Source organism: Gymnogyps californianus, chromosome 8 (assembly GCF_018139145.2).
Source record: "Gymnogyps californianus isolate 813 chromosome 8, ASM1813914v2, whole genome shotgun sequence".
Lineage (NCBI taxonomy): Eukaryota > Metazoa > Chordata > Aves > Accipitriformes > Cathartidae > Gymnogyps > Gymnogyps californianus.
In genome coordinates this window covers 36,677,105-36,820,225 of record NC_059478.1, presented here as the reverse complement: position 1 = coordinate 36,820,225, position 143,121 = coordinate 36,677,105, and the positions used below count along the sequence as shown (strand labels likewise).

The 143,121-nt window shown below is 44.7% G+C and overlaps 3 protein-coding genes across 3 annotated transcripts; 2 read left to right on the top strand and 1 right to left on the bottom strand.

Moving 5' to 3' along the window:
- Positions 1–68,107: 68,107 nt before the first annotated feature.
- On the bottom strand, positions 68,108–77,885 carry TYW3 (tRNA-yW synthesizing protein 3 homolog). The gene is made up of 6 exons (XM_050901363.1): positions 77,703–77,885; positions 76,830–76,910; positions 71,872–71,970; positions 70,952–71,023; positions 70,544–70,677; positions 68,108–69,608 (listed from the first exon to the last, which is right to left on the bottom strand). The coding sequence occupies exons 1-6, from the start codon at positions 77,874–77,876 to the stop codon at positions 69,386–69,388; spliced, it is 783 nt and encodes a 260-aa protein (XP_050757320.1). The 5' UTR covers positions 77,877–77,885; the 3' UTR covers positions 68,108–69,385.
- A 369-nt stretch (positions 77,886–78,254) lies between these two features.
- On the top strand, positions 78,255–87,649 carry CRYZ (crystallin zeta). The gene is made up of 9 exons (XM_050901105.1): positions 78,255–78,395; positions 80,319–80,443; positions 80,784–80,936; positions 82,638–82,801; positions 83,780–83,831; positions 85,887–86,036; positions 86,451–86,552; positions 86,649–86,744; positions 87,006–87,649. The coding sequence occupies exons 2-9, from the start codon at positions 80,333–80,335 to the stop codon at positions 87,165–87,167; spliced, it is 990 nt and encodes a 329-aa protein (XP_050757062.1). The 5' UTR covers positions 78,255–78,395; positions 80,319–80,332; the 3' UTR covers positions 87,168–87,649.
- A 6,649-nt stretch (positions 87,650–94,298) lies between these two features.
- On the top strand, positions 94,299–139,705 carry ERICH3 (glutamate rich 3). The gene is given in 20 exon segments (XM_050901083.1): positions 94,299–94,339; positions 104,403–104,496; positions 105,937–106,062; positions 106,666–106,737; positions 108,554–108,682; positions 109,343–109,417; positions 109,912–110,067; positions 111,411–111,629; positions 112,294–112,474; positions 113,958–114,144; positions 116,639–116,937; positions 119,321–119,538; positions 119,701–119,837; positions 122,304–122,317; positions 126,946–127,449; positions 133,009–133,155; positions 134,501–134,587; positions 136,300–137,720; positions 138,285–138,545; positions 139,036–139,705. Coding segments are annotated over 20 exon segments (4,419 nt in total). The 5' UTR covers positions 94,299–94,319; the 3' UTR covers positions 139,108–139,705.
- The last annotated feature ends 3,416 nt before the right edge of the window (positions 139,706–143,121 follow it).

Genomic DNA, 143,121 nt, shown 5'->3' with positions numbered 1-143,121 from the left:
GAAAGGTGATGTCCTGTGGCATCAGCCCTGGGAGGGTGAAACAAGGTTCAGGAAAACATTCACGTTTCGTGCCCTGTGGCTTCAATGCTGGGTTCGCAGAGACTGCAGGGAGGACTCCCAGGAAAAAGGCAACCCTGTCCTGCTTGGAGGGTACCCAGGAGAATGTCTTTCTCCCTGATGGTAACTTCATCCCACTTTCCTTTCACCCTCTAGGGGGGATGCACCCCGCAGAGAAGCATTTACCATGGTTGTTAGGAGCAGTAAGTTCTGGTATTGCTTTCTTCTCTGGCCCAAAATGCTGGATTGCTGGGAAACTTTCTGTGGCTGTGTTGGAAAAGCACCACCCTCTCCGAGCCCCATCTGCAGGGAGGTAACTTGGCACAGCTCTCTAGCTTTAATGTGGATAAGGGAGGATACAAGGGGGATTACTGCTTCTTGTGGAGCGTTTCTCCCCATGGCTGCTGTCTCTCTAGGGGGACAAAGGGCCTTTCCTGCCCCCAGGTGAGGCAGCAAGCATTAAACCCTGACTGGGGGACCTGCTATGGATTTGCATTGCTATTGCTGCTTCTGATTCTACAGCTTTTCTGGGGCTTCATTAGCCCAGTTACTTGATTCACAGCTTGGAGAATTAGTATGGTTTTCTGTAACTGGGAGGCCTTCATGTAAAGCTTGATCTTGGTGTAATTCTCAGTCAGTTTGGTAATTTTATTGGGCCTCAAAGTATTCTGTGGCTGGAGGAAATGCTCTATGTAAAACTCACAGCTTCATCTGGTAGTGATTTGTCATTTACCATGTTTTGGGCTTGCTGCCAGCTCAGCTGTTGCCAAATGAAAGGAAGACAAGGGAATAAAATGATTATCAGGAAAAGGCTTAGAAATGTTGCAAATGAAATAAACGAAGAATAGCTTAAAACTAAGACGAGGATATATATAATCAATCACAGAAATCATGGGGGCAGGCAGCAAGGGAGTTCAAGTTTCCCCTAGACTAGAGTCTTTTTCACACTGAGAACATTTCAGTGTTATCCTTCAAATATATGAGATCAAGTGGACCACCAAGACAAAATTTCCTGTGAACCTGTAAAACCGTACTTATCTGTATTTTGTGTATCTTTACATGGCGTATCTATTATTCATGGTTAAAAAGCCTGTTGTTATTATTACGCATTTACTCTGTGGTGGGAGCTAAAGGTCAGGGAGGTATGCAAACAGGCAAAAAGGGCTGTCGCTGACCCAAAGGGGACACAACTGCAGTACTGTTTGGAAGGAGATGCTGTCTCCGAACGGGCTGTTTCGCAGGGCTCCGGTATCACAACAGACTGTCTGGGAACTGCCGGTGGATTTACTGTCACAAGACCCAGCAGCCAGGGGACGATCCCTCGGTGCCGCTGCAAGCCGGGCCCCAGGACGCCTTCTCCTGGCCGCGGATCTGCGAGGCTGGACTGCTGGCCCCTGGCCCTCTCTCCGCAGTCAGCAGTTACTGGTCTGTTTTCATGAAGCTGGTGCTGTGTGGGACGTACCTGGTAATTTCAGAAGCACTGTGTATGGGCCTGGGAATCGACTGGTGTCCCTCACGCGCTGAATAGGTGGAAGAATATTTTCAAATGGACTGCCTAAATCCATAACCACCTTGAAAAAGAGTCCTGAGTTTTAGTTAATGGAAGTTTTAGTTTGAAGGACTGAGCACTACAGGTGAAAAATTTGTATTCCATACATCAACTTTCAATGATCATATTTAGTTTGTGTAAGGAGTTGTTTCTTTACACTTCCACTACTGGGTTTTGGTTTAATACACACATTTAGGCAGAAGTTGTGACTTTATGTTGTGAAAGAATAAAAGGTCAAAAGGTGAGGGTGATTCAACAAATGCTTTATCCAAATATCAGGCACTTCTAGGGCTTGTAAATTGTTTTGGAGACAATTCCACAGCTCTGTCAGCAGCCAGCTGTGAAGGGAATTTCCCACAACTTTTAATATGCTCCTAATTTAATAATTTTTCTTCTTAGCTATGTCAGATAAGTCAGTAATATTTAATAGAGGCAGAAACAGAGGTGTAGGGAGATGAATGACTTGCTTAAGGTCCTACAGGATCAGAGTCTGCCAGCACGGTGCTACGCCAGCAGCACGTCCTGCTGTGGGTGCACACAGGTAGCGTGGTGTGAGGATGCTCTCTCATTAGCTCGGGACGATCACGCTGAACTCTGGCTAGGCAAGAAAGGGGTGGCACTGTGTGGAAGGGGCCATGCCAAGCACCGGGTCAGGAAGGCAGAGGGACAACCGGGGAGCCATCCTTTCAGTTGCTCGTCTGGGTTGAGTCGGGGGGAACAGGCATGCCGGGGCAGAAGCAGCTCCCGTTTATTCACCCTGGTGCAGCAGTCAGTGGTCAGTGACAAAGGCTGGGTCCACAGCGAGAGCAGCAGCACTGTAATCCTACTGCATGGTACCTGGCATGCAGATGTGGGCTTCTTACAGGGTTTTTACCTTTTGGTAGAAAGAAGTTGAACAAAGCCGCAGCTATTGTGGTAAACTTTCACTTCTCCAGGCTCCAACTCTGCTTATGACGTCCCAGTGTTCTCAGTCCAGATATCCTCTCCACTAATGAACTGCAAGGACTGCATTTGCTCTTCTTTATCCACTGTCCTTATCACGGTTATCCTTTCCACGGCTACTACTGCTACTTTCATCCCTTACTCTCCCTTCCAAATCCACTCTTCCTCTTCCTGCCTTTAATTTTTCTCCTGCTTTGAGATGCATATTGCCTTAGCTACTTTTCCCCTGCTGTGCTAAATTGGTCCTTGAGGAAGGCAATGCCTTCCATCATCATATATCATTGCTGATTTTCTCTTACAGAAAGGAATGGCTGCTGTCGAGGGGGTCCTGGCCTTGATGATAGGCGGCTTGATGTCTGTTATGGTTGTAGTCTTCAAATACATGAGCAGGAGAAATTTTATTGTCTTGTGGTCTTTTTATTCTTTCTTGAAGGTGCACTGGTACACTGAGAATAAGGAACTTAAATTGAGCTGGCAGTGGCTTCTTTGTGATATCAGCACGCTGGAATACAGTTCTGTCTTATTCAGAGGGCAGAATACTGTTGCTCTTGATGTGAGGTGCACCCTCACCCCACCAGCTGTTCCCCCCACCCAAAGCCTTAACTGATGTTGAATACTTGTATGCTTTTAATGGTGGTGAGCAAGTGAGGCTATATCTTTTTGATATAACTAAAGAGGCTATTAAATAGTGAGCCTAATGGAGGACTAAGATCAAGGAAGTGTTAAGTTTTATTCCAGCCTTTGAGACCGACTTCCTTGGTGGTACTGTATACAGTGCTATGTACAAACCTAACTTAGGAAGTGTTAATGCGAACCGAAACCTGTAGCGACAGCATACACTCAAAGAAATGTCTGTTTATTGTGCTTGAACTTTCGGTTAGTGAAAGATGGAATCCATTTAGAAAAGGAGATGGGGAAAGGAAAACTGCTGGGATGCTAAATAGACATAGGAAGGCAGTGATAATTTAGAAACGGATTTGTATTCCATATCTGTAGAGCAGTGACATATATACTTTTTGATATTTGGGAAATGTGAATTTCTTTTCCATGTTGTGCTCTAATAGAAGTGTGGATCCAGCTTTCCTAACCATGAAAATATAATTGGTCACCACACTGAAAACTCTCCTTTTTCATGTTTTGGTCACCTGTTAGCCTATTTCCAATCATTTGAGGTCATTTGCATTAAGTGAAGTCTGGAAATGTGACACACTTATGGCAGCTGTTTGAACAATTTGGAAGATCTGTGGAGTTCTGTCTTTGAAATGAATTTTAGTATGTCTGGGTGCATTATTTGAGGCTGTGGAAGAAGCAAAGAAATTAATATGGTTCAGCCCAGTTTGTTCTGCACTGGGGTCCATCATGATTGCTGTGGTTTAATCTCGGTAGGCAGCCAGGTCCCACCCAGCCGCTTGCTCACTCCCCCACAGTGGGATGGGGGAGAGAATCGGAAGGGTAAGAGTGCCAAAACTCGTGGGTTGAGATAAAGACAGTTTAATAGGTAAAGCAAAGCTGCATGCACAAGCAAAGCAAAACAAGGAACTCATTCCCCACTTCCCATCGGCAGGCAGGTGTTCAGCCATCCCCAGGACAGCAGGGCTTCATCATGTGTAACAGTGACTTGGGAAGACAAATGCCATCACTCCAAACATCCCCTCTTCCTCATCCTTCCCCCCAGCTGTTATTGCTGGGCACGACATCATATGGTGTGGGATATCCCTTTGGTCAGCTGGGGTCAGCTGTCCCGGCTGTGCCCCCTCCCAGCTCCTTGTGCACCCCCAGCCTGCTCGCTGGCGGGGTGGGGTGAGGAGCAGAAAAGGCCTTGGCTCTGTGTAGGCACTGCTCAGCAATAACTAAAACATCCCTGTGTCATCAACACTGTTCAGTGCAAATCCAAAACATAGCCCCACACCAGCTACTGGTATGAAGAAAATTAACTCTATTCCAGCCAAACCCAGTACAATGATGCAGGTCAAAGTTAAAAAGAAGAGTTAATGGGAAGTCAAGATGCCAGAAGGAAGAAGATGTGTAGTGATCTGATCCAAAAATACCAGTTGCACCTTGCTGAGAGACTCAAGCGTTCTTGATTTGCACCCACTGGTTCCCTCAAATAGGGTCTGGCTGGTTAGCAGCTAATACGCAATTGCTAATGTGAAGGTGTGTTTACCTCTTTTCTTGTTTGTTACTGACATTTTGCATAAATGTAGGCTACAGAGGTTCACATGGTAGCTTTGCTGGAAAGATTAAGAAGTGAAGGTAAATGATGTGGGGGCGGGCTAGTCTTCATCTGCTGCCATCCTTGGAGACATTCAAACATGATCTACTTTCAAAGTGTCCCTGCTTTGAGTAAAGGTTGCCAGATCGCTTTCTAAGGTTTCTTCCAACCAAAATTATTTTATGATTTGTGATAAGAGAAATTTAGAAAAAAGTTTGACTTATTCATTTATCCTGTCTAGGTATTTCTTCAGCATATCCTTGCTTACTACTGCATTTCTGTGAGAATACCCCATTTTGATTAACTGCCTGGAAAGATTTCTGATTATTTAATGATATGCTTATGACTAATTCATGCTCCTTCAAGATGAGTGAGTCAAAATCCAGGCTAGCCAGCTATGAGTTATGCACCCAATCTGAAAATTCATTTTTATTTATTTTCTTAATCTGAACTGCAGGATTTATCTAATATTTTTGTCTTCTCAAAAATGAGAATGCCATTTCTAAGCCTCTCTTAGTAGAATAATGGTAATGTGCTTTGGAAACAGGAAAAACAGAAAGAAAATATTTACATTTCTAAACAAAATATCTATCCAAGCAGGTAATCGCTCTGAGAAAGACAGAGGGAATGTCCCGAGGCTGACAGCAGCCCATGAAGCCACGCGAGCAGAAAGAATGGCAGGGAAGGGTAACAACTGTGTGTCTATCTCCAAACTGAAAGAATATAGCATAATGTTTTTCACTGCACTATAGGTAGTTAATAGAATAAGTGCAAATTAAATAGGCTTCCAGAAAAACTTCCTAGGTACATCAGAGTTTTTTCACGCTAACAAACAATCTTATTACTATTTTCACAGAACCATAGGATGGCTATGGTTGGGAGGGGCCTCTGGAGACTGCCTAGTGCAACCTCAGTGTTCAAGCAGGGTCAGCTACACCAGCCTGAGTTTTGAATATGTCCACAGATGGAGAGTCCACAGCCTCTCTGGGCAACGTCTGCCAGTGTTTGACCGCCCTCACAGTGAAAAAGTGTTTCCTTACATTCAGACGGAGCTTCCTGTGTTTCAGTTTGTGCCCATTGCCTCTTGTCCTCTCAGTGGGCTGCCTCTTCTTCCTCCCCTCCCCTCAGGTATTTATAGACATGGATGAGACCCCCTGAGCCCTCTCTTCTCCAGACTGAAGAGTCCCAGCTCTCTCAAACTCTCTCCATTTTCCAGCCTAGGAAACCAGTTCCCCAGTGCAGAAGATGCAACAAACTATTTTCTGTAAGATGACTTCCAGCTCTCACCTTAGATCTGCCCACCTCGTTGCAACTCAGTTTGTGAAACACCAGAGGGTTTCTCAGAGGGCCCAGCGTGCCCAGGCCATGCCCACTGCCTGCAGCTTTCCCGGTGAACCGACCTCAGGGCCGCAGAGCAGGGGCTGGGGGCTCTGGGCACAGCCCTGGCGTGAGCGAGCGGCTGGGTGGGTCTCTGCTTTGAGGGTGTTTCTGAACAGAGCTCACTGCCAAGCTCCCACCTGGGCTGGCTTCTCCACTGCTGCCAGCCAGCAGAATTACCCAGTTCACCTGCCTTGGACGTATTCAGGACACGCGAGGTCAAAGTCTTACCTCAGGTTTCTAAGTTTTACCTGAAAGTTTGATAGTCATGGGTAAGCTGTTCCAGACTGAAACCGGGGATGTGATGCAGTTGGTTTTCTAGTATAGTGAGCTGGGAGGGGAGAGGGCTGAGATCAATCAGTACATGGAGTGTCTGTGGGCATATGGACATTCTCTTTATGTATAAAACCAGTTGCGAATTAAAACTGATTAGAAAAAAGAAGAGCCACAAAAATGAGACCCTTTCTGATGACAGGATCAACTTCTATTAAACTATCTGCAGCTTAGAGTTTGCTGCCTTAAGAGGCAAAAAGCAATCTTGATTTAAAACAAACAAATAAATCTCCCTTTTTTCCTTTTTGCTTATGCCACTATTCCCACTATGTAATCTGAGCATAAAGGAAAGCACACTGCTAAACTTTCTGAAGCCTTCATTTAGCATCTGCATGAAGAACTTTAAAAGAAATAATACAAACAAGTTGAATGTATATAAGTAGTCTTGGAAGATTATATCACAGATAAGGAAAATGCTTAGGATTTTCTTTTTGTATGTGTAATGCCTTTGCAACCTACTCGCAACATTATTCCCTGCATGAGGGCCCCCTAATTATTTCATCATGCAGCAGGAAATTCTGGTAGGTCATATATAAACAGCCCGAGGCAGAGACCTCTTCATCAGATAGAGCGTGACATCTGACATCTGTGCAGCCTGCCGTTCGCATGCCACAATTAGCCAGGCAGCCCAAACGCTAACTAATGCAGGAGCAACTGGGAGCGTGGGGCTAGCTGGTGGTGGCAAAGGTCTCCCCTCATCCAAAACTAAAACTTATGCATCCCTTCCCTTTCGTGATGGCCGCGTCCCACCGCTCGCCTGGCCGAGCCCACAGCAGGCTCGGTCCCGGTGGGGTGCCAGCCTGTCCAGGTGGGGTGGGCTCCTGGCCCTGCTCTGCACAGGGGTTCTGCCTGAGGATGGGGCGATGCATGCGCCCCTTTGTCAGCAAGTGCCTCTCGGGCAGAGCCGGGCCCCGCGGCGGCTGTGCCATGGCCAGGCTGGCGCGCCAAGCCCGGCAGAGGAACTGCACGGTCCCTTCTTTGGCTGGGGCTCAGTCTGGCACCATGCTCAAAGCACCTCCTGGCACTGGTGCACCCTTAGTAAAGGCACCAGCTCCCAGTGCCGCCACCTGAGAGCCTGAGATGCCGTGGTGAGGAATGGCTGGAAGTAGGAGACAGCTAAAAATCAGGTGACTGTGACAGATTAGGGCTCTGCGTCAGACATGATCCACGACTGCTTATTTTTTCTTCTCATTGTACTTATTTTTACGGTTTCTCAACAAAAAGGCAGATTATTTTTCCTTAAATGAGTAATGGTCAGCAGTGTTTCTTTGGTATAGAAACGGCTTCTTAGGGAAATTGTTGCAAGTAGCAGTCTGGGGAGGAGTTTGGGAAGTGTAGGGAAAGCACGTGCCAGCAGTCACCGCTCTGCCCTTCGGTATTTCTTACCTGAAATTCCCTGCATCTCCACATCCCCCTTCCCGTGCCGGCTTGCCTGGGCCATGCTGTGTGTCCGGGAGAACTGCAACAGCATTGCTAGCTCTGACACTTGGTTAGTTCATCTATCTTTCTTGGATGAAAGTAACAGACTGCATGAAAAACAAAGGAAAATTCTCTGAAGGAACGTTTTAGGGAAACAGCGGTTCCCTAGTGTGACATGTATTTTTCCCTCCAGTGTATATTTCCACTGTCTTCAAATATACAACTCTGTTTCATTATTATTGTTATTGTTCAGACTATTGGATTCTGTTTTCATATGTCTTGGCTGTTTTGAATCAAATAAGAACGTTTTTTTACATGTTTTTTGACTTCGGCTTTAACATTAAGCCCAGTCCTAGAAAAATCTATGTTCAGCAGTTTTCTGCGCTCTGTCCAAATCTATTTACACAGGAAAATGTTCTTTCCATTACTGCATTTAAGGACATGATAAATTCCACAAGTTTTAAGAAATTGAGGATAGTAACAGTATTTGAAGACAGACTTTTAGTGTTAATACTAGACTACTGAGGCTTGAGCTCTGCTGAATCTCTCACTACAAAATCTTCTTCAGACAAACAATTCAGAATCAGTCTTTTGTCAAATTTCAGTCATTCAGTAATGCTAAGGATTTCCTGAAAAGTCAACATTTTTTTTTCCCTTGGGTAAGTGACTGAATCAGGTTAAGTTTGTTTGCTGAAATCAGCTATTTTAAAATCAAAGTGTGTCACTGACTGAAATAGCTTCCTATTTTCTTCTGCTGTTTTCTGATGTACTTTTTACATTAGTTACATTTGTAATCAGATAATTCCTCATTAACTCTTTTTTCTAACCTACCATGCCTTTATTGCATCATCATAAACTTCAGTATGCATGCATTCACTTTTAATTTGAAGACTGTACCATAGAACATTTCTTGCCCTTAGTGGAAGTTTAAAATTTAATCTCTGAAGTGGACTTTCTACAACCTCCATCTACATCTTTAAGACTCTCGGATGATCCTGATCTTGTGTACCTGTGCTTATTCCTGACTTAGGGGATACTCCTTATCATCCCTTTGTTTCAGGGTTAATAAAATGAAATGTCTACCCTTAAGACTTTCAGTACTTCTGGCAAATGAAAGTATTATTTAAAACTGCCCTTGTCCTTATGGGTGATTTTAACTTCCCAAATGTCAACTGGGAACATCATACAGCAGACACAAACAGGTCCAGGAAGTTCCTGAAGCACATTGGAGATAACTTCTTGGTGCAGGTACTAAGGGAGCTGACTAGGAAAGGTGTCCTCCTGGATCTGTTGCTTGTAAACAGAGAGGGACTCGTGGGCCAGGTGGTGATCGGTGGCTGTCTTGGTCACAGTGACCACGAAGTAGTTGAGTTTCAAATAGTTGGCAACAGGAGAAAAACAGCCAGCAAAACTTTGGCCCTGGACGTGGGAAGAGCAGGCTTGGGGCTGCTGAAGGAGCTCGTTAGTAAGGTCCCGTGGGAATCTGCTTTTGAAGGTATTGGGGTCCATGAACGCGGGTCACTTTTTAAGAGCCGTCTCTTAAGAGCGCGGGAGCAGGCAATTCCAAAGTGTGGGAAGTCAAGCAAGCGGAGAGATCTGGATAGGCTAGAGAGCTGGGCAATCACCGACCATATGAAATTTAACAAGAGCAAGTGCTGGATTCTCCACCTGGGATGGGGTAATGCTGGTTATGCGTACAAATTGGGGGATGAGAGGCTGGAGAGCAGCCCCACGGAAAGAGATCCTGGGGTTTGGGTTGATGGTAAGTTGAATATGAGTCAACAGTGTGCCCTGGTAGCCAAAAGGGCCAGCCGTGTCCTCGGGAGCATCAAGCACAGCATCGCGAGCCGGGAGGTGATTGTCCCACTCTGCACTGCACTGGTGCGGCCCCACCTCGAGTACTGTGTGCAGTTTTGGGCACCTCAATACGAGAAGGACATCAGGCTATTAGAGTGTGTCCAGAGGAGAGCGACCAAGGTGGTGAAAGGTCTCGAGGGCAAGACTTGTGAGGAGCGGCTGAGGTCACTTGGCTTGTTCAGGCTGGAGAAGAGAAGGCTGAGGGGTGCCCTCGTCGCAGTCTACAGCTTGCTGAAGGCGGGCAGCGGAGGGGGAGGCGCTGATCTCCTCTCTCCAGTGACCAGCGGCAGGACACGAGGAAATGGAATGAAGCTGCATCAGGGGAAGTTCAGACTGGACGTTAGGAAAAGGTTCTTCACTGAGAGGGTGGTGGGTCCCTGGAACAGGCTCCCCAGGGAAGTGGTCACGGCACCAAGCCTGTCAGAGTTCAAGGAGCGTCTGGACGATGCTCTCAGTCGTATTGTTTAGTTTTAGGTAGTCCTGCGAGGAGCAGGGAGTTGGACTTGATGATTCTTATGGGTCCCTTCCAACTCGAGATATTCTACGATTCTATGAATCTATGACTTGTTTTACACAGCTTTTAAGGTGAAATTCTGATCTACTTAGAGCTGCTTCTGCTCTGTTTTGCAGCCTGGGACCTAGACATTTAGCTGGAAGCAAAGTTAATTTTTATTTTTCATTAATCCATAAACAAGAACAGTACCCCATGAAGTTCAGGCTGATATTACCAATGGCAAATGATGATGCATTGCCAAAGTTGAAAGCATTCAGGTTTTTTTTTTCTTGAAAATTACCAAGTAAATAGATTATTTCTGCCTTCAGTTATTACTGAAGCATTAGTGGCCACAGAGGGGGAAAAAAGCCCCTCTCAATGAAGTTTTTAATCACTTTTCAATGCAGAGAGGACCTAGTATGCTATTCACAATGCAAAAGCTCATTTCCCCACCAAGATTCAGCTATTGGAAGACATTACTATTAGATTCACTGTAATCTGCACTACTGAATACAGAACTCTCCTGTAGCTTCAGCAGTCACCTTGTCATTTTCTGTGTTTTAAAAATTTTCACAAACATTTGTGAGTTTTATTTTTAGAAGCTACGCTAGAGTTATTCTTATGATTCCCTCTGTTTTGCACTCTTGTACATCTCACAGGTCATAATATGCAACTGGGGAGCTTCTGCATAAACTCCCCTAAGCCTTGTAGCAATTATTGCTGATCCTTGTAAAATGACTCCTCCACTCCTGCCAGGAAGGGCAAAATGGCTTCTCGATTTGTGGGTGCAATGTTACCCTCACAGCCCTTTTCACAAGCCTGGTCACGATCCAGTTAGGGATGTAATTTGCAGTCTGCCTAAATAAGGCTGCGATAAATAGATTTACAACATAAGTAAGAAGCACGGGTTAGGTTGTGATCGCTGTTCCTGTTGCTTCTCCTTTGTGCTGACTGATATATCCCAGATATGGTGCATCATAAAATATTATCACACATGATAAATACATAGGAAAATGTGCTTGTTTCCAAAGTAATCCTATCTGTAGTGCTTTTAGATAAACTACAGTTATTCTGGCAATACTTCTCAAACAGTTTCTCTCTAATTTTCAGCAGTTTTCAGAGTAATTTCCTTCTGTTGCTGGTTCCACTCTGGGACTCTGAAGCTTCCTCCTGAAGTCTTGGGGGCTCAGGACATAGCCTTGCCCCCAAGGAACCGGAGTTCCCCTCACGTTATTGCCTACTGGCATGGTGAGCACCTTCAGAGAGCTCCTCTAGGCCTCCTCCCGAAAAGCCTTAGTCTTGCCAGAAGTGGCCGAGCCGTTAGGCGGGTTGCAAGCCCTGACCCCCCAAACCTTGGCAGTATAACACGCAGTGCCTGCCTCTGCAAGCACTGAGCTAGCCATGAGCCTTTTCAGAAGTTTTTTTTTAATTGCTGGGCCTGGTCTTTGCCTGGTTACAAGTGCAAAAGCAGAGGTCATGCTTTAGCAGGCCAGATCTCAAACATGAAACCACATACATGGTTTTTATTTGAGGCGCGCAAGTAAAAACGTTGGGGCAGGGTGAGGGCTTTGGGGTTAATTTCTATTAAGAGAGTGCACTTCTTTGGGCTTAATTTCACACTGAAAACAAGATTTAACCTGCCCCATTACAGGCATGAACCATGCACTCCATTCTGGGAGTCAGGACACCAGGAGAAGAGTCTGGAGATGTGGAGGGGGCTGGGGAGGAGCTGGACACCACCCGTGCTCAGCGGGCTGGGGTGGCCGTGCCGCTGGCGGGTGCTGCTCCGCCTGACACCCTTCTGGGCTGCTCGGTGTCCCCGCGTGCTTGGGCAGAGGTGGCTTTTGGCAGCGCAGAAGGCTGCGTGCAGCCGTCCGGTGGGACACGAAGGAAAGGAGCGTTACCCCCAGCGCAGGAGGGAGGGCAATGTCAGGGCCCTGTGAGCACTTAGCAGGCCCCGATGGCCCCGACCAGCCTCACCTGAGCTCTCCACCCACCCCGCTGCCCACGGGCCCGGGAGCCCATCAGCGAGGGTGCTGCCCACCCCAGGGTCACCCTCGGCTCATCCCTGGCAGGGGACAGCCCCAGGCCTGCTGCTCCTGCCAGCTCTGCCCTGCTGCTGCTTGCTTTTCCTTGTGCTGTGGCTGGGAAGCCAGCATGGGGAAAGGGGAGGACAGGCAAGGGAAGGCTGCTGTGACCAAGTTTGGGGACAAAATACAGAGAGAACAAGTGACTGTGGGAGACCTGGGCTTTCATCAGGAAAGCCATGAGCACTGGAGAAGCCAGCGAGGCTGGGCAGGGTGAGCTGCGTACTCTGAGGATGTGGTGAGAAGAGGCTGAGCAATGTGGAGCTCGAAGCTGCCATCTCAGGAAGCAGCGCCAAGAACGACACACCCTGTGGAAAATAACACAGCCCAAGGCAATGGCTGTCATCTGGAAACGGCTACAGATTACGTCTGGGCAGGGCTGTGTAGGTGCTGGGGAAAGAGCGTGGCAGAGACGGAGGGGATGAGAGGAGCGTTGGAGCGGCGCAGCAGCGGACAGGGAGACTGACGACCTGGAGGCTGGTGCGGCTCCGTGGTGAGCTGGAGGCCGTGACAGGCAGCCATGTGTGTCCAGGTGCAGTGGCAGGAGACGGCTGCCGCTCAGTGCTCGCAGGGCTGAGAACGCCTGTGCTGGGATACAGGAGAAGACAGTTCGTAACAGATACCCACTGCGGATCAAGTCCTTAGTCCTGCCCATCAGGTGCATTAAGTGAAAAGGTAGCAGTTCTAGGACGTGCCCTTTTTTTAGCAGGGCACAGGAACAGGATTCCTAACTCATACTCCTAGAAGTTGCCTCACCCAAAGGCAGAAGCCAGACGTGAAGCTGTTTTGCCTTACTGGCTGGAGATCAGGTGGCGGGCAGCAGAGCTGCAGCAGGACCGGGTGCCACCCATGGGGAAGATTCAAGAAACTGTCCAAAAATCCTCACTTCTAATCCATTTGTAATACGTGATGGATCAGATTTTTAACGTTGCTACTACAGTTACAGCAAGAGTTCAACACTTAGTAGATCCCAGAGAGTCTCCATAGGAGTGACAGTTTCCCTGAACGTGGTGCTGACTTGTGCCTTAGCTAGGTACAGATTTTCACCGATGACTCCATAAGCGCTCCCTCGTGTGAACCCTCAGATGCTGGAGGCAGGCTTTTGTTGCACTTTCTCCATCAATAAGAATGTAATAGTAAGATCCTTCTGCTGTTTGGCCACCTGTTTTCAGTAAGAATTTGGGAGACAGCTCTCTATTCCTCTGTCAGGGCTAGCTGAAATTGGTGAGGGGTTACAAGCTGAATAAGTGGGGACCGGCTGAGAGACTGTGCATACATGAATATACGCAGCTGTACTTCGCCAGTTAGCCTTATTTGAAACTGAGCTGAATACTTGGTCCGTTTTTTCCTGAGTAACATTGCAGAGAGAACACTTTCCATTTCCTGGAGCGGGAGAAATTCAGGAGAGATGGCCAATGCTAAAAATATTTTTCTCTGCCTGGTGTTTCAGGTTCTGCCAGGTGCCTTTAGAAAAACAGGTCACACATTTGTGCATGCTGAGTGGTTCATCTGGGAGATGGCTTCTGCACACTGCCGCTTGTGCTTGGTGCCTGAGGGACTTCCCCACAAAATGGAACAGGCTTTTGATGGTCTTGAGGAAGAATCATGGCTCTGGCTAAAGCGAAGCAAATAACATGCAACTTTATGTAAGGGAAATAACAGACCCAGGGTAAGTGTGAACACAGCAAACTTTGAGAGGCTGAGACTGTTGCTGATATATGGTATCACTGGAGAAGAAAGGGATACCAAGACAGATGATGAAGAGTGCAGGAAAGCTGGTGTCTGATCTGGCTGCTGAGAGAACCACTGTGTGAAGCTGTCCTAGCTGAACGAAGTGTTTGAGAAACTGGAGGAGTGCAGCACCGTGTCTGAATTAGCCGTGCTGTCAGTGCTGAATAAAGTTCCCAGAAGAGTGTTGACACAGCCAGAATGAATGTGTTTGTTGCTTGACAGCAGTGAAAAGCAAGTCCATGCAACCGTGCAGGGTACCCTCAGAGGCCTTTTTAACTCTGTCCTTAGTTTTTATTTGCAGGTAGATTATATGTTCTTGCAATTCTGTCATGATGATTGATTGTTAATTGTTTTTATTCTTAATTTTGTTGGGAAATGCTGGTATGGGAAATCAGAGTGAATTAACTGGAAACATGCTTGTTGCTCATGGTAGGCTCAGTAAGCCACTTAGAATTGAAACATTGAATGTAATAGGCCTGTGGCATACAAGCCGATTACTTGAACAACTCCATGGGACTCAGCAGTGTGTACAAGTGGCTTCTCAGGCATCTGTTGGGACTGAGCCAGGCTGCTCCAGTGGCAGAAAAACAGGCAGAGGTGTCTGTGGATGTGGATTGCTAAGGAGAGGAGTACGTGACCAGAAAATCCGGCTCTGCGTTCTGGAGCTATGGTTGTCTCCATGCAACCTGGGGCACAAGAAGGGTGATGTCCCACCTGGCAAGGCAGAAAGGCCCTGGACTTTCCACTCTGGGAAAGGTTTTCTTAGGCATGGAGTGATTCCCATGAGCTGTCCAGGAGATCAGAGTCTGTGTAGTATGGGGCAGTTTTTATAGGTTGCTGGGAGGCAGAAAACATGGAAAGTACTATAGTAAATTCAATACTATAGTTTTTGAGCCTGAGTTGTGCTTTTTTTTTTTTTTTTGATCATGCAGTGCTTGTACCCCTCTTCTGTCCTCAGTTCTGAGAGCACCAGGACGTCGATATATCCTTTAATATGTTGGGCTGAACAGCAGTGACCGTGGGGGAACTTTGCTTTTCCCATCACAAAAACTCATTTGGTTGTCTTTGGTGGATGTGTTCTTTTTAACTTTCTGCCAGGTGGACACTAGTGCACAAGAAGCCCTCTAACAGTTTTCCAGCTACATTGCTATTTCACCCTGTAGAGCTGTGCTGCTGTGTCCAAGGCCCATCCCTGCCAACGAGGATTGCTGATGAGTGATGGCTAAGGCTGTGAACTCCCTGGATCCCAGGGGAATGCCTGGATCCTTGGCACTGCGGCCACACAAATAATGGGCTTGTAAGCAAGCTGGTATCACTGCATCTCTAGAAGCTGTGGGTTTGTCCGTTTGCCTAGTTCATTGACTTGGCTTATATCAACAAAAAGTAGTTGAGTTCTGAGATAATTCTACTTCTGAGAGCATGGATATATTAGAATCACCACACATCTCATTCCAGACAGGCTGAATAAACAGATTGTAACTGATTCCTGTCTGTTTTGCTCTTTTGCTCCTGCAGCTCACCTGACTGCACTCGATGTGGCACGCTGTCTGGTGGGAACAGCACACACGCTGCGTTGCCTGGTGTTGTGCTATCTCATAGCTCCTTTCTAAGAGGCAGGAATGTGGAAATCTGATGAAACTGAGACAGGTCTGTCCGGCTCAATGAACATTACACTTTCTGATTCCAGTTTGGAAAGCCTCTCAGGAAAGGTTCTTGCATGCATACTTCAGTAACACTGAAACCCATGGGATTCAGGTGCCCATTAAATCCTGGCCTGATTACTGCTTGAGTTCAGCACATGCTTGGGGTATTTTAGAGCTGGCAATTGGGCCACGTTTGACACGTGGTTATTTATCAAGAGAGCCAAATGTATTCTGTTCTGGGGCTTCTGCCTATTCCATTCTAGGTTCAGGGAGACTTTTTTTCTCCACAAGGCAGCACGAAACTTTAATTAAATTTCACTGGTTTGTTAAAGCATATAGGCAATTAGCTGGTTCTGAGACAAAATTCTGAGTAAACTGTACTGGGTTTCTGGGGAAAACAAAGATATTCCCCTCGGATGTTTGACTAGCGGGTTTTGCCGCAGACTCATGATTCTAGCAAACAGCAGATCTGTGCTCTTTCCCAAGCAGAACCTTTTTGCATTTTTTTGCCTTCTTTCACATCCCTTGGTATGCAGCTTGGTTTCTGAAATCAGCTGTGTAAGTCTCTTGTATCGATTTCCTGCAAGTGTCAGGCAGAGGTGGCATGACGTCCTTGGTTCTCTGTTAGTAGCATGCGTTTTTGGTTGTAAGAGTGAAACACTTGGCTTAAATGAAGCCTTTGTTCATGTTATAGCGTATATGGATGGTACCTTTCTGGGCAGTGACACAATGGAGTAAAAAACGGGTGATTAATTGTCACTCTGCCTCTAATCTCTATGAACCTCTTAAATCCAGCATCCTATGAAATTTATGACACCCTGTGAGGATGTGGTAGGTAATACTCCAGACTTCAGCAGGGTGCATGGGAACAAGTTTGTGTCCAGCATTTGTGTGGAACCCCCTAGAAATGTAGAAAGCAAGCAGTGGAGTGGGGGGAGGTCAAATTCGGTGTCATGGCATCTGGGCAGTCCCGGTGAAGATCTCAGTCTGGGCTTGATGCTGCTTACCTGTGCCTTTAAAAATCCTTCACTAATAAAAGTTGAAATTTAATCATCAGTAATTATGTCATCAGCACCATCTGTTGGAAATAGTTGAGACTCAAGATGCTGACGATTTTTGAGTAATTTTGCCCTTCTGCACCAGAAAGTGTGTGCAACAAATACTTCCTGTGGTTGTCTTAAAGATCTTTATCTTCTCTTAATATTTCTTCTCTATCTCTGCACCAAAGTCCTATACTTCTTGCTGAAGAGGAATGAGAAATGTCTAGTCTTTAATAGGCATTACATAAATTTATGCATAGAGAGAATGATCATTGGAGATGGTACGGGAGGAGAACTGTATTCCTATTTAAAAGATCTAAAGATACATATGTTGAAGGTAAAACCTAAAATAAAAATCCTTGATATGGATGGGAATTTCATGAATGAATTTCTTTTCCTTTTTCCCTCTTCTTTAATGAAGAACGCAAGTAAAATTGCAGATTCAAACACTTTTGAGTACTGGGGCAGGCAGGGGGTTGATTAGAGTTCTCTAATTATAACTAATGACAGAAATAACATAGGCTCCTGTTTTGCCTAGATGATATATATATATATGAATTGAGCCACCTCATATAAATACAGCATGTCTCCCCTTATTTTCTTATGGCAGATGATACAAAACTGACTTGGTAAACCATGCTGCTGTTTCAGGTTCTCAAGAACCAGACACCTCGGTCTGTCTCCCAACTCCTGGGCCTGTTCACCGGATTCTTGGTGATGTGAAATGGTATCTGACAATGATGTAGCAGCAAGTATTTGAGATTAAAGCTGTTCTTGGTGTACGTGCTCTCATTTAGGCTGCAGCCTGTTACTCGGCTCAGACCAACCTCTTGCTTAGGGCTCTATGTAACTTCAGTTACTCTGACTTGGGCATTTTGGTGCTTCCATATGTTGTGCTGCATTAGCAGTTATAAGTAGACAGAATTCCTCTGACTGGAATTGGGAATGCTGCTTCTGTGGTGCTATTCTGAGACTCCTTGTGTGTATTGTAATATTTACTCAAACTTCAGTCTGTGTGCAATCCCCTAGGAAGCACAGGCCACGAAAAATTGCTTTTTGCTTAAACAATCAAGACCATCTAAGGAACCTGAAGGTGCACAAGTCCATGGGACCTGATGAGATGCATCCGCAGGTCCTGAGGAAACTGGTGGATGAAGTGGGTAAGCCATTATCCATCATATTTGAGAAGTCATGGCAGTCCGGGGAAGTTCCCACTGACTGGAAAAAGGGAAACATAACCCCCATTTTTAAAAAGGGGAAAAAGGAAGACCCGGGAAACTACAGGCCAGTCAGTCTCACCTCTGTGCCTGGCAAGATCATGGAGCGGATCCTCCTGGAAACTATGCTAAGGCACATGGAAAATAAGGAGGTGATTGGTGACAGCCAACATGGCTTCGCTAAAGGCAAATCGTGCCTGACAAATTTGGTGGCCTTCTACGATGGGGTTACAGCGTTGGTGGATAAGGCAAGAGCAACGGACGTCATCTGTCTGGACTTGTGCAAAGCATTTGACACTGTCTCACATGACATCCTTGTCTCTAAATTGGAGAGACATGGATTTGACGGATGGACCACTCAGTGGATAAGGAATTGGCTGGATGGTCGCGCTTAAAGAGTTGTGGTCAATGGCTCAATGTCCAAGTGGAAAACAGTGATGAGTCGTGTTCCTCAGGGGTCAGTATTGGAACTGGCGCTGTTTAACATCTTTGTCAGCAACATGGACAGTGGGATCGAGTGCACCCTCAGCAAGTTTGCCAACGACACCAAGCTGTGCGGTGCGGTCGACACGCTGGAGGGAAGGGATGCCATCCAGAGGGACCTTGACAGGCTTGAGAGGTGGGCCCGTGTGAACTTCATGAAGTCCAACAAGGCCAAGTGCAAGGTCCTGCACATGGGTCGGGGCAATCCCAAGCACAAACACAGGCTGGGTGATGAGTGGATTGAGAGCAGCCCTGTGGAGAAGGACTTGGGGGTATTAGTGGATGAAAAACTGAATATGAGCCAGCAATGTGCACTTGCAGCCCAGAAAGCCAACCGTATCCTGGGCTGCATCAAAAGAAGCGTGGCCAGCAGGTCGAGGGAGGTGATTCTGCCCCTCTACTCCGCCCTGGTGAGACCCCACCTGCAGTACTGCGTTCAGCTCTGGGGCCCGCAGCGTAAGAAAGACATGGACCTGCTCGAGTGGGTCCAGAGGAGGCCACGAAGATGATCAGAGGGCTGGAGCACCTCTCCTATGAGGACAGGCTGAGAGAGTTGAGGTTGTTTAGCCTTGAGAAGAGCAGGCTCCAGGGAGATCTTATAGCAGCCTTCCAGTATTTAAAGGGGGCCTACAGGAAGGATGGGGAGGCACTCTTGAACAGGGAGTGTAGTGATAGGGCGAGGGGTAACGGTTTTAAACTGAAAGAGGGTAGATTTAGATTAGATATTAGGAAGGAATTCTTCACTGTGAGGGTGGTGAGACACTGGAACAGGTTGCCCAGAGAAGTTGTGGATGCCCCATCCCTGGAAGTGTTCAAGGCAAGTGTTTGAGCAACCTGATCTAGTGGAAGGTGTCCCTGCCCATGGCAGGGGGGTTGGAACTAGATGATCTTTAAGGTCTCTTCCAACCCAAACCATTCTATGATTCTATAGTCAGAACAAGATACTTAGAAATGCATTTATTACCCTGCACCTACCCTGATAAGCACTCTCTGCAAGCTTCATTCAATAAGCGGAGTTGTCAGGTCTTCCAGTGCAGGGCAGCAGCGGTGCCAGGGAGCAGGGAGTCAGGGCCCTGCTCTCAGCTCGTCCCTGGGCAGGTACCTTATTCTGCTCAGTGACTCCTTGTGCGTGGGTATCAGCATGATATGGGGGACTGTTTTTAAATAAGGGCTTGCATCACCAATCCTATTTAAAAACATACCTTCTAATCCTGTTTGTTTTGTCTACTAATGAACATATTCACTGAAGCAGGTACCTTGTACCCTGAAGCAAAATCCTAACACTGAGGGAAAGAAAAATGACAAATATTTTTGTTACGTATAATTCTCTGTCAATATTTATATAACTCAATTCCCCAGGTAGCTGTGACTGAACTTACAGAGGAGAAAAAGAATCCTCGAACCTACACCTGACTCCAAAGGAAAGAAGCCAGTGTGCATTTCTAGCAAACTGAAGAGCAGGATGACACAGAACAGTAAAATGCAAGGTGAGGAGGAGCCGCGAACAGCGCAGAGCTCTGGCTCTTTGTCTCAGAGTGGCTGTTCCAGCACGGTTATCAAAATCCTGCCTGGTGCGGAGGGGCTGCCTAAGCAGACGTCGCTCCGCTCTCGCCCTGGCTCTCAGCCCGTCCTTGCCCCGGCCCACGGCCCCGCTGAGCCGCGGCCCTGGGGACCGTGTGGGGAGCAGCCAGGGTGCAGGGCGCCTGCCACGGCTGGCCCGGGCGCGGGGCTGCCGGTGCGGAGGCTGGCTTGCTGGGCGGAGGGCAGGGCTGCGACGCCTGCTCCGCTGCCGTGCCCTTGGCTTCCCTGAACAGGGTGTGGGGCACCCCGTGGGGCACGGCCGTCCCCACCGAGCTGCGGCTGGCGTTTCCCCCGGGTTACCCTTACGGCCGCCGGCCTCCGTGGGGTTTGCTAAGGCTAGCTGGAGGCACAGCACTCCAAATGCAGAGAGCTGCAAGAAGAGATGCAGGTTTATCTCTGTAAACATTGCGAGAACAGCGAGATGGAGTAACAGGGCAGAAGAAAAGAAACAATCTGGCATGCAGACCACAACAACTGATCTCTTTTTTAATTTTTAATTTCCCCAGGGAATCACATGTTTATTAAAACGTTAAAATCTATTGTCTCAAACTTCCTTTAGGCCAATCCCAGAATTTGCTAGAAAAATCCCTTCTTGTAGAGCATACAATGTAAATCCTACTCTGTTTAAATAGGGTTCATAGTAGAACTTGGTGAAATTCAACAGTTAAGCTTTGCATTCACGGGTCTGTGTGAATAGTGTCGCTTCGCTCAAAATGAGAGTATCCATGCACACATGCTGTATAGTTCCTTAAACCTCAGGAGAAAATTAATATGTGCAATACATGTGGTTAAGTGTAACTGTGGAAGTAGCCCAAAAAGACTGTTACGTAAAACATGAATTTTTATATGTTTTACTCCAGGACACAAAGAAGTAGAATCAATGTTTTTGCTTGACATTGCATGCAGAACAGGAATAACTTCAGGTTGCTGCACAAGAACAATTAGAAACTTTTCAAATGAATGAAACATTTGCCATGCAAGTGTTTTTCTTGGTTTAGACATCTACATTTCAAAGTCCAGCCTGACCTTCCCTGGCTGTGGAGCTCCGGGCTCCCAGGTGCGGGTGTCTGAGCACGAGCGGGGCCCCTCGCGGTGGTACTCCCCAGGGCTCGGCAGCCTCCGAGTACAGAAGCACAGCAAGCTCTTGGGTTGTGCTCCTGTCAGCAGGACCCCGCTGCCTGTGGGGGACAGGTTTTTGACAAGGAAAGCAGAATATGGGAGAAAGAAGGAAAATAAGTGGTGGTAAATCAAAAAGAAATGCAATCATTCAAAAGTTAATACTCTTGTCTCCTTATTTTCTTGTTGCTGTTTGCAGACGGAGTTAGAAAGAGCTGGTTATTGCACTGAACACGAGGGGTAGCCCTTAAAATGACTGTATTGGAAGAAACACAGATGTGTGTCACCTGTGGTGTATCACTGCAAGTTCTCATGTGTTTTCAGGCACTGGGTCATGTCTGCAGATGCATCTGATCAGTGCGGGTCCTATGCTGGGTGACTTTTCCAGGAATAATTGTGTATGCCTCCCCTTCAATGACAGTGACTGCTAATTAATCTTGCCATTTGGCAGAGTAAATTACAGGATGTAGAAGTTATGGTGTGGCCTGATGGCTGGTTAAAGATGACATCCTCTAATAAACTGTAGTTACCTTAGTGGTCTTATTAACTATGATTAGCGGGTATTTTGCAAATTAAGGCGACAGTGAGGGCAGTCCAGGTAGAGGAGATACTGACAGTAGAGAAGGCACCTACATTTTAGAGGAGCCTGATTCTTGCAAGAAACTTAAAACTTGAAATGTGCCTTTAATTCTTCAGTCTCTTTCAGATTAAGACAGTACAACATGCAGCTCACTTATTATAGTCAAAGCATTTGAGCTACGTACTCTTCCTCGGTTATGCCCTTGCTTGTGCCTTAAGTTCATATGATTTAGATAATAAGGGGTATGAAATGACTCTTGTATTCAGTGAAATAGTTGGTTTGGGTTTTTTTAAGTAAGTCCCCTGGTTAGGGTCTCAAGATGGGATAAATTGCATTTCTGCTTCAGTGGTCAGAGGAACTTCAGAGACACGTATCTTCATTAAAAATGATGTATTTATTAAGTTTCTATCAAATAGTCATCTATTTATAATTTTTATATTTTATATTTATTTATATTATATTTACAATTTACTTATAATAGACCAATCTATCAAATAGACTGGTGTGCCTTTGGGTCTTGTTGTAATGTAAAATACACATCAGTGATGCTAGGGATATGACCCATTTCACTCCCGGTGCAACGCCTACAATTTAAATAAATGACACAACAGATGCGTCTGGTCCAAAATATTTCTATTTGCCGCCAATGAAACAATGCATATCTACAGTGCTTTCACTGTCAGCATTTTCTTCCATTTCCGTATTATGGTTCTTTCATGGCTACTGTCTGCACGCATCAAAACACAATAAAATATTTCCTTAATAGGGGAACTTTGTAAATAGAAATAACCCAGCCAGGAAACTGCTTCTAAATATTGAACAGATCTCAGTCCTACATGTCACATAAATAGGGGCCTTGAGTTTTATACATAGCTGTGATTTTGCCAGAAGTGGTGTTGCAATGCCAGCTGGTGGAAAGTACCGACTTGGGCAATGAGAGCCCTCTCATTCTTCCACCCGTTGTATTCTCTCCTAGAACTTGGTCTTGAAGTCAGTGGTTTTCAGTGGTCAGGAGAGCCAGCGAATTCAAAGCAGAAGTCTGGGAGCCGCAAACAGGAGCAGCTGGCTTGGGACTGATGCGGTAGCAAGTTCTCATCCCCTGGGGAGTGTGCGTGCATGTGCTTATCTGGATAGCGCTGCACACTAATGACCTGGTGACTATAAGGAACAAAGAAGGGCTAATGTGTATAGAAACCAGAATTAGTCTGAGACAAAATCATTTTGGGAAAGGATGATATAAGAGGCTTTACTGGGGTAGTGCCGGGTGTCTGCTGTAGGCCCTCAGGGTTGGATTTGGAAATGGAGAGAGATCTCAGCAATGTTATTAGAGAGATAAGTAGTACCAGTAATTGTATCATTATGGGAGACTCTTAACTTTCCAGATACAGATCGGAGAGCAAATGCTACTAATAATTACAGGGTCCAGATATTTCTACTTGTGTTGGTCTCTAGGTTTCTTTGGATGTGGAAGAGCTTTGGAATTTCTTTAGATCAAAGGTGTAAAAACTATCCAGAATCTGTACGGCAGACAGAGAAAAAAATGTTGTGGGGAATGACTCCAGACTGAACTGGATAAGTACCTCAAAAGGACACTATGAATAAGTAAAGAGCCTATAATGAAAAGAAAAATTGTTAGTCCAACAAAAAAGTTGCGCCTGAGAGACAAAAAGTGCAAGATAAAGTGAAGATTACCAAAAGCTATGATGTGAGCTATATTTTTATGAGGGAAATTCAAAGTTTCTTCAATTAAGTCTGCACTGAGACTGGAAAAAGAAGTAAAAGGTAATTTAAAATAGAATATATTTTAAATATCTTGATCATAAACTGATATAATAATAAACTAATGCTTTGTCCAGGTTTCCCATAAGTATTATTTCAGCCTTGTGGGCAGATGCTGGATGGCTAATGAGAAAAAAGGATAGGGAAAAAGACCTGCATTAGAAACAGTCTGTGGTGGGTTGACCCCGGCCAGGAGATAAGCACCTACCAGCCTCTCGCTCACTCCTCCTCATCCCGCAGCGGGATGGAGGAGAGAATCAGAAGGGCATAAGCCAGAAAAACTAGAGGTTATAGATAAAGACAGTTTAAGTGAAGGGAGGGGAAAAAAAAAAAGAAAAAACAAGTGACGCAAAGGCAATCACTTACCAGCTCCCTCGGCAGACTGATGCAGTGTGTCTTAGTACAACTGCCTGGTTGAGGCGGTACTGTGTGATCAGAGACTAGTCGTCATGTAACCCCCGGGCAGAATGAGGAGGGGTGCAGAGGAGGTGGTTGCTGCCTGCTGACTTGTCAACCAGACCAACAGAGCAGAAGTGGCTTTACTTTGGAAAGGATGATGAAAGGTGTGGAGGTAAATGACAAATGGGATAAAATACAGCATGAATTTAGCAAAGACAGGTCACGCCAAACTAACGTGGTATCTTTTGCTTAAAGAAGGATCCTATTCCTTCTTTGTGGAGTCTCCATCCTTGGAGATATTAAAAATCCAACTGGGCATGGGCCTGGGCAACTGGCTCTGGATAGCCCTGCCTGAGCAGGGGGGTTGGACCAGATGATCTCCAGAGGTCCCTTCCAAACTCAGCCAGTCTGTGGTTCTGTGAGAAGGAGCGTGCTCAGGGCAAGAAAGTGACATTGTCGTTGGGCTGGATGTGCTGACCTTGTCAGCCTCTTCCGAGGGCTGTGTTATCATCCATGGAGATCTCCCAGAGGGACCGGTTGCCACAGGAAATGCAGGACTGTAATGGTATCGAGTCACCAGAAATGGGCAGCCAGCCTCATGCAGACTGTGTCTGGGGTTATCACTGATATTAGTGATTTTTGCAGAAGGGTGTGAGGGGTAGTGCCTTGCTTCAGAAAACTGCTATCCCAGAGGCTTTGGTGACTCAGCTGCTGACAATGGAGCATCTGGGCAATCCCCAGGCCTGCTGCATTAGTTCATCCTGGCTGTGCTATGGTGCGTGGCATGCGTGACTCCTTCCAGCCCAGGTGCCAAGAGGTGCTGGGCGAGGTGCGTTCATACCCCAAGTCTGTATCTGAGCACTTCTATGAAAGTGGAGCAAGAAATTAGCTAGAACTGTTTGAAATTATTTGTTCAAAATATTGGGGGGGGGGGGGGAACATCTTCCAATTTTTTCCTCTGCTAAAGTGCAAGTTTACACAGGGAATAGTCACAGTTAAGTTCTGGGGGTGTTACCACTGAGTGGGAAATGATTTCTCAAATGACTGAAAGATGGAATGTCTTCTCCTTGGGTATTTCAAAGAAAACCCCGAAACTATTGAAGATAAATGTTCAAAGAGAATGAAAACTTTGTCACTTCTGTCGTCTCCCCTGCCCCGGGAACTGAAAACAGCCCTTGGGCAGCCATAGGACTCTGCTGTTGCCTGCTCTGGCACAACACTGCCACACTCTTCCCAGAAGTGCAGGCTTGAGCAGTAATGGTTACAGAATTGTCCAAAACCAGATGGTGGCATTGGAGCCTAAATGACTCACAACTGAAATGCTTTAGTCTTAAATTCCTCCCTGATGTTACTCCATCAAAGCCAATTAATTTGGCCTCCTGAGCCAGCATCCTCCTAAACTTTGCCAAACCTCTTTGGCTTGTTACTGTTGCTTGCAAATGGTTTTAGAACAAGTCCTCTTCCCATCCCCTCCAGCTATGTGTACAGAGAGCATGGTCAGTGGGCAAAGACTTGTTATTAGGAAAAGAGCTGTCCCCGCCTAGAAATTTGCACTCCGCCTGAAGATATTTTTTATTATGTATTAACAGTGGGTCTGATAAAGCTGGAAGGTTTTTAGAGACAAATATCTAATTTTTACCTGTTTGAATTTGCTACTTTTTGCTTGCATCAAATTCTGCCAGCTGTTATGAATGCTCTCTTCTCCAGAGAAGGGAAAGTAATACTTTCATGACTATCTTCTCTTAATTTTTTTTTTAAGAAAATCTGCTGCTAGAACATTATCTTTTCAGTAATACCAGTGTTTTAAAAAATTAAGAATTGCACTCACTGAGGTCCACAAACATTTGGCAGCAAAACTTCTGCTCAGATTCAGAAGCACTGGATGGCTTGGCAAACAACAGCCCGACAAGGTCCCTTCTCTCCCGGTCTCTGGTTCAGATCCAGACCAGATCGATAATCACCAGCTGCTCTCTCTGGGGGAATGTGGTGTAGCTACCCAACGTGAGCCAAGTGCTGTTGGAGAATGAGTGGTCCTCCCACCTACAACCTCCCCTGCTGCTAAGCTAATCTTCAGTCTCAAAGGCAAGGCCGTGGGTTGGAAAGCAAGTGGGCTGAGAGAAACATGGGGAGGATTAGGCAAGTGTCAGAGTGGGGTTGGAAAGCTCTCCCTGCCAGTATCACACTTCAAATTTATTATTTCCATTGTAGATGCTTTGGTAAGTATCAGTGTCCCACTGAGAGGGTGCTCTACAACTTTGTCTTACAGGCAGGGAGAGAAAGAGAGAAACTGTTTTTCCCCCCTTTCTTACTTCCCACTCAGAAGTAACTCGAGTGAATTTCCTCGAGTTACTCCAGTTAAAAATTGGAGAAATAGGAGAGTCTTTGTTTAATGCAGTTCTTCAGAAATGCCATTTCTTATGGTTTATGTCACCTTACAGTCCCACATATATGTAGTAATACTATATTGATTGGAAATGTTTCTAACACTATAGTGCTAAAGTCAAAGTAAAGCAGAAGAGAATACGAGCGGCTGAACATTCAACTTGTCTTCAGCCAGGCATGTGTGTGGGGTGAGGGTGTTTGTCCTTGGGCCCAGCGTTTCTCTCCACAGGCTTCAGTTTGATTGTATTTAGGCTTTTAAGAAGCAGCAGTACCCTGCCAGGCATTTCAGGTGCCTTTTCCCTGTATTCCAGGAAGGAATATAAAAACACAGCACCGGTGCTGAAGCAAACAGCGGACCGAAATGTTTTGGCAAGGAGTCATCCTTCCATTCAAAGAGCCGGGGCTCATGGTGGGGGGTCAGGTCTCTGCTGATCTTGGTGCCCCTCATGTCTTTCTGTAATGCAATGCTGCATTTCCCTTGTGGAGGGGGAGAATGCCGTTACATCTGGTAATGATGTTATTCTTATTGCATTCGTGTGTTGCACTGCTGTACAGACCTTGAAAATATACATCCAGCCATCTGATCCAGCTTTTTTTTCACTGTACACATTCACTTACTCTTCAGCTCTGAGGCATATTGACTTAATTCCCTCTGTTTTCTAATGCTGTGTGTGGTTTAATCACATCCCCAGGAAGAGGTGTAATTATTAAACCACAGGAAAGTTAATGACTGGTATTTGCTCTTCAGCATAACCCATTTTGGTGTTCGGGGTTTGGCATGTCATCCAATGGGAAAACCAGCTTGGAGACATAATCCTCAAACCACACATGATTTTCCAGTGATTTATACATCTTTTTTCACATACCAGTTAGAACAATAGTTTTGCTGGTTATTTTAGAAATAATCGTGTTTTTTCGATCAAGTTGTGCGGTGCTTACCGTGCAGCAGAAGGTAGTACCTGCTGAAAATTCTTCCCTGGAATTATCCCATGTTTTATATGGGGGATGGGTATTTCGCCATATGCAAACTAGATTTTACATAAAATTTGCATACTTGTGTAAATGTTGCCTACAGTACTTGTCATTACACAAATGCATAATTCAGGGTTTTTTGTTAAATCAAGAGCTCCGAGTGTACTTTGCTTATTATGTATAAAATCCCTAGGAAATTGGCTAAAAATTGCTCAACATTTTCTTTACTGAAGGGATTTCCTGGCAGTCTCGCAATAGCAGTTGGTTATTAGTAGCTCTCTATGTCTTATGAATTCTCTTTAACTAAAGATCCACTAAACTATATCACATTTTATATTGGTCAAAAGGAAAGGAATAGAACCCATTAGAAAACAGCATTTCTGCATTGGGTTCATATTTTATTTAGGAAATGATGATCTGGAATCAGATCTCTGCTTTTTGTCTATGAGGTTCATTAAATGATAATAATAATAAAAGCTGAAAAACAGGGCCAGTTTAATCATCTTTGTTAGTCCCCATACGAAGTTTGCAAACCAGACAAGAAATCTGTCAGCCAGGATTACCTGAAGAGCTGCTGCACCGACCCCTCGCTGTTTGCAGACGGCTGAGCGTGCCCCTGCCTTTGCTCTATTACCCATTCAAATCAGTCAATCAAACACTGGAGAGACGTGATGTATGGAGGATTAGGGAACAGGCAGAATTTTGCTTTAGGGGTGAAGGAGACTCGTGCAGGGGTTGTGCTTTCTTTATTATGTATGAAGTCCTAAGGTGAAGAGGGAAGGGCATACCAGTGGCGGATAGTTTGTTCAGGGAATAATTGTGCGATGTCAAGGAAAACACCCGTGGAATAAGGTGCTATTCAGTGGGAGCAAAGGTATCAGAACTGCAATGAGTACACTCAAAACAACCCTGTCTGTTCAAAGGCACTGGTTAATAGTTCTGGAAATGGGGGATTAACAATATTTTCTGGAGTGAAAATGACCATGGTTTGCTTTCACGGAGCTGAATAAACTAGAATTCAACTGTAAAATTACTCAGTTGCACGCTGATAGTTCTGCTTCTTGAGCACTTGTGAGACTTCTACTCTTACTGTGTGTGAAATTCACTTTCCCCCTTTTTAAGATATTTAGTCTGAGCTTTATATGGGACTGCTCTTAAAAACTACAGAAACTTAAAGGGCCGGTTCTGGGCTCATCCACAAACTTGACACTAGTGGTGTTTTACTACATTCACTTTAAAGACTGTTTCTGATTCCATATATTTCAGTTCAAGAATGTCAGGATTCCTGATTTAAACTGGCCTTGAGGTCAAAAACAGGCTTTAAACTTTTGCTTAGGAATTTATGGTCATTTGCGCATTGAAGGGGACGTACAGCCCTTCCAGAACACAGTGGCAAACTCTGCGTGGGGGTAAAGATTGCACATGATCTGGACACTGGAGAATCAAGCTTTGGGATAGGAATTCATCCTCCCTCGGCCCAAACGCCTCATCCACCTCCTCATCCTGGCAGCTTAGTGGGGACAGGCAAAGCGTCCCCATCACCAACAAGATTTCCCCACCCTTTAGGTATAGGTGAATTGCATCGGTGAAGGTGATCCTCAAAGGAGGTACTTCTTCTGCACGTCCCCTTTGACACTGACAGGGGCCAAGAGGGCTGACATGCGGTGAAACTGGCTGCATGCTGTCAGAGGTATGTGGCTATGCAGAATCTTAACTTAAGAAAATCAGATGATTTCTCAATGAAAATGTGCATGGCACAGGAATTGTATCCATGTTTTAGGGAAGATGAAATCTAGGAATGTGCTTTTGTTTTTGTACAAATGGGGCTCAAAATAAAAGAATGTCATTGGGGAGTAGGGAAGCAGTTGTTCAGTTAGAAAGTTTGAAACTTGTTTTTGAAGCAAGAGAGCATATTGGGTTTTTTTTCCACTCTATAAATAACTCTTGGCAGGCAGAAACAACCTTGATTGCATGAGATGAAGTAGAGCAACCAGCAGGCTCTACAGCAGAATAAATGGCACTGTGCCAAGAGCTTCATCAAATGAATAATAGCTTCCACTTGACAATCAGTAAAGTGCCTCTTCTCCTGTGGATTTAGTTTTTAATGATGATTAGAGAGGATGGGCCCCTAAAATTTCTCTGGTAGAAATGACCTCCTATTAATTTCTGTTACTTGAAATGCTGAATTTCAAAGCTATTTTACAGCTGCAAAACCAAAGGCACTGACATAAAGGAACTATTATCTTTGTAATTGTAGCAACAAGTACTAAATTTGTCATTGATTAACAGAGACTTTTTAACTTTATGATCCTTCTGTTGGCTATGTCCCTTACATAATGTTCTGAGCTTTCCCGATTGCCGTCCTTTGAAAGTAAAATGTTTGTTAGAGTATGAAAGTGTATCTTGTGGACTAGAAACCCTTTCTATACTACTGCCTTTTTCTAATTTAATTCCTTCATGTGTTTTTTTCTAACATTTGGTATTGATCATTGTGGGTAGCAAAGGGCGTGTTTCAGGATGTGTAGTGTGGGAGAGCCCTTCCCAGGTGCGTGTATTCGGGGGTAGGTAGGTGTGCTTTGTCAGTGGGGTGCCGCACAGACGGCGAGAACAAATAAGTAAATCCCAGTTGTTGTTTTCCTCAGGAACAAAGGGATCTTCCCTGCTCTGCTGAGGAAAGAAATGTGGGGAGTTTAATGCAGAAGGAGTTTAATTGCCGTGAAAACCTGGACCTGCAAACACATCCCATGCCTCCTTTCCTTGTTTTTTTTTTTGTTGTTTTGTTTTCTTTAAAGCAAAGTTGTGGAAAGAAACTTTGGCGAATGCTGCTAGAGCCTCCATGATGCTGTTTTAGTGGGGAGTTATAAGAAAGGCTGATTAGGTCTTACTTCTTGACTAAAATGTAGAAACAAATTACAGTTTAGTCTAGGCTTCCGTCTTGGGCTGCTACTGCTGGTGGTTTGGGACAACACATGCCGCACACTGTTTAATAACACAGCGTAATTTTACAAAGCTATAAACCACTTTGTACGGTCACCTCAGTGTTTGAAATGTCCTGAAGGTGCCCACTTCCTTGCTAGCAAGGAGCCAAGAAGTACTCCAGCACCGTGTAAGCGTCTGTGCCGACGGGGCAGGCTGCCTGGTGCCTGCCGCCCCTCGCCCCCGGGAAGGACGGCGGAGGCGAGGAGCCCCTTCCCCAGCCCTGCGGCGGGCTCAGAGCGGCCGCAGGCCTTCGCAGGGGCGACCCCAGGAGGGGCAAGCTCCCTGGGAAGCCTGGCTAACCCTCCGTGCTCCTTGCAGGAAGGAGAGAAAAGGATAGACGAGAATAAGGAAGAAGGAGCAGATATTAATCAACGATCATACGGCATAAGGCTGTTCCTAAGTGAACGAAAGAAGCGCTTGAGGGAGGTAAAATAAACTTCCTTCTTTACATCCAAAGGGGGTTTCAGAGTGCTGTCTCCTGTGTGCCACGCTGTGACGGAGCGTTAGCAGAGGACGACGTAAGGAGCATTGTAATGGGAAATTTTTGTCAGTGCAGGTACTCAGACTTGTTACACACGGGGATGTGACTGGCTTGACTACCTGCATCGTGAGCCCTCTATGTTTCTCTGAATTGTGCTAATAGGAAGCTTTGACAGCTATTGATGATACTTAGAAGAATGCTGCAGGGACAAAATCATGAGAACAGACTTAAGACCACTATCCAGATTTCTGGATGTACAGTTAGGATGTCAGGAACCACTGAAAATAAAAAAAAATTAAGGCAGTCAGTTGTAACCACATGCTTAGAGTATTTTAAAATATTTTGTTCTGAATTTCATTTTTTTGTTTTACATTCCATTTTTACTCTAAGTGATCACATTTTCATAGTAAAAAACTGGCTTTGAATAAAAAATTGTAACTTTTCATTTAGACTATTGAAACTGGATTTTGAATTGCATATTGAAACCGGCAATTTGTCATAACTGACCTTTTTCCCTACATAAAAAATCAGTGTTGATGAATCAGCATATTTTTCAAATAAACGTTTCTCTAAAAAGTCTTGGCAAGCAATATAAGTATACAGAGCAGAGCATGCAAGCAGAGATAGTAATTTATTTCTGGAACTGGTCATTCTATATGCGTACCATGGGAGTTGGGATTTTCTTCAGTTTTGCCATGAGTGAAAATTATTTTGCAAATCTTTTCCGTAGATACTTGTTTTGCCTGCCTTTGTGTGTTGCATGATATTGTGTTTTTTGCCATGTCAACAAAATAACTCAAACTAGCATTTTGGAGTAAGAGCTTTGCGTTTGCAAGTTGAGATGTTGGGTGGTGTGAACCTTGCCTAATATTTGCATAAGAGCTGCTGTGTCTGTGATACCTGCTGTTGTGAAATTACACAGCATTTCTGCAGACAGCACGCTGAAGAGAACAGCAAGAGAAAGGGTGAGGTGCTGGTTTCCCCCTGCAAAGGGAGCGGCTGTGGGGGATTCTGGCTCTCCCTGGGGGCTGCAGGAGAGCCTGGAGGACAAGGGCTGTGCTCCATCCCTGGCGGTGGCACGCACAGCAACGGGAGAAGGACTGGGCAGCGCGGTGCCCGGCTTATTGAGGGCCACGGGCAGCAGAGGCGGCTGGTGCGGTGGAGAGGCGAGGGCTTGGTGCCGTGTTTTTGTTAGGACGCAGCAATCCTGCCAGCCGTTAATGACTGGCCTCAGCTTTCAGATGCCTCTTTTCTACCCACGGTCTCAGGGACTTCTGAACACAGCCGGGCAGTTTGTAGGTTACTGGCAGTCGCTGTCTGCAACACCCAGATGTAACATGGAGATGCTCAGAGCAGTGTTCGCTGTGACGAGTTGGCAACGATGGGACATGGCATCATCCTAGCAGCAACTCTGCTCGCTGGGCTGCAGAGTGTGCCTCCACCCAGTCTCTGCAATGGGATTACAGTCTGGTTTTTTCTCCTTTAGCTACTGGGACCTGTGTTAAACACTGGCACAATTATATTTTTATGATTATTGGCAGAAGTTGGCTTTCACTTAGCAAGTAGTGCCCTATCATTTAATCTAGAGTTCTCTCACAAATGATGTGTGATCAGCTAACAGCGTTTAAATTACATTTCTATGCTATATCAGACATGTACTCCAGGGAATTTTCAGTGAAACTATTGGAGCTCTTACCAAGGTTTGGAGAATACAATAGAATATCTAATGCTGACAACACTGAATTGCTTTTGTGAGATGCCACAACACTTCAAAAATCGTTTCCTGCTTTAAATTCAGGGGAATATGGCATTGTCTTGGACATTGCTGTGTGGTAAGTGTTAGCAAATACTTCTTTTACCACAGCGACCTGTGTGTGACCAAGGTAACACCAGGCAGCACTATGTCAGTAATGTAACCTTGGTTTGCGGTTGAAGGGCTGGGGAGGAAAGCAGAGGCAAAGAAGTGTTCAGAAAATCAGGTAACACTAGTGGGAAGGACTCGTTTTCTCTTCTGAACAGGCAGAGGCTTTGTAGCATACACTGTAGACCTACAAAGTTCATACTCAAACGAGATGGTAGCAAGAAGAGTGCTTTTACAAAGTCCCTTCTACTGATAAATGTCCTTTGCATACTCATGCATCTTCAAGAACATCCAGCATTTTATTTAGAAATTCATGACCCATTTGTCCTTTCTTTTTGTGCCTGCCTTCATCACAGAAGGACTTCCCAGTATTTACAGTGGGGCTTCAGTGTAAATGCTGGCACTGTTGGGACACACTTGGTAAGGCTGTGGCAGCCTAGTGTTTGTGCTTTTATATAAAATTAAATATACTTGGGCTATCTCAAAGGCACTAGCATTGTCCATGGAGCTGTAAATCGCTGTACATCTGTGAAAGCCAAATAAGGTTGTGGATAATACCCTACCAGGGATGCTGCCAAGACTCCGAGTCAAATTCAACCCAAATATGTTAAAGTTTGAGTTTATTGTTTCAAGTTAATGAGTATAGCTTTAACTCAAGACAAAGACAAGAGCTCAAACCAGGTGAATACGGCTTTAAACCACACAAGAGTTTCCCTTGTGATTTTTTTTTTTTTAAACTGTTTAAGTTTAGTTGAGTAAAATAATCAAAATACTCTGTAGGACTGATGATAAGCTTTAAAGTGTTTTATTCCAGTAGTGTGGTTTGGATAATTTGTGGCAGCCTGGAACTCAGAAAGTGGTCAGAATAATTTATTGCAGGTATTAGGAATAAAAATTAGCTTTAGAAACTAATCCCTTGAGAAATTCCTTTGATTTCATCTTGTGGAAACTAACTGGACTCATTTGAAAAGCTTTGTCACAAACACAGATGTATTTTGTAGGCGATCAAGTTTTAGAGATAATTCATAATTTTCCACAAGAAATCTAACTCTTCTGTATGTCTTCATAGTTTTTATAATCATTAAGAACAACTATAATTATTTTTCTAGAAGATTCTTCACTCTTCCAGTCTCCATTTTCTAGCTACTTTAAAGAAAAAAAGCAATCGGTCAATTGTTTCAGAGACTTGTAAAGCCCTGAAGTCCTTTGAAATCTAAACACGCAAGAAGAAGGAACCAAGAATCTAGCTTTCCACAACAATCCTACAACAGCTTCCTCAGCTGGAAACAGGTATGCTCAGAAGTTTTGCACTGCTGCAAGCTGTGAGCTGCTACGTGTGTTGCAAAACAGAACTATAGTCTTGAGGTTCATTCTTTTCTGAACTACAGCTAATTTTCATGTTACGGAGCAGATTCTTCTCAAACAGATGGTCGTAGTCCTATTTTATCAGCTGGAGATCAGACCACGGGAATTTCAGAAAATCTGAATGCAAGCGGAATTGAATCTACTGCTTTATTATTTTGGATTTAGCATATTTTCTACAGGTTTTATAGGTCTGAGCTACATTTAATCACCAAAGTGAGAGACTTTCTTCTCAGGGAATGAAATATGTGTTAACAAATTATAAGAAAATGCTCCAGCAGAGCCTCTGCAAGGCTCTGAAGGGCTGCTTGATCATTTTTGATGCCTAAGACTTCTATTGTCTCTTAATAGGCAGATTTTTTTTTCTTTGCGATAGGCACCAGTTCTTGAAATTAATAGAAATTCAACCAAGTAAAACTAAAGACAGAAACGAATAATGGAGGGCCAGATCTTCAGATGCTGTTAATTAGCTTCTTTCATTGACTTTGGTGCAGCTTTTGAGCTGAGGGAGGTGGACTCTAGTGTATCTATAACCCAGAGTGCCTACATCTGCCAGTGAATTAGCTAGCAATCATCTTAACTGAAATGAAAGCCAAATTATTTATGCATCTACTTTGACATAACACCTCCACATCACTGTTCCAGAAGCATTTCAGATGTGAACTAGAACCCCGGAGAACTGCCTTCGTGTTTGAGGTGGATGTGCCCTAAATTAGCAGCGTCTCCTTCCTCGGAGTGGCTGGAGGTGACTCCCGCCCTTGCTGCTGAAAAGGTGACGAAGATTTGGCTCCATTGAATAAATGGCAGCAAAGTCTTTGTTAACTTCAACAGACTTTTACTGGTGATGCAAAAGCTTCTTTTACAAGACTGCTTATGAATCTTGGCTTCTCCAATGTGGTGGTCCTGAAAAAGTGCCTAAGAAAAGCTTAGACCTCATTGAAGATGGAGTTTAATCCTTGCTGTTCACAAGTGATTACTTCTTGCTACAAGACAATTGGCTAAAATATCCTAATAGCTTCCTGAAGTCAGTATGAATTTGTCCTGAACTGGTGAACTGCAAAGCCGTAGTATCTAGCAAGTGGGATGGAACAATAGTTATTCCAATATTCCCGAGGAGCCCTGAGTAACAAATGAACATGTTCAGGGCTTTGCTTTGTTAATATGGGAGTAATAATAGATGTTCGTTGTGAAATTTAAGATCAGAACTTGCTGCCCTTGCTCTTGCTGTGGTAATCAAAATGATTATATTTCCCCAGTATCATCATACTGATCTTCCAAAATGAGAAAGCAGTACATGATGCAGCTCAGTGACTCACCCCAAAGAAAATAATGCTTAATTATCTTTAATAAAAGCTGCATTTTTCAGGAAATTTAAGCCCCAGAACAGCTATGTTGAGGCAATCTGGTATTTATCAGTGAACAAGGCCCCTTGTGGGGTGCGTAAGTGTTTGCCACAACGTATGGGGAAGAACTGATTGATCCCTGACTGTCCGCATCAGTGGGTGGGTCTCTGGAGGGTGCTCAGCCCTGGCCCACCCCCGATGCTACTCAGTCCCTGATTTAATCCTTATCTTTGCCCATGGTTTACTATGCATTTCAGTGAGAGGACAGCAATGAGCTGTTAGAAAACGCTACTCGCTATAGAAAGCTGCAACCACTTGAAGACCTGCCAAAATTTAGGCTAATTATTTGCTAATTAATTACATGGCAGAGGTACATTTGAGGAAAAAATGCATATCCAGGACCCCCACTGATACCAGGGCTGTAATGAGCTGAATTTGGCTCGTTGTGGCTGTGATGAGCTAGCACCTCTGTGAAGGGCTAGTGTGAGACCTGCCTGTCACTGTAGCCTTATTCTAAGGCTGCCCAGATATATCTAAGAAGTGCTCTGCCCTTTGCTCAGTCACACGTATGAATTGTTTGGTAGCAGCAATACTTCACCTCTTTTTGCTTCAGACAAAGCTGATGTCTCCTGCTCACCAGACACAGCTGGCTCCTCTTGCTCCTGGGACCTCCCTTTGACCCTCCCTGTGTGGTACCATCCCCTTGCTCAGTAATGAGCTCACTGAGTGAAAAATATAGTAAAAGCGTAGTTTTTCCAATTAACAGAGAAGGAACTCTAATGGTTCTCGCAGGTTAGGTTCACTGGAAATAATATGGCCCCAATCTGCAAACAGCATGTAGTCCTTGTCCCTGAGTATTTCTGAACTCTACTCAAGGCTTCCTGGGCCATTGCAGTTTGTGATAAAAGCACAATAAAGGTAATGAGGCATTGAAGTTATGGCCATGATGCTGCTCACAAAGGACTGTAGGGCTGGTTTTAGCCACCTCTCTGCACTGGCAGTGGCGCATACCCTTGCTGGCCCAGCAAGATGGCTAGGTGTTAACCACTGGAGCTCCTAGGATGACAGCAGAGAGCTTGCAGCATGCTCCCTTCCCTGCTGGGGAGTCCAGCAGTGCTTGTGTCTCTGTGCAAGGGAGGGAAGAGCAAAACCACAAAGTTGTTTCCCAAACCGCTCAAATCATTCTCCTTGGTTGGCACTGATTCTTAAGCCACGGCATACGCTTCCCTCTTTGCTTCAATGGGACTTTAGTACGCGTTGTAAGGTTAAGCACACGCTTAAGTCCTTTCCTGGATTAGGAACCACTGAAAACAGATAAAATGTCTTGTATAAGGGTGTGCAAGCCAAAAGGATGGCTGGCATGGCAACAGCTGAAAAATTCCCCCAGTGCAAAAAGCTAGAGTACAATGAGGAGAGGAATGCTTCTTCCCACCTTGATTGTATAGCTGATAGCTTCAGGCGTGTTCAGCTAGCGTCTAGATCCTCCTAACAACTTAAACACGGTCAGCTTTCACACCTTGCTCAGTGCTGGATGAACAATTAGAGACATCGGTGTCTCTTATTTTTCGGTCACTTTTGCTCATCACTACATTATATTTATGTAATCTCCAAGTGGACCAAATTTAGCCTTCACTCCGGACTTTTTTATGTAATTGTTCCTGTCTATTAAGTTGATTGTCTGCATTTGATCATAGCTTTGTCTCTAGCCAGAGAAATATCCAGTGCAGCTCCAATAGGTTGCCACAAAGACCACTATAAGTCCTTCTAAACTGACAAGTTTGCATGCTTTTTAAACATAGTTGTCATGGGTGCTTTTATCTTTGCCCAACAACATGCGTAGATAGATGCATCTAGACATGATAGAATATCCTGAGCTGGAAGGGACCCATGAGGACCATTGAGCCCAACTCCTAACTCCACACAGGGCAACCTAAAAGTTAAACCATATATCTAGGAGTGTTGTCCAAAGACTTAAACACTGACAGGCTTGGGGCCATGACCACTTCCCTGGGGAGCTTGTTCCATTAACAACAATATTTTACTTAGGGTGTTGACTTTGATGGAAGATTGTAATCCAGAAAATCACTTCAGCAAAGCACTATCTAAGCAAAGCTTTACTTAAGTCTTAGATTTCTTTATTTAACTCTTGTCCCTGTGTAATATGGTTTACACGCACAAAAGGAATCTTTTATCAGTTTTATTTGCAGACAACTTTTAAAGACAGTGAATGAAGAGCCAAGTTTGCTTTAAAGACTGAGCCCCTGGGATAGCATTATTGACCTGGCCGTGTTCCTCTCCTGGCGATACGATGCAGTCTCCAGATAGTCTGGAGTGACAGTCTGACAGTGTGAACCGTCATCTTCTGAGAAGCACTTATGAATTCGCCAGGATGCCTCTGCTCTCAAACAGGGAAGGTGGAAGAGATGTGCTGAGTCCTGTAATTCATCTCTGCTGGGTTCAGGTGTGAATAGCTCCTTTTTAACGTGGATTTTGTAATGCTGTGTGTGCACTACTGTGAACAACAACACAACCTAAATTTATTTTCTTTCCCACTGTTGATTCCATTTTTTCTTTGTAGTGTTCTCTAGCAATGATAAGCTTTTATGTTTGCGTTGAGAAACAAACACACAGATAAAATCTCTCACAGCATTAGTAACTAATAAAATTGTTATTTTTTGTTATCCTAAGTAGCAAGTATGCAATGTTCCGTGTTGGTATTTAGGTAACTTCTATAAGTAAGGCTGCAGTAATCAGGAGTATATAGCCTAATTCCTGGGTTTTACAACCAATAGAAATAATTAGTGGTGATTGAGGATGACTCTTTTGTTCAGATGTTAACATTAACTTTTAACACTGGAAAGCAAATAGGGGCCTGGAAGTCAAAATTGCTGAATAAATTGAATTTTACAGGAGATGCCATGATGAACAATGCTATCGTGACCTTGCTGTTTATTGGGCTGGGTTTGCAATACCACAGTGTTTTGAAAAAATCATTTCCATATGAGTATTAGTGTGAGATTTTACTTTCTGAACATATCCTCCTCAGTTTGTCATGGTTTTCACTGCCATGGAGCTATGAGTAGGAACCTATCTGTTTTCAATTGGTTGCCAGAATGCTCACATACTTAGACCGTGCAGTTAAAATTGATTTATTTTGTGGATATGAAGTTGCAGTTACAAAGTTGTATTGAATAATCATCACTGGTAAAGAAAAAGCTCAGACACACTGCAGAGAGATTAAATACCTCTGAACTCATGGGCTTTGGTCTGCGTAATGAAATAGAGAGCCATCTTCTATCATCCCAAGGAGAAGGGCCTGGGACACGCCATTGTCAACCTGCTAGGAGATCTGTTTCATACTGAGTGTTGTGGTGTCGGTGGTAATGGATGTTTGGTGGAATATTCTGAATAAGGTCAAAATCGCCCTTTGCTTTTCTTGCCCTAGTCCTTCTTTAGAAGGAGCTCTGTTCGTTAGCCAGGATACCACCACACTGCGTGTCAGAGTAATCTGAGCTGGACCACTGATGGTTGCAGCCAGAGGGTAGCTTTAAACATTTCTATGCCTCTGCTTTTCTGGTGTTTCTTCCTGGACTGCACATGCCTTTGGGCACAGATTAGGTGTGGAGAATGGGCCTGTGTTTGGCGAACAAGCCAAAGACTCTGGACATCAAAGCTCAGTCTCCTGCTGTGGCATGACTTCCCACGTGCCCTCAGGTAAATCGTTCAGTCACTCACTATGCCTCAATTCATGTTCTGCAAAGAGGTGCACAACCTTACCTCTTAGGGGTTTTATAAGGAAAAATATACTAAATATGGTGAGCTGTGCAGCTTCTATGGCAACGCAAAGTACTACACAAGTCCTGGAACCACGATCAGGCCTCCCCTGGGTCCCTTGGGCATTTTGCGTCTGCTAATCATAGCAAGAGTTCACAGTCACTCAGTGCAGAGGAAAGGTTCAGATTAACAACTGTGTATTTCTTATGCTCACATTCATCTGTCATCTTTGCTCAGTCTCCCAGCATGATTAAGTCATCCAGGAATGAGTTGAAAGGGCTGGGTTTGTAATTAAAACAGGAACACATGGCTGAGTTTTCTTTTACCTGTTGCAGAACATGATGCGTAGGGCATGTAAGACATGAATTGGATGTAACCTTCCAAGAGGAACTGAGCAATCATTTCAGTGATGCTGCCTGCAGCTTGCTTGCTTGCTTTTGATGCAGCTGTAGGGTTACCGGAGGATTGTTCACATCTCTGTGACTGCTGGGATCCTGGGATTTTGATGACATTTCCTTTCACTGTCTGTTTCTCTTCTACTCATTTGTAAGAGTGCATAATTTTTCAGTTTGTTTAAAGGAGTCCTAGTCATGTTTTTCCCTCAGGTTCTTTCTCAAAGAATCAAAACTGAAAAGAACAGAGTCTTGACAGCATTTTGGCTCCAGTCTTTGGCAGGTATTGAGTAAAAATACAGTGTGAAAAGTGTAAGCTCACACTATTTAAATCTGCAGTGAATAGCTGATAATAATGGATTGCAGTGTTAAGTTTGTTACCTTTGAGTATCACTTGCCTTTTGCAGCTCAAAACCTACCATTTGCGAATGTCTGACTGCTGGGTTTTTCTGGGTTCGGTTTTGCCTGTGGATGCACAGGTAGGTACCTAGTAAGCTTTTCAGAAAGGTCTGTAACTCCAGCTGGTATTTTCCTGGGTAAGCAGCAGAAACCTCAGGGTAATTCCCTATCACGTGTTTGCATGTCAGCTGGTGCTCAGTGCCGGTGTCTGGTGCAAAGGCGGTGCCGTGCTTTGTACCAGCGTGGAGCGCCTGTAAGGTGGTGAGGCTGCCTTGTCTCCTCCTGGGTGGCCCCGGGGTTTCCCAGCTGGCACCCGCGGTGCCCCATCACAGCCACTGACACCAGTGACCCATGACAGGCTGACCCACAGGTTGTCCTCAGATTTTGGATACTCTTTGTAAGAGCTCAGCCTTCCTCAAAGACCTCCTTGAGAAGTTTTGATACCTGATGCTTGCAAAGCAGCCACCCGAAGCTCTGCTCTGAAGATGTCTTCACAGAGCACCGTGCCAGTGCAAGAGAACTGGATAAGGCTAAGGTGTCTGGTACTGCGGTTGTTATTAGCATGTGTTGTACCTGCTGCTTTGGGTGTATCACAGTCACCCTTTGAGATTAAAGCTCATGTTAAAAGGGCAACTGGAGTTTGCTGTATTGAAAGATGGGCAAAATACAGCACCAAAAAAAGGGGAATATATTTATTCACACAGAGAATCTACAGGAAAGCGAAAGATAGAAATAAAATCTCCCAAGTCCTGGGCCTCAGCTATAATCACAAACCTGTTTTACTCTCATTTACTTGTATTGTCATCAGAAGCTGATTTATTAAAATCCCTAAAGGTCACAGTGCTCCCTATAGTAAAAATGAGACAATGCAACAAATTATTATCTGCTGTACTTGCCATAATCTGATATAATTGTTTGTGTTAGCATTTATGTTTATTTATATACCTAGGAAACTCTTTTTACAGTTTACTTTTGCTTGCTCCAGTTGTACATTCTCAGTCAAATAACTAAACCTTGATATCCCACTGGAAACCACCATCTATCCTCAATTTACTCAAAGAATGACCTAAGCACGAGGAGTGTTTTGGTACAGACCCCAGGCTCTGTCTCTGTGGAAGCGTACCTCACTCCGATTCCGCCAGCACTCCAGGTTGGATTTAGTACTGCGATCTGCTAACTCGGACAGGCGTGCTCTGTTACGGTTGTGTATTGATTGTGTGTGGCACATGGATTTAAGCTACTAACGTAGTGGAAGAATTCAGAGCTATCCTTGTTAATGTCAGTCAAAAGATCAGTAAGATTTGCAGAACAAAAAAAATATTTACGTTTGTGAAATTTCCTACTCTTGGTTTTGTCCTTAATCCTTTTTCTGGTTATGAAGGAAATTGTGTTTTTCCCTTCCGAAGGGCCCTGTGCTCAGATAACGGAGAATCCTGGTCTGGGGGCTCCATCCTCATGTTTCACAGCCTATGATGTATCCTTCTTTACGAATGTGCATAGCCACTTTCTGAACCTACGTTGAATGCATTTGTCATCCAGAGCCACAGTGGCAGCAAGTTCCCCAGCAGAACTGTGTGTCGTGTGAAGAATATCTCCATTTGTTTTTTGGAGCTTGCCACCTGGTAATTTCATCTAGCCCTTGCCTTCTTGCTGGTTAACAGAGGCAGTGAGGTACCTGGCCTCTCTGCGTGGCACTCTGCATTTCACACGTGCTAGCATGCTGCCCACCCTGGTCAAAGGTGGGGCTTTGGACTCCGCTCTGCCTTGCAGCATTTTTCTGCCTAACAACTGTTTAGGAAGTCACCTGTTGTCTTATGAGCATTTTGTAAGCTCAGAGCAGAAGAGACTGGAAGAGCTGCCACGCTCTGCCAAGTCAGGCCACACGAGAGGTTAGTCCAGCAGCCGAAGCTCTAAAGAGGCAGCAAAGATTTTGTTGCTTTTTAATTATTTCAGCCACAGCTTTCGTTTTCACTGATAACAGTGGGTGACCTGTGTTGAGATGCAGGGGGAAATAATTTTACAGAAAATACAAGCGCTGCTCTTTCACCTGATCCGGAAGGAAGAGGGAAGGCTGCCAGAAACAGCACAGATACTAATGAGATGCCAAAGCCGTGAGGAATTGGCTTGTGTGCCTCCTTGGACAGCAACAGTATCTTTAAAATGTAGTTTGCATAAGCAAGGAGCAGTTTACTCATTACACAGAGAAGATTTCAAAGCTGACCACAGGAAACATTTCTTTTGCCCGGCTGATGTTCCCGAAGGACGGGAGGACAAGTCATACACCCACCAACCCAGGTTAAAAGTCAGTCAGAGCCAGGGTGCCATGAGATCCGGAGGCCAGCCCCGCAGGGCTCCTTACCGAGAGCTTTCTTCAGCAGCTTGGGCTTTACCTGCACCACAGCTGGAGACAGAGACGTAACGCGCTTTCCAGGGACACACCAGGCCCTTGCTGGAGGCCCGCCATTGCCCCCTCAGCTGGGGCCGATGCCTGGAGAGCAAGACGACGACCGAAGAGCCCATGCTGCACAGCACCAACGCGACCCAGCACGTCACACTGCCAGGAGGCCTCCAGGCCGGCCCGCGGGGTGCCATGCCTCCTCCTGACGTCCCGGGGACGCCCGGCCGGGCTGCGGGGGCTGCGGGGGCTGCGGGCCTGCGCCGGGGAGGTGCTGGCTGACAGGGCCTGCTGCGGGGTGTGCCAGGGGCCCCGCCGGGGCGGCCGCCATGGAAGTGCAAGGCTGGCAAGCGAGCTACCTGCTGTGAAACACTCCGGTCAGCTGTAGTCCGGCTGTGTTTGCTTCAGTGTCAGACCAGGAAACAATTGGGTTTGGGTTCAGATAGTTTCCTTTTCCTTATTGGACTCAAAAACTGGAGGGAAAAAAGGAAAAAGAAAATGAAAAAATGTGTAGTTTGGGATTTTTTTTATGCTTTTGCCTAACTATAATGGAATTTATAAACATAGACCTGAAATTATTTGGCTGAACATTTTTCACCCAGCTCTAATTTTAATATTTAAGCTTGTATTAAAATGGAAACTGCTGAACAAACATTTCTGAAGTGCCACATCTGTAGCTGTGAAGAAGATCAACATCTTTTCCACAGAGAAGTAGTATTGCTTGTGCCTGTCATTTCAGATTTGACTTCTGATCTTTTAAAATGCATTTTTCCAATTACTTTGTGTGTTACTTTAATCTTCTATCTTCCACATACATAACAGTAATAATAATTCCAAACTATTATTATAATAATAGTATGACAAACTGGTGGTTACTATCAGTTGTGGGAAGAATCTGAGGCATATCTGGTATGAAACTCACTGAAAATAATATGTCTCTATATGACAACCAAATCAAAAAAGGTGGCTTTGGATTCAGCTATTTCAGTAAGAACCTATGTTCAATTTCTTGGAATTCTTAATTTTCATATACCTCATTCTTTATTTTGTGAAAAATTAATTTCATAATTTTATTTTCATCCTTACTACTTCACTTTTGCTATTTAATTCTGCAAGAGACTAGCTTTTCGCTTGGGTATTCTTCCAGGCCCCAGACTGTGCTGCCAGTGGAGGGGAGGGTCCGAGGAGGAGACGTGAGTCTGCGTGGGGACTGCTCATTTGCTATTTTTAATTCACTCCAAGCTTCAGGAACTGTGGGTTTTTGTTTTATTTTTGTTTTCTCCCCGACAGGGCAGAGCATCAGCTCATCTTGGCAGTTATCCTGCCCATCCCTGTGTCTCATGCTGCAGTTTCAAGCACAGGAGAAGCGGCATGGGGTTGGGAGCGGTGCTTCCAGCTGTGAGGGTTTCTGCTTGGCTGGGCGCTTGGCGTGGTGTTCGTCTGAGAGACAGCACTGTTCAGCGGGTGCCCGTTGGTCCGCCACTGCTACCGGCTGTGCCGCAGTTCGTGGTGGCTGGGCTGGACTCGCCTCGTCTCTTCCTTGTGCACAGAAAATTCAGCCACAGCCACCGTCGGTCTGTCCCCCAGGCAACAGCGCTGGGTTTATTACTCAGGTGCTCTTCTCCTGGCAGCCTTGATGAAATCTTCAGGGGAGTATAATGAGAGGATGTTGTCGGAAGCCAGCTCTAAATGCACCTGGATCCTTTAGCTATTTTGGGGTTCAGGCTTGGCAGAGCCTGAGTGGGCACTGCTGTGTCTGTGTCCGGGAGTCACTGCCTGGGAAACAGACCCGATGGTCACGCTACAGCTGCACCAGTCCTGTGGGTCCTGCGCAGCAGCTGGAGGTGTTACTGGCCCTGGCTTTGCTTCCTCTCCTGCTGCAAGATCTCAAAGGTTGCTAAAGTGTTTGCCACCTGGTGGTGTTTTTTCCCTGGCCCAAACTCACTCTGTTGTCCTTCCTGTTCAATGCTCGTTTCCAGATGCTGAGCCATACCTGGCACTGCTGCATCACCAGGAGCTCCCTGGTCTTGTGGTATCTTGTTGGTCAGACTGTATCATAATTTCATCTTAAAGAAATGAATTGTTATCACCAGTGAATTCCTTTAGAGAAAGGGAACAAATAATTTTCTCCTGTGCTGTGCCAGCTGACTTGGCACTGGCTTTCAACAAGCAGTCTCAGGTCCAGAAGCAGCCCGGACAGGGAAGCACATAGCTCAACAGCAGCAGAATTGCACCAAAAGCAAACAGAATAGTATTACAAGTGCAACTTTCCCGGAATTTCAGTGCTGAGCCAATGTAGGTGTATCTGCAAAAGCTGCTGGAGGTGACTTCTGGACTAAACCCCCCGAATGGGGGCCTGTCTGTCCTGCTCAGAGCGACGTCTGCTTCCTCTGCATGTTCATAGTTCCTGGGCTATGAAACTAACTGTGCAGAAAGCTCAGCTTCTTCGCCTTCTACTGACCAAGTCTCCGGGGACGAGGCTTCGCTTGGAAGAGGGCCCTGCTGCCTCCAGGTCTTGAGACTGGCAGGTTCCCTGCCTGTGGCTGCTGGGGCCCTCTGGCCGGGAAGTGGGCGCCTGTCTTCGCAGGGGTGCACCTTCCTTTCTGGAGCTGGGCAGGTCAGGGAGGTTGAGTGCTGTGCCAGTAGTGGTGGGCACCCCGCCTTGATTTTTTGGTGCACTTACTTGAAACGCTGGTGAGGACTACAAAGACCTGACATGGTTGACCAGAGACGCCAGGATTTTGGAGATCAGCTCTCACTCTGTTGTTTCCCAAGATAAGGAAGAGTGACTGAAGATGTCTTCTGAGTTGGCAGGGTGAGAAGGCACGCATTTGGACGTACAAATCCCAGTTGCAGTTCAGCACAAAGGCACTGAGGAAACGTTATTGGACAGGTGTGGTGGGGTCTGCAGTCTAAGGCCACGTGGTGGAGATGAGCCTGAGATGGCAGGACAGCATAAGGCGAGCGCTGTGCTCACCTGGTGATATGCTGAGAGAAAGTGGTGAGCTGTGGACTGCTGGTTTAGTCTTATGAAATGACCAAGGGACTGATGTGACTGCAAAACATAGCGAATAAACTGCTTAGGATGCTAAAGACAAGGAGGGAGCCTGAGTTCAGAACCAAATGTTTGAAGAGGGGTAAGGGGAAGGGAATGGCGGGCTAGCCACTCCAGAAAAAAACAGCCTCGGAACGTGGCTGTCGATGAAGTTACTTGACTGCGCCTTCCTTTACAGTGTGTTACTCGACAGTGGTTACTGTTCAAAAGGAGGAATTGCAGCTAATTTCTGGAGGAGAAACACATTCACACGTAATACTGGAAAGGTAAAAACCCACTGTACAGTTCTACCAGTCTGATCCTGGGCTGTAGTTCTGGAGTTTCCTCCCTGTCAGGTTGCTGGAGTGGGAGTATGTTGATCCTCAGGGCATGACGACAGTCTGATTCACTTTAAACAAAAAGTAAAGTTGAAGTTTTACATCACTAAAGCCCTTTGCTGCCACAGGGAAAAGTTAGCTGAGGCTGTGCTTTGGGCTAGTTCTCGTATTGCACAGCCAAGATAACCTGCACAAAGGCAGTCGCAAGCCCCAGGGAGAAGGGGAGATTGCAGCCTCTGCCTCTCCGTTCTCATTTTTTTATGTGGAAAAGTTACACTTTCCAGAGTCGCAGCACTGTGCTGCTGCCAGGACCACCGATTTCCTTGACATCATTTCTACCCAAGGTTAATAATATTGCACTTTTTTGTTTAAAACTACTAACAGCATTCTCAGTGTGCACTGGGACTCAGATGTCTGAATTACAATGTCAACAGCCTCAGCTGTTTTACTTCTGTGGAATGAGCTGTAGTTACCAGAACCCAAATTACTCCCTCTGCTTCTGCTTTTGCTCAGATCTCTTCTGTGCTGCCTTTCTTGAAAATTAATCTGCTAGTCCTTTCCATGTTTCCTTAGAGCCCATTCCTGAAGCTACTGTGGACATAACTGTGTGAACTGGGGATGCTCACACAACTGCTTTGTATATTAATTAAAGTCAAATGACATAGGCTGCAGATAGTGAAGACAAAAATGATAATCATCAAGCTGTTTTTCTTTCTTTTCAACTCTTTATTTCTGTCAATATTAAGAATTTGGGGTTTGGTGCTGAGACACCTTTGCTGTGCAGTGGTAGAAGTAGCTGGCGTGGTTAGGGCACAGTGAGGGTGTCTGGGGGTTTTTTTAGCTCAGTTTTGGAGATAGGTTTTATATCTCCATATGCCACTTTGATTGATTTATCTTTATTGTTTGCCTCTTGATTTTTTTAGAAGTTTCCACCTTACTACTTTCTGACCACGGAAAACACACGTGCTAGAAATTTTCCATGACAGAGTGTTCAAACTCAGTACAACGATTTCTTCTCGGAAAATGGCTGAGGAAATAGGTTTTACAGTGTGCCCTGAAGATCAACAGACCTGGATCCCCATCAGTCAATGACAGAAGATAATTCCAGAGTCAGGGGGCTGAAAAACTTCATCTTCTTTCCCAGAATAGTTAAATTCAATGGCAATGAACAATTAGATGGTATGGAAATCCCAGGATGTCTCAATGCCTGCGCTATGTAAGACCCTAATTAGATTAAAACAGAGTGAAGGATGAGGGAAGATGTTCAGGGGAACTAGGCTGAAATGAGTCTGCTATTGACATACTTACTTGAAGAAGCTATGCTGTTTAGATTAACTTCAGTGAATGATAACCTTAGCTGAGAGATTTATAAAGATACATAAGAATATGTCTGGCACTTTAGACTGTCTGAAATTTCTACCCTGCATTTTTTATTGGTTCCAGCTCTAAAATAGTGCAAGCCATTTATGTAATTCTCTGAACACTCTTGATATGGAGTAGCAATACATCCTATTCCTAAACAACTCTGCATGAAAAATGTTTTTTATTCGACTCTGCAAAGAGGCTGGAGAACTCCACAATGATATGTTGCAGACCCTTGAAAATTAGTGAAAGTGGAATAAGAAAGGTAATGCAACAGTAAATCACAGATTCAAGGGGAGTGAGCTAGAACAGTAAATCCAAAATTATTGAATGAGGGTTCATTACTATGTGCTGTGAGTGCTGTGTGATTAAAGAATTGGGCCAGATTTCCTGTGGTATGCTGGTATAATCACAATGATTTTATCACAGCTATGTCAATATAATGCAAAGGAAAATGTGACCCTAGAAATGTTTACGATTAGGCATTAGCAACTCAAAGGAAACAATCAAACTGTGTGGTTTCCAATGACACAAAGCTCCTGGTGAAGTCAGCACTTAAAACTGGTGTGTCGCTCCAAGGAGTAACTTCTGTGGATGGCAGTGTCAGGGAGCAGCAAGGGCGGCTGCTCAGAGGACCTCGTCCTGTTACGTTTCTCTTGCAGCAGGTCCCTGCTCCTGACCCTGACAGAGAGTTATGCCTGATAATACCACAGGGCTCAGTAACTCAAAAGTGAGTTATTCAGAATGGCTCTTCAAATACTGGCAGCATCTGTGCAACTTTCATGGCAATCAGAGTTTTAAGAGATTAGTTTTCAGTCATATCTCTGCTTTTCTGTAAGATTGCAAAGTTGCAAAAAGCTGTCCAGCACTTTTGCAAGTTTTTACGTTAATTGGATGATAATAAACCAAAATATTTTAGGAGACCTGTGCATGTCAGCATGTTTTAGTAGCAACATGCCCCCATACCTCCTGTTCCACCAATAATGGAATTTCAGCAACTGGCTTTTAGTGATATCAGTAATTCCTTGTGTCTGTAGGAAGCCCAATGAACAAGAACGTGACATGCAATTGTAGACACCTGTGATGATAACATCATTGATGGTACATGGTTGGCTAAGGCATACATGTTCCTATCTTATATTGCTTTCTCAGACCTGTGTAGGCAGTGACTGTAAAGGCACTCAGGCAATGTGTTTATTAGATCGCTTTAGTTAGCATCATGAAGGTCTACTCACTAGGATAACCTATGACCATTACAAGGAATTTTCAGCCTTACTCGCTGCGTCTTCTTTTGGAAGGACGCAGGCTAAGAAACAGTTACTTTTTCAGTCCGATATTTACCAGAAAAGCTGAAACTGAAGGTGAGAGAATGGATCTCTCAAAGTCTCAAAAGCAAAGATTTGTGTTTGCTCATGTTTTAGCTCCCTGTGGATTGGTCAGTTTGTTGTGATCAGTAACTTCTGTTTATCTGATATCCTGAACTTTCTTGTTGAATCACTTTTCCTCTCTGATTTAGAGTTGCTAGTTCTTTTTTTGAGCTCAAGTTAACTCCGGCTGGCATTACATGCCACTACGTATTATGTTAGAAGTTTGTTGAACTCCACACAGAAATATGTGGTGACAGATTGATCCTCAAAGAGCTCATTGCTTTCACCTATTCTCTGGCTTGACACTTTGCTAGCTATTTGGAGACCTATTTTTCAACAGGGATTGTGGATGCTACCCAAAAAGTTAGGGTATTTGAAGGCGAGAGCCAACAGTCTCATGCTTTGCCAACTATGTGTAGTGCCAAAGTAAAGCTATCATATTAAAGGAAAATACACTTTAGACTTTTTTCACATATTATTTATTGAAGCTAGAAATTACCAATACATTCAATAGTACAAAATATGGGACTGAACTCTGTTCTTGTTTTCTTCTTAAAACACTTTGTGGCCCTTCTTCCCAAGGAAACTTTCTACTGTTGTGCAGGTTTCAGCTGTTTGAGCTCTGCCTCCAGGTGCTTGCAGAGTCAAATGTTCAGTACCAACCCTCGTTAATGCCAACGAGCGCTGCTGGCCAAGACCCCCATTCAAAGGGGAAAAAGTACTCCTTTGTCTTTGAGCTTGTTAAAAGGCTGCATGGCTGAACAGATGCTGCCACATCTAACCTCTGTGACAGTAACCATCTTGAATTCAGTCCTGTGCTGTGACCGTGTTGTCAGAGGCCGGGGTGCAGCCCTTACGGCACCATGGTGACTGCCAACAAGACTCTCGCGCAGACCTTGTCAACATCTGATTCAACGCCATCGCTTTCCCTCTTTAGACCGGGTGCCTAAAAGCCCACACACTGCCTTTTGGCACGACAGCCTCGTAGCGGGGGTCAGGCAGTCCCAAGTCGTAGGGAAACGCGTTGGGATTTTGTGAACCCATCGGGAGCTCACAGGCGCGTGCACGCCTCAGGCCAGAGACGACGCTGGTGTCTGTCTGCTGGGGACAACCTGGGAGGCCAGGCACCTCCAGGCGGAGAAGGGATCGCAAGCTGGCGAGACGAAAGCAGGCTTCTGTCCTCGGGGGAGGCTCTGGCAGGTGCCTGTGGCTGGGCGGAGAGGCTTACACCTGGGGAGAGGAAGAGCCTTTGATGAAGGGCCCCCAGGTGAGCCAGGCATCGGCAGGGGAGTGCGGTGTGCTGCTCCGTGCCTTTCTCTTTCATCTTCTCCACGTTGTTCACCGGTGTGTGCAAACAAGTATATCAAACTGGGACATCTGACTCTGTTCTCCTGCCTCTCCTGGAAAACAATGTTTATGGTGCTGGCAGCTGCACGTGGGTAAGTCGTCCTCTGAAACGAGCTGAGCGGTCCTGGTGCCAAGCTTTCTCACCCAGCCCTGTGAGTGGAGTGTGTTCTGGAGGTGGCACGGAGCGGCCTCTGGTAGCGCTTGTCTGCTCAGGGGACATTCGCCCCTTTGCTATGGTGCCTTTTTTCAGCAAGGGGGATTTCCACTGTCTGGTTTGGATTTTACTTTTGTGTGAGGTTTCCAGTCTTGGGCCTTGGGTAACCTGCCTGCTGCAAGAAGTTACAAGTGCTCAGTGTCTGTGGATGTGGCTATACCCTTCCTGTGTGAGCCCTGCCTCGCTGACATGTTCATTGCATTGTTATAACTTATTACGTGCAAACTTCTTTAAATGCTGACCCTCACTGACAGAGGGTTATGCCAGCCAGAGGAGTCCCACTGGAAGCTACTGCAGTTGAGGGCAACAAATTAGCAAATGACACAACAAATAAACGAGGGTTAAGAGAGAAAACATGGGCACAGTGCACATTCTTGCTGAGCATAGCTGGCCCTGGGGGTTGCCATGATGTGGTTTGGGTGGCTGGTTGAAATCCTGTATTCCTGGGGAAAGGTGGAACCCCAGAAAGAGAGACTTGTGTTTTGTGGGCCAACAGGCAGCACTGATCATCCCAGTGCGCAGCAGAACTTGGTAACTTCACCCCAACGTGCTCCTCTGCGTGTACTCACGCAGACCTGGGATTTCTGCCTCTCTGCATAGCAGGATCAGGGCCTGTGCCCACCTTCCTGGCGTGACAATGCAACGTTTAATGGGAAGAGCTGTTTAGAAAACAGATTTTCATTCCAAGGCGGGCAGAAAATTTGTTACTTAATTTTTTTGGGTCACTTCTCATGTCTTTGAACTTTGAATGTTTAGACGCTGGCACAAGTGAATTTTTTTGTTATGACAAAAATGAATTGTGTAATGGATAGTTGCCTAAAAAAGTCTGGATTGAGCTTCCTTAATATGTAGAACACTGTCAATGGAGAAAAAAGTGGAGGACAATAATCAGTTTGGTAGGTCTGACCATTTGAAGGAATGTCTTTAACAAAGAGCAGCTCAAGAACTGTAACTGGATGACAGAAAAGCCTTAAGTCTTAAAATAGACTTCAGAAACTGGTTGAAAACAGCACAAGGACAAACCAACAAAGGACTACTGCCCTGACTGTCTGGTAGGCTTGAGGTGACGGTCTGGTTCTTGTTGCAGGCAGGTCTTTAAAACTCAGAACTTCACTTAACTTGCTTAAGCCATGGTAAACTATGAAAAAATTCAGGTAATATATTAATAATAGCTTTAATAGAGTGATTCTAGGGTAATGCTTCCCCCCCCCCCCCCGCCCCGGGCTGGATTGATGCAAATGGAAGCCCCTCTGACGGGCACCTTGCTGGGCATCTCCTTTGGGAGCGTGAGGCTGTCCAGGAGCTGCAGAGCTCCTGCTCTGCACGTAGCACTGCGTCCCTGCCGAGCTGCCTAGCACTACGCTCCTGCTGCACGTGTAAATGGACAGTGCCTGCTCTGCGTGATCAGGCTGGCGGTCCCGCGGCCAGCTGGGGTCTGGGGCAGGGCAGGCAGATGAGCTGTCAGGGGTCTGACTGATATTTTAGAAGCACGCTTCCCAAAATTGACTTGTAGCCAGCCTGCGTGGCAGTGCTTCCATGCAGGAGCAGAGCCGGCAGCCAGCGTGCTGGCGCTGAGGAGGCGGCGGCAGGTCTCGAGCTCTCCTGCCTGCAGAGACCTACCTGCATCTCCTGGGTCAGCACGTCACCTCCAGTGAGCAGGCATGGCTGGGCATCACCCTCTGTCCCTCCCTTTGATGCAGTGACCTCCGCGTGAAGAGGCACCAGAGTCACTGCAGGGGAGAGAGAATGCAAGGGGGGGTGGGAATCGGCTCTTTGGCCACCGAAAAGGGTGTTTGGCAGCCCTGGGATCTGTTCCCGGTGTCCCACGCTACTCCTGTACGCTGCCTAACACAGAATATAAAAGTTGTCTTGCAGCCAGACCCATGAAGCAAAGATGTTTTTTTTTTTTTCCTGGGGAAGTGCCCAGAAGTTAGAGTTTGCAGTACCTGGCTTGTCGTTACCTCAGGCTAGGTCCAGTAAAGCGTATCAGCAATGTGTTGTTTGTTAAGTGAAGGTTTGCACTCCGTGCCAGACTGCAAAAGTATCTGCGTGATGTGAGTCATTCCACCAGAAATAGACCCTAAACGACCAAAAGCTTGTTGCACTGTGTCAGGAATAAAGTTTGGACAGGAAACAGGGTTTTTTTGGCTTCAGCAGACAAAGTGAACCCCTTGTGAAAAGAATTTGCAATTTCAAGTGGAAAATGTGGAAGGAGGGAAGAATGTACAAATAATGCCAAGAAACAGACTCACTTCTCTGGCATAAAATATGAAGAAGTCTTTCCAGCTGATGGTGGGGGACCCAAAAGCAATGTAGTGATCAAAAGTTAGTAAACCGAGTTGTCTTTTTATTCCGGTTAGTACGAGTAATTTTCAAGTAGATTTTGAGTAATTTGATTTGACCCTACAGTATGTTATAAAATCCCTTTTGGGTGACAAGAGCAAGAACAAAAAGCAGATTCTAAGTTTGTCAGACACTTATATTCATGTTTCACTGGTGAAAACAAACAGAACGGACAGTTCTTTTGAACTTGGGTGTAGGTGTATACAATGAGCTCATGTAGATCCAGGTGCAGCCGTTAAGGAAACATTTGATATTGTGAAGTTCCTTGAACTTCAAATGCTGGTACTTCTAGAAAGCGTGTTATTTAATGTAAGTGTAAATACCAGGCAAGAAAGGGAACTGCTTTTTATAGCTTGGGAAGTCATGTGCTTTCTCAACGATAAATACAATTAACCATTTCATACACTTTGCACACAAGAAGAGGGTTTTAATGAGGTAGAACCTGTGACATTATCCCTCTATACACTGCTGATACATGAAACCGTGACAACATTGCCTGCCTGTAATTTTACCAAAAACCACGCTTGAGCTGTCTTCTGCCTACAAAACATAACCCCCCGCTTCTGAGGCTGTTCCCAGCTGTTTCTTTGCAGCACTCGTTTTGGTGATTTTCCTGCCTTCATACCCCTGAACTCTTTCTTAGAACCAACTTAGAGAAGTGTCAGATTCATTCAATGTGCCGGCAGGCAGCTGCTGAGCAGGACAGAGGGGGCCGGTGGCTGGCCAGCCCGGGGGCGGAGGTGGTCCTGGCAGGGACCCCGATAGCTCTGCCTGGGGAGAGCCGACCGTTGCGGGGGCGGCTTCCTCGCCTGCGGCCGGGACTTGGCTTGTTTCTGTCAACTGTTGGTGTGGTGCACCCGGTACGCTCCCTGTAAGAAAAAGCTGATGGTTTGTGTTCATTAATATGCTGAGAACCAGTCTTGCATATGGAAATTACTTTGGTTCGGGCTAAGCAAAATATTAGTACAGTATTAATAAGGAAGACAGGCCGCCTCCTGCACTCCAAATTCATTTGTTTCAACATTGTAAAGCAGGAATTCATATTTTTTTCACTGTTTCATCTCCTTTTTAAAATTATTTCCAACTTTTAGCAGCCTCTAAAGTTGGTAAAGAATTAAGGCAGTAAATGGTCTGCCTTTGTAATGGTGTTAAGCGTTGGGGGCATCAGCATAGTTTAACCTATTTGTGGGGGGAATTGAATGACAGATAGCTGGTCAACAAAACTTTAGACCAAACTCTACTATCTGCAGATGTTTATCCTGTGAAATGTGGACACAAAATCTCCTCAGATTTTAAAGGCTGTGTTTTACACTTGTTTCTCAGTTTCTAGTATTAAAGACAACTCACAAATATTGCCTGAAATTCTTACGTTCTCGCCTTCACTGACGTACTTAGATCTTGAAATGTATTGATCATATCTCTTAAGTTCCTTTGTGCAGGACTAGAAATAAATTACCCTAGGTCAAGTTCTGTTTATACAGTGGACTGTTCTTGCAGAATTACCTTCTTGACTTAATAGCTTCCTTTTGGATGACATTTCTGCCAGAAAGAAGACAAATTGTCTAAGGTCAGCGTGCAGATCAGCTCAGAGCGTAGGAGGAAATTGTAGTGGATCAGCTAAATTGCACCAGGTCTGGCCGGCAGCGCTGGGCAGCACGCTGCCGGCCGGCGGCAGGCACCGTGGGGGCACAGCCCCCTCCCCGCACGGCGAAGCGCAGCAAGAGCCCTTCGGCTGTCGGATGTTGTCGTGCTGTAGTTTGTCCAATTCAGGCCGTTCTTGAGTCTGATGAATTTAACTGGCGTGGTGACAATGAATTAGATCAGCATAGCTACCTTTTCAGCTTAATGTTGACGTGTTCAGGGGTCCCCCAGACTCCTTGTATTAAACCTAGCAATTACCTGGGCATATCCAAAGTGGTCACGTTTCTCTGCAGATGTTACACGGTGCAATTTTCCCTGCACCTTCCCTCCCACTCATTCCTGCAACCTTCTTTGAAATCGTTGTCTTACAAACAGTTGGGAGCCGAAACCTTGCAGCTGAGCCTGCTCTCATAATTGCACAAGGGCTGTGATGTTGAATTTGTTTCCTGATGTGCAACATTGGGGGACAGGACTAAAGGACCTGATGCAGATCCCATGATCCTACTCTTGGTGAACTTGATGCTGTTCCATATATGTATGTGTGTTATACAGAACACATTATATATATAACATTATTTGTTTTACGTATATATAAAAAACCAAATAAATATGAGTTGATGGAGAATAGTTCTGCTGAAGTTAGTGGCTTGATATTGTATGAAATTTATGGTAAGAGAACAATCAGGGCTGCAGGCACTGATCAGAGTGGCACCAAAACCTGCGCGTTTTGCAGGTGTGCTTAAAAAACTAAGCTAGAACTTGACTCCATGCCTGTCTCGTAATACACTCTGTTCATTGAGGCGGGGGGTTAGCCTGTTTCTCTCTTGCATTGCTTGTTACTGCACCTTAGCTCTATTTAAAGTGCACTTCCAAAGCCCATGCACATGGGGGGGGAAACCTAAAGCACAACTGCGTCATGTTTAAAACGACGGAGTTACCTTTTCCCTTTGCAAATTCTTCTATTTATTCTATGTTCTATAAGAGAAGAAATATAAAAGTTTCCTTCTAATTAAGCTCTTTATCCTTTGAAGTTATTTTGGATTTTTTTTTCACATTGGTGATGTAATTTATGTAAATAATCATCTATCTATGAAAGGAGTGTGTCTGTCAAAAGCTAAAATAAAAAACATCCGTCATTTTGAAGTGATTAACATTCTCCAGATGTTTAAATCATCAGATTTCAGGAGTTTCCCTTTGTTGTGATAATGATATAGTATCCAGAACAAGAATGTTTACTTTTTTGTATGGGTCAAACACAGATTTTTCACAATCCTATTAAAGCATGCAGTTTATTGTAATTGTATGTGCAGATGAAAGCATATGCAGTTATTATTATTTCCCTTAATTGTAAACCGCTGCTGGTAATTTTACTGTAAAGCTGAAACAAAAGGAGCGTACTTGAAAGGACCACCACTGCCCACTTATGTAATCAATTTATAGATGTCAAGTTTGTACAGAGATGGTTATCCCTCTCCGTTAGAGGACCGGTGACATGCTACCACCCTGCAGCGCGCGCTCTCCCCCTCCTGTGTTTTGGGGGAGTTGCTTGGGCATACAGTAGATGTAGCTGATAATATTAAGTGACAGTTCTGAACCGCTGCAGTCAAATGTGTTCAGCTTTAGTCTTCAGGGAGGAAATAGAACGTGCATTCCTCTAATGCGATGGACCTCACAGTTGATCAAGAGAGCTTTACCCGTCCTCCGCCGGCCAGCTCGCTACGGTAACTGGAGCCACAAAGCCTTGCTGGAAGTTAAGGGGGAGGGTTGTAGTCAAGGAAAATGGCTACACATGTATGAAATGGATCATTTCCTTTCCCTTCTGTAGTCCTTGCAGAGCAACACCCTTCAATTCATCGAACTAGCTAACGTATGACAGAAACGTGTGGATCGTGCGAGTCACCACGCTGGCAAACTTTTCTCAGAGCTGGCAAAATACTCCTGGATAAAACTTTGAGTGGGCTGCTGGCTGATGGCAACTAGCTGACATTTTTCAATGTTTGAACAAAACCTCTCCTGAAATATAAGCTTTGAAAAAATTCCCTGGAAAAATAATAGATAGTTGTACCACACAAATAACTGCTTTTTCTGCCGCAAGATTTCATTTGAGCTGAAACATTAACCAAACGATTGTTCAAAATCTAACATTTTTTCAGTTGATGGAAGGTTCTTGTCAAATGAACGACATTCCCTTTGCGGTGGCAAAAGCAGGGACGGTTTGTGAACGTGACTATCGCTGCTCTCTGCCCTCCAACACCTTCCTCCCAAGGGCTTGTTTTAGCACCCCATCCGCTCAGCAGCTCCAAGTAGGCTTTTCTTAGAAAGAGCCACAAACCTGTCAGAGCGATTTCTTCCTTGTCCCACCCAGAACTCACATTTCTCTAAAGCTGCGCTTGGATGGGGTCCGCAAGGGGGAAGTTTAGCCGTGTGCCAATCTCTAGTGCATGCTATTAAAAACATGCCTTTTCCCAAGCATTATCTCATCCCCCTCGCTGGCCTTTACACCACGGGAAAAAGGCAGATAAAGTGAAAGCTGCGTTTTGTGGAAGATGAGAAACCAGAATCTCTCTCTCTCTCTCTCTCCGAGGGCCCCCTAAGATACTATACGTGATTAAGTCTCTAAAATGTTTGTCTATTTTTTTTTTTATCTGGCTCCTCGGATCTGATCTTGCCTCAGGCAACGTGAAAGAGAAAACTCACTGAAGTACAGCTTTTTTAAATTCTAAGCTGTCCTGAAGCAGGTTTTCTGCAGCATGCGACCTTTACAGGGTCATCAGTGTACTTGCTTAGGATGGCCAAAATAATTTATTAAGGACTTTAAGATTTATTTGCCAATAAAACAGCTTATTCCACCAGAGACTTGCTCTGTAGCCAAAGGGTTGAAATGGTGAGCCAGATCAGCCGAGGAGCTGAGATACGTGGGGAGAAAGAAAATACACGCACGGTCAAACCTCCGAGCGCTGATCCCGGAGCGGCTGGAGAGAGGAGAAGGGACGTGGGACAGGAGGGCAGGGTGGAGGGCGGCAGCCGGCCACGGGAGGGGAGGACCGGCAGGGGCTCAGGGACAGCAGGAGGACAAGGCGCGGGGAGATGGGGCGTCGAGCGGCGCTGGTGGAGCTGTCCTCCTCCCGAGGGAGAGGGCTCTGCCCCGCGGCCCCGGCACCGTCTGTCCCCCACCGCTCCCCTGGGCAGTGCGGTCCCCATCCCCACGCATCTGGCCTGGCAGTGGCCCTCTGCTCGGCGCTTCCCCTTCTCTTGAGGAGCCTCTGTACTCGGGCGAAGGCTGTGGTTAACCCTGGCCACGCCACCGAACCGTCCTCGCCAAACGGCGACTGCTGTCGGTGCTGGTGCAGGGCTCGTGCAGGATGTGAGCAACTCGTGGGATAATATTTTCAAAAGTAGGTGTAGGATTTGGACACCCCAGTTGGCCTTATGTTTTGCACGGTGTTTAGCAAAGCCTGCTGCCTTTTGGGGGAGCGCTCGCCCCACTCCCTGGGCAGGCGAGGCAGCGGCCGGGAGCGGGGTGTCCCTGGCCGGCTGCGGTGCCCGAGGCAGGCAGACCCCTGGGGTCAGGGAGGCACCTCCATGCACCCGAGGGGCAGCCCAGGGGGCCCTGCTGCTCAGACCCAGCTCCCGTGGCTTTTCAGAGGTGCTGAGCAAAGCCTCTAACTGAGAAAGTCAGAGCCTGGAGCTGCTTCTCAACCATGTTTCAACATTTCGATTGCTCTTGCGTTATTTTTGTCATGCCAAACTTGCCTATAATTTTAATTACCTTAGACAGGAGAGATGGACAAAGGGCAATTCTTCTGGGCCATGTTTTGCATCATTCTGCATCTTTTTTTCTTCTCTAGTTCTGTTGGCCTGATTGTAATGGATGCATTAGCACAATTTACAAAGCTAGTAATAAATGGACAGAGCTCATTGTCAGTTTGCTGAGCCCTTACCCATAGCTGAGACGGCCATGTCAGGGAGGCTGGCAGCGGCTCGAGGCTCTGCTCTGCTGCGTGGGGTCTGGCTCTCCATCCCCAGAGCTTCAGCTGCTCTGCCAGCTTAGCGGGCGCAAAAACCTCACCAGCAAGTGTGGGCATGAGGATCGGGTCAAACTCCTCGCTTCTCCCAGCGTACTCGCATCCTCCCTAGAAACCAGTGCACTTCAGAATGTATGTAATTAATTATGCAAATGCTCCCGTTACAGACTAAGTCAGCCACTCAGATGGGCAAGTGCAACTAGGCACATGTATCAAAGTACAAGGAAAGTGGGTGGATGGGTTTGGTTCTTAGCACTGGGATCAACTGAGAATAAAACATTTCTCACCTGGAGAGTTATGTTAGCGATATCTGGCATAAATGAAGGCTGAATTAAAGCCAAAGGCTCTCTTGTGTCTTTGTCTTGCCTTGATATTTTCACAAAACAGTCCTGTGCACTTCACTCTGGACTCTTTGTGTTTATTAAAAAGGTAAATACAGTGCAGCACAGTTTTTCTGAGTCTGTATTTTGGTTTTAAGCGTGTAATGTCCTGGTCAGAAATATGCCTCTCTTCATCACTGATAAATCATGCACCTGCTTGTCTTTTTCGGAGCTGGTTCTCCCGTTTGTTCCCAAGGGCTTATGGCATCGCTTTGCCCTCTGGCAGTCTTTGGGGCTCCTCGCCCACCCTTTGTAAATGAGAAGAGCACGCTGCCTTTTCGATTGCCCGAGCAGTGGGAGCCCGGGGGCTGGCGGGGCGGCGAGGGCAGGGTCCGGCCGAGGGGCGAAGGAGGCGGCAGGAGCATGGGGAGAGGTCAGGCTGCGCTCGGCGAGCACGGATGTGCCAGAGAGGGGCAAACCCCAGGCTGCCAAGCCTCGGGAGGAAAAGCGGGTGTCTGTGCCGTTGCTCACCTCCACTGCAGAGCTGTGTTTGCGTGGGACGGCTCTTCCCGGTCTGGGGGGAGCGGTGATGCGCAGCGCCGGGTGCTGTACACCGGGGTCCCCTCCTGCCCCTCCGCACGTCTGGGCAGAACGCTGGGCAGCTCGCTGGCGTGAGCAAGGGCGGGAGGAACGCCCTGCTTCCTTGGGTGAATATTTCATCCGGGTGATGTCGACTCTCTCCCAACCACTGTCCTGACACTGCTTTCAGGGGAAGGTGCATGTTGGTGCTCTACAAGAACGTACTGTAAATACAGGTTTAAGAAAGCAAATAATTTCTGTCATTGTATTTTGGCTTCGCTGTGCATTCCTTCTAACGTGTTTTTTTTCCTAGGTAATGCTGAAAGCGATTCTTCGCTTTTCTAAAGTAATTTCTTTTTGTGAGTCTTCCATTACCTCATTCACATAAGCTTGCTAATTGGGCTGAAATATGAGCTGGTTGTGTAGCTAATTTTCCCCTTGATACTGGACCCTCCAAAATGACAGCTTTGGAAAATAAATGACTGCTAAACAGAAAGTGAGTTACAAACCTATAGTAAAATATCTGTTCTGCTGCATTTGCAGCCTCTAGCACCAGGAATTACTAGTTCTGTTATTTTAGTCTTCCTGTTTTTACACGCAGTAGCAAGTACTACCTTTCTAATGCAGCATTACATTACATAGCACAATCCGGCTTCTGCACTCCCAGGGCCTGTCACACCATTCCAGTTGTGGATTTGGTAGCATTTCAATGCAAAACTGCTGGTTTTAGGGATATGCCAGTGGACCATGGAAGTATGTTTTATTTGGTTAGTTGACATAGAGTTTCTGCCTGCAAATGTACTCTGAAGCAAAATTCAGCTATTTCAGAGCACTAGCAGTTAAAGAAATAAAGTAGGCTTTTGTGGCTTCCTACAGATGTGCTTATGTGTTTCTGAACCCAAAGTGCCTGTGGGTTCTGCAGGTTGGCGTCTGAGTGGGGCTGGCCCTGCAGTGGGCTGTGCTGCCGGCTTTGCCCGCCGCTGCCATGTGTGGGCAGGGCGACGGCGTGGGCTGTGGGCTGGAGGAGCCGGGGGGTGACGGGGTGAACCCCGGTGGTCTGTGAGGCGTTTGTCCCTTGCACCAGGACCCCCTCAGCTGGGCTGCACACCTCTAGAGCAAATTTGGGAGGAGTTGTAAATATGATATGCCAGCAAAAGAGATGATTTCTGGAAAGATAATGGTATAATGGCTTGCATCTGATTTTCAGGCAAACAAAACTGTAAACTCCAGCACCTAGACACCCGTCAGTGCTTTTGGTTGACTTCAGTCATTTGAGCAAGTCACTTCATTCCTATTTCTCATGTAACTGCAGATTTGTTATGTGCCGTGGAGTCCAGATGGCACCCCAGCCAGCTTCAGCTGTCTTCTTTCAACTTCATACTTGGAAATAAAGTTCACACAATATTTTCGTCCCCCCCCCCCAAAAAAAGCGGGGGGGGAGGAAAGAAAAAGGGGGAGGAAGGAAAGGGTGAGGAAGGAAAGGGGCGGGAGGAGAAAAGACACACAAAATGCAGTTCACTTAAAAATATCTCTGCTTGATGGAGGCTAAAAGGTGGCAGCTGTGCCAAAGTAGTGGACCCTAAATCGCTGAGCAAAAAAGAGCAGGGAAAGCTCTGATTGCTCCTAGTACAGTAGTGAATGTGCGCTCTCAGCCACAAATCAAGCAAGCTTAAAAAAAAAAAAGAAAAAAAAAGACTCAATCAAGGCAATAATGGCCTCCACTTCACAATCAGACAAGTGCTTCTACTTCAGAAATCCTACCATTTATGGCTGATTGCTAACCCTGGCCTCATTTCTAATCTAAAGGGCGAGTAATAATTTGGAAAAGGAATTATAACAACTTCCCAACCATTTGGTAAATCGTTATTATTTTAGAGGGGTGTTGGGAGGCTGTTGCTGTTTGTCAGATATTTTTTTCCTGCTGCTGCTCTACCACTTCCACCACACTGATTCTCACTGATGTCATACTAGAAGGAAAGTAATGTACAGTGAAAATATGTAAGAAAGAAAAGCCCAGAGCGCTACTCTGATCACAGGGCTTTGCTGTGTTAGAAGTTTATATGAAGGCACACAAAGAGAGATGAAATGGCTCTTTCCCTTTGTTACTGCGTAGCGCCCAGAGCCTTGCATTGGGATTAGGGGCTGCGCTGAACGGGGACGCTGTTCCCACCCCGGGAGCTCCTGCGTGAATTGCCTCGAGTGGGAAGCCTGCTGCCTGAGGAACCTCCCGAACATAAGGGCGAGGGGCCGCGCTGCCCTGCGCTGCTGCCGGAGCACCCTTGCAGGCGGACGGGGGTCCTCGCTGTGCACGGGCCGCGAGGGGCTCTCCGTGGAGGGGCTCTCCGTGGAGGGGCTCTCCGTGGAGGGGCTGCCACGCACCCGGCCCGGCAACGGAGCTGCCTCGGCACTCGCCCTCTGTGGTCAGGGGCTGCCCAGCCTGACGGAACCGATGCTTTACTGTCCGAATCCTACCCGTACTGCGTCGGTGTAATGAGAGGCAATATTAGTCATTTACCCGATAGGTTATCTTGATGGGAAATGCAAGTTTTATTAGTCTGGAACCCCGATACCTTAATTGCGTTTATTGCACTTGTTTTCCTGTCTCAAGCATGGAGAACTGCATATGTAAATATTTCAATATTTATGTAAATATTTATTCCAACATCCTCGGCAAGTCTGTTGTGATTTTCACATATGCATTTTCTAGGCAGAAAACACTGAATCAGAGGATTCAGACAATGTGCCTTGCAGCCATGAATCGGGGGAGTGCCACAGTTGCCCTGGGTCAGAACACAGGGTTTTGTCTGATGCCTCTGTTCTAAATGACAAAGCATTTAAAACCAGATGCAATGTGACGCAGAGCAAAAAAACCAAGGGGGACCGGTGCGCAGCTTCACCTGGGTTAGCTAATCCTGTTGAAATCATGATAGTGTTTTGATAATAGCAGGCATTTGTGATCAAAATACCTCTTATTTTAGTGAATCGAGGACAAAATGGCATGCCATCATTTCCCTGGATGAATGTGATATGTTTTATGAAAGGGACGATCAGTATATTTTGGAGGATGGCAAAATTTCATTCACTGACTCAGGAGATAAATGCAGCAACATCTTTAATGCAGCATTAAATCCCTTATTTCTGGTTTGTGCTGTGAAGGCATCTGTTGCCACAGTTATTTAAGTCCGTATTTTAAATATGATTTGAAGAGAGACTGATTCAAAAATTTTCAATGACCCAGTGAAATCTGAACTACTTATTGCAAAAAGTATATTATTATACAAAAAGTATAACGCTTCAATCAAAATAACAACTTGGAATGTGTTTTATTAAATGGAGTTCATTTAATATTACCCTAGAGTGCTGTGGATTTGAAAGCACATTCTTGAATTTGAACTTTCATATCTAGGTAATAGGAACGAGGGGAAAATGGTCATTTGTAATATTGCACATTTTGGGCCAAATTCTGATCCCGCGTAGAACTAGCCATGCCATTCCTGCATATATTTTCCAAAAGTGGCACGTCCCTGGGTCCTGTCTGTCATTCCGAGGTGAAGATGGTGCAGGGAAAACGTGTGGATCCTGCACGGAACTCTACAAAAAATTCTGCTGTATTTTACTTTCTCATCACTGCTGTATTTCTGGAATATTTCTGAGGTGAGTGCATTTTCAGTGAGAGAAAACAAAACCAGGCTCAGTCTCAGTGGACTCGAAGAAAATTCTGTCTAAAATGTGCCACTCAGGGATCCAAAATAATGGAAAAAAGTAGATTATATGCATAAACTCCGGGCGCATTCCACTTGTAAATATTCCTGGACTTTTGTCAGCAATGTTATGCAAAAATATTTTAATTAGCAGATTATGAAAGAGCAGTACTGCCAGTTTAACATTGATACAGAATTGATCACGGACGGGAAAACTTCTTGGGATCCATTTACATCTCTATTAGTGGAAAATTGGTGGTCGTTCCAAGGAAAACAGGTTTTTCCAGTCCAGCTGTTTAGTATTTCAGGAGTTTAAATGACTCCTACTGTCAGAACGCAGCATGTGTGAGACAAATCACAAGAACTGATTTTTCTCTTCAAAGATAGTCGTGTGAGCACAGCCGACGCCGCAGTACATCACCGAGTCAGGCAAAAGTGTAACCCAGCGGCTGACTCGCCATGAGCTTGCAGCGCGGTGCCGCTTGGCTGTTAGGGGTAGCCCTAAGTAGGACTGCAACGCTGCCTTTATCTGCCTCGAGTTTGCAGCTTCTGTAATGTGAAAGGTATCTTCTTCTCTTGCCATAAACACCGCGTCAGTAAACGACTGCCTGCTGCAGTCCGGTCTGCAGCGAGGCTGGGCTCTGTCACGGACGTCTTGGGGGACGGAAAGGGACAACGTGGCATCAGAGGGAGTCTGATGGGTAATGAATGCAGAGAATCAGGGCAATTTCAGTGGAATACACCAAATAAAAAATGTGTCGGTTTATTTAGATGTTAGTGAGTTGCAGATGCTGGGAGCCTCAGCTTAAAGTTCCAGTATCACTTACGAAACTGTTTAATGGAGAATCGGATTGCAGACGTTTCTAGTACCAAAATTACAAGCACCGTAAGCGCGAACTTGACATTTTCTGAAGTGGCCCGTGCATTTTACGTACTATGGACAGATGTGTTACTGCTAACATTTGTAACACGACAAAACTAAAGCCCTAACTGCTGATGTCGCCGGCAAGGCTGCGTTCCCGGACGGGCTACCCCGGAGGGGGCTCCCAGCCCGGGGGAGCACGCCGCCCGCCTCTGGGCTACCGGGGGGAGCGGCCCCGCCGCGCTCCGGGCTTCCTCGGCCGGGGAGCCGAGCGGGGAAGGGGAAAGGGGAAAGGGGAAGGGAAAGGGGAAGGGACGGGGAAGGGAAAGGGGGAAGGGGAAGGGACGGGGAAGGGCGAAAGGGGAAGGGCCGGCAGGGGCTGCCGGCTCCTGCCTCCTGCCCGCTGCAGGCAGGGCCGGTGCGCGGCAGCTCGGCTGCCGGGGCCGCGCCGGGCTGGGCTCGGCTCGGCTCGGCTCGGCTCCGGGCTGAGCGCCGCTCCGCCGCCGGGGCCCGGGGCCGGTGTGAGGCGGCCGCCCGCCCGCAGCCCGCGGCCGGCACCGGCCCAGGCGGTTTGGGCGCCGCAGCCGCGGGGAGGGGGAGCGGGGGGAGCCGCGGAGGGTCCCTGCGGGGCGGGGGGCTCGGGCCTGTGGGGGGCCGCCCGCGGCTGCCGCTGCGGTGCTTGTGCGGGTCCCTGCCGGTCCCTGCCGAGGAGCCCCGCGTTCCGACAAGCTGCGGGTGGCGAGCGGAGCGGAGCACACGCCTCTGAACCCGCGCTGCGCGGCTCACCGCCTCTCCTGCGGAACGTTAGAAATACCGTCAAGTTGTATTTAGAAGTGTGCTTTAGAAGGTGCTGCTTCAGCGAAATGAAGAAGCCAGTTCTTTTATCCACGGAGCAAACTCTGCTGCGCGTGTAAATTGCCACACGCTTGTAGTTCGGGGTGTTTCTGACACCTTTCACCACCTGAAAACCGCGTGCTAGAGGTTAGATTTTCCCGTTCTGCTGTATGGAATGTAATGTATCGATCTCTATGCCAGCGCAGCACTAGCATTCGTTCGAATGTATGCCTGCTGAATGGAAAAATAGCTCAGACATGTACGTTCCTGTGATGAGGTGCTGGAACTGGCGTGTCTGCCAGCGAGGCAAAGTGATTTAACAATTAAACAATCAGATTGTTAGCTTTTAGGATTCTGTTTCAAAAAATCTAATTACAATAACTATAAAACTTGATTACAGTGTTATTTGAGGAAAGGAATTATGTTCTTTTTGATAAAAATTCAATTGGTGTTGAGAAAAATACTTCTCTTTTCATGGGGCATGCAGAAAATGAAAACAAAATAAGATTTTTTTTTTCCCCAGTATAAAATTGAACGAAGTATTGTATCTGCTCAATTACCATAAATAAACTGCATCCAGAAAGCAGAATAAAAGCTTATGTGTAACTTCTATATGGAATTTGGATATTGTTCTCTGTTTTTAAACAAGAGCTGAAGATACTCTGATCTTGATGCCTAGATAGTTGTCTGCTGTTGTTACACCAGAGCTGGTAGGTTTAAGGCAGTAATTCTTACAGGCTTTACTTTCTCTTGGCATAAAGAAAGTAAGCGGGCAGCTAGGAAAATTTAGGCACATGATTATCTCTTTTTTTAAAGACTCAAATTTCCTTTCAAAGGTTCGTTTAAAAAATGCACAGCATGGTGCACTGGTGTTATTGTCACCTGTTGGTAGATCAGAAGTTAAACATTCTCCTTAGTATCACATTGTGTAGAATCAAATTGACAAGAGACTGCAAAGTAATCGTGTATTTTCAGTAACCAAAAGTACCAAAGACTTTCTAAAACTCCAGTGCATGGTATATTTAATAGTACAAAGTTATTTTAAAAAATTGAGACTAAATTTTATACAATTGCATGTTGTTAAATGCATAGACTCAGGCAAATTCAGGTAAAGCATTAATAGGAGTGGTGGCTGAGAACTGATAAGCTGTCCTATCCTGAGAGTTTTGAGTTTTAACTCCGTTTGAAAACAATGATTTCCACTGCAATCTGATACTGTTACTGTTATGTTCTTGTAAACTGATTTAAGTACTTTGGTTTCAGAGGAGGAAGTTGTTTCAAGCAAATACTTGTGCTTGTGACATCTGTGATTTGCTTGTAAAGAATTATCTTGGTGAATCGGTCAAGTGACTTTCATGCTGAAGCGCCTGCTAGATGCCATTTGTGAGCACAACTGGCTAATGCTTTGGCTCTAATTTGAGGAATGACAACTTAAAGTGATTTTCTGGTATGGATGCTAAATGTTACGGGTGAGAAAAGATGGTCAGTTACTGGAGTGAATGAATACATCTGCCTCCCCAGACACAACTGAATGCCAAGTGAATGAAATTGTAATTTTAAATGTTCCAATATTTTAACATAGCAAAAGCAAATATGAAAATTGGGCTGAAAATACCCTTTTGTTAATTAAATGGCTAAGCACACTTACAAATGGTAAAGATTTGCCAATTTTAGGAATCTTGTTGCTTATCAGTAATTTTTTCTTCTGCCATGAACCCCAGTGTCACCTTTCCAAAGGCTGCTGCCTCCTCTTGCCTGTAGCCTTTCTGTCCACTGGGATGCCTGTAGTTTGCAGATGAGCATTGCATTTAAAGCCTAAAAGAATTAGTTATAGGAGCTGGAAATAAAACACAGCTTGACAAAATTAATCTCAAAAGGAACTCGTGAAACTTGGGTACGACTGGGGAAAAGCATGGTTATCCCCTGGTATACGGGAACTGAGGGTAGTGGTGCGTGGAGCAGCACGGTGCTGGCGCTCTGCCCCTTCCCGGCATGGCTGCAGGACCGTGGAACACAACCTCAGTATTGCCTTCTGAAACCTTCAGGGGGGTTTAAAAAAATATATCAGAAAAACCTTGTAAAAACTGTTCAGCGTTTTAAGCACTGAAGTAACATGATTCCCTGATCTTTCACTGAGAATCATGCGACTGTTTATTTTTCTTGTTGTAGGGTCTTGTTTTGGTTTTTTGTATGAGGTCCCTAACAGTCTTCAATAATTGGAGTTAACAGGTATAAAGTAACAAGATGGCAATAGTTAGGGTAACCTTTCTAGGTTAAGACTGTCAAAAAATCTTCCTGAATTTGGTATAATTTTTCAGAGGAACGTGGGATCATATCACACATCAGTTTCTGACAAACCATATTTCTGAGAACGTAAATCCTATACATGCTGTTACATACAGTAAAGGTTTGGGCCATTATTGTAGTGCTTGGATTGCATTTAAAAAAAAAAAATAAGAAAAAAAAAGCTTCCCAAAAAATGAAGTAGTTGCATTAAATACCCTTTCCTCCCAATACATAGCCCCACAGCTCTGCCCTTGAAAGCATACCGAAGTCCTGGTTTATACACAAAATTAGTGTCTGTGATCGCTCTCCCACCTTACACAGGTGCATTCGTGACTGTACGTACTTGGAAGTTAACCACCTCTGAATTCTGAAACAGGCCTCCTCTGGTCTCAAAAATAGGGACTCTTTGGGCTGGGCTTGAAGTCTGATACAGTTTCTTTGCATCTCTGCTTTTTCAGTGCTGAATTTTATCTTCCCATGCGTGGTGGAAGATCACAGCACTGCAAAGCGTGTGGAAGCCGCTCACGTTCACTAACGGCATCTACAGTCACTTGCAGTCGTTTCTAACGGACCAGAGCCAGACCTTGTTAGGACTGCTTTAAATGCAGAAGATGGTTCAGAGTGTTCTGAACAAACTCTCTGAACTCCATCCACCCCCCTCCCCTGGCTTTTAAAAGCAACAACTGCCTCCTCTGCTCACAGCAGCCGCCCCCCCGGGCAGTGAGGAGGGACCTGGGGGGACAGTGGGACCCCCACCAGCGGGGACGGGGACAGCCAGCCGATGGGCTTTGCCAGGGTAGCTGGCCTGCGAGATCCGCCCACCCCTCCGCACTGAAGCAGATGTTGGTGTTGGCTGATGGAAGCTTTGGGACTTCGGTTCAGTTCAAAGAAATGCAGTTGTGCCTCAGAACGGAAAGGAAGGTCTACGAAAAATTGCGATTGCGAAGGCCTGAGGCAAGCCCCCTGCCCCGGTGCTACTCTGTTCTGCCACGTCCCCACGGCCCGAGGAGCTGCTGTCACTTTGGGCTGCCGCGGGGACCCTCGGCTGCTCCCCGCTGCGTGCCTGCTGCTGCGTGGGCTGTGGGACTCCGGCTTTCCGCGCCCACGTCCCCGCTGCGGCCACCCCACCGCATCCACGCCACACGCGCCGATCCCGCCAGGCGACGGGCGCTTGCCGCACGCCTCCCGGCAAGCAGCTCTTCAGCATTAGAAATGATCCCCCCCCGCCACCCCGGGTTCAGTTAGAATTAAACAAGGATTAGTCCACCCAAACACACAGGAGGTTTGAGGGTTTCTTGTGGTATTTCAACATCTTACGTACTTGGTCGCCTCACAAGCTGATGTTCTTTACTCTTCAAAATTTGTCACCAGTGCCTCGCGCCCTCCAGAAAGGAGGAAAACAGCAGAGCCTGCTCTTTCTGCTGTTTGCTCAATTTGTGCTCGCAGCCGACAGCCAAGGACAGCATCAACCACCCGGCATCTCACTCGACACGACTGCAGTCTTCTTGCAAGGACGGAAACGTGTTGGCCTCTCACCTTCCCATGCCCCAACCAGGTGCTGAGGTCTTTCAAGCCACCAGAAATAGGATGAAAGCAAGCACACCAAACTGTTCAAGCTGTAAGTTAGTAACACAAACAAGCAACACAAAAGGCTCAAGTTTATTTGTTTTGGCATGCCTGCTGCTGGAAACACAGCCTAACAGGTCTTTCAGAATCTATTTAAAGCCCCCAATTACTTTTCCCTTTGGCTGCCACCTAGTATGCCAAATTTTTACAGTGGAATTAAAATGTCCCCAAGACATAGGCTTACATAATGGAAACAATGACCTATATGAACTGGGAGTTACGGTACCAAATAAACCACTTCCTTCAGTCAGGGTCTTGTTTTGCAGTGTTAGCGATCACTCAGTCATAAAAGGGCAGGCTCAGAATTCACTGTTGCTAAGGTTTACAAATTCACCATTTTTCTGAAAAACACGAGTATGGGGTGACTTTTTCAGGGGTACAATACAGGAACACACAAATGATTCCACTGTTTTATACCTAATGTTTATTGCATGTCAGTGGTTCACAGCCGGGTAAGAAAGCCCGTTGCTGTATGCTTTGGTTGACTTTCTGCCCAACAGCTGGAACTGGAGCTGGGTGCTGGCCACATGGAATGATATGTAAGTGAGCTAACGAACTATCAGCATACCGAGTTGGCTAAAAGATGCAAAGAAAAATAACGCTTAATGGCTGCCGGCCAAGGGAAGCAGAACACGTGAACACAGAGGGGCTGGAGCCTGAAACACAGTGAAGTGCAGGACAACAGCATCAACTTTGCTGCCCGGTGCAACAGTCGGGAAGGATCCCGGACGCGCCTGGCTGAAGCCGGCACAGAGCAGTGCGTTAACTTCTACTTTTCTACTCTAACCTCCACACCAGGTACTGTTCTTCAGCTGACTAACGTGGCTTTGTGCTGTTCTGAAAGGGCCAGGTATATTGGTGCACACTGTTTTGCAGAGGTCCTACACGGATTAAAAACCTTCAAGGATAACAACCCAGTTTTTAGAGTTTCTCTGCTCTGCAAAAACCAGGCCTAAACTCAGCATTTGGAAGTGAAACGCTTCCACAGAGAACATGGCCGAGGCTGTAGCAAGCCAGTTATTTCTGTCATAACTGACAGAGTAAAAGATTGTTAAGTCAACAGTGCTGTTAAAAAAACCCCCAAAACATTCTAAGGTTTTGTTCTCTGTGCTTCTGTGGCATTAAACCTGTTCACAATTCTGTTTAATTACCTTTTTTCCTGGTAAATGTCCATGAGAGTGTTACTACTTAGAACAGGGCAGTGTTTATATCTCTTACAAAGAGCATTACAATTATTACTCAGTTTGCCATTTGCTTTCAAATGCCTTAGTTTATATCATGATTTCAGCAAAAATATCAAGAGTGTTTTCTGTATCGTCCTCAGGCTCCAGTTCTTTGTTGTGATCCTTTGGAGAGGTGCGTACATCTTGTTCTTGAATGGTCTTTCTCTTTCTTCTGTGAGTGTACACAGGGCGATTCTTCTCTGTCTCCTCAGAAGGCGAGTTATTTGCACTGACGGAAGTTTTTAAAGCTAACTCTAAGTGTTTGTAGAATCTAGAAAGAAACAATCGTGTAGTTGTTATTTTTGTAGGTTTGCTCAGGATCTGCAAAACTACTCTGAGAAACTAATGCTTTTGTAATATAATCAAAACGAGCTAAGAGAAGAAAATCGTTACTAACATTGGAATGTTCTAGCCAATACTGGGAGAAAAATTAGAAATATCAGCACGCGTCCTTGTGTATGCCATGCCACTTCTCTTTGTAATGCTTGTATGTTAGAAATCAATTAGCAGATGTACTCACGTGCCATTAAGACCCTGTTAATCTTACAGAAACTATAAAATGGTATCAGGTTAAACGGCTGATGAATGACAGCATTAATGATCAGATGGACTGCTACTATTAGCAATTACTTTTAACTTTAACAACTACAGAGATTTTCAATGGACATATAAAAAGGAACTGGTCTGAGTACATGCAGGTGCCTCTCCAGCATCCTTTTGATCCTCGTGCTCTTTGGCTCTTCTGCCTATTCTGTTCCTCAGCTGGAGACAAATGTAAAGACCCAAAGTGTGTGTAACCTTCCACCGCCTTCATAAATCATCAGTTTTGGAAACCATACAAAGCATGTAGTGGATTTAAGTGTGCACTGCGATCGGAATACTTCTGAAATGGTTACTGTGTTAGAATAACCAATGCTGTTATCATGAGAAAAAGAAACTTAAACCCTGCTCAGTAACAAAGACAGTCTGCAAACTCACGTTTATAGGTTTTCTCTTAAACAGTTTACAGTTTTCAGAGCTCAAAAAATGGAAATTTATTTTATTGTCTGTAATATGTAATACTTCATATGTAATATGAAGTATTTTAGACTTCAGGGGGGTTGTCTGGTTTTGGTTGGTTTTTTTGTTTTGTTTTGTTTTTTTAACATAACCTCTCTCACTTTTGGATTTAGATGTCATGAATAGGATTGGTGTACTCTTACAAACCTGTCAATCCTCCTTGTGTTTTCTTCCATTTTCCGATTAGCTACATGTATCAGAAATTCAATATATTCTTCGGAGACCATCAGTTTCCCCTTGTGGCTCAATGGAACTTCTAAGCAATGAGTGCTCCGGACAGCCTAAAAACATACACAGAAGGGTTTATCTAGAATAAAGTTTTTTATTTTAAGAAGGTTATTTAGATAATATGGTGAGTTCATTACAGGAAAAAAACCCACTTATCCACACAATTGGTTAGCTTGCTGTTAACTAAAGCAGAAAGACATTTCTTTGCTACAGCATGCCCTGTGATAGCTGTCTATCACATTACAATTCAGATCTTGGCTCGTAAAAAATCAAGGTTAACAGTAACGATATGTTACATTCCTGACAGGTAAGTAGAAAAGTCCTTACCATCATAATTTTTCCTCCTCTGCCAACTGTAATACCAGAGTTCTTGAAGCCAGAATCGATAGCCACTGAATGCTGCAGAAGAAATAAATGCTGTAAGCAGGTCTTATACACTTTCACAGCAAGAAATAATTATGGATGGGTTGCAATGCAGTTTATAATTTCAGTTTTGTAAAATAAGTTTTTTTACAAAACTTATTCAAAACCATGTCCCCAAATTAATGCAATAATAGTTACATTAAAATGTTTTTAAGATCAAACCCACGTAGTATCACAAATTGTGGTTGGTTTTCAAAGAATCACAGTCAATCTTGATCGTCTAATCTTAATCCATTAGTGCAGATGGGACATTAACATCTCTCTGGGCACTGTACTATTTTATCTTGAAGAGCTGGTAACCATATAGACAGTCGTGCAACACTTTTATAGCTAAAAGTGCAGCAGTACTATAAAGGAAGCTAAGCAACTCTCTTCGACATTAATGAGGGAACAAACCCATCATGCATTACTCTCCGGAGTCATTCTGGAAAAGCAGAAGGCAAAGGTACTACTCAATTAGTTGAAACACTGGAGCCAAATGGCCTGGCCGGTAGCAAAACGACATCTAAAATACCCATCACTTTCAGCCAGCGAAAGCAACCCAGGCTCACTGGGAAAAATTTTTTACCAGGCAGCCTGCTTCAGCTCGAACACTGAATTGTAGTTGAATAATTTTGTTTTCTAAAAGCACAGCAAAATCTCTACTAAGTTTAAAGCTGTGTTTTCTTCATCAGCTTACTTTTACTACCCTAGTTATTAAACATACAGCACATGTGGGACTATTCTTAAGTGCTAAAGCTTACTCAGGAGCCAAAACTTTTACTTTTACAGCAAGGAATATAACAGAACAACAATGTAACATTGTTAACTTGATGTAAGTTTACCAGAAGCTGTGCATCTTGCAGCTCTTGACATAGCACATGAAGAACAAAGGGTTCAAACTTGAGCACAACATCACCAGTGGCTTTCTCTAATGCTGTCATCTGGAAAATACATCAAAATATTTATGTTAATACTGCAAGTGTGTACTGTTACTACAAAAAAAAAAAAAAAAAGAAAATTATAGCTAGTCAGTGTGTGAAACAAGCATTAAAAATGCAGCAAATGAGTTCCAAGCAATCAGGTTTGTTCAGCTGCTTTTGATTTTTCATTGCTCATAATACATAGAAATTCCATGGATTTCCATGATTCTGTTTGCTAAACTGATTAGGTTTGATAGAAATTCATCGCAAGATAGACTTTAAAAACTTGAAAAAGTGCGCTTCCCTGTTTATTTCTTTGTACATTCAAATGAATCGATACAGTCAGTACAGCATGGGAATAGGACTGTTTTACTGCAATCAGATGAAACCTGAGCAGGTTTTTTTAGTTCTTTTTTTTTTAAACTGCTCTTTAAAATCAAAGACATTGAGTTTCTGAAGTACATTCCTGAACTTCAGAAAACTTTATGGGGTCAGCGGATTAAATTCATGGCCTAACGTACTTGATCACATTTTAATCCTAGTTTAAATAATAATGCATAGCCTACTGTATAAGAGTTATAAAGATAAAAAATTCAGAGGTTGAAATCAGAGGCATAAACCCACAAGACAAGAAAAAAAAAAGAAGTAACTTCATAATTACATAATTCAAGAAATTACCTTCAGACCCCTCAGATATGCTAGAAGACTGAGATGCTAGTGGCGATTTTTCCTGGATTTGTGAGCGTGGAGAAAGCTGTATGACATTCTGCATGGCTTACTATTACAATTCCTCTACTTTTCTATGCCATCTTTATGCAGAGAAATCTTAAGGGCCGGTATTACTTTCTTCCACTCAGAAAGGTCACTTTGAGGCAGTTATATTACTTATTTCATTGTATGATTATTTAATCATAAGCACTATTTGCCCCCCCCTTCTTGTTTGCCTTCACTTGCTTACTTCACAGTACTAAAAAATTTGCTATGTTAACTTGAGAAATTTCAGCTGTTTTCCCATGCTTTGTTGTTTCGTCTAGCCCTTCTCGTCTTTCTTGTAAAATGAAAATATTCAATAAAATCTTCAGGAAATAATCAAATTCATATGCTTTTTAAAGACATGATGGCATAAAAGAAAACTGCTGAAGTAACACTCTCTCCTTTCCTTTAAACATTGAGAAGTATTTAAATGTATTTATGCAGCATCTCCTCCATAAATGTTCTTATTTTAAGTTGAAAGCAGGTCTTTCTGAATGGCTAAGTTTGTAATTTGCGCGCCGGATTTTAAAAAATGCCCAAGTAACCACAGCTGTGCTAAAGCTGATGAGAAACAGAAACGACCAACGTTGCATAATGCAGTGTTGTACAGAACTACCTAAGCTAACTTATTTAGCATTTGCTTGGGCCTGGGAATGAGTTGTGTTGACACAGTGCTCCAGTGAGGTGAATTCACCCTGCCTGAGAGTGTGCTAGGACGGTCAAACAGCTGCCTTATCCAAAGCTGGGCTCTGCAGCGTTCGTGTGGTTTCTCTCCGCAGCACAGCACAAGGCTGGCTGTGTATACTCCTGGGGCCCCCGCGTTGTGTAGCGTCTGCTTGGGCTGTGCCGATTTCGACAGGAATACAAATACATGCAGCAGTCGGCATTCACGGTGTGTGACACAGGCTGGGACCTGCCACGGACGCGTGTGTTCCCTTTTCAGACACTTTCCCATGTCTGAGAACTCTGTTCTAGCCACCTGAGCAACACACAGTGTCCTGCTTCAGCAACATGATCGGCATCCGTTGTGGTTGGAAGCCAAGTGAGACAGGCTTGTCTCTGAGACAAGTATTATAACAGAGAACACATTATTAGCTGCGATCAGCGTGTGTGATATCAGTGAGGGCGTTTTTATGGGTTTCTGTTTCTCTGAAGAGGCTAAGTAATTTAGCAGATACTCTAGAGGTAGCTTTTCAGTAAGAATACAACCAGTTAAGAAAGTCGTACTGACTGAAATCATCTATGCATGTTGGCACTGCCCCAAAGCTGTCTCACAATACTCGTTTCCTCAAAAAGCTTATTAAATGGAATGAAGTATTTTCAGTAAAGGTTTTTTATTATCTTACTGCATCTAAATCATTAATTTCCTGCAAACTCAATTTAATAGTGAAATACTGAAAGTAACTTTCTGTTAAGTCCATGAAGTCTGAGGCCGTGATCCGCTCCCAGGGAAGCTGATGGGAAAACACCCCATGGGAATAGGATTAGGCCCCTCACCTCTAAAGGGTCAGAGTCTAATCGCTGTCATGAAATGACAGAAAGTACCTGTCGGTGATATGTAAAAAAGCTCACACAAATGAAAACCCCTCTATTCCAAACACAGGAGCAGTCACTAAAGTGATACGAAGCAGAAAACAACCGAGTGCCTTTAATGACTGACCACGGCAGCACGTTTACAGTAACGCAGAACACAGCCCTTGTTCTAGAAAGAGCGTATGTTGGTACTACAGCAAACGCTTCCACTGCAGCGCTGCTCAGCTGCAGTCACGCTACTAGCTCGGGTGTAAGCTACAGCGTGATGAGGGCAGTGCACAGCCCACTGCACCCGGCAAAAAAATCCCCTGAGAAAGGGATGAGATGACACCTCGCTCGCGAGATACACCGTACTGACACTGAAGCTAGACATTTGGAAGGTTTGTCAGCAATGTGCAAAACCGGCAGCTGACGGCATACCTTACAGGTCTGTCCATACAGACGTCGACAAAATTATGTGTGCATAGGTCCTGGTAGAAGCGAACGCTCTGCACACGCACATCTTCAAGTGTTAAACGGCAGCTGGCCAAATGCTGGTGTACAGACATCCAAAAATCCAAAGCTGAAGGTGGTCGAGATTCACACCAATAGTGCGTCAAGGAAAAAAGCACACCATTTCAGTTTTATGCTATCGTGTAATTATGAGACTATATGTGTGTCATATCAATAACCTTGCAAAGAGGTACTTTGTAATACACAATGCTTTTTCTCTAAGCATTGGGAGGATAAAGGGACAAAAATAAATTACAAAACAAATATCCTATGTTCATATTGGTGAGGTTAATATATGCAGTGAGGTCAAATGATCTGACAGCCGAAAAGCACAACACACAGCATACAAGATCCTGACTTCCCTTCTCATTTCCTACATACTGCACTAGCAAAGCTTTATCATACATTATAGTATAGTAGTGTAAAAATTAATCAAAGACATTTTTCTTACACTTGCAATACATGCATTAAAAAAAATTCCATCTACCTGTTAAAGGGAACCAGAAAAATCAGAGTATTTCCTCTCATAAGAGTCAGCAACAACTCACCGTGTCCTACTCAGCCTGAAATTTGCTGATGGAAATTTCAGCAAGCTCTGCTTTGCTAGAACAAATACTAATGAAGACAAATATTTTGGAAGAGATTTTTTTGCGCATATGTGAGAATGTATGCATATGGTAAAGCGAGCTATGAATTGAGTGAGAGAATTTTAACCTTGTAACCGCTTCTTTTTTGGGACAGACAAAGCAAAGAGATGTATGCAGAGAGCAGACTATTTTGAAAGCATACTAAAAAAAGACCTCACTATATTTTTTTTTAAATTTCAGGGGATTTTAAGATACTAAATTAAAAATGCAGTATAAGAGAATCACTGTTACCCTAGTTTCAGCTGTCTGTAAATGAAAGGCTGTTAGCACAGCAAGCTGGGCTCAAGAGAGTTTTAAATTCAAGACAGTTTTTTGAACTCAAGACAGTTTTAGCTGTCTTGAAGGAGTTATTACATGCAAAATGAACATGCTCACTGGCATGCTTAGCTGAACACATCTACATTTAATGGAAACAAAGGAATTAATTTTGGTTGCTTCTGGAATTGCTGACCAAAACAACAAAGCACGAAGGGCTATAGCTTATGAAACAGTTAATGAGGACAACACAAAATATTTGTTAATCACAACTGAGCCATTCTGAAGGAGGTATTACAATTACTGCATTAATGTGTATGTCAGGCCCTAACTGTTAGAGAATGGGGTAAAGGCCATATTATCCTGCATCTGTGTCCTGCAGGAATGTTGCTGCTTGAGTAAGCATCATCTCAGATGCTGCCTAACACAGAACTTTTACTAGGCAAATGCCGAGCTTCATACAGCCATTGTTACTTCGGTATTAATGAGGAATATACTGCTTTCATTTAGCCCAGTGTAATCTGCTAATGAGTGGTCATCACTGCCCAAAGACCATCAAGTATTCTACAGAAATTAAGCTTACTTTACTTTTGGATAGGAAGACTTTTAAATCAAATCTATTCTCCAGTTGATACCTTGCTGGCAATTCAACAAGAAAGGAAAACAAAAAGCAGATAAAAAGCTGCAGAAATGAAAAATACATTCTTATACTAACAGTAATCTTTCAGGAAAGGAAGAACACTTGCTTAGAAAAGCATTATTTCCGCTTATTCTGAATAAGGAAAGGCCTTTGAAAAAACAGGAATCACTGTATCTTAGATTTTCCAAAATAATTTTTTGAAAGACAGTCTTCTGCTACAGAAGCAACAGTAATTACTGACTTCTTGTTGAGCTATTGTGACGTGGAGATTACGCGAATCCAGACAGTAAGAAATTATTCAAGTTTCATATTAGCTGCATTTACAACTATGGAGAGAATTTGGTATCAAGCTTAAAAGCATTCTCTTCAAAACAGATCTTAAGAATTTATTAAGTAGAACACCTAGAGAAAAGTTTATTTTGAAATTAGAGTGTCAATTCATCTCAGTAACAGGAACAGAAAACCTAAAAAATTCTTTATATTTTACATGACGTGTTTTCCATGACATTAGGAACACTGCATTAAATAAACATAAAAGTTGTATCGTACTGTCCTCTTACCACATCATCTTTGATACACGTTTCATGTGTTACCATGAGCCATGTGCAGTTTTTCTTCTGGATCTCCCAGCTGTTTACATCCTAGTAACAAAGAGAAATGATTGAACTCACACTACAGATAGGTGATGTTTGATCTTGTGCTTGTATAAAAAAATGGTCCTTCAGCATAAATAACGTCGCTTTTAAAAAAGCATGTTTTCTTAATGTACGAAAACATATTTACATAAAAGTAGTTTAAAACTGACTTATCTATGCTTGTATATATTCTCAGCCAGATAAAGCTGTAGGACTGAGGTTTAGCATTAGAAACCTGAAATATGGAAATACATTTCCATAAAAGTAGTTTAAAACTGACTTATCCATGCTTGTATATATTCTCAGCCAGATAAAGCTGTAGGACTGAGGTTTAGCATTAGAAACCCTGAAATATGGAAATACATTTCCATAAAAGTAGTTTAAAACTGACTTATCCATGCTTGTATATATTCTCAGCCAGATAAAGCTGTAGGACTTGAGGTTTAGCATTAGAAACCCTGAAATATGGAAATACATTTCCATAAAAGTAGTTTAAAACTGACTTATCCATGCTTGTATATATTCTCAGCCAGATAAAGCTGTAGGACTGAGGTTTAGCATTAGACCCCTCCGGGGTCCGCGCCGCACCGACGCCAGAGAAGCCGCAAGCTTCCCTCCCCTCACCGAAGCGGCCGTTAGCAGCCAAAACCCGCGGCCCTCACGGGTGCCGCGGAGCGCGGCCTGCCCGCAGCCGCGGGAGGGAGAGGCAGAGCTGAGGCCTCGGAGCTCTGCTACCGCGACGGGAACGACGGGATCTGCAGCAAGCCCCGGCCCGGTGCCGGCGGCCGCGGGACTCACCGCGGCGCTGCCCTGCGCCAGGACGAGACGGCCCGAGCAGGAGCTGGTGGTGCAGAACCGGGCTCGCCCGTTGAGGAGCTCCACCACGGCGGCGGCCCGCTCGTCCAGGGCGCCTTTCCTGCTGCCGTCCGCCCGCGCCAGTCGCTGCGCCTTCCACTGCCGGAAAGCCGCCATGACGGGCGGCCAGACCGACCCCACCCCCCCCCCCCCCCCCGGACGGCAGCCCGCGAGGGCCAAACCTCCCCAACGCGACTACCGCGCTCGCCCCCCGGTTGCGCCCGCCCGCCGAATCGGCCCGGGTCCGCTTCTCCGCCGCAAGGGCAGGAACGCTCCGCAGTTTTACCGGGACTCCGCTCTGGAGCGGGAGGCACGGCCCCGTCAGCGGGGCGCCGGGGCTCCCGCTGACGGGGCCGGCCCGTGAGGGGCGTGCCCTGGCGGCGAGGGGCGTGTCCGGGGCGTGTCCTGCCCGCCGGCGCTGAGGGGACGACGGCGGCAGCGGCGGGACCCGGGCTGTCCTCCGCCCGCCGCGGGGCCGCGTTTCTCTCCTGAGGAGCGCCGGTGAGCCTCCCGGGAGCCGGGTCGGGTCCTTCTCATCCGACTGTGCCCCTGCTTGCGACGGGAGGAGCAGGCTCCGCTTCCCGATCGCCCCGCGGTTCCCGGAGGTTGCTCTGAGGCGGGGGAGGCCCTGAGCAGGTCGGAGCCGCCGCGCCCGCGCTTCCCTCCCCTCCTCGCCTCCCCTCGGCTGCCGGGGCCCTCGCAGCAAGCCCGCCTTGGTGCCCTGCGGTTCAACCCCAGCTGGCCGTGGCCTTCCCGACCCCGTCCCCGCCTGCTTGGGGGAGTGCCTCCCGGGTCCCCTCTCGGTGCCTACCCCCCCCCCCCCTTCTGTCTGGGAGCTGCTCCTGCAGTCCGCCCAGGCCTGTTCGGTGGTGTGCTTGCCCGGAGGGACCGCTGAGCTTGGAGAGGTTGATCTCTGACTCTCAACCAGCTCTCTGGCTCCCCCACCCCACCCCGCGGGGCTCTCCGGAATCCCGTGGGATTCCCTGAAGGGGCAGCGCCTGCCCTCCTGACCGGCCGGCTGTGGTCCTGCTGCTTGCCCTGCTCCCTCCTCCCAGCTCCTGAACTCCACCATCTCCTGGTCGCTGTAGCCAAGGCTGCCCCCAGCCTCCGCAACCCCCCACCAGTGCTTCCTTGCTTGTGAATACGGGGGCACCTCTCCTCTCCGCTCCTCGATCGGCTGCGCCAGGACGTTGTCACCGAGGCACTCGGGAAGCCTCCTGGATTGCTTGTGCCCGCCTGTTGCCCCTCCGGCAGGTATCGGGGTTGCTTCCAGTTGTCTAGAGAAGGCCTCATCCTAACGATCAGTCATCATGCTGCAGAATCATTTATTAAAACCTACAGGTCCAGTTTTTTCCTGAGCAGAATAGAAGCCGCCTTTTAATTTGGTTTATTATCACTACGTATAAAAGTGACCTGTGCTTCAGAAGTTACTTTGCGGTGTAAATTTTTGTCATGTCCCAAGGGAAATGTTAGTAGTGTATATCCTTGTGACTAATGCTCCTCCTGGCTTGCATAGGTAACCAAAAATGTGAAGCCTTACAGACTGTATCAGTTAGGAGAAAAAAACAGTGATTAAGTTGGGTACTTTTAAAAGCTGTAATCATCTTTGGGGAAAAGCCTACCTCTGGCTATAGTCCTAAAGTTCTTTAGCTGGAGTTGATCAAAAGCGTGATCTCTTGGTGTCTTTAAGCTTCCTGTATCCCTGTTTGCTGTCCTGTGATTATTTGCTCTATACCCAGTAAAGCTCCTCAGCCTGAATCGATCAGATTCCTGGAAGAACTGTGTGTAACTTTTCCTGTAGTAGGAGTAACTTGCTCGCAGTGTTTTGTTAGCATACTTCACAAATGAATGCATTTGGAATAGTCACAGCTTCATCTGTTGATAAATTGTCATTGCTTCCATTAATGCGTACAAGGCTGTGACCTGCAGCAGCTGAGGGCTGTGGTTCGTGGTCTCTGTCGCATACCACTGCAGTGGTGAAACCCGGCTGGAATTAAGGATTGGAGTCTTGAATGTCTGCACTTCAGTTTTTACTGACTTGTTTTAATGTCCTATGGTATCTTCTGTTTTTGATAGCCGATGAGTAGTTTTTTGTCGCTTTTCTTTACATATAAGTTTAATAGTAAGCAGGAGCAGTGACTGGAATGTCACTTGGCTAGATTACCCAGTCAGCCAATGTACGACAGGCTATTTTGCCAGAATGTAATAGTAACTTGTCAATGTTTTTCCCCAAAGTACTGTACATCTCTGCATATGTGATAGCAGTGCAGTGTTCATAGGAGCTGCTGTAGAAATACTTCTGTGGATAAATTATTTGCATGTGATTCTCTTAATACCCATAAAGTCCTGCCAATGGTAGGGTTAATTTTATGCCTTTTGCAAGATTAGTGAAAAAAACCCAAAACCAAACAACCCCACTCCCCCCGCCCCCTATTTAAATCAGGAGCGAGGCTTGATTTAATCAGTTGCTTGACAGGCGGTTGTTTGATTTCTTTATTTTGAAAATGTAAAATAAGTTATGAAGGCAATACCATATTACTGGTTTTTTTTTCCCCCCAGATATTCTGATCGCTATGGCAGCCACAAGAAACGTGATGAGAGCTGTCAGAGTTTTTGAATTTGGTGGCCCTGAAGTGCTTAAACTCCAGTCAGATGTCTTAATTCCTGATCCAAAAGAAAATCAGGTATATATGAGTTCTGTGGGCTGAAATAATGATATTGAATGATAATAGGAACACTCAGAACAGAATGAAGAATACAAAACAAAACTTTTCATCTTGAATATGTAGTTTTTGATCAGTGTATTCATACTACCTGAGACATCACATTTAACAAATGTGGGCTTTTTACTGTTATATGGGCTACATATTCCATATAAAGGATTTCCTGAAAATAGCTTCAGTTCAACACTGAATTTTTGCTGACTCTGTTTAAGAATTTAGTTAAAACGCCATGATACTGTGCTGTGAATTCAAGTTCTAAATCTTTTTAATTATTGCTTAAGAAGCATTTTTTTTTTTTTAGGTGTTAATTAAAGTCCATGCCTGTGGGGTAAATCCTGTTGAGACATATATTCGTTCTGGAAATTATGCTAGGAAACCAGCTTTACCCTATACTCCTGGCTCAGATGTGGCTGGTGTAATAGAAGGTGTTGGGGAACATGTGACTGCATTCAAGGTATTTATACATAGGGTTTTAATTCGTTATTGTTTATTGTATCCTCTTTGTGTGATTGCTATACGACTGTTCCTGTTTTTATTGCTTATAATCATGTAATCTATTCGGAGGGGGGAAATCACCTTCATTGGCTGGTAAAAGCATGCAGCGAGATCATATTGTCAATCCAGTCTGCAGACTGAACTGTAGGGAAGTCTGTAATGCTGTTGACCTCCAAGAGTTAAAGGTCTCAGAAGAGACTTCAGTTTGTCTGCTTAAAGCAATGATATCAGGGGTACAAAAGTTGTGGTTCAGAACTGTTTTTATGGCATTGCAGAAATATTTGAAGTTGAATGCTTCCTGTTTGAGGTAATAATTTCACGCAGAACTGCAAAATTTTCTGTAAAGTTTTTTTGGGAAATGGCAATAGCTTTTATTTTACTGACTTATAAAACCCCATAAATTACATATTTGTTGTTAAAACTGTTCAAATACTTTATTACTCCAGTCTAGTAATTTTACTTAAACTTTCTCAGGGGGAAAGTCTTGGGACAGGAGGAGGCAATTATCAGTTTGCTAAAAGATATCTATGAAATTTATTTAGTTTTTAAATCTGTTCTTCCTTTCAAGTCACTAGACTGTTGGTCTCAGACAAACATAAAAATTGTAGTTAAGATTGTGTTGGAATTTCCTGACTTGGAATTTATGTAACTATTGTGGGAGAGAGGAGAGATTTGGTTATTTAGAGAGAAGAATCACGTTTATTCATATTTTCTTATCAGTAGTTTGCTGTATCTGCTGTGTGTGCTTTTTGTTTCTTATGGAAATTGTGATGCTCTTTGCTTGAATGAGAGAGAGAGATGATGAGATCAATATGTGCCACAGACAGACATCCTGAAAATGCCGAGTAGCCAAGCTCATTCATTCGCATACTCATAATGCCTGAGAAACAGCTATGCTGATGGGCAGCCCTCTGCACTGTAGTTAATACCCGACGTCTGCAAACCAAACTGACGTAGTCCACACGCTGTATATTTATTGAGATCAACATGCGAATAGTAGAAAAATCAGAGCTCAGTAACTGTGAATGTTAACGGATACTGACGTTGTTCTGCGAGCGGGCTTGTGCAAGGCTGGATGCTGACCTGGACCGCACAGCTGGCGTTGTACCCATCAGCAGGACTGAAGCGCCGAGGCGCCCGCACGTACGGCACGCTGCCCGGTGGTGCATTTCCTGCGTTGCCTGCTGAATCGCTGGCTTGAGTATTCCCTGTTGAAGAACAGCAGCAATATTTAGTTACCTTAGGGTATATTAAGAGTGTATCTTTTTTCCACGTTTAAACAAAAATAATTGAGAAATGTTGCTTTTGTGTTTGTAAAAGCTTTTGAGGTTTTGCATTTGGAACCTGTGGATGGAATTCTTTAGTGTTTGGGTTCATTAAGGTTAATATTAATGAGACAGTAGGTTTGTGTGTTACACTGTAGAGCGGGGGTTATAATTATGACACTTAAATCTAAGTATATGAAATTATATGGTTTGTGTTGCATTGATTGTATGTATTAGCATTTATAAAAATCTTCGCTGTGACAAATATAACTGGTTATTTTTAATAGGAGAGCTGTTAGAAATAGCCTGAACTTCTGTGAACTGGTTCTTAATGTATATTAAGGAAAAAATAAGGGAGATGATTAATTTCTCTATTTTCTTTCCTTCCTTTCCAGAAAGGCGACAGGGTTTTTACCATTGGTACGATCTCTGGAGGATATGCAGATTATGCAGTTGCTGCAGCTAATAAAGTCTTTCCTTTGTCGGATAAATTGGACTTCAGGCAAGGAGCAGCGATTGGAATACCCTACTTCACTGCTTATCGTGCTCTTTTCCAAAAGTAAGGTGCCAAATCTAAGTTTGTGCATTTTGCTATTGAATATTTAAAATATTGAAGCCCATATTTTCATTGTCCTGTAAAATGGGGGGAGATCCATGAGTGGGAAATGTTTAAAACACTTAAATTTGTTATACTGATGGAATTGTCAGACAATTGTTACCTAGAAGCTAGTGACTGTATTTTCCTGTTAAGTATTTCTTCTTAAGAGAACAGACCTGGAAAGGCTTCTTTGATAAGTATCATGTAATAAAACGTGTAACTCTCTTTCAGTACTCATTGGTATTTTAGCTAGGGAAGAAAAACAGGAATAGTTCTAATTTCTTAATTAAACAGGCAATGTGCTGTAGAGCAGACCCACCCCTTTTCTTCATGAGCCTCTCTGCCAGAGCGACTCTGTGTACAGTCCTGTCTGTTGTCGTAGGACAGTATAACGAGCAAAAGCCAGACTTCCGTGTCAGCTAGGCGAGAGCTTAGGACTGGAAATCTGGTTTTGTTCCATAGAACAAATGATTAGAACTAGTGTAGCTTATTTTTTTATTTTTTGCCCCATCCCTGGCAGTGTTCAAGGCCAGGCTGGATGGGGCTTTGAGCAGCCTGGTGTAGTGGAAGGTGTCCCTGCCCATGGCAGGGGGGTTGGAACCAGGTGATCTTGAAGGTCCTTTCCAACCCAAACCATTCTATGATTCTATGATTTTCAGATCTGTAACAGGTGAAGATCTTGAACTGAGGTTCAGTACCAGACTGTTACTTGTTGCTAGATGCACATTGACATAATTGCATATTACTTAAATTCATAAATTATATGGTTCATTTTGCCTCCCTGTTTTCCCAAAGAGGCTGATTATACCTGTTTAGCCATAACATAAATTGGAAATAATACTGTGTGAAAGATGAGATTTGATGTCAGTATATGCAATCTGATGCTCAATGATTATGTACTGCAATCATAATGCCAATATTTTCTGTTTTTCCATTCAGAGGGCGTGCCAAAGCAGGGGAAAGTGTGCTAGTGCATGGTGCGAGTGGGGGAGTAAGTATTTTGAGAAGGCGAGTTATAAGAAATGCTGCTTTCTGTCCTTGTATCTGCTTTTGTCTGTGATATGATTTATGGTTACATTTATATCAATTAATGGATTAACAAAATTAGGTTTTTATTTCAGACACTTTAGGATACTTTTTTCTTAGAGCAAACCCTGTTATTCCAAATAACTATGAAACTGCATGAGTGATTGTGTAAGGCCCCTAATACAGAGGGTCACATAATAAACACATTGCTGGAGTCAGAAGTTGGTCCGGAAGCTTTATAACTGGTCTTCCTGAGATAAAAATAATAGCAGAAAGCTGTAATTTTAAAATATGTACAAATTGTTCGCAGTTCTCTGAGTAGTAGTCACTGGTACACAGCAACTATGCATTTCTGGGATATTTTTACCTATCAGCTAACAGCTAGCTGCACAAGGAGAGATACTAGAACATATAAATTCATGACTGAATACTATGAAATTGAACATACAGTTTTCTTTGGTTTTACATGACAAGCTAACTTTAGATCTCTTTCACACAACATTCTAGTTTAATTTATCCCCCATACTCTGCACTTTGTTGCTCAGCTTCTGCTGATGCACCAAACAGCTGCTGTAAATGGGCAACGTTTCCTTAATTATTTGGTAGACAGCAAAAAGGTAATTATGACAGTCTTGTATGAGGAGGAATTCAGATCTCATTCTAAGATACTAGAATGACATTCAGCAGTAGTTTTTTTTTTTTCTTAAACTAAATGTGGTGTTTCTATTCTTACTTATGTTTCTTGAAAAGATATATTGCCTTTGGTTTGCAGAAGCATATAATGCAATTTTTTTGTTCTGTGGACTTGTAACCTTTGTTATAGGAATACTTGTAAAAGCAGTGAGATATGTATAGGTATGAAGCAGATGCTGAAGAGAAAAGATGGTTTGTGCTGCATCTTTTCTTTCAAGTGATGCTGACTTCCATAATGATTCTTAAAAATGTGCCTCCTTTTGAATTTTGCTCTGAAAATCAGTCTGACCATGATGTATTTTAATTAATGGTGTTTGCTTTTTCATTTAGTTGAAAACTGATGATCTGCTATTGAGAAAACAAGGTCACATTTGGCAAACAGTTTGGGTAGATCCTGGCCAGACAGATGGTCATGGCAGATTTTTTCGAGAAGCCTGTCCATTTATTTTGTGTGTTATTTATACATGCTAATTTAAATAGCAGAGCCACAGAATGGAGTTTTTATGGTCTTCTTTGTTTGTGTATTTATTTGTTTGTTCCCCCTCCCCGCCAAATATAAAACCGTGCATATCTCAACATATCCTGGAGGAGGTATCCAGCTGTATGGTTGGTACAGTGGGCTGCTGAATCTGTAGCCTCAGGAAGCTGACCAGCTGGGACTGAATCCCAGGGAGGCACTGTATGTGTCAGCTGTTCCCTCGTTTTGCTTTTGCATTCCGTTGCTGTGACACAAAGCAAAATCCAGAGATGGCATTGGTATGCCTCAAGTGATCGTTGGCTCCAACGTCAGGTTTTTATGAAGGCATCCCTCACCTCTAAACATCCTCCGGAGTGCAAAGCTGGTATGAGACACTGAGAATTTGGTTTCTAAAGATATCATTTAATCTGTTTGTGAAAGGTGCAAAAGTAGCGTTAATAAAATTTGTGCTTGCAGATTTTCTTTGCAATATATAATGCTGGTATCAATAGCAGGTGATTCTGTGAAGAGAATTTCCTCAGCTTTGTATCAAATATGTATGGCCCAACTTTAACAGATAGACAACATTCTACATGGATTTGTATCAAATGCTGATAGCTATTAAAAAACCCACAAAACTTTACTATGCCTCTGTAAATATCTTTTCTTTTTTTAAAGACTATTTGGCTATCTTTAAGATACAAATTACTTATTATGGCTAAAAAAAAAATGTTACCAGGCCAACTTTTTAAATGGGTAAGTTCCAGGTTGCTGGTAGAATATATAAAATTTAAAATGCTAAGAAAGAAAGAGAAAAAAGACTTTTTTTTTCTTTTTCCTTTTTTTCTTTTCCTTTTTTCTTCCCCTCAGGTGGGAATAGCAACATGTCAGATTGCCAGAGCTTGTGGTTTAAAGGTTTTGGGTACAGCAGGAACTGAGGAAGGCATGAACATGGTTCTGAGAAATGGCGCTCACCAAGCATTTAATCACAGAGAAGCTAATTACATCGATAAAATTAAGGTAAGCATGTATCAGGGCTAGGTGATGCAGTATGTATTTTTCTTATAACAAAATGTGAACAGTTGTTTGCAGAAGTTTTTTAAAGTAGATTTATGTAGGAGCAATAGTGTACTGCCTTTTTCATTTCTACACAAGGAAAAACTTTTCCAGGCTGGAAAAGCTGAGCTTTCTTCACAGGCAATGGCATTTAGAAACTCTTACATTCCAGCAAATTCCAATATGGGATCATATGGGAATTCAGCATATCAAAATATGCTAAAATTAAACTTATTAGCTGTCAGCCTTAGTACAAAGGCTGTATTTAAAATTTAAACAATAAACTGTAAAATGGATGTTATCTGTAGCATATGAAATAAACAGTGGTACCCAAGCACTAATTGGAGTGATTTAAATAACATATTATGTCCTGTATAGGAATACACAGGGATGGAAGGAGTTGATATAATAATAGAAATGCTCTCTAACATCAATCTTGCTACTGACTTGCAACTGTTGTCCTATGCAGGAAGGGTGATGGTAAGTATTTTTTGTCACTGCTTTAGTTTGTGCATTTAGCAACGCAATTCCACAGTTATAACTTGAACTATCTTTTAACTCAAATATTTGTAACAGGTTGTGGGCTGTAGAGGTCCTGTTGAGATAAATCCAAGAGACACTATGAGTAAAGAATCTAGCATAATTGGAGTTAGTCTGTTTCTTGCAACTGAGGTAAGAAACATTTTTATTTTAAAGAACGTTTTGTTGGCTTATTCCAACACCTCTCTGTTTCTAGTTAAAATCGTTTGTAGGGGTGAAAGCGTAATTTCACTGTAACTAACTTGTTTGTTCATTCCTTTACGTTTTGATTTAATCTCAGAACATCATAAAACATTTTTGGGTTGTGAAATTTGGTTTAACACTTGCATGAATAGTCAATACTTTTCTAAAATGTAAAGACCTTGTGGTAAATGCTGTCTTTATTACATGCAGGAGGAGAGGCATGAATGTGCAACAGCAGTCCTTGATGGCATAGAAGCTGGCTGGCTGAAACCACTTGTAGGCTCTGAATATCCACTGGAGAAAGTAGTTAAGGCTCACGAAGACATTATTCATAGCAGTGGTGCTCGAGGAAAGATGGTGCTCCTTCCATAAAGTCTTTTTGCATTTATTTTGCAGCTGTTCTAACTGCACCTTTGCTTACATGGTGCATTGAATGTATGTTATAAAACATACTTTTGATCAGGTTTGACAGTAACAGCAAATGCTAACTTACATTAATTAATTACATTAATTAATTGACAATCTGTTTTCTTTTTGTAATAAGCAGAGTTGCATATACTTTAAAGTAATTTTTGTAGCTTTTTTGGGTGATGTGGAAATAATAAATTTTCTTGGCTGGTGTGGCCTTGTGATGCTGGGGAAACCAATGTCTAAGGTAGAATTTGATATCACTCTCTGTGTGAAGTTACAGTGAGGCCACTGTAGGTAGTGCAAAATGAAGCCTGCTTTTTAAGCAGATACACAAATGTATATAACTATATGTATATAACTAGGACTCTGTAAATTCTTTAGCCACAAAATTTATCTTATTCATCTTTTGTCACATAATTTACTTGGAATAAAAGCTTTTACTGCCAAAATGGTTCACTTTCCAGCTCAAAAGATGGCCAAAGCATCTCTCAGATATGAACTGTTCAGAAGCATGGGCAGTTTCATTTTGCTGTGCCTGACTTAGTATCTGAGGTGAAAGAGTCCCAGTTAATTCAAAAGGACCATAACTCTGAAGCTGCATGCTAATATTTGCTACTTTGCAGCTGCTCGTATTGGCAGAAGCAGCTGATTCCTTGATGGTAAATGTCTGGGTAGCGAGGATTTCCGTTCTTCCTGTGACCTTTATTAAGTTTAAAGTCACCCGAATCCCTGGCTACAATGAGGAGAAAAGAGAGGCTGCACTGCTTTCATGGGTACTGAGAATTCATGTTATTTCATAAGGAAGGACAATTTCTTTGATATGTTGACAGTTTTTACACTCAAAATACTGTTTGGTATTACAGGCAGTTCCTTTTAATGATAGAATTCTCCAATAAGCAGCGAAGTCATCACTTGCAGAAGAGTTTTCTCAACTTCAAGGATGAGCTTTTCTGTTCCTTTGAGGAGAAGTGAGTCCTTACTAAACAGAAACTTTTTAGAAGTTTTTTTGTCTGTGAAGGTTACTTGCTTTTTAATATTTGGTCTGGATGCATTTGGTGTCATACTATCATAAATCAGCGCACGTTCTCTGAATCCATGTACAGTTTCCTCAGGGTGGTAGCTTCATCACACTACCATTTTCTAAGTTGTGATTTTTTTCTGAACAGCCATTCATTTCTTCTGATGTTTTGCTTAATCTAAACTAAGAAAATAATTGGCAAAATCTTTTGGAATGTCTGGATTTCTCCTCTATGTTTGTGATCCCTTTTTAAAATATTGAGGTAAGAGAGGGCCCCACAATCTGTCTCTTCATAAGCCTCTCGATCAGATCTTAACAGTTTGTTTTAGTGCTTAATCGACCACAATTGTTCTGTGTGTGGTTGGGAGAAATAAAATCCTGACACACTACTTGTCTCTAGAGCCTGAAATTGATTAGTTATTTTACCTGTGTGTCCTCTAGGAACAATTGGCTCCTTTCAGAAAATTGAGACACTATTCGTGTTGAACTCTTGCTGATATTTGAGTGTCTTCGTTGTACTTGGCAGACATGTTTAAAACAGAACAAAAACCTATGCCTGATCTCTGGTTTTGCACGGCAGTTTTATGGTGGTGTGTGTTTTGTTTGTTTGCTTAGAGTAGTTGGAATTGAAATATTTTCCAAGCTTGTAGACATGTTAGCATATAAATCCTAGGTATACTAAAAAAAGTGGTAGAAAATTGTCACCTTATTTACACAGAAAATGTTGCAGGTCATAGCATCTGTCACCTGTAAGATCCTCCTCCTTGCCAAGTGACTTCCCCTTGGAGGACACCAGGAATAGTTGGATCATTAGAACTCATGCAGTGCCAGCTTGTTTAAAATCTGTCTCAGAAAATACCCAGTCTTTCTGCTTGATTTTTCTCTTGTGCATAGCTGTGCAAAGAGATGCAAAATACTTGCTTGGAAATGAGATAATATAGCTTTACTTCCTCCCGCTCTCCAAGTGCAGTCTCAGTAGACCCGGAAGTGGGTCCTGGGCTTCATGTGGTCTTTTCCAACAGCCACGTCTCCCTTGTGCTATCAATCCTAAATGGATGAAAATATTTTGGCACCTTGTTAATGGAAAGTGGATGATTTATGGTAAGTGGATGGAAATCAAGAGATAATTTTCTTTAGAGCTCTAGCAAAAAGACTTGGTTTTGTGTCATTGTAGTTGATTTGGATAACAATAGTTGAAGTATCACGGAATTGTAGAATGGTTTTGGTTGGAAGGGACCTGTTAAGATCACCTAGTCCAGCCCCCCCGCCATGGGCAGGGACATATTTCACTAGATCAGGTTGCTCTAAGCCACATCCAGCCTGACCTCGGACACTTCCAATGATGGGGCATCCACAGCTTCTCTGGCAAACCCGTTCCAGCATCTCATCACCCTCATCGTAAAAAATTTCTGCCTTAGGTCCAACCTAAACCTACTCTCTTTCAGTTTAAAACCATTGCCCCTTGTCCTGTCAATACAGGCCCTGGTAAAAAGTCTTTCTCCATCTTTTCTTATAAACCCCCTTTATATACTGAAAGGCCGCCATAAGGTCTCCCTGCAGCCTTCTCTTCTCCAGGCTGAACAACCCCAATTCTCTCAGCCTTTTGTCATAGGAGCGGTGATTGTTGAGTACCTCAACCATCTCCATGTCGGTGGTCACCAGCTCTCCTGTCTTATTTACTGGAGGTGGTACATTTTCTTTAATCTTCCTTTTCTAGCCAATGTATCTGTAAAGGCTCTTCTTATTATTCTCTGCATCCCTCACCAAATTCAACTCCAACTGTGCCTTAGCTTTCCTAATCCCATCCCTACACATCTGGGCAGCATCCTGGTATTCTTCCCAGGATACCCATGGAAGTACGTGTGCTCATGCTACTTCAGATCTAGCTAGCACAGTTAATGAGACTGTTGGGAACTGTTCTTTCCCCGGTTGCATGTTGTTATTTTCTAATTTGAGAGAACGTGAGATAAAAAAAAAAACATTGGTATTTTTCTAAGTAACTGAGTATAGATACTAATCTTTATCATATTTTACATTTTAAAATTAATTCTAATGCTCACACTCACTTTTGGGTTAGCAATCAATGATAGGAAAGACTGGTGTCAGATCTGTTTGTGGCATCTGTCCCTCAGTTACACCTAGATTAACGTTTTCTTTTTATTAAAGGCACTAGTAGGGTCTCATTGGGTAGTATTTTCATCATTTCTCTAAGCTGGGAACTGAGGCTCAGGTCTGAGACAGGTGACATCCTGGAGACAAATATTGTGCAAATTGTAGTGCATTGGGGGAGGAAATTAGTATGGTTTTCAAGAATATGAACTTGTGAGCAATAACCAGGCACATATCACAAAAAAGGAAAGAATATCTTTACAGTGAGGCTTATGAAACTAATTCAATTAATACTGATGATAAAAGGCCTTAGTGTCAGATAGGGAAGGAATGTTTTTCTGATGCAAGGTTAAGTAATGTGAGGCTTTGTCCAGCACCAGGTTGGTCCCTGTGGAAGTGCGTCTCATCTCCTGTGTTTTAAATTAACTTCTTAGTAGATAGGAGACCACTCTAAGTTCAAGATTCAGGTTTGCAATGTCAGGCTTTTTCAGGTATGGAAAGGTCTCTTTTAATGCCATGTTAATTTGATTTGGGACTGCTACTCAAGTGATAATTTAAACTTAGAAGTGAATAATTTTTTTACCATACCATAAATAGATACACATCTCTACAAAGATATACATACTTTTTCCAACAATATTAATTCAGCAGGATTTAAGTAAGTATTTGTATTTCTGGTGGGGGTGGATGATGTTAAGATATTATAGCTTTAAGTCTTGTTATTCAACACAGGACTAAAGGAATATGCTGGATCCCTGACTTAAGTCTCATTTCTTTCAAGCAGTGTGTCATATAATTGGTTTTGTGAACTTCTTCAGCTCCATCTTCTAAAGTAGGTAGACCACAGTACTGTTTCTTCTGTGCAAATGTAAATGTGAGGTCATTTTGCTATTACACTGAGTCATTTAATTGTTTCTTGTTCTTGTAAACCTTAAAACCGTTGCATCAAACGGATTGTTTTGCCAGGAAAGAAGACTGAGTGTTCCTGCAGTTAATGATTTCAAACTAATATTTCAGTAAGTGCTTTTGAAAATAGTTGCTAGGGAAGAGAAGGATTAGGCAGACTCAGCTGTAGTAACGCATCAACTTGGTACCCTGCCTCCTAGCCCCCCCAGGTGTAGCAGGATACCTCGTACCTCGGGCTGTGCAGGTGCCCCAATGGATAGCAGCTGGTTTCCTGGTATGTTGTACTTTCCATAGGAGGAGGGAGCTGCGTTTCTACGTAGTCCGAATTTGAAGGTTTAAGAATGATTAACCTAGTGTAAGTGATGTGGGTAGGTAGTTTCTTAGCTCATTATTCAGGTAAAAGATGCGGATTATTTCTATTCATGCAGGCAGAATGCAGGCTGGGGCAGTGATGGCATGTAGGGAACCTGTGATTCCACTTGACAACACTTAGAAAAAGTAAAACATCTCTTAATATTGAGTTAAGAGTTACAGTTAAAGATGGATATGATTATGGAGTTGATGTGCATATAAAAATACACAGTTTCAACATATGTATGTTTTAAAATATTTAATTCTTTTTAATTTGGCCTTTGGTCAGAGGGTGTTATGTGAATGAGAGGCTTATGATTTACAGTGACTCCTTTCTTGCTTGGTGCTGCCTCTGCATTGTAGCTAATGCTTGGAGATGAAATTCAGAGCAGAGTTTTCTTGTCTGTCTACGCATCACTGCTGTTAACAGGGTAGTGTTTGTTACGGGGTTTCTCACCAGAAGGTGTCAGAGTAGTAGTTCTATTTTTACTACATTGCCGGCTTGTCTCTATGAAGGTAACCTAGCAGAATAAGACAGCATAACTTAGACTGCTTCCTGAAGAAATGTAAAATAACATTTAATTCTTTTGTCCATTTTTTATGTATCGTCCAAATGGAAGGGGTTGTTTTAATTTTGGAAAAAGTAGCGTGAATAAGAATAATGACATAGCACTGAACACAAAGTGCAGGAAGGAGTGAGGAAGCTGCAGCGGGTGCTTCCAGGCTGCGGGCAGGAGATACGTATTTCAGAGACCCGTGTTGTATTGCTGGTGTTGTTGCAGAAACAAGGTTGGGCTCCAGCTGGTGGGTGTAGCTGTAGCAGTGTAAGGGCTCGTCACCGCTGTCCTGCTGAAGGTGGGGGCATCGGTTTGCCCGTGACTCGGTTACAGTAGTCCGAGCCTTGCATATTAGTGCAAACCCACCTTTGCTGTGATCTGCAAGGGGGAATGGTTGAGGTGTTCATGGGTGTTCCAGGCTGTGTTCTCTGTTAGAGGGACACTAATGTCCAGCGGAGGGAAAAATCATCTTGGCTGGGTAACTTCTTCAGCTGCTGCAGCTGAATTTCTTAGAGCTGTTATTTGTCACGTTTCTGGCCAGTCTTTCAGGTGTATCTGATCTCTGCAAGCCACCCATCCAGAGAATCTGTCAATCTAGGGAGTCCTTGATTCAGCTGTCCTTTTAGGATATGCCGTCCCCTTGGCAGAGCAGAGAAGGATGGAGGAAGAGGACGAGGATCACAGGCAATTGAATTAGGCAGAATAATTCTGTCAGGTTGTTTATTTTTGAGTAACTTGTCCTGATTTAATCAGATGGGCTTTCTGAAGCAGTGGTTCCCAGCGGTAGTCTGCTTGGTGCTGCCGTGGGTGGTGGGAAAGGTTGCACAGGCTGTGACTTTTGTGCTGGGCTTTGCATAGGCAGGCAAGGTTTGGGGTTCAAAGTGTGCAGTTGTGTACACGTGCCACGGTCTGGAAACTGCTGCTATACATGTTTCTGAAACAGAAAAGAGTGGAATTGTTCTGAAAAGCAGCTCCTATTCGTTAATCTCATTGTGCCCAAAGTAAATGCTGCCTGTGCTTTCTAGTCGTTAAAAGTATTCCGTCTCCATTGTAATCGTGTGGTCCCCTGTGTGTATTCCTGACTTCTTTGTGTGCTACAGCATGATAGACTAAGTTAATGAGACTTTAATTACAGGGTTGGGGAGATAAAAAAATCAAGAGGATATTGATGTTCTTGATAGTTGCTTCCTTTACAAAAGAGAATTCAATATTAAGTGCAGGTAGATCGTGACACAGAAGACCTGGGGACAGTGGAAGTCTTTTAATGTTTTGGAGCGAGTGCGTCAGAGAGGGAAGGCTGTCCCTGCGCTTAGTCACCTTGAGGATCTCCGCTCAGTTCAGTTGTACTGTGGCCCCTCAAAGCATTACCTGTGTATTTGTGCTTCAACTTGAACTCACAAGAAGTGAAGGAAGAAGGGCAAAACAGGAGCATGGAAGGGTGATTGTATCACCTTTATTTGAGTAAATCTAGAGTTCAGTGAGATGCATACTTTGGAGCTTTCCTGTCATTTGTACTGAAAGGATGGAAATGGGGATGGATATTTGAAATGATTGTGCATCCTATCAGCTCTTGTGCTGTATGTTTAAGTTCATAGGTCTGTGTTGTATCAAAATGCCCTCTCCATCTTTTCCTCCTCCCCCCCCCCCTTTTTTTCCCCCCTTTTTTCCGTTCCCTGAAAGCTTGGCGTTATTGCAGGGCAAGAAGTACCCTGCAGCCTCTCCCGCCCGTTCCGAGCTCAGGCCGCCTCAGCCCGCGGGCCGCAGCTGCGGGGCTGGCGCCGGCGAGCTGTGCCGGGGCTGTTTTCCCCCGGCGCTGCCGTGCGGCCCGGCGGGGCCGGGTGCCTCAGCTCCAGGCGGGGAGGTGACGGCGGGTGCGGCTGGCCGGCGAAGGAGCGGTTCGGGGGCGCCGGGCGGTGCGCGGGCAGGGCCGGCCGGGGCGCGGGGACCCGCCGGCGGCCCGGCCCGGCCCCTCAGCCCCGGGCGCAGCGGGACCCCCGCCGCCGCCGCCACCCGCGCGGGCCGGGCAGCGCCGCCGCCATTGGCAGCGGGGAGCCCCGCCCGCCCCCGCAGCCGCCCCGCCGTGTCCTAGCGACGCCCGGGGACGCGGCCGGCAGCGCCGGGGCCGCGGGCAGCGCCAGGCCCCTCACGGCCGCCGCCCGGCCCGCCGCCGCCATGAGCGGCCCGCAGCCGGGGTGAGTGGGGCGGACGGGGGGGGTGTGGGGGGGGCGCGGGGGTCCCGGGGCCCGGCCGAGCCGGTCCCTTCCCCGCGGCGTTGCCCCGCGTCCCTCGCCGTCCAGCCGGCCCCGAGCGGGGCTGGCCGGCCGCCGGGAGGGCGGGTGTCGGCAGGGGGGCCGCCGTGCCGACGGGGTCCCCCCTCGTGTGCTCACGGGTCACCGCCGCAGCCCCGCAGCCTGCCTGGGATAGCGCGGCCTGGGCGGCTGCTCTTTTTTAAACGGTTGTTTGCCTTCGTAATTCTGCAAGAGTAACGGCATAGAATTAAGTGCCGCAAACGACTCGGAAGACCTGAAGGTGTTTTCCTGCGCTCCAGCATGGGCAGAACGGTGGTTTTGGATGTTACGTTTGTGTGGAGTCAGGCTGCCCAGCCCTTTGCGGCTTGGGAACCCGGGAGGAACCTGTCAGCCGGTGCGGAGGTGAGCGCTTGTTCACCCAGGTCCTCTCTGGATCTGAGAGTCCTCCGCCAAGGTAACTGCCTTATTCCGTGAGCGGGTTAGATGGAGCCACAGGGAACGGGGCCGCTGACTGCAGGCATTTCCCTTTGTTGTTGTCCGACTTCAGATCTGCAGGCTGTGAGTTTCAGAGTGTCTGAACTTCCCCAAGCTGATGTGAATTACAAATACTGAGAAACTCCGCAGATCTCCGTCTCCATGACAAAATTTGACACATCCTATTTTAGTGGGTGATGCTCTGAGTAAAGAAATAATAACGTAACTTGCTCATGGCCATACAACAACTCAGTAGCAGAACAGGAGTCTTTTGGCTCCCATTTCCGTGTCTAGTTGTGTTCAAGATTGGAACCTGTAGCACAATTTGATTATTTAAAAACCTTTGAAAAAGTGTTGTGCCTGAAAATCTCTTTTATGAAGACATATATAGAACTCCAAACAAAATACTTAAAACGTTGTTCTTGGAAGATTGTTTCACTCTAGTTGCCCTGTAAGGCACTTTTGGACTCTGGATGGTGTTTGTTAATTCAGTTTTTGGGAAACAATTATGCCATGGCTGACTGCATTCGCTTCACAGGTATTTCAAGGAATACCTCCAGTCTGCATCTGACACAGAAAACAGCGAAAATTACAGAGCTGTGACTTACAAAGAGCTTGCTGAAGTGGATGGGGAGAGGCCAACACGTGGGGTTTGCCTCTGCTCCTCACCCATTTCCCTTCTGGCAACGATCAAACAGTGCTAGCCTAGTACAGCAGCCAAGTGAGCCGTAGGATCACAAAATAATTCACTCTGGAAGAGACCGCGGGAGGTCTCTAGTCAATCTCCTGCTCACAGGGTCAGCTATGAGATCAGACCAGGTTACTTCATCCAGACGGATCCCGCAAATCCCGAGGGTGGGAACAGCACGCCCCGCTGCGCGCCGCCTCCGCTGCCTGGCCCTCCTCGTGAGGAAAAGCATTTTCGTTAGACCCGCCTCAGCCCCTCTTCTTTCAGCTTGTACCCGTTGTCCCTCCTCTGGCTCCGTCTTCTCCACACCCCCCGGGCCCTGGCAGGCTGCTGTGGGACCCCGGAGCTGCCCCTGCTCAGGCTGCGCTGCTCCTTCAGCCTCTCCTCCTCACAGGGCACCTGCTCCAGCTCCACCATCCCAGTGGCCTCCCTGAACTGGCTCCAGTGCCTCCATGGCTTCCTTGCACTGGGGCCCAAAACTGGACACAGCAGTGCACATAGGGTCTGACCAGTGCCAAGGAAAGGGACGATTGCTTCCCTCGTTCTGCTGCTTGTGCTCCTCTTAATTCAGCCCGGGATGCTGCTGGCCCTCCTCGCTGCCCGGCTGGCTCATGTTCTGCTTGTGCCTCCCAGGACCAGCCGGTCATTTCCAGCAGAGCTGCTCCCCAGCCCGGCTGTCTCCAGCCTCTGCTGTTGCATGGGGTTATTCCTTCCCGGGTACAGGACTTCAATCTGTCCTCACTGAACTTCGTAAGGTCCTGTACCGTGTTCAGGCACAGTGTTGGGCGAGCCGCTGTCTGCCTTCCAGAACATCATGACTACCTTTGGGTACAGGCAGAGCAAACTTATTTCTATCTGCTCGTTAGATCTACAGATGCCTTTGAGCTTGGTGACCATCCCCTGGGGCAAAGCATTTGTAAAATAAAATAACTCTCACTGAGTGTCTGGGCAAAGAATCCTCAGTGGTTTGGCTGTTAAACAGTCAGGTTAGACGAAGAGTAAGGAAAGTAGCATGAAGCTTTTGGAACAAAAGCCCAGGTGAGTGTGACCTGTGCGTCTATGGGGCAAGAGGCTGGTGGTCTCACTGAGGTCAGATGGCCGGGGCTGGAGGGGTCCTGCAGATATTTAAGCAGAGGAACAATGGATTTGGAGAGACCGTGGCCTCTCCCTTCCTTGGTTATCACCTGAGTAAAACTGTACATGTGCTTAAGGGTTTTGTGGGCTTGGAATAAACCAATTAATTATTGTTAGACTCCAAAGCCCCATCGAAATTTCAAGTCATCTTCTGACTCCAGTGAGTTTTGGTTCAGTAGTTGTGTTCCAGCATGGTTTCTCACAAGCACAGCAGCAGTAGGTGCAATCACCTACTTCTCGAGGTGAAGTCCAAAGGTGGTGCAGCCGAGGGGCGGTCGGTGGCCCAGCTGCACAGCAGCGGCTTCCCGTTGGAGGAGGAGGAGGGCCGTGGTCTAAGGCCTGTAGTCGGAAGGGTCAATTTACAGGCGTTACAGCCCTGTCTCCTGACAAAGCAAGAACCTCCTTCTGTGGAGACTGGGGGTTGTTTTCCTGGCTTTTTGTCTTCTGAATAGATGGCCCTCTTTCTCAGAGAGAGAGGAACCCAAGCGCAGCATAGTCACTGGCCGTATTCACTTGGCTTTAGCTTGGAGGCAACAAACAAAATAAGCATTTACACTGAATAGTGTAATAAAGGCAGCAGTTGTCTTCTGAATGCTTGTACTGGCAAGTAGATGGCAAAATACCATTCTCTGTGATGGAATTGTATCTCTTTTGATTCATAGGCCCACATGTGCCTGTTAGGCCATTCCCAGCTGGGATTCACAAAGTCCTTACCTTCAGGATTTAATGCCAAATTCCAGGTCTGCAGAAAACCACTTTGCCACCATCTGCTCACCTCTCTGGAGACCCTGACAGCATTTTTTTTGGAAGTGGGCTATGCTTCGTGGTGGCTGAAGAGTTTCCTCAGGGAGGGAACGGCAGACAGGTGCCAGATATCTGGAAAGTCTCCTAAGAGTAGTCTTTGCTCCCAAACAGAACATGCTGGGCAGGTGCCCCTGCCTTGTGGGATGCTGAGCTTGCTGTTTGTGGTTGACAGCCTGTGGTTAGATTTGTTCTGTCTGAAAGCTAGACAAGCCTTTCTTGTTTATGTCCCCAGCAGAAACAGTGCAAGATCCAGTAGCTTGTTGGAGTGAGGAATGGACTGTTTGACTGGAGGGGCAATAAACTCCAGCTGTAACATACAACACAGTGGCTGTAATTCCCTATGACTCTACCCATCAATAACTAAAGCTTTGGTGCGCTCTCAGATTATTTCTTTGGCGAGCAGTCACTGATTTAATTGCACTGTAAATTATTAACTGTGAAGATTTGCTTGGCAAAACTGATGTAGGATGCCTACTGTGACTTTGTCTTGATATACTTTCAAATGAGTAAGAGTGGTCTTAAAAATCATTGTGATGCCCAGCACTGGCTCTGAATATAGTGCATTGTGCACTGTAAGCTGAGAAAAACCAGATACTGTTAATAAATAATAGTGGCAACGATAATGCAATGAAAATCCTGTAGAGTACAGAGTTCCAAGTGGACAGTTCCTTAATTTACTGAAATCCCAGTTGTCAGCTCTAGTATGTTTTGTGTTTTGCATACTCTGTCATCTGCACAGCTGGCCTCCCCGCAGCTGCAAACTTAATTCTTCCTGGGCATTTTGGGCTGATGTGTGTTTTACTTTGGCCCTCAGTACATTTTTTTAAAGCAAAATAAATCGTGGCTCTTTTGGTTTCTGTGACTCTGTTCTGGCCGTTAATCTGGGTATTTGTACTTGCCTTATATTAATATATATTACTTTTGTTAATGGGGAAAAAAGCAGAGTTCGCTCCAGTGACAGCAGTTTATTTTTCTGAATGGGCAGTTAAGATGTTACCCTCGGAGCGTAAACGATACCGAAGCGTGAGTGGTCAGCACCCGGACTGCTGCTTGGCTCCGACGAGGGAGGGCCAAGCTGCCCACGCGAGGCACAGCCAGGCCTGGGAACGGGAGGCGTCTGCCGCCCAGGGTGTGCGTGGAGAGCAGGTACTCCACAGACGTGATGGTCTTTGACAGACGCTGTGCCCTGGGGAAGGAAGTTGCCTGGCTTCGTTTCCTGCCCTTCTGGTGGCCCAGAAAGTCTTTGGGTTGAGATGACTTCACTTAGGATAATTATGGCTGGCTTCACCTGATGGGAGAGCTTCTTGGCACCTCTTCCCCGCCTTGGCAGATCCGTGTTAACTGAGCTCCAGACGTTTGCTCTGTTTCAGTGGAACTGGCTAGTTAGTAAAAGGTATATGTAAATTGGGGATTTTTCCTTTTTCCTATGATATATGGTCCCTCACTTTAAAATTCTAGTCAGGTGAGAAGCAGAGAGATTTTTGATGGTGACCTTTTGCTTTTAGAAATTCGAAAAATGTGATCTCTAATACAATGTAAAGTGTATTCTCATCTCTGACAGTAAGCAAGATAAAGAACATTTGTTAAAAAAAAAGTGGACGCCCATTGAAAAGTTATTGTTAAACTAGGATGCTACTGTTTCGCAGTGACTCTGTAGTAAAAGTCCTATGTCTGGAACATCGCTTGAAGAATTTGAGGAGATTGCTTCACTTGAATCAGTCTTGATTGGGCATGAATTTGGGGAACTCGGCTCAAATTTAGATGCAAGTGAGGGAGGATTTTGAGCAAATTAATTAAAAAAACAATCAGGAACTGTGTACATCCAAACATTCTAAATAACCTTAAATATGAAATTACTGAACTAACAGTGATATGTAGTCGCTGGCTGTCATACCAGAGAAACAAATGTGATACTAATTTTGAGAAGAGCTTCAAAACTAGTCCTGGAAACTACAGATCAGTCAGTCTAGCTTCTGTGCCCGGAAAATTGTCTGCAATTCTAATAAACTAGAATTTGTAGAGAGAAGAATAAACAGGATAAACAGGCATAGAAAAAGGAGTCCCAGAAATATCCAGAAAAATGGACTTTTTGGACTTACTGTGATATGACCGTAACAAACATTTGTATAGTACTGTTTAAGACTGATGCTTTTCCTTTGCTGTATGTTTTTCTAACATGCATTTTTGTCGTTCTGTGCTTCTATCTGTTGTAGAGGATTTAAAGGTGACATTTGTAGTTCTTAAATATTTAAATCTCTGGAAGAAAACTTCTCAGACATGAACTTCTGTTATCCTTTTGTTGATAATATGTGCAGGAGCAGAGGAATAAATGAGACCAGTGGTCTGCTTTGCTGAAGAGCTTGTTTCTGATAGTCATCAAGTTAGGTAATTCATGACATTTCTCAAATAACTTGCTGTTAGGGAAACACCACAGAAGTTAGAGGTTGCATTATTCCGTGAAGCAAACAATGAACCCAAATCTGTGTTGCAGCAGTTCTGTTACTGCATCTCTCTGAATCACCTTCCTGTCTGTTTCACCCTTGTCGTTTGTAAGCAGCATTCTGAATTTTATCTCCAGGCATGATTTTGTGAGTCAGCAAAGACTGAAAGGCAGTAGCACTTGGGCTGCCGAGCGGGGGGAACGTGTGAGGATGCTGCTGGTGCCCTTTTCCCAACACTGCACACGTCTGCGCCATAGTCATCTGTTGGCGCAAGGGAGCACAAGTCTCATCTGAAGCTTAGGCCTGACGATAAGTTGCGTGCTTTTGAGTGAACGGCACAGGTTCCGTTCAGAGGATAAGGTCTCACCCTGGCTGCCCTTGGACTGGAAGGTATGCCTGCACCCCATCCGCAGGAGCACCGAATCGGTCTGATCCTTCGGTGTCAGTGGGATGCTCCAGAGGGATTTGGGCCAAGCCCAAGTGTAGTACCAATATGGTCCACTGCCAACTAAACTTGCCTAAAATCTACTGGGGGAGGGTGAACTGGTCAGCTGAAATAAGCAGGAAAGCTGGCAGAAGCTCCAGGTGAGCACAGACTTGCAGGGCCAGCCCCTGCTTACTGCACGAGATCTAAATCTGAGTTTGAGTCCGTGCTCGGGGTATTCTCCGTGGCTCTGTGCTGGTTTTCTTGACAACAGAGGCATTCACCTGGGCAGAGAGCTCAGGCTTCCCTTGGCAGTGCGGCTCTGCCAAAGCCCGGTGGATCCAGTTGCATTCTTTCCGGTGGTTTAATGGGTTTTGGTTCAGGCCCAAAACATTTCCTTATTTCCTCCAATACCCTTTTGAACTTTGAATTTAATTCAGCATTTTTGAGGACCAGCCTGTTCATGATTTAAATGAGAAAATGCATGTACAGAGACTTGTTTGAAACTAAAGTTGCTACATCACTGTGCTCGGGTGGGAGTTGCCTTTTAGCTAGTTATATGGTCCATGAAATATTAGATGGAAGGAAGTAAATGAAAAGGAATTGGATTGAGTTTCTCCTCTGCCTCTGTATGCAATTGCCAGGTGATACCATAAGTCAATAGTTAGCACAATTGATGTAATCTGGTGGTTGCAAATGTGAATGCAAACAGTGGATTAAAAAAGCAATGTAGAACTGTTGCTATAGTACCAGTGTTTAATGAACATGCATTACAGGGTAAGCTAAACTGTTTGTTTAAAGTTTAATTTATTGTTGGTAGGCTGCCTGTGAGATTATTGTGAAACCCCAGATAAAATTCCTGTAAATCCACAATCTCTTTGTGGTTTTGGATTTCTTTTTTTTTTAATAGTTCTTTCTTTCCTTGAGTATACTTTTGTGTGTGGTAACTCAGCCGAGCAATAGACATTTATCTTGAATTATCCCATCGAAAGATATGTAATAGAGGTACAGTGGCATTTAAATTTAAAGCCAAAGGAAACAAAAGAGATCAATCTCTTGTTGTGTAACTAAAACATATCCTGCCTAGAGAGCCTAAAGGTCAGGCTGAACATATAATGCAGTATGTATCTGAGTGTATAAATTTTACAAATGTGAATGGATTTAGAGTACTAAAAACTTAAGCCTACTGTCACTTTCTTTGTTGTTTGTCCTGTTTTCCAGAGGGTGAAGTAAGATAAGGTTGTGCTAAGAACTATTTAAAAATACATCTGCTAATTATGGATGCTTCAGTTTTTGTGTTCAACTCTCATATCTTGGGTTCAGTTTTTGGAAGCTCTGTTCTTTGGTAGCTGTGGTGATTTAGCTCTGTTGGCTTTCCAGAGATGCATGGCATTCCTTGGGTAGAGCAGAGGAGGGCCCTGCGTGGATGGTGTGCGTGGTCTGGTTCTCCACATTTGTTGGTCTCAGTTTTTCACCAATAAATAGAAGAGAGATGCAAGTTGTTCGCTTTGGATTGTTCAATGTATGCATTGAAGAGAATCTTTAGTATATTGACTTGGGAACTGGAAAAGACTTGAGAGGTTCTTGCATTTCATTTTTGCTGCTCTGGTTACAGAAGAGGACTTGTGCACCCCTACGTCAGGGGTCTTTAAGGGGAAAAGATCAGCAGAAAGTAGTCTAGCCCAACCGTTCTGGCCACTACCGCAGCGTAGTCCCAGGAGCCTTTTAGACTGAAGGGCGCTTCAGAGCCATTGTAGTACCGGCTGGCTGGCCTCTTTCAAATCTTGGGAGCGCAGTATGGCAAAAGAGATCTGGGGCTTCAGCTTTGACCTGCGCAGGACGATACTGAACCAAGTGGTGAGTTGTCCAGCGTCTGTGCTTTCCAGCCCGGGAGGGGCTGGGATCTTGAGAGAGAAGCACTGTCTCTCCCCACTCAGCTGTCTTCTGACGCCCTGCTTTGGATGAGGACTCGTTCCTGTCCTTCCAGCACAAAGCATACTCTCCACAGAAAGACCGGGGTGGTGAAAAGGCGGCAGCTTGCCGAGTGCCAGAGCAATAGCGTATCTGGATTCATGCGGAGAGATGAGTGTGCTCGCAGGCCTTTTGCGCAAAGTCTTTGGTTTCCTCCAGAGTACATTTGTTTTTTGTTTAGCTTGAGCAAGTCAGTCACATAGAGTAGATGCGATGATTTTTGGTAAAATGTAGTAGCTGTATTTAGAGGGGGGAAAAAAAGTATTCTCATCAATGCAAGCTGCTCTTCAGACAAACTGCTGCCATATGGTGACAGCCAGCAAAAACATGCTACAGTAATATATGCTTTCTAGCCTGCAAATACCACGAAAGTAATGAATCTTGCCCTGTACAAGTTTTGTGCAATTAAATTTACGGATATGTTTGTGGGACAAACATTTTTGGCTGTTTACTTAAATATTCTAGAGTCACTGTTATGTTCGAATAAATGGTCCCCGAAACAGACAGGACAGTTCCTAATGGTGCTGTCATGGATTAGTTTTCCCGAGTGGTTTGTGAGTTCTGTTGGTGTAAAGGCCAAATGGAGAACTGTTTTTTGAAACGGGCTTTGTGTCCGTTCATGAACAAATTAGTGGTTGGCCAGGCAACATTTTAACAGACATGTAGCTGAATCCCAACTGAGAAAATGGTTCAAAACAGGAGGGAAGACTTAAGCGTATTTTTTGACACCTGAAATGGAAGCCACTTAGTTTTCTGTGTAGGTGTTCCAAGTCATGAATTTGATATGCAGTCCCTCTGACGGTGGGAGCATTAAAGAAGAGGGAAGTGCCATAAAGAAATGGATGGGAATGTGGATACTGAAGGAGGCTTTGGCTGAAAACACAAATAAGTAGTCTTCATCAGAACAAAGATTTGCACCCAAGTTAATAACATGTATGCTAACCTTCAGGCCAGTGAAAACACTATGGAAACTGTCCTGTCTTAACAATATGTTTTGGTGCTAGCAGTTTCTCCTATCATAAGTAGACTGAAGAAAGTAATTTTTTAATGTTAGATACCAGACAGTAATGGCTGAGAGCTGGCAATGAAGACTGGCAACTGAAAGAGGGTAGATTTAGATTAGATATTAGGAAGAAATTCTTCACTGTGAGGGTGGTGAGGCACTGGCACAGGTTGCCCAGAGAGGCTGTGGATGCCCCATCCCTGGCAGCGTTCAAGGCCAGGTTGGACGGGGCTTTGAGCAACCTGGTGTAGTGGAAGGTGTCCCTGCCCATGGCAGGGGGGTTGGAACCAGATGATCTTTAAGGTCCCTTCCAACCCAAACCATTCTGTGATTCTAAGACCACAGGAAAATTCCTTTGTGTGGGTAAAGTCTGGTAAGTGATATGCCTGGAGCTGGAGGTTGGACTAGATGGCCTCTGGAGGTGCCTCCCAACCCAAGTTGTTATTACAGGTCTTTGCAAAAGCTGCCGGAAACTCTGTCGCTGCCGTATCTATCGCCAGTTAGGAGGCGGCAGAAGGAAGGGGAGCACGGGGCGCGTGGTGGGGCAGTGGGAGGCGTGCAGTGGTGCAGGAGTTCTGGGACATCTCTCTCCCTGGTGATGTACAGTACACTCGTGTACTTCCAACAGGGCCCGTGGCAGGGCAGCCAGGGAGCTGGGTCTGTGCCTGCCAGACTCAGCCAGGAATCCAGCTCCAAATGTTGTGTGGCGTGACGCTGTCCTGCCAAAGGTCAGAGTTTATTATCTGAGGAGGCTCTTGCGGGAGTTCGTCTTGGAGGAGACCTTCAGGGCTGGGCTCTGTTGGACCCTGTGCCTTGGTGGTGGTATGCTGTTCGATGCTGAGCTGCTGTATCTTATGTAGAAGTTGCTTGTTTCTGATACGAATCTTCTGGAGGCAAGAAGATGTTGCTTTTACATAATCTAATGGGCATTTATCTGACAAAATGCTGGGCAAGATTCATCAAGACAGCATTTTGTGCAGCAAACTATTGGGTACGTCTTTATAACTGAAGCTGTAATAATTTGGCTGTCAAGGGGATTATATACGTCTGTATTGATTTTATTTCAGATTTCTTGCAACCTACAATAGCCTTACAGACAAACACCTGGTTGGATATTTCAGCAATACCAGGATAAGACGACATCTTCAGAGATCAGGACTGGTGAGATTGAAAAGTTTCCTTTTCTGAGAAAAAAAGAAAAGAATTCTTTGCTTCTTTTAATATTGCACAAGTCAAACCACGGATGGTTCTGTTGTTTATTTCTTAGAGGTATGTGTTGTCATTGGTAAGAATCTGACCAGCTAGCCAAACACCTGAAATTATGCTGTGCCAGCTCAAAGCCACATGATCACGCTGTGACTGAGGGCGGGTTTGTTTAATCGAAGCATTTCCCGCTGCATTATTATCTACCATTGGTCAGCTAGATATCGCAGGGACACAGGGCTGTGGTGCATAAGGCTGCGCTACTGGAGTCAGAATGACAGAAGGACAGGTAAAACTGAGCTTGGAGCTTAGCTCCGTGTGCTAAGTGGTTTTTGAAGACACGAGCGACAGCTGAGGAAATACTGTAGCTGGCATGGAGCACATTTCAGGACATCAAGGTCCAAGGGCCACCTGGGGCTATGAAGATGCTGGCATGTGGGCTGCTGGTAGAGGATGACTGCACACTAGAAGTGATGTGCTAACAGTCAGTTTGGAGGCCGTACTCCACAGAACATCACGCTTACGCTTCCACTGCACCATCTGTAATGCAACAGTCATAGTGCTTATCTGCGTGAAACTGGGAACAGTGGCTGACATGGATTGATGATGTATGTAAATATTGGAGAGCCTTGGCTTAGCCCTGAGCTTCTGCTCAGTAATGCAGTTTCAGTAAGTTATTACACATGGCACTGTATTACTGCACAATTACGGTGATGTGAGAATGTTTGTCGATCTGCTTGTATTTCACATTCAGGCAGAAGAAGATATTTCATGGAGAGGTTTTGATAAATTCAGAATGTTTTTATGTTTTTGCTCCGTCTTTCTTTTTGCTCATTGGAGTTTGCCTCTGCAAAATCTTTCAGTTTGCAAATATACAGAATCATACTGATTCTCTTAGGTTTTTTAAACTGTGAAATCTAAGCATCTTGGACTCTACTAGTTGTTTAAATAGCCTCAGTGTTATTTTTCAAAAGTGTTTAATGGAAAACTGAAAGATTTGGTAAAGGTTAATGTGCTGAACTTTTTAAAAAAATACTTATGCACTCCTAGGTGTGACTCTCCTTAGCACAGGCAGATGCAACCCTTATGCAGTAGGAAGGCAAGTATTTAATTCCCCTCCAGTGACTTGGGCAATAGCCCATGAAGAGTAAGGCTGAGCCCTCCACTGTCAGGAAGTGTGACTGCTGCTCTCCTGCTCTCTTCATTTGGCTGATGGGGTCCATGGGGTCAAAGAAACTACAATTCTGGGCTGGGAAGTGAGTTCCAGCACCATGGCAGAAGCAGAGGTGGTAGCTAACCAGGAAGAGAAAGTAGTCTTTCTGGGAAATTGCACTCTGTTTAAAAACATACTTTATTCTGTCTTCTCCTTTTTAGTTACATTATATTTGTTTATGGCAGATCTCAAGGAGTGGAAGAATAATATCTGAGAAAGAATACCGGCTAAATGCTATGAGGAGGGATCACCAAAGATATGTACAGGAGTGCCTGGCTCGCGCCATATTTCATAAGGTCCTTGACATGGAGGTATGCATTTACTAGTGATGTGGAAGCCTTTTCAGATACTTCCCTACTGACAGCCAGGGGCTGTTAACTCGTACTGGACTGTTTTCCGTAGCTGCGCATTCATGCTCCCCTGAAAGGCTGGGAAAAAGGACAATCTTTGTGCTTGACGTCCCCCACATGAAACCTCCACTGGCCTCTAGTTGTTAAACCATACTGTCATTAGAACATACACCGTCCTGGCTCACGTTGCTCTTTGGCATTCATCAGATTATGGGATGATATTTACAGGGCTAGTTTGCTTAAAAAAATTCTAATCAAAACAAAATAGTTCGAACATGGTTTTATATCTTATCTGAGTACAAAATTTGGGCACGTTCCTGTTATGTATCAAGAATGGAGTTGGTCCCTACAACTTCACAAATGCTCAGTTGTTCCCTTGCCAATGTTAATATACACAGGTGTAATGCAAATGGATTGAATCAATAGTAGTTTTATAATAGGCCTCAAGGAGGGTAACAACCCGGGAGCAGGCAAGTGATAAGCAGAACAGGAGCAAGTGTTCATACAGTCACTGATGTCTCATAATGTCCATTAATGAGATTTCTCTTTCTCTCACACTGATAGCGTCATCATCAGCTGGAAATAAAAAGGAAACTTGAAAATTCTGTGAGGAAGGAGACGGTGCAGAAAATCAAGGTAAGGCTTGAGTGCTACTGAGTACTGATGGGAGATGGCAGTTTTGCCCTGTGTTAAATAACAGCCATGCGTCAGGCCAGAGATTCATGGAGCCAAGTGTTCTGTCTCTGATGTTTATGGAAAAAGTACAAGAAACAGGCAAGTAGAAGGTGATCCTGCCCCAGGTTCCATCTCCTTCCTCTATCCAGCAGTTCAGGAACTTCCATTCACGCACCTAATTCCTTTTGAATCTACTTATTATTTTGGTTCTGCAGTGTTCTTGGTTGTGGAATTTAATTATGAGTTGTATGAAATGGTACTTCCTTGCATTTCTGCACAATAATTAATGTATCTGCTGTCTGATAATTCTGTTTGATGCTCCATTGTTCTCATTATGAAAAAAGTTAATAACTGTTCTCCTTTTCCAAGGCATTTGTGGTTTTTCATACCTTTTTCATATTCCTTCTCAGTTTTCCAAGCTGAAGACACTCAGTCTATTGATCTTTCATACATGAGCCATTCCAGGCTTCTCATTACTGTTGCCATTTTTTTACCTTTTCTAGTTCTACTATTTCTGTTTTGAAATGGGGAACCAGAACAGGATGAATAATTCAAGATAACATGTTGCAGTTCTTCTCCTAGTAATTCTAGACACTATCTGCTTCTGACTGCTGCTGAGGACTGAGCTCACATTTTCAGTCGTTTGCCTCTCCACATGATTTTTAGTAGAACCAGCATGTAGTAATGAAAAGAGGTTTCAGAAGTCTTCACTTTGGTGTCATGTAGGTAGAGCTTGATTCTGTAGTTATTAAAGTCATGGAAATCCCACAGAAATCAATGATTCTTCTCCCCATGAAGTCACTTGGACTCATATGGGAAAAGTTGTTCTCATTTTGGCTGAAATATACTCAACATCTTATTTCTTTATTAGGAGCCTGCATACGTTGAGAAGAATGCATTGAGAAGCTAGCTGCTTCTTTGAGCAGTCAAAATACAATGTCAAATCTTTTTAATTTTAAATAATACATTTATAAGCAATTCATCAGGTAAAGAAAGGAGGAGATTTTCATGAAAAACACTGATCACTATGGTAATTGCAAAGGCATTGTTTACTGACTGAACTCCTCCTGGTAGAAAGTCACCACAGTGGAAGCAGCGATTAAGGCACACTATCAAGGGATTCTGGACTTGGATAATTTTGGAACATAAACCAAAACTGCTTCCTTCAGTGAGAAGCATAAGGGAGACACCTGCAGATATGTGATCTGTATCTTTGCTGTGATGCCACACTGGGACACAGGAACCTGGCTGGAATTAGCAGTGTAATTTAATTCTCACCTCATACATTCAGTGAATTCGGCTGAGTAGCTAATCTAAAAGGAAAGGAGAAAGACAGATGACTGAGCAAGGGAGGATGAGAGACAGCTATCTGTTTCCAGAAGGGTAGTCAGCCCAGCGTGGAGCTTTTGAGAAGAGAAGGTAGGGAGGGCCAGCAATCAGAGCAAGGAAGTGGCAGATGCACTCAAATTTAAAAAAGGAAGACCTTCAACCAAACCAAGAATTGGGAGATACACAGAAACAGGCATATGAATTGAATTTGGGGGGATCAGCAGCTGGAGAGGGCTGCAGGGAAATGAATCAGAGGTGGGAACAAGTCTTTTCCCTCGTCCCTCTCTCATTCTCCCTGCGATTTCCTTTCCTTCCTTAACCAGGTGTTCCATCAGGTCTAGGCAAGCTGATCGTCATAGCTGTCCAGTGAAAGACAGATGGAAGGCAAGCTCAAACATTCCTGTTAGAGTATTTAGTACTTCAGAGACGTAAATTTCTGTTCTTTTAGGTGGAGCAATCCAGAAGATCAGTGGAAGGTGCTAGCCCTATGCGCGCCCCACATCCACCACTTGGTCCAAGAAATCATTATGGGCTCCATCCTTCAGTGGCTGGAGAACCAGCTAGTCACTCACAACTGGTGAGTTTCACCACGTGCTCCATATGCTATAATGTAAGCACACAGAGCTGAAATCGGGCACGTATATCTATGACATCTGTGCTTCGTCTAGAGCATTGACTGCCCTGATTGTTCCAGATTAGGGCCTCATCCTTCATCACTTGAGGCTGATTCCCTGTTTGCAGGATTGTGTCGTTAAAGAGAAATCTCGAGGAGCCGATGTTGCAGGAATGTCACATCAGAACCTAGAAAAAAATAGCTTTGCTTTGTGATAAATCTGCTTTAATCTTTCCCTTTTATCTGCCTTGTCACCCAAGGCTAGGCCTTGTACGTTAAGTATTGTCAATGAAAACTGTGGCTGTAGGCAAGTTTACACAGGTAGTAAAATCCTGAAAGCAATGGAGGTCTTCTAGAAAACAGAGTTGAAGGGGTGCAGTAAGACTAAAGCTCATTCCAGAAGGCCGTGCTTTGGAGCTCTGGCTCAGAAGCCTCTTACTCTCTATTAATGGGCAGAGAAGGAATGTTAATAGACTCCTGAAATATTAAGATACTAAAGTCTAAGGTCAAAGGTCAAATATATAGTTCAGTTTTAACTGATTCTCCATTTCAATAATGATAATGGGTGCAGACTGAAGAGAGACTTTCAGTCCTGACTGACCTTCTCCTCTCCGTCCCATACAGAGGGCACCCGGACCTGTAGTTGATTACAGTGGTGGACATCAACACCGATCCAAGGAGCCTGCCTTTTCTAAGATGGTAAGTTAACTCGGTTAAACAGGTTTTTTTAGGTTTTAGCATTTTAACTTGGTATTCTGAAAGGTATACAAGGAAAAGATGAAATAAAAAAGTCATAAAAATGCTGAGTATTGAACAAAAATAGGCATGCTTTTGTCATGCATTCTCTCAGTGTCCATGTGCTGAAGTCACCAAAACATAGCACACTGCTACAGTTTCTATGAGTTCATTATGTTTGCTTCAAGGCTGCACTGTGAAGAGACAGTAGCAAAACCTGTATTTATGGCCAAGAGTTATTTTGGATGCTCCAGTTTTTGGATGCTCAATTAGAGATGCCTAAAGGGGTCTGGCTCTTCAGAGGCAGACTAGAAAATTTCATTTCCTGAAGGTACCTGAGAATCACTCATCGCTTCCAAGTATTTTGATCAGTGCTATGTTTTTTTTCTTTATGATGCTGCTCTGCACTGGAAACTATACACTGAGATTTTGTAGCTGTTTTCTTTTTCGTTTTCTAGACTTCCTGGCGACCAAATACAGCTCCGGGAAATATGCAACACCCGCTTCGCCTCCAACCGCTTCGCAGCTGTGCTGCAGTAGGGTCTGTACCAAAGACTTCCAGCTCTAAACAGAAGTGCCACGCACTTGAACAGGATCAGCAGTTTGCCAGTGGGGTGAGGCCACATTTCATTCTGAAAATAATATAATTTTAGGGACAGCTTTATAATACTGCTTTAGTACTGTAGTTTCCAGAACTGCATAGTGCAGGCAACATGCCTTCCAAATGGTTATCAGCTTTTGTTTAAACTCTCCTTTTTAACCTCCCCTTAATTTTCAAGACATTGTCTTACTGGTCTAATGCCCAGTTCTTGATCACAGCCAGGAAAAATGTGGTGACTTATCTTTTGTAGTATAAAATCTCTCTGCATGCAAAATTTTCTCCCTCTACATAGATTTTTCTGTTATGTAGAGAGGGAGGCAGCCACCTGGTTAACACCAATAACTCAGGAATATTTTCAGACAGTCTTACAAGTTTTCATCTTCATCTACAGCTGCAAAGTAGCAAAAAGCTCCTTTTTTTTTTACCATTCCTCCTACTAAGTCACACTAGCGGGTTCAGAGAATGCGAGCTTTTTGGAGTAGCCAAACATGATCTTGATGTGTATGCAGTTACTTTCAGGTGAGATTTGGACTTGTCTTCTGTTCTAGAAAAACATTATGTAATTGGCGTTGTGTTAGGAGTTCCAGGGGACTGGAGTATTTTGGAATGGGACTGTGACCTGCTACCACTGACTGGCAGGCACTGTATGAATAGCTCCCTTCTGCTGTGCATTTGCTCTGTATTGTGATGGTCGCGATCCTTTCTCCAAGAATTTGCTGGCACTATCTATGTCTACTCAAATTACGGGTGATTTAAATGGTTTCTTTAATGCTCACTACTGACAAAACAGCTAAATCAGTCATAGATTTTGAAGACATGATGCAGAGCTCAGATCCAGAGCATGCAACGTTTGCAGAATTTATTCTCTAGAGATGTCTTGCTTTTCAGGGCCCTGGTCCTCTGCATTTCATCCTGAAGGAGGACTAAACCTCCACTACAAATGGGAAAGCAGCATTTTGAACCACGTCTTGTATAATTGATGCCAAATGATGTTACTGTTGGAAGATTCTGGCTGCTTTGGAATTTGCTTGCCAGCTGAGAGAACGCAGCAGTGCTGTGGGGTTGTGCAGTATTCTGTCTGCTTGTGATCAGAACTCTGCATGGTTACAAGTAGTACATGGTTAACAATGTATATATCTATGAGGGTGAGGTTTTCAAGCAATCTGCCTGTTGCTTTGCAAATTAAAAGAAAGGGTTTTAGCACAGAAATGTTTTCATGAACAAAATTGCAAGCGCCACGTTAAGGAATTGTTCTAGAAATATGTGTGTTACTAAATGTAAAGAGCATGGTTAGTTCAATATGCTCGGTGGCTATTTTTCCATAACCTATTTAACCTGGTTAAAATGTTTTTGCAGGGGGAGAGGAGTGGGTTAAGACTTATGAATTCAATGGAATATGTGACTGGTGTATCCCCGTATCAGCTCCCTGTCATTAGCAATTACGTGATACCAGTGCCACCTCCCCCCCTGCAAAAAGGAGACAAGAGCATAAATGCAGTGAGAAATGGAATGCCCAGAGGCAGACGATTTCGTCCCACCACTGCACCAAATGACGTAGAGCAACTTTTAACAAAGGTATGTTATCTCTGTCTACTTCTCTGTTTATGTATAGGTATATTACCTTCCTCATTTGTGTATTTGCCTAATGCTGAAATATGTGTATACCTAGTTTGCATAAAGATTCACTGAATTTTTGAAAGAAAGAAAATTTGTAACTAATAAAATATATAACTGCCAGCCATCTCTCTATATACTAGAACATTTGGTGTTTTTCGTCAGTTGGGGTAAAAAAAGGTGCTTGAACAAAAAAACCGTAGGAACTTTTACTTAAAGCTTCCCATCTTAGCCAATCTGATCCTGTCTCTGACCATATCTAGTACCAGAACTTCAGAGGGATATATGAAATGCCTTGAGTGTATGAAAACTTTATCTGTTACACTATATCTCCAGCCAGTTTTGACTCCTGTAAAGGAATTTGTAGGAACCCAGGATTGGGAGGGACGATATGCGTCATTAAACCTGGTCCCTGCAATTTTGGGCAATTCAATGCAATGGATTTTCAGTCCAAAATATTTGCCTGCCCTTCTGCACATTACAAAACACTTTAGAATTTAAGCGGCTCAAGGCCTGTCTTAAAAGACTGGAAGCCTCAAGTGTATGCCACACATACGTGATCTTTGTGTTCACCTTTTGTTAGAGTTGGAAGCTGAATGCCCATTTTGTGTATTTCCTGCTGCAGAATTCTGGAGGATTCCCTAAGCCCTCATTACGCAGCAATGCATTTGTTACCATGGTCTTTCTAGGAAAAAGCGTGCATTTATCTCACGATGATGCTGATTACAGAGATGAAATCAAAGTCTATCAGCAGCATTGTGGAGGAGAAAACCTTTGTGTCTACAAAGGCAAGCTATTGGAAGGAGGTAAGGATAAAGAGTCAAAGAGTTCATATTGATTCCGGCAACATCTTTTTTTATTGGCTAAAATGTTGATGTGATATCAAAATAATTTCAGCTGAGCTCAGTCAAGATGTGTGCATCCAGGGATTTTTATACCATCTGCCTCCACGCTAAATCTGGATCTACCGTTTCATGATTGAAAGTGAGGTTACAATTACTTTTGCAAATTATGGTAGAATAAATTTAGAGAACTGATTTAACAAAATGCTGTAGCTTAGATTAATTTTGTGTAGAGATGCATGGTTAATAAAGTAGTTGTAGCAGTAAACTGTCCTTAAATAGGGGTTATCTGTTTCTGACTTGGTATAATACATCAATGCATGTTGCTTATTATTCCAGAAGGAAAAGTACATAGTGGGAGCCCAATTCCCACCTCTTTTACGTGAGTGCAATTCCATCACACCAGTAAAAGGTGAATTGTGTTCTGGGAAATTGGGAAGAGGAAATGGCTGGGAGATCTTCACTTATGAAGAAGAGTGGTTCCACAGATTACACCCGTCATTCCAGCTCACAGAACCCCCTGTGTTTGCGTTTGCATTTTCACTGGATATGGGGAGACGGTGCAGAGATCCCTGCACTTCAGCCTGTCCCCTGAGGTTATGGGTGCACTGCAGTGTGCCCGCAGATCTGGTTAGGGCGTTTGCTGCAGCTGTGTCCCAGCTGTGCGGAAGGTGTCCTTTGTGTGTGCTCCTGTTGTCCTGAGCCCCATTCACACCTACTGGGGAACCCACTGGAGTACAGCATGGCTTCCTCCCTGCTGGTGTGTGCTTGGTTTACTTTGGAAGGATAAGGGAGTGCAACCCAGTCCCCCCCAGCGTGGAGCTGGGTAGCAGCCTCAGTGCCCTTAAGGCCTGGGTGCTGAACAGTGCCCTTGCAGAGCAGCCTGCAATGGTTCCAGAAACTGCATCTTTCAGCTGCTCAGTGTTCTATGAGTACGGCCGTGTTAGTGCAGGCCCAGAGCCACTGATACTGCCGCTGTACTCATCTGGAGCCTGGCTGCACTCTGCGAGGTGCCGCACTGAGAAACGCGTGTATTCCACTGCAGGAGCTCTAACATGCTGCTGCACTGCACCATGTAGACACACGCCAGGAATCCTAAACTTTCTGTGCATAATGCACACTCCTGTAAGGCGAGTGGCAGAGTTCTTTTTTTTGAGACGGGAGGCTCTGGTTTCTGTTCTGCTGTAGCAGTGAGTGGCCAAACTGACGATGTGTTAGCTTGTCGCAGGGGTGTCCGGCTTGGTGCTCCTGGGTTGGAAAGAGATAAGGCTGTTGTCAGGGGAGGAGGTAGAGTTTTACCAACTAATTAATACAGCCGAGAACCAGAGTACCTGACCTCAGAGGGCTGGGTGCTTTGGTGGTGATGCAGATGAGATACTGTCAGCCTATTGCAATTGTTGTAAAGCATAACCTTTTTCTTTGAACCCTTTCCTTTCTGCAATTACAGAGACTTTTCAGTTCGTCTCAAAGAGGCACCATGGTTTCCCATTCAGCCTCACCTTTTTTCTCAATGGGATGCAAGTGGACAGGTTGAGCTGTTGCTGTGAATACAAACATCAGAAGCGTTCCAGGCTGGGAGGCAGACATGGATACTTCGGGTTTCTCAATGTGGAGGGAGCATCTCCTTGCTACAGGTATGGAGACGAATACACGTTGCTAACAAGGACTGAGCAGCCCAGTTGTTAAGAAAGTTTATCCCTTGTTTCCTCTTTTTTAATCTTTCTTGCACCCCACAGCTCTGTAGAACCTGGTCTGTTTCTCGGTGCCCCTTGCAATGTGCAGAATTGAGCTTATCCCTCAGGGCCCCACATCCAAGGATGCCATCGAAGCCAGCTACTTTTTGCTGCCTCTTCAGTCACTCTGGAGTACGCACAGCAACGGACAAGTCAGCACTTCCTCAGCAGTCGAGTATGGAGGAATAGGTGTGGGGTGGTATACATATGCCACTTGCATGTTTCTGGTGGAAGTGATAGTGGAATAAATATCAAGAGTGCTGCTTAGTTAACTGTAGTTTTCAGGGTTTTCTTTGTGATTGTGAGAACAAGATAATTTGTTTTTAAACAGCTCTGCTGCTAAGGTGGGATTCTACTGTAATACCCCTGGCTGCAGAATAAGACAGTACTGAATGTTAGCCATGTTTCAGAAAACAAATCCGTGCAGAAGATTCTTGGGTTTGGGCAAAAGTCAATGCTGTGAGCAACAGCTGTGGTTTTGCCAAGAAGCTTTAATTTTAATAACATCTTCCTTTTGTGTGATTGTTAAGTCATGCCAGACAAGTAACATTCTGCACACATGGATAATTTTAAAACTTTTTTGTTCTTTTCATAAGTAGTTTTTAAAAGAGCAGCAAGCAGTTGGAAGAAGAGAACCTCCACAGAGCTATACTCTATTTTTTCAGATAAGGACCAAATTCTAAGAAAAAAAAATTCTACTTTATTGTACCGTATTTTCCTCTACTCCAGTCTAACATTGAACATGATTTATGTAAATGTATTACTTAGTATATTGAAAGTAGTGAAAAACATCTGAATTCAGAATGGATATAGTGGCTATAGAGTTTAGGAAATGCCCAAATATCAGCTTTTGTGTGATTTCTAGAAAGATTTGAAGTGAATTTTCTAAATTAATATAGTCTCCAGAAATGGGTTAATTTCTTCCTGAGTCGCCCCCGCTTTCTGTTCCCCTTCCCCTCTTATTCTTAGTGATATCTCTGTTTTCCTGTCTCTCGTCAGTCCAGCCAACCTTATCTGCTGACTAAAAAACATCTCCATTAACCAGATTCTCCCCATAAATGACAACTATTTTCACGTCTCCTTCAGGTCAAATGCAGTTGTATTTGTTTTCCGCTTTGAGTATGACACCACATCCACACATTGAATACCCACTCTGATTCTCAGTAAAGATCCCAGTTGATTTTCCCTGTTGGGTTAAGGCTTTGGTTCACAAAGAGGTGATGCTGCAGTGGTTTCTGCACTGATGCTGTGATCCTTGCACAGAGAGTTTTCTGCTGGCCTAGGTCCAGCATTTCTGTGCAGTAGAAGTGCTTCAGTATCGCAAAGGTCCCTGAAAAAAAGACCAGGAACAAATAATTAAAAGGTAGGGCTCTTTTCAGAAATTGTCATGTTTACATTTTATGCCTGCAAAACTAAAAGATTTCTAGACTGAATGACTGTAGGGTATTTCGCAACAGTTTGTAAACAGCTGGAATGTGAGGGAAATTGCAATCAAGCCTTATGTAAAAAAAGCAGTTTTGGGGGAGGAAACGATTTTAAGACATAGTTGTCTGTGAAGAAAATATGGTTTTCCAGAGAGACTTGTAATTAGCTAAAGGGAAAGTTCCAGTTTCATCCTCTGCTTGCAGATTTGAATCAACGTGCTACATACGGCACAATGTCCTGACACTCATGGGTGGTCTAGGGTGGCTCTTCGTCTCTGCAGTTAATGTTAAATCAGGAGTAGGAACTCTGGTCTCTTACGTGAGCCTCCTAACTGTAAGACAGGAAGGCTGTCACTCCATTTTGTACAAGAGGAGCAGTCTCAACAAGTCATTCAAAACGCTTTGTTTTCCAACTGTTTGGGTTTCTGTTAGATAGGAAAAACAGAACAGAAACTGAAAATAATTCAATTCCAATCTCCCTCTTCCCCCGCAGTTATTAGACCCAGCAGACAAATTAAAAAAAAAAAGTCTTATCCACAAAACTTGAGTTATCGCTTTGCTGGGTGTTACAGCAGGATCCGGACCCAGCACACATCTGACTTGGAGCTTGTCTGCCTTTCTCAGTGGTTATATCGTCACAGATCATGCTCGGTGTAGCTTGAAATTAATGGACACATGATAATTTTGATTTCAATCTGTTTAGACTGCAATTGTCACCTTTAAGTGCGGACAGCATTACTCTCCTTCAAGGAAGAACTGCATCTGTGTTAGTGGAGCTCTTCAGGATTTCAGGGTGCTTCTCCAAGTGAATCATTATCAGTAACCTTGTTGTCTGAGTGGCAATGCAGAGGCAGATAGGTACCTGGTTTCACTGCTGATAATCAGCTGAATAGCTCACTCTGTGTGCTGCCCTTCCATTGTTCACAGAAGGAAAAATGTGATACTGTCCAATTCTCCTTGTTATTTTATAGGTGCATTATTGCAATGGGTCTGGACAAAAAGCCATCCCCTCCCAAGAGAAAGATGGAGGAGGACCATGAGGAAAAGCGTGGGGGTTCCTGGGGAGATGGAGTGCGCAGTGAGCCAAGTAAAAGCAGTGTTGAGCAGAAATCAAGCAAAGATTCAGTGTTAGTCATCTTACCAGGTCATGAAGCAAGTGTGGAAACTATTGAGGACAAAATGGAGACCGCACAGGAGTACAGAAAAGAAGAAAGGAAAAAACTATCTGATCGTGAGAGTCAAGATAGTCAGGAAGACACCAGTAAAAATGGTACAGTATTCCAAAACACAAGCAGGGGATGAAAAATGGGAGAGGATGATTCTGGAGAAGGTACGGGATTGTGGGCCTCCAACTTCGCCTGGGGCATCCTCTCTTTGGACACCTCATGTGTGAGAAATGTGGTGATGCCTGTGTCTGGGCAATGAAATTAGTGGGGCTGCTTTCGGCCAAGCAACAGGACGAGAGGGTTTTGCAAGAGCCAAGAAGGTGAGTAAGGGAGGTCTGAGAGGCTGAAACAGGAGCCTGAGGTAGATGGGAAAGCAGGGGGAAAGTGGGGCACAGTGAAGGGACAACAGTGAAGAAGGGGAATGGCAGCAGGTGGAGGACAAGTAGAGCAGAAGGAAGAAATGGGACTGGGTGTGGGTAGGGAGACGGTGAAAAGCCTCCTGCTGCCTGATTTGAGATGGATGGGAGGGAGGGACGAACTGTGGAGGGGAGGAGGCTGAATGCTGGGTGCAGAAGGGGAGGGAAGGTGGGAAGAGCACGTAGCAGCAAAGTGTCAGCAAGATTTAGCGCCAGCTGAAATATTCCGGTCTTTTCTCCTGTCTGTTGCCAGTGGGAGCGCAATGCTTTGTTCACCTAAGGCTCTTTCCAGTCCCTTCACCACCTCACTGCCCCAGGCACCGCTTACTGGACACCTGCCCAAACCTCCAGCTTCCTCGCTTGTCTGAGCGTTTGTTCCCTCTGCTCCAGGTCTACCAGCTCACCTTTCTTGCCTTCTCTGCTCCGACCCCACCGGGGCTATCATCCTTTCCCTTTACCGAACGCTCCCGTTGCCTGTTGCAGCTAGCTGACCTTGCCCCTTTTTGCTTGAGTCCCATCTCGTTTCTGTTGACAGAGATTTAAAAAGAAAGACCGGAGGGAGGTTGCCCTTGCGGAAGGTTTGCCCAAGGGGTGTTTCTTGTGGCAGGCAAGTATAATATTTGTGGTATAAAAATGGTGCGTGGCAGCTCCAACGGCATGCTCAGAATGTGCCGTTTCCCCAGCGCTGCCTAAGGCCAGTCCCTGTTGCCATCAGGCTGCTCCTGCGGGAAGAGGCGGTGAGCTCAGCCTGTGCCTTCGCTCACTCCTTATTATAAAGTCATCTTCCAAGTAAGTCAAATTTAGAGAGGGATTTTAATTCCTACTTCCTATTCCTATTTTTACTTTCATAATTCTGCAGTGCTACTGCTCAGCTTCCTCATTAGTCCCTGTGGATGTGTGTTTGTGATTGATCGAGCCTTTTTCCTTCAGGAGGAGGGCACCTTTCTGACAGTTACCTAAGGAGGCCTCACTTCCAACAATGCAGTTGGAATCTCAATTGATTTTTAATACAGAAAATAAGTGTCCTTATTCCCTTAATTCTCATTGTCTGGGTAATTGTTTATTTGCCTAATTGGTTCTGCATCAGATACTCTTCATTTCTGTCCTTGGCATTCTGTCACTTCAGTACTTTAAAAGCACTGATGGAAAGAAAAAGAGGTGAGCAATAAAATCTGAAAGGTGAGAAATTATGGCCGTGAGGGACAGCTGGTGTGTCAGCAGTGACAGCTCTCCTTCACAATTTAGGTTTGTTGCCTCTCTGCTGCATGCGCAGTGAGCTAGTGGTGGCAGTGGGATTACTGAATTTTAAATGGAAATCACTGACATCACCGTGCATGCTGCTGCCTGGGATTTTAAATGGTGCAGCCTTGGCTGGAAAGGGAAGGATTCTTTAATGCATATGCATGAAGACAGTCTTTACCTATAGATCTGAGCAAAGTTATCTATCAAATGTTACAACTTGTCAGGCTAGTAGCCTGGGATGAAATCCAGACCATGTTGATGTGAAAATGGTAATTCTGCCGTAAGCTTCGTTTGTACTAGGATTTCACCTGGGACCTGAAGGAGCGTATTAGAACAGTGTGGTAACAGAATGTTCCTCCGCAGCACCCTTTGGCTGGATTTAATTAATTCATTTAGTTTGTAGGCCACTTCTTTGCTAATTAGCCACGTCAGTCCACATTTATCTTACTTTGCACTACAATATATTACCTTTCTCCAGCTTTCTCTATTGCTTGTATTTTTTTTCATTGCAACACGTTTTTCTGCTGTAATAAGAGACTGTCTTGCATTTTATTTCTGAGTTTGCCCAGCTCTTAATTTTTCTAGTCCTTTCAGTGGCTAATGATTTTGTTTGTTTTGCTTTTAATATATTAATCATACTTGATGCATCATTCAGTAGCTTTACTGCATTTTTGTTACTCTATCTATGAAGAACACGATGCTTTTTTATGATAATGTGCTCTTATGGTTCCTATCTGCGGTCTTAGATTCTCTCATGGCTTTAAAAAGACTGAGCAAATGCAATTGTGAATTCTGTTTCCTGTCTCACAGCATGATTCTTTTATTTTAGAGTACGATGAAGGTTTTGAAGCAGATGAAGTTAATGAAGAGGGACAGACTGGTGATCAAATGAATGGAATGTCAAAGTCATCCTCAGGTGATAAAAAACATAATTTAGACTATGAAAAGGAGAGTAAAACCTCATCACAGAAGGCACTGCAGGCCTCTGACAGTGAGAGAGATGAAAGTGATGGATATTCTGACAGTGACTCTGAGTATGATAAACAAGGTTAGTTTTTTTCATAATGAAGCTTAGAGAAGTTGACCTGATGCATGTTTTAGTTCCGGTGCATGTCCAGTACATATGTTGAGTCTGTGTAGGAAAAACCATGCAATTCCTACTGAATTGGTAAAAGATAGCTATTTTATCTGTTATTAATTCTACCATCCGTCACTGAAATACAGCCAAATCCACTGGCAGTGTAAGCGTGTGCCAGCTCACAGCAGACTTTGCTGAACTGTTTAGTTGCAGAAATGGAGCCAGTCAGCAAATTAGCTCTAAACACTTGGGCAGATCAGCACTTCATGTCAGTGGTCACCGACGTCTGAGGAGCTATGACCACTTACAGCTGCTGAGGATACGCACTTTTATCTGAGAAGTCACCAGGAAACCCAACATACCGCTTTGTATTTCAGAAGTGCTGTCTTTAATGGCCCTGAATAATCAGAACCTCAGCTTTGTCCTCTGGTACGTCACTGACCCTGTCCTGGCTGAGGGAGGGAAGGCCATCAGCTCAGCCCTCCCTGCTGCCTGCAGCGGCTAGGCCGTTTGTGAGGGTCCTCGTTCGGGTCTGGCTGTGAACGAGTCAGAGTCAGTAAGATAGTCTGTGATTCTTGATCCAAATGTAGGTACAAAAGTGTGCGCTCAAGTGTCCAAGACCATTATTATTATTAATTCAGAAAGATTAAACTGTTCTGGAATAAATTTTTGTAGAACAAGTAGCGTTTTCTGTCATTCAATTTTTTGGATCAGCACTTTTAATGTCTAGTGTTTTAACTATAGGCCTTCATGCAGTCCGAGCTGTCCATCTTCATAAATAATCCCACAGAAAACTTGCAGGCAATTTCTCGTTTATTAGACGAACAATAGAATTCTGTTCACCACGTGTTGAATAAGTCAGAAGCGAACTGCCTCTTCCTTGTGGCACAGTGTTTTATTTCTCTCTAACATTTCTCCCGTATGGCTTTGTTAGATCCCGCTTGTCATAATGTACCAGGATTTCTCCATTTACTGCTGTTTTAAAATTGATTACTTTATATTCCTTACATTTGACAGTCCTAATGTGCGAACTGTTTCTCAAGTTAAACGGAAACATTACTTTCACATTTGTATTTCTAGGTGAATTAAGGAAAGGTAATACAGCTGTTTGTGAAAAGGTTGCAGCTGCAAGAAAGATCCAGTCTTTTTATAGAAAGTATAAAATCCACCAGAAATTCAAATCAGGTTTGAAACATCCTTGCTTATAAAATCATTGCAGTGATCAAAAAGAATCTTAACTTTTGTGTTCTCATGATAATCAGAAATAGCTTGTGATTCATGAATAATCAGTACAATTAAGCATTCTTTTCTGCTTGTTCCTGTATGGCATTATGAACTTTTTTTGTGACTTTAATCAGCTGCTTCTCAAGCTCTAGCAGTGTGTGATGATCAAGTGAAAGTGTGTGGATGCATAGATGTGTATAGGTGGAAAGGAACAGGTAACTGTAAGGGCCTTTCATGGCTACCTATACATTAAGGCCTTTGTTAAGGGCCAGCCTTATTCACCTTTGTTTGTACTGGGATGTAATAGTGCTGCATGCACCAAAACTCACTAATTCAATATAAATTTTTTTACGATGAGGAGAAAAGGCTGTTGGGAAGCCACCAAATCTTGACATATGGACATTTAACATCAGCAACTAATAGTGTAAAACAGCTAGTCATCTAGGCAGGGGTTCCTTACTGATCAGCTGGCAGGCACTGCTAATGTTTTTCAATTTGTATTTGTCATGGCTTGCTTTGTTCTCCTTTACTGCAGTAACTCAGGGCATGTGTTTAAATCATTTACGTTCTCTGCGGTTTTAAATAAGACGGGTTTAATCTTCTTTCTTAGCAGCCTGATTTGCTGCTTCTGTCTTTTACATCAGCACACTAATACAGCGTTCATCAGTTATTACTTGCATCTCATTTGGCAATCAGCGGTGGGCCATGGGTGTCTGACGCTGAGCAGCATTGCCTCCGTGGAAATGAGGGAAGCTGTTTTCAAAGGTGCTTCTTGAGAAGCTCACGACTTGGAATCAGTTTTCCCTTTGGCCCACATGAGCTTTGAATTCTTAAACTTTTCACCGTGACTTTTGGCAAAGGAGGCAGAGAAGCTGGCTTTACTTCATTATCCCTGTTATGTTTGCTGAGGATGTGAGGAAGAGACAGGTAATATTCTAATTTGGCATTTGGTATTTTAGTGTAAGGAGTGGTTACCCAAATATTGGATGAGGACCTAGAGGGGCTTTTAGAAGTCTAAATATATAAGTACAATAAATAATGAAAGAGGCATGGATTAGGAGCTAGGGGTACCAGCGGAAAAGCCTTTTCCATGATCGTTGGTTATATTGTGAATGCATCTGTTCTGTGGTCTGAGCTCTGTTTGACTGCTCCCCGTAGGTGTAAATGACTGTCAACAAGAGGAGCGGTGCTTCCAACATTTATCATCTTGGGGCAGCAAGCCTGAAGGAGTTCTGCAGTCCTTATTTACCACTAGTAAACGGTAGACTGTAACATTAGATAAGGATGTTTTAAGGTTACTGCTAGCTTTGGGTGACATTTCAGATCACTGGAATTTTGGATTTCTAGGGACTTTGCATTTAAGTTTGAAGGTCGGGATGATCTTTTTGTTCTGGCTGTAGTGATTGATCTTCAAAGAGATTTCTACGCTCGGGGTGGTAGAAGTATTCAGAAACCAGTTGGTATCTACTCCTTTGCGCTTGCACAGAATGTGTTTCCAAACAGTAAACAGTGGAACCCAAACTGGTGCAGGGCATTTCCTTCTGTATGAATAGGAAATTTGTTGTAGGAAGGGTTTGTCATCTCCCAAATGTCTGTTTACTGTTTACCTGATGGCATTGGAGTCCTCATCTAGTTTTATCCAGATTTGTTTTTAAACCTTTAAAGAAAATGATAGCTCTTTTGCATTGTTTTTGTTAACCACTCTACGCATTGATCCATTGAACACAAAATGCCTGTGATTTTTTCGTTCCTGTTTCCTATTTGTTGATTTTTGATATTTTCCCCTTTGTAATGAAATCTTTCTACTTTTTTTTTCCACCACTGAAGAGAAGAGGTGGAGAGAAGGGATAAAAAAAGATGTGAGGTTTTCCCAACTGAGATGTAATAATAAATTTATGAAAAATAAGAATTTATTGGTAATTTTGAGGACAAGAGCTTTCTGTTTGAATGAAGGACCCTTACTCTCTGAAAATAGTATGCATGGAAATATTTCAAGCAACTTTAGTAGCAACTACCAGTTCCATTTTTTTAGGAGATTATTAAAGTGCCTAATAAGTCTCAACAGTGGAAGATTTTTCTGAATATTCATTATTAAAAAGATTTTTCTTTAACTCCACTGTTTCTAGTTATGCTCTTTTTGCACATCCTTAAGCAGTTCTTTTCCCTTCTTTATGTTTACATTTACAAATTCTCCAAGACAGCATATCCCCTGCCTGAGTTATCCTTTTCCCAAATCCTACGTAGTTTTTCTCTTATAACTGAATCCATATACCTCTTTAATATCCATCTCTTCTCCACTTACCTGAATCACCGCTTCCCTAATGTATCTAGTTGTGACAGAGAGATCTAGAAATTAATATATGGTCTCAGGGGAAACGTCTGTTAAGGAACTCCCTTCCTCAGCCCCTTGAATTTTCTAGTGGTGGAGGAGTGGTACTCTGAGTGGGATTCTTTAAACTGTGGTTGTAAGATTTCTTTGTACAGTATGTTTTTCTGAACATGCTGTTCTGCATGGATTACAGTTCTGGCATATGGGCGGCACATGAGCGGAAGGCACAGTGAGAGAAGGAATTCTCCCTCTTCTCCCTTCCACATGAGTGCCTAACTCGTGTGAAATTCTGTGACTGTATTTTTCAATATTGAATGCAAGGCCCTGCTGAGGTGTAAAGTTCGATGCTCCATATTGCACCTTGCAGAGTCTGGTATTGGTGACAGGCCTAGCATAAATAGGGTGTTACTACATTAGCGATTTAGTCCACAAGATGAGTTCATTTTAGGTGCAGATTTGCTTTGCATCTACTCATGGAGCCATGCACAGCACACAAAAATGCGCCACTGATGTCCTCAATGCACTTTTCTGTGTGACGGAGTCGAGACTGAGGCCCCCTTGCAGTGTGCGTGCAAGATCCTCCAGCATGTAATGCTATGCACGCACAGCGTATGCCGAGGACTGGGAACTAGCATGAGCTTCATGGCCAGCTGAGGTTGGATGTGCATGTGTGATCCTGGAGTTGTAACAGATTACAGCAAATCAAACCTTGGTCCTTCCCTCTTTGGTAGTGCAGATGTACTTGTAGTGTACATTCAGAGTAGCCCTACTGCCATCTATATATACTTTTTCTAGCTGTTATCTTCATTAAATAATGTTGGGCACATGAAAAGTGTTTTGGGAGTTACTTAGCTATTGTGTCTCTTAGCCCTAAGGTATGCCCCATTTCCCCTTGCTTTAAAACTGTGTTGCCTTCTGGACTGGCAAGGCTTACAACTGAGCGTGAGTTGTCAAGCCCGCAGTTATACAAACACCCTGTGACTTGATCTCTGCAGTTAGAGATGTCAAGGTTAAAACTGTGAATCTGTTATTCACATGTCTCCTGGAGTCAGTCAACATGGACATTTCCTAGTTTGATCTGGTAAAACGGGTCTTTGTGGGAAGTGTTACTGGGGCATCATGCTAGTGATAGTAACTCATTTTCTCTTGGCTTGCAGAGGATACCAGAGCTGTGTGGGTTTTTAGGTCTGTTACTTACAGTTCAGCTCTTGAATTTGTCTTTCGGCACATAAGTGATTTCATTTGCAAAGCTACTGAACACCAGTGGCTGCTGTTAATGTTGGTGGCTGCTCAGCCCCCTGACATCACTCTGCTCCTCTGTGGTACATACACACGCAGCTAGCTGGCCAGCGGAACGTCTTCAGCTAAAACATTTAGGAAAGTCCCACTTCCAGCCTTGTTATTTTTTTTGTCGTCTTTTTGTTGTTATTTTATTCTTAGGTGAATTTTTGAAGTGTAGGTGAATTTTCATAGTGTATGAAATTTCTTTTGATACAGACTGTCCCTACCTTGCAGGGGTGTGCTGGTCACTGGTAGTGCAAGCTTCCTTTCTGTCAGGCTCCTAGAGGCAAACATAAACCTGTGACCACCTGGAGATTACCCACACCACGTGTTTCTGCATAATTTAACTTTTAATTGTTGCTAGCTTCAACTTTCATCTCCTTGTGACGTGAAATTCCATGTGCTCTGTACATTTACTGTGCCTTCAATTCATCTGCCAAGCCTTGGACCTGTAATTTTTTTGAAGAACTCCTCACTTACTTCAAGTTAAGCATGTCTGTTAGTGTTGGTAGACCAAGATTTTGGATAGCAAGCTTTTGGGCATAAAGACTATGTTTTTGCGTTTCAGTAATCAGCACATTAATCCACTTGTAAGCTATGAGTGCTGCTGTAGTAGAAATAACATGCTAATAGTAATGGGATCTGGATTTTTATGAGTACCTGCTGTGGACAGATTTTGTCTCATCTTAGTTCAGTATATCATTACACTTGTTCAAGAGTGTCTGAATTCATTTGGCCCCTTGGGTCAGTACAGCCAGCATATAGAGTTTTAGAATAATACCCAGATAACTGAGGTGCCAACGATGTTACTTTTGCATATGATATTATGAATCAGACATAAATAAAGAGCATGTAAGAGAGACCTTGGCATTCAAATCCTTGTGGACCAGAAGCCTGTGAACAAATTGGAAAGAATCACTGACAATTCCCATAGTACAATATGTAATCTGCATATTTGACTTGTTCTGTCTCTGAACTCGCTTGTTTATATTCTTGTAAGTGTCTTTAGCAGCGATGATGTTTTCTGGGAGTCTAAACAGACCTACCGTTAGAATACAGGTGCCAACCCAGTGAAGACTGGAAGTGACTGAGAGTCATTGCCAGGTGGTGGCTGCCCAGGAATTTGTGCCTGAAATCCTTTGCACATCCTAGAGATCCCAGAGGATGGACGTCCACCTTACATGTGGTACTACTCGTTATCCTTGCTGCCAATCTCTGTGAAGATGGCAGGTTGAGCGTATGCCTGAAAAACTTCCCCAGAGATGCAGGCAGCTTCCTCACACCACCACTAAAGCGTGCTGGGAGGTGGAGTTGCACTCTGTTCCTTTTCCTTTGCTACTTTTAAGGAAAATTGAGGAGTTTTCTTGAACTGATAGTCTGGCGTTTATACAAGGCAGTCCATTAATTTCAAATTGCAGTTTCCATGCAAACACACCTTCTTTGCTCTTGTTTTAGAATTAATGGGAGTAGTTGAGATATTTTAGGGAAGTTTTAGCTTCCATATTTGAGTTTTTTTTAAAAGCAGTCCTGCAAAGCTTTTGTAATATATTGCAGATGAAAAAGATAATTTAAAATATTACAAAAAATTGCAATGAGTCTTCCTCAGATCCACAGAGGAAGAAGAGGCATAGAGGCTGCTGGAAGATTGTGGCTGCAGGAAGAAATACCACGGCACAGATTGGCTTCCGTGGCTCTGAGAATAGCTGTTCAGGGATAGACCGTGGGTCCAAATTCTACCTCTGGCCTTTGGTCAGCAGCGGATGCCTCGGAAAAATATAAGAAAAGGGCAAGAATACTGTGCTGCTTCCCCACGGTGTCTTCCCACCCCTGTAATTAGCTGGTGTCACAGGTGGTCCCTTTTACTTACTAGGCCTAGCTGGGTTTTTCTTCCTTGAGTTTGACTAATCTCTTCTTGAACCCATGTGAACTTTGGACACCAGCAATGCTGTGTAGCAGTAAGCTCTATTGTTCAGCTAAATGTTAGATGAGGAATTATTGCCTCCCCCCCCCCCCCCCCCAAATTTTCCATTTGTGAATTTCATATGATGGTCCCTGTAGGTTTTTTTTTTTTTAGAGGAGACAGTGAACTTAATCTCCAGTTCAACTTGAATGGTTTACACATGATTTTGGAGATCTTTATCACATTCACTGAGATAACAGGAGTGCACTAAAGGACTGTTGCTATGGTTGAAATCTTTTATCAAATGGAGCTCAAGAAACTATTCTAAAACCTGTCTGAGTCATAATTAGAGGTGCTTTTGGAAGTGTATTTCTGTGTGATTGATGGAGCTGATCTGGTTCATTTCCATTGTCAGAAAAAAATATGTTAAATGGCTTTGATTTTAACACTTTGATACATCTGGGCAATGTTCTTCTATTACACTTATTGGAATTTTGTCATGGTATCTTCAGACGGTGTAATTCAGAGATTGATATCAGATGAACGTCTGTCCCTTTGTGCATAGCAAAGAGAACTAGTGGCCAATGAATGCAGATGTTTTAGTGACAAATACTAAAACAAAATTATGTTTGCTATTTCTAGATGGGAGGCCTGCACACTCTCTCTCATCCATCAGTACTCAGGATAGCAGTGAAGATGACTCTCATGCTGAAACGATGAAAGACAATGTTAAGGGCAAAGAGGAGTGTAATATCAAAAGGGCATCTGATAACGCAGCAAATGCACAATATGGAAATGAGAACGGGGAGAATAAACTGCTCAGAATGGAGGAAAATCAGGAAGCTTTTGCACTGGAAAAGGAAGGAACAGATGAAGCAGAAAAGGCAAAACCAGAAGATCTAACAGCAAGGGAAGATACTGGAATTTTTCGGGAAAATATAATGGCAGTACAGCATCAAAGTCCTGAAGTTAATGGGGAACTCAAACAGGCTGGGTCAGCAGAAAGTAACACAGGGGAAGATGGGGAGAAGAATGCAAGTACCAGGAGGGATGGTGGGGAGGAAAGTTGTCTAGTGCCTTTGGAAAGCAATATGACGGAAGTAGAGGATAGCAACAAAGAGTCTCCTCAGAGTGACGAAGGAGGTGGTGAGTACAGTCCCTCTCCACAACTGTGAGTGACTAGTGCATGCGAGTGTTGCTGTATTTGCCTTTATACTAAGTCATGGTGCAGCATGGGGAATGCAGTTGCTGGACTGTTTTCAAGCTACTAGAATACTCTGTACTGCTATGAGCGAAATAACCACACAGAATGTAACCTTGGTTTATTGTTTCTTTTCTAGTGTTGCCAGTGTAAGGCTTTGGCTATTCTTTTTTACTCCAGTAGTTGGGTTTCACATATCATGCAATTCTTATAAAATCCAAATGTGATGTATTACCTATAGGAGAATCTGTATGCCAGATTGGGGGACTCTGTTTATAATGTTGAAATACTAGATTAAAAAAGAACACCAAAAATTACCATGTGAATCATGGTGCAGCAGATGAAGATCAAAACTATGTCAGTTCATCCATGATTGAGTTGCTTCACTCTGTCACGGATTTGTTGGCAAGGAGCAAAACAGCGACTCATTTTTACTGTTGATAAAATGGGCATCTTGCAGTTTCAACCTTACCTTTATGGATAATGGGCAATTAATAAAAGGTTGGCCACATGAGCAAGGCTTTGCATTATTATATCTGGGGAATGGGAAAAAATGTAAGCCCTTGCTTGGCAACGTCAACCAGGTCATGGGGGAAATGTCTTGGATGCTGTTAAATCAGGCAGTATAAAAGAATAGTCGTCTGCACTGGTGCTGACGTAAAGGAGAGCCACAAGCCATGGTACCTGAAATTTCCAGTTGTCTTTCTGTATGCTGGATTTGCAGTGGAACGTAGAATGCTTTTCCTTTAATAGAAGTTTTTGATTCTGTTTCTATTGCTTTCTGTTCACTGTGGTGCATCTATCTAAGATAGCCGTGTGTGGAATAAACAATTTGAATGCTGGTGCTTAATGCTTTGCAAGTCTGGTGCTGCTGGGTTACTTTGACTGTCTTGTGCATTGCTTTTGCTTTGTTATGCATTCAGAATTGAGACAGTAAAGACAGTAACATACTATTCATTGAATAATGCTGAAGTCTTCAAAGATGTTTGCTTCTGGAACCCCTCTCTTCACTTGTGTGAAAGAAACTTCAATTCGAGCACCTTCACCACTAGGCTTAGATGAGTTGAGTAAGGACTACTGAAGAAGAAAGAACTTTAAAAACCTAGAGAACAGAATATTACGCTGTAATACAAAACCAAGGAAAGATCAATCGAGTGTGTCAAGCTAGTAATCTGGTACTGAGTTAGCCTAAGACAATAGCGTTGTTCTTTATTAGCATAAATTCCTGTGTGCTTACATTCAACACACATGGTTTCACGGTTCTAGGTTTGAACAGAGATCCTCTATCAAATATAGATAGATTGTCCGAATGTTATGTAGGTAACAGCGCTTACTTCTTAGTCAAGTCCTGCATCATCTCTGCTGCCAGGAGACTACCTGAAAGTCAGGGACAGTGCAGATCAAGGAAGGACAAGAAAAATCATTGCATCATAACAATTACTGATAGGAACAACTTCCTAAATGGCATACAGATTTTTCCCCATCTACATGGGGGTTGTCTAGGTAAATTTTATAGCCAATAAAGAATTGCCAAGAAACTGTGGGTAGAGCAATGAAAGAAAAAGATAATATCCTTTTTGCGATATAATGAGCATGCTAAAGAAATATTGTGGGGTAACAAAGGTCACATGGAATCTTAGCTTCTTCTAAGCACTTAGCACAGTTGCTGCCATGATAAAGGTTCTAATTCAGAAATTTAAGGATGTCTGTAGTCTTAAAAGAAATGCCAGATGGTTACCATTCCCACTACTCCACTCCTCCAGGAGGCTGAGGGCCAAAAGCCTCCAGAGACACCTGGAGGCCTGAAAGAGCTCAGTCCTTTACTGCGACTGCAGAATTGGTTCTCAGCCTGTTCTTGGGCCTCCCTGATTTTTTCACATGAACTTCTCTGTAGGGCTAGTCATTCTCATCAGCCCTCCAGCCTGCGTTTAGATGAGACTGATATGGCACTGTTTTGGTTTTGCCCCGATGAGACCCATCGTGCTCTGCTTGTGACAGGATTTCTCCTAACCAGTGCTGTCATTAACAGTGCAGAACTAATTTAGCAGAGAGAATTGTATACGCTGAAGAAAGCAAAAGGTGCAAAATGCTCCTCTGGGGTTGTTCAGTTGCAGGCTGAGTCTGGGCAAATCACAACCAGTGGTGTGACAGATCTGTCAGGAGTATGGGAGTACCTGGGACGGGCTCCTGCTGCGCGTTTTCTGATCTTGCTGTGCTCTTTCTGACAAGGAGATATTGCTGATCCCAAGGGGGAGAGTTATTGTGAGCAGTATTTGTCATCCTTCCCTGGGCTCTGTGTTTTGATAGACTGTCAATTCCCTTTTGTCAAATGTTACGCAGGCAGTAGACTGCAAAGAATGGGAACTGCCAGCTAGTCAGACTTCAGGCCTATAATCAGGTCAAAGTAAAATATATGCACCGTACCTAGCAAAGCACTTGGTATTTCAGCAAGTTGAAGAAAGTGCTGCCTGTGCCTCTGCGCGAGGCGGCCAAGGGATGTCCTGCAGCAGAAAGCTTCTTGTCTTCTCTGCAGAGCTGAAACGTCAGAACGATTCAAGCAGGTTGTGCACTATTGCGCAGAGACCTTTGTCAGGATCTTGGGTCCCAGGAGAAGCCTTCTAAATGCCCTCCTGGGACCTTCCCTGCTCAACTTCCATGGTTCCTTGCCGAGCAGATCTTAGTGCTTCACCCAGGTGAAATGTGACAGCAGGGAGTGAAGCCATCACTGCCCTTTAGGACCTATGGTATAGGCAAAAAGGCATTGATGCTGAGCAAATGCCTTTTGTACTGTAGACTGAATTGGTCTTTTACAAATTTTCGCACATTTCTACTCAGGGCTGTGTGGGTGCAGGGTACTGATGGGGTAGGAAGGATGGGTGTAAGCATAAAGCAGGAGGAACCACAGAAGGAAGAAGAAAAAATAAAAAGTGAAAAAAAGAAGAAAAATAATATATGCAAGGGTGAGTAGAAAGACAGAATCAACAGTGTATAAAAAACCAACCTCATAGGAAAAAGGTGAGAGAGCACAGGGTGTGCATTGGCGAGAGAGGCAGGGATTTGGGAAGAGAAGAGTGCAAGGTTGTGGCAGGGAAGACAGTGTTAAGTCATCTCCTCACTGCAAGCCAGTGGGAACACCACCTCTCCCACTCCTGGACCTTCCAGTGCCCTGACTGACTCTGAAGCAGTAGGCAGATTAAATCCCATACACATAGCTACCTGTATAAAAAAAAAATCAGTCTCAGAAGAATTGATAGCCATTTTTCTTAATAAATCGCTGGAGGGAACATTCTGCCGCATGCAAGTACACGTGATTTCAATACATGACGCCCAGAAGTGACAGTGATCCACAGAAGACCTGTACAAATGCTTTGAGGCAAGACAGTATTTCTGTGGGTTAAGTGGGTAGTTTGGATGAGACTAGGGGCCAGGTCGGTCAGTCTGGTTGTGCTTATTTTTATGCAACTGATTTTTTTCTAGCAGAGCTCCTAGTAACTTCAGAAGTGCCTGACAGATCAGCCCAGAGGCACATCTCTCACAGTAGTCTGGGTCTCACAGTGGCAAGAGAAGATGCTGTTCATGAACACGAGAGGCTCTGTTTTCTGAGTTTCACTCATTTCGTAGCTGTCCCGCACTCCAATCTGTTGTATAATAGCTGTTAGAACAAGATGCCTGCCTAGTCCTTTTGTATCCATTTATGGATCTGATGTCCGTAAGTTTGTCTAGTCTGTTTTTGAATCTGCTGATACTGCCAGCCCCTCAGGCTCCGGTCACAGCAGATTCACTGCTTCTGTCCCGTCCATTCTTTATGAAGCCCAAAATTTTGGGTATCTTTATTACATGCTGTACTGCAGAGTGGCCCAAAGTCAGCCAGTTCCTTAGTGTGGGAGCATTAGCTTTTTGCTCATGGCTCCTTATTTTTATTTTCAGAGAAATCGAAATGAGGTGTTGCTTGAAAGTCAAGATACCATACCATGTAACACCTCTTTATCTAGGCTGTGAGTTGTGATTTAGCCAGAAACATGTCGAGTGGTTTGTTGTGGGAATTGGTTTCAGTCTCTGTATTTGTGTAATAGAAGGCCAAGTCAGGATTCAGACCTTTTTTTCTTGCTGGCTGAAGCCCTGCTCCTCTACTCTCAAACAAAATACTTTGTCTAAATAAAATGCCATAGGCTGATTCTGGGAAGATCATTGGTGAAGATATTGAAAAGTGTCCATGTTCGCACTGAGCCTTGACATAGAACTTGTCTGTAGAGGTCTAGAGACTGAAACTTGGAACAAGTATCTCTGCAGCACTTCCACTGCATAGATGAAGCTGACCAGTGTAGTGCTTCATGTCACATACCGTAATAAGGTCTGGAAATGTTGTGATTGTCTCCTTTATGATCTGAAAGTTATGCTTGACATAAGTATTGAGTACAGGCAATTGCCCGAGTTACTCCCTTTCGGTCAAAGGCTCGATTGTTCCAAGTTGCAGAAGAGCAGTCTGAAACATACGACCACTGGCACCATCCAAGCAGCAACAGGAATTAATCAAGTCTCCCACTAACAGTCATAACACAAACAAAAGCGGGCAGCTCTTTCAGAGATGTACCTGAAGGTCTGCGGTTCCTAACGGACATAGCATACTGGCAATAGAGGCCATTTGGCAGTAAAACCAAGTGCGAGATTTGACTTTATGCTGTCAGTCCATACCAGTGCCAAACTAGCAAGCTCTTTGTGTAAAAGACTAAGCCAATAACTGCAACAGAAAAGGAAAGATACGGAAAACTGATGGAACTTCAAGGGAGAAGCCTGGGTTTGCTGGAGGGAGAGCTCTCAGAGGAGATGCTGAAGGGATCGGACTGTGTACATAGCTGGAATACTGCTCATAAAGAAGTTGTTTTGTATTACTAGCTTGAAAGCCATTCATGTAATCATCCAGCAAGTCATAAAGCAAAAATGGAACTGATAGCGCAATCTTAATAATGTCAAATGTATGACTTGACTGTGAAGCATCACAAGCATTGCATTTACAGAGCAGAAAATACTTCCCCGCTTACTTATAGATAAGTATAGGTCTTCAGTCACTTATGCTAGTTTGGGGAATTGAGGAATCATCAGTACTTGGGAGCTTAACATAGAATTTTTTTTTTTTTTAAAGTATTCATAGAACAATAACAATTTTATGTCTACACAACAGTGTTGTTGCTTGTATGTTGAACCCCGCCTCAGACTGCCTGACAAAAGCAATCTCACTGTTTTGTGAAAATGTTGTGGAAGATGGCGGCTCTATCTTTCAGTAGATGCTCCTGCATGAATTTTCCCTTGGATTTTTAATGGTTGTCTCCATTTGGTTTTAATCTACTTAAAAACATTATTGCTGGTGAAGATTTATATGGCTCCAATTGGGTCTGCCCTAACATTTCAAATTTTAAACCAAGCTGAGATAGCTGGATGACTTCTACTCCCCTTTTGCTTTTTAATGGTTTCTCTTTCTTGCTTCCTGTTTTGTACCTTTGTGATAGTTTTTGAAGATTGCAAACCAGTCCAGGTGGAAATAGCAAAGGCAATTGGAAATGATCATCACGTGAATTCTGAACCTGAACCTAGTGATTCCCATGCCGAAGAGAAAGAAGAGAACGTAACAAGTACAGAGCATGATGCCAATGAAGGTGAGGTTGGCTGTCAGTCAGGTACATGGATTAAATCTGATTCGTCTGAAATCTTTTTATAGAAGTGTTTACCCTTTCCCTTTCCTTTCTAGGCTATCAAATTCTTCTCATGCTCTTTTCTTTCCTAACTTGTATAAAATTGGGTGATGACTAGCTGGCTTCTGTAGTCATGTATAATTAATGCTTTTTTGGCAGTTATAATGGTCCTAGGTAAAGAATCCAGGCCATGGAAAAAACTGGCTGCCAGTCAAGAAAATAGCTGTGGAAAGCAAGAATCTAGTGAGGTTTCCCTTCGCTTCTGGGTAGTGCGGGGCCTCCTTGGGAAATGCGTTGTCCAGACAGGCAGGATGGGACTGACAGGCGAGGAATGGAGCTGGACTGCAGACTTGATCTCCATGCTGTACCCTGTTTGTCTCCCAAACTCATCTCCCTGTTAGCAGCTGGCATAATCGGCAGTGAGGAAATTTCAGCTTGATCTTGGTTCCCTCCAAGAATGTTTCTGGTCCGTGCAACCCTGGCAGTTTATTGCTGGAGACTTGGTCTGCCTGGCGGAAGAGCCTTGCATATTATACAGGGGGTATCAAAGCCAGCCATCCTGCTGCAGCAATGAGCCATAGTGCAAGTAAATGTTAAGATTCTACTCCACAGTAGCAATGAGTCTGAAAAGAGAAGAAAACCATAGGTTAAAACTGACTTCAGTCTGCACTGTTGCTCTTACATTTCCTTCTTCCATCCTCTAAGAGTCTTAACAGCTGGCAGGAACAGGTCACATATATTGTTTTTTATATTCCTAGTTGTGCACTGTCTTGTACTTTGGCACATTAATGCAGGGTGTTCTAAGTTTTTTTTTCTGGTCAGCTGGGAGCCTTTTGATTTTCTTCTTCTATGTAGTCTAAGAACATAGTCTTTTATGGTTTGTTGTCTTTCATCCAGAAGGTGTATACAGGAGGCTGAAGGTTCCTTCTCATCTCTGGTCTGTCAATAATTGTCTTTTTCTCAGTAATTCGTTCTCAGATGAGATTGCTTCTGCCTTGGTCTCATCAGCTGACTGCAAACAACTGTCTATAGCGTTTAATTTCAAAGTCCAGTAGTCTTCATATGTTGGTCTTCACAAGGATCTACGTTTCTGATGCATAGACCAGGGTAGAGGACATGTAGTTCCTGGGCAGCCTGACTTCTGTGTCAATGGTCCCTCCAAATCAGGGTTGAAACATGTTTGCTTCCCAGGCAGGTGGTCTTTGGAAAGCCTGGACTCTCCTAGTTGTTAACTTCTCAGGTTCGCACCGTACCTCATTTTGAATACTTTAATGCTGAAACAACTTCACAGTTGCCGTTATCATTCCAGCCCAACGCAAGACCTCACTTTACAGAAGGGAATACTTTGTAAGCAGCAGCCAGAGTAAATTAACTCCTCTCTCTGCTAATGAACCAGGTAAGCATGTAGACTATACCACACACAACCCAGCATTTGGTTTCTTTTAGACAAAGTGAACAAAGCATCTGTTTTACAGGGACTGGCAAAATCCATTACATTAGACTCAGTCCAATACTGGCAGCTGGACAGTTCAGACACTATACTTTTGTGCAGACAGTAATATTTAACTCTGAGTTGGGATGACAGTTTGGGATGTTTTATTTCATTTTGTACCAAAACTTCCATTAGAAATTTTTTAAATGATTACATGTTACTGATTTTGATAGTGGGCTTAAGCTCTCCCAGATTCAGGAGGTAGGATTGTCAGTGTGAGTGCTGTAAAAATATGATAACTGATTTTTATATATATATGTGTATAAAAGAAGAAAAATTTTAAGGGACAGAAAGCTAGTAGTAAACATAAGCAACAAACCTGGTGCAAGATGCGTCTTGGATGAAGGCATGATTTCTCGTATTGCAAAATGTAGGGTTTTTAATTTTAAAGTGTGGTCTACTGTTCAGGCAATGTGTGGTCTAGCGGGAGGAAACAACCTGCTGTGCTCTCTCCTCTCCTTCCCCGACCTCTCTTCTCTCTCTGGAAACTCTCTTCTCAGCCTGCCCTTTCTTCTTCGAGTTCCTTTACTGTCTGCAGCTGCTGGAGCTGCCTTGTGCACCTTCTGCTTTCCTCTGCAGCCGACCTGCCCCGTGAGTGAATCAGGTCCAGGTCTGAAGGGCAGGAAGGGAAGAGTGGCAGCCGGGAGCAGCAAGGCCAGTGGAAGCGTTGTGGGAAACCAGACACAAGGTCCTCTCTGCCGGCAGAGACGGGCCGGACAAATAGTGTCCTCCAGGCCTGTTTGTCACCTGGAGTCTTCTCTGGCTGCCGTTCCAGAGACGGGGTCTAGTTGCACAGGCGGTTGCCCAAGCAGGCAGCAAAAAGCAGTAAGTGTGGAGTGCAGCAGTAGTGCAAGAAGGTAAAATAGGTCAAAACCAGTGGCAGATGATTTGGGGCAAGACAGCCTTTGCCCAGTTTGAGAAAGGGCAGCTTGGGAAAGACATTGCTCCTTGCTCCTTTCAGTGGCACAAAACTTCTCATTTTCTAAAGAATAGGAACCTGCCACGTTTGTACAAAACACCGGTGCAGCAGCAGAGGCTGCTGGGGCTGCCTGCCCAGGGACAGATCCTGGAGCACCGAATTCATTGAGGGCATTGCCGTTAAATTCCCAGGGGGCAGGCATCGACCCCGTATTATTCCCCTGGTGTAATTGCAGAATCCACAGGAAGCAATTACCCATTTTACATGAACAGCTGAGTAGTAGTCTTCCTGTGTGTGCATATTTTACATGAGCAATTTACCACCTATTTCTGAATGTTTGAATGTTATTGTCAAGCTCATAGCTATTTCATACACACACCTGAGCTCCCTGCTAGGCAGGTGAGGGAAGGAGGGAGAGTAGGCAGGGTGGGCAGAACTGTCAGAGTTGAAAGCTGGTCATGCATCAACATTTTTGCTTAAAGTAGTTGTGCCAGATGCAAGAACAGCAGCACTAGAAATGTAGTCAGAGCACAGGTGTGTGATGAGAATCAGCACAGCAAGTTTTCTTCTCGTCACCATGCTGATGTCCCTTCATTGCTTGGGAGAGACAGCATCTTTAATAATAACCACCCTGTAAAACAGCCTTAACACTAACACAGTTCTCAATAAAACTAATGTTTTGATTATTTCTTAATAGCACCAGATGGAGCTTTCTTGGCAGAAGCAACAAGAACACTTGACGTGCAGAAGGCAGCAGAACAAGTGGTACGAGAAGGGCAGATGGTAGGGGAGAGACAAGCACTTGAGAAGGAAGATTTTGTTGCTGAGGGAGGAGATACTTGCACCGAAGAGGCAGGAGAAGAAATGGCACGGGCGGGGGATTTGCTGCCCAAGGAAGACACAGTGGCTGTGCTGCCGGCGGAGGGTCAGCTTGCGGTGGAGGAATCTGCACCTGAGGAGAGCACCATGGCAGATGAAGATCCCAAAGGAAAGGGGACAGGGAAGGGAATGGAGTCTGGCGCAGAGGTGGCACCCGGGGAGCAGGACGTTCTGATGGAGGGGACAGAGAGCGAGGCAGCGCTGGGAGAGCAGGCACCTGGGGGAGAGGAGCTGGCAGGGGCACTGCTGGGCAGGGAGGCAGACGGAGCAGTGTCCGAGGGGCAGGCGGCGGCTGGGGAGCTCTCTGAGGGGGGAGAGGCTGCGGAGGAGGCCTCTGAGGCAATGGAGGCTGTGGGAGCGACAGGGCCTCCGGTGAGGGAGGTGGTGGGTGAGACGGTGTCTGAGGCAGAGGAGGCCGTGGAGGAGGGAGGTTTTGCAGGGAAGGGCGTTGTGGCGGGTGCTCTGTCTGAGGGAGAGGAGGCTGTGGAGGATGCCAACTTGGCAGAAGAAGGGATTGCCAGGGTGGTTGGCCCTGAAGGAGAAGAGTCTGTAGAGGAAGCCATTTCTGAAGGGAAGGAGGCTGTGGAGAAGCCTGGGGCTCTCCTGGAAACATTAGGGGATACGAACGTTGGCACAGGAGAAGCAATGCCTGGAGGAGAAGACTTTGTAAAGCCAAATGAGTTTTCCCAGCTGAAAGCATCAGGGGAAGAGTGCATGGAGATGGGGAAAGCTGCCGTAGGAGCAGCAACATCTGAGACTGGCAAGGTGTCAGAGGTAGAAGGGAGCTCTCTCCTGAGAGCAGAGGACGCAGTGGAGGAGTCTGTGGAGCCTGGCAAGGGTCCCGTGTTGCAAGTAGCGCCTGGATTAGAGGCACTGGTGGGTGCTGGAGGGGATCCCGTAAGTGAAGGGTCATCTCAGTTGGAGGAGACCACAACAGCGGAGGAGGAGGAGGAGGGCTCAGCAGAAGCACTTTCAAGTGGAAACCCATCTCTAGGCAGCAAAGCAAATACAGAGAGTGCAGTGGAAGAAGAACTTGATGGAGAGGTGATGGGAGTATCTGCAGAGATAGCCAGAGCAGAGGCAGGAGGGAGAGAGGAGGTCACGGGTGGAGCAGCAGGTCCAAGGCAGCTGGCATCTGGGATGGAGGGATCGCTGGAGTGTGCTAAAGAGAGAGGGAAGGAGAGGCCTCCTGGTGAGGGGGTGGCGGATGAAGCAGCGCTGCCTGCCCCGGGGCTGTGTGTGAGCAGGGCAGGGGAGGCAGGGGTGGTGGCCGGTGCTGGGCTGGGCGCCCAGGCAGGGCTCGGGGCTCTGGCTGAGGGAGCGGCGGGGGAGCCGGCGGGGCGGGAGGTGTCGGTGGCTGGGGATGGTGGGGTGGGCGACGGGGCGGTGGCACAGGAGGGGGTGACAGGAGCGGTGGGGGGGGGACAGAGCGGGACGGGGGTGGCAGCGGCAGAAGGGGTGTCAGCTGAGGGAAGGGGGGCAGCTGGGGAGTCTAGGAGGGACAGGGAAGGGGTGGCCGATGGAGCCGTGGCCTGCGGGCCAGGGGTGAACCAGGAGGCAGTGCTGGGGTGCGAGGGAAGGGGGCCAGCGCCGGCGGGGGCCGAGGGCCAGGGCGAGGCGGGGTGGGAGTGGGGCACAGCGCATCTCGTGTCCCCATGGCATGGGGAACCATGTGGAGCGATGTCCCTTGGGGAGCAGCCGATTGCAGAAACCGCCCTGAGCACCCCTGCACAAGAGGATGGGGGCACAGAGTCCAGGGGGAGAGGGTCCGCCGGAGGTGAGGGGCTGTGCCCGGGCACCCAGCCGCAGCTGGCAGCTCCCGGGACAGGGGCAGTGGGGGGCGAGGACGGGCCGCAGGAGGGGACAGAGCAGGCAGGAGTGAAAGCCGAGGGAGAACAGCCAGGCCTCTGTGAAAACACGAGAGAGAGAGAGGTGGCGGGTGTCTCGGAGAGTGCAGGGAGCGCGTCTGGGATCAGGGAGCAGAGGAAGGACAGTCCCGTTGGAGGGAGCCTGGACGCCCCGGGAGCCGCTGTCGAGGGCGAGAGGAGCTGCGGTCCCCGTGAGGTGAGTCCTGCGTGGGTCGGCCGCTGCCCCCCGCGCCCGTTCGAGTCCCCAGACTGGTCCCTGTCGGAAGCAGAGGATGCACCACTTCGTCCCGTTTCTTATACTTTCCTTAAGTGTCTGCTGCTGGGAGCTGGGGTAAGGGAAGATAAATCCTTTTGGTTGGCAGCTTCTGCGTTCTTTCCTGTTCCCGAAGTCTCGTTGCAAATATCTTTGCTCTGGCACTAAGGCTCACAGCCCCTCAGTCGTCTCACCCCTCCGGCTGCGCAGAGCAGCTCCGGCCACCCGGCGTGCCGCTCCTCTGCCCGGCACTGGTGGCAGCGGGTGAGCCTCGGCAGCACCGGCTGGCTCTGGTGCTCCAGGTCAATGGCAGCACTCAGCTCCTCTGGTTACTCTGGCATCTGCTTGTAGGAAATCTGTTACAGCAGTATCTCAGTAGCTCCAAGTTTAGCACGTTTTCTGTAAAGCTAACGTTTTTCTCGTTGTTTCGTAGGATGTTGTAAACCCAGACGCAGTTGTCGTGCCCTCAGTACAGCCTCAGGATGGGGAAGAAACTCTCCTCTAAGCTTTTTCTGCAGCTTCTTCAGTGCTGTGTCCTGCAACATTTACACAAATCGCTGTAGATTTGTGCTGGTTGGGATGTTCACTCCTTTATTTTACTCGATGAGTACCACAACCATCTGTCACGTTTTACTAGAGCAGCTTCTCAGTGTGCAGCAGACAACTGAAATAAGCCTGTATATGCTAGCCCAGGAAACAGCACTCCTTCGTAATTATGAAGACAATAATTGCAAGGATTGTTCCACAGCTGTCATGCTTGTTTTTCCCAAAACACAGAGAAATATTGGACTGGCTGAACCTCCCCTCCTCCCCCAGGCACCGCTTGCTTCTGCTGGCTGCGGGGAGGGAGGAAGGGCTGAGGGCAGATGTGCTGTACGTGTTTCCGTAGGACAAGGAGTTTGTCTGTACAGAGTGCCCATGTTTGACTGTATCTGTGTCCGTGTACTGACTGCATTTTTCTGTGTGTTATTTGCCTTTCTGAAATGCAGACTCTTCACTGTGAGTCGGGGCCGTGTCTTCATTGCTGTGCATGGGGCACTTGCGCACATTAATGCTTTGATTCTGATAAGAGCGTCTGGGGGCGTTCAGCAGAGGTGTGGAACAGCAGGATCATGGGGGGAATGGTGGCCTCACACAGGGGGTTTTAGCTTGGGGGGCTGCCTCCACCCCACGTTACAGGCAAGCGAGCCCTCCAGCGTGCACGGGTGCCCCGTGCTGCCGGGTGGGTGGCACGCAGTGGGGGCTTCTCTCTCCTCGGGGATCCAGGCTTGTTGCTGGGCACACTTCAGGGCGTTCTTGGGACTTTGAAATGTTGTTGAAAATTGTTAAATCAGAACAATTCTAACGAGTATTTATAGATGAATAAAGCCTGGCCTTTTGCTTTTGGTGGTGTCAGTCAGGAGTAACTCCCTGGGCCCACAGAGTCAGTGCTGAAACTGCAGGAGGGGATGGTCAGCATCAAGCTGTTCCAGCCCAGCGCTGGCTGCGGATCTCCGCTGCCACAGTCTCCCTTTCCGCTCTGCCGCACCTCCGAGGGCTCCCCGAGACCCTGCCAGGCCGCGGCGTCCAGGGCTGGGTGCGCAGCAGCCTGCCAGGCGTTGCTCGGTGGGCTGCAGGATGCGCAGCCCCTAGCAGGGGGACTATCACTGTGTTTTCAGATCGGGAAATGGAACTGAAATGAGCAGGATTTTGAGTGGATTGTTACTGTAAGAAGTCACTTAAGATCAATATACGTGGGACAGGAAACTTAAATGTGATCAAGTAATTCATGTTTGTTCCCTCCTGTACTAAAGACGGTTGCATTTGATTTTCAGTCTGGATACCAGGAAGTGCTTTGAAAGAGAAAAGTAAACAAAAAAGACTAATAATAGCTTTACAGTCCCCAGCAGTTTAAATGAAAGCATTGCATCAAGTGATCCTGAGTGGTGCGGTTGAAATGTTTATTCTGTGCAAGATATGCAATATTTGCTTACAAAGCACATTTGACTTTTGACCATTCAACAATGGTCTTTTCCTTTTAACCAGGGAATGTCCATAAAATCACAAGTGGCTTATTCACTGGACCAAGACATTTTCAATGTTGTTCAATAAAAAAAAAGTGCAGTAAATAGATAATAGGTGTTTACACACTCTACAGTTGAATACACCTGGTACGTGAAGTGTTCAGAATTTAAATTTATGCTAATGACCTTCTCCAGAGGCTTGCTTTTTCTGTATACATATGCACACCTGCACATTTACTTGAGTCTATAAAAAAACCTGTACCAGTCTGTGTAGTTCCTTGAATTTTTGCCAACGATTTCATTGTAAGAATAATACTTGCCAATCAAGTAGGGCCTGGTCGTCAGTATTTATCTCTGCTTTCTAACTGAATGACTAATGTCGGGTGGAATATTTGCCGCTAAAACCGTATCATGCAGATGCCCGTGGAAAGCAAATGCCTGTGGCCCGTGAGCATGACTGTACCAAAGCCATTTACAAATGCACGTTCATACACCTGGGTGGCAATTCAAGTGTTACAGATGAACAAAGGCAGAGGGAGGAGTGCAGGGATTTGCCTTAGCAGGGATTCCCTGGAAGGGTCAGGATTAAAACTAAGGCTGTACTTGGGCACGTCATGAACCACACTGGCTTTTTTGACATTTAGCTGCTTTACTGAGCACAGGATGAAACTGCGAGAGGTACGAGGTTTGATTCATTTGTCGTAGGCAAGTGCCGGAGTGATCTGCAGAGCATCTCAAAATACTCTTAAATAATACTCTTGCTCCGCAAATCAAGAGCACCAGGAGCGGGGTCCCCACTCCAGCGCTGGCTCTGTGTCGTGTTGAGGGAGCTGTGGCGAGGCAGAGCCCCGAGCAGCCCTGTTCAGCCCGAGGGAGAGGTCCCCTCCGGGGACAAGCGCTTCTTTTCCAGGGGCTGCTGTAAAGCGTGCGCTGAGCGATGGGAGGGCAATGTGGAGGGGGCACGGCCGGGGCCGCCTGGGGAGCAGGCAGTCCGCGGGGCTGGAAGCCGTCTCTGGAGCAGGTTTCTCCTCCTGGTGCAGCCTCTCGCCAGCCGCCAGCCTCCACTCCCAACACCAGCCGGGAGGGAGGGTTCTTTCCGTGCGGGTGGGAGCTTCCTTTAAAGAAATCCGGCGTTCAGGGCATGCTGAAGATGGTTCAGTGGCAGCATGAGTTTGCAGCAGCAGCAGGCGACTTAACTAGATCCGCTTCGGCCTTTTGGAAAAGGCGGCAAGTGTTGGTAACCGAGAGGCAGCTGAACTCCTGAGGCACCCTTGGGCTGCAGACGACTTGGGGCATCAGGAAAGTCCCAGATGAGCAATGCAGTAGTGATTGTAAGGAACTGGAAAGCTGACAATTCGTCGTTTAAAATACTTAAAATATTCATAAATGGCCCTTGTGCATATGATTTTAACAATCAGGGAAACGAATCCTTTGGTTGGGAACATGCCAACTCATACAAGTTCTTGTATTGCTCTAAAAAAACCACACTTCAAATACTCTGGTTTTATATACTGATAGAAAAAAAAAATCAGATTTCCCAAGAACACTCCATAATTTCTGAGCTCATATCATATTGATGACATCATCCGTTTTCTCTCACGCTTCTTTCTGATGGCTATTTATAGGATAGATACAGGCGAGGTTTGATCTGTGGTAAGGAAACAGCCCTTACCCCATCCTGACAGCTTACCCCCCGCCACGTACCGGACCGTTTCCCCCCGCTCGCACACTCGCCTTTTCCCTCACTTGTTTTGCACGCCGGCAGTGCTGCAGGCAGCTCGCTGGGACAACCCGGCTGTGGCGTGACGTTGCATTACCATTCACGTGTCTGGCTCCTTTAAGGCAGCCGATTTCTAAAATGGTCGGAGGACTTGAACCAGGTATGGAATTGAGTTGAACTCGGCAGTTTCAGCTTCAGAGAACCGCTGTACTGCGGTTGGTGTGGCTGTGAAAGAGGTGCCGTTTGTGTAGTCTCACAACACGGGTGCGCCTGTAATCTGAGCAGGTGGAATTTTGGTAAGGAGCAAAACCATCAAAATGGATAATTTTATGGTTTTGGAAATGCTACCCATGATAATTTTTGCTCTCCTATCCATTGCTAGTTAGTAATTAACTTCAAAGTAAAAAAATGTAGGTGGCACTTAGGGAAAAACAAGATATGCACCAAAAAAAAAGACTAATTGTTAAACTGAATATATATGAGAAAAGCAAGCTATCTAACAGTGTTGCCACTGGCAAAACTCATTTTTGGCTCATCAGAAAGGCTTTTTTTAACTCCCTAAACTGTCAGGTATTCTCAGTAGCTTGTCACTGGATGCTGATGGTTGTGCCTCAAATGTATCATTACTGGCTGACACAGCTGAAATCATACCTTGTGACATTACACAGGCTAAACGGATGCATTTCACCGGTTGAAAAAAAAATGCCAGCTGTGTACTATGGACACGGTATGAGAACGATTGTTCGAAGCCCAGCTCCTGGAACCGGGTACCAAGCCTCTGGCATCGCTAGCAGGG

Bases quoted from the DNA above. Each gene is read 5' to 3' on its own strand.
- CRYZ (XM_050901105.1), top strand. From the start codon at position 80,333: ATGGCAGCCACAAGAAACGTGATGAGAGCTGTCAGAGTTTTTGAATTT. The intron at 86,037-86,450 runs GTAAGCATGTAT...TGTCCTGTATAG, and splicing joins ATTACATCGATAAAATTAAG to GAATACACAGGGATGGAAGG. The intron at 86,745-87,005 runs GTAAGAAACATT...TATTACATGCAG, and splicing joins GTCTGTTTCTTGCAACTGAG to GAGGAGAGGCATGAATGTGC.
- TYW3 (XM_050901363.1), bottom strand. From the start codon at position 77,876: ATGGCGGCTTTCCGGCAGTGGAAGGCGCAGCGACTGGCGCGGGCGGAC. The intron at 71,971-76,829 runs GTAAGAGGACAG...TGTATTTTCCAG, and splicing joins CGTGTATCAAAGATGATGTG to ATGACAGCATTAGAGAAAGC. The intron at 69,609-70,543 runs GTTTGTAAGAGT...GTTTCTTTCTAG, and splicing joins AACACAAGGAGGATTGACAG to ATTCTACAAACACTTAGAGT.